We start from the raw sequence: 137,162 nt of genomic DNA, 5'->3' as shown, positions 1-137,162 counted from the left end.
GGGCATAGAAACTGGCTAGGCAGTCTAAGAACAATAGCCCCCAAAGCAATAGCTCCAGGAATACCCTTCGTTCTCTTGCCAGGAATGCCAGAGGGAGTTCTGGTTTCTTCTGTCCTAAATGAGCAACCCTGCCTGGAGGCTACACATGACAGTGGGACTCAAAACTCCATTCCAGACTTTAATCCCTCTGGTGACCAGCTTTGAAACTGGATCTCTGGGTTTTCATGGCGGAGACGAATTATACCTATTGCCCAATTCCAGCCCGTCTTCTCCACAAATGCTAACCACTGGCATCTGCAATCTGCTAACCTCCCGACCTAAGTTACTTAGTGTCACTTTCTTCCAGAGCTCGCCCTGCTGTCTACTGACTTTAGACTTCAGAGACACACATGTATCCAAGAAACAACCACTAACATCAACTCCAGTGACACCAAATGGCCTGGGTCAGCAGATGTCTCAGGGTGTTATTGGGACAGAAGGAAGCAGAAGGAAGCAGAAGGAAGCAGGGGTTAACCTGTGCTTAGCCTAGGCAGCTGGCATGTGCTTCATTGCCCCACTCTAACGGTTCCCAAAGCAGCATTGATTGAAACAGCAGACAGCACAGTCTCATGTCGAAGATTCATTTGCAAGGAATAATTTCCATTTAAAGACAAAAACAAAGCAGCCCACTGAGTACCCCAACCCTGAGGAATTATAGCTCTCTGAAACGTCCTGTGCAGTACTACTTTATGCTAAAAAAATATGTGCGTATGTGTGTTGATGTTGTTGTTTTGAGATAGGGTCTCATGGAGTACAGGCTGTTCTTAAAGGCCCTTTGTAGTCAAGCCCGGCCTTCTATTCCTGATCTCCTTGCCTCTACTTCCCAAGTGCTGAAATTATAGGCATTGTGCCACTACGCCCAGCTAGCCAGCTGCCACATGATGTTTATCTTTAGTTTATGATTGGGAGGGGGGGAGGAGAGTAAGAAGTACTCTAGACGATAATAACCATACCCTCCTTCCCTTTCAGTTTCCCCTGGTTACTATCTTCAAAGCCCTTACACCACGAGGCTGCTTCTGACTTCTTCTGTTTCGCTCATCTGCTGCGTTTTGAACGTGATTCTTTTTAACCTCGTTTTCTACGCACACGTGTGCACTTACTTCCATGTTTTGCTCCTGGTTTTGACGATAATCTTTATCTGTTGTGTGTTTCTTGACACTAATGGCAGTTCTATGTCTAAGAATTGTTTCACTTTTTTTTTTTTTTTTGAGAAAAGAGAATGTGAACATATTACACAACCCCATTTGTGGGATCAGCCTTTCGTTTTTGAGTCTTCCAGCATAGGACTTCTATCTTCCAGGCATAGACCTTGCTCTTCGGAGACTCTGAAAATCTGTTATGATGTCAAGGCCTCGTCTAGTTAATAGTATCTGTCTTAGTTAGGGTTTCTACTGCTGTGATGAAATACTATGATCAAAAAGCAAGTTGGGGAGAAAGGGGTTTATTTGGCTTACCCTTCCATATTGCTATTGTTCCATATTATTTATATATTGAAGGAAGTCAGAACAGGAATTCAAACAGGGCAGGATTCCAGAGGCAGGAGCTGATGCAGAAACCATGGAGGGGAGCTGCTTACTAACTTGCTCAGTCTGCTTTCTTATAGAACCCAGGACCACCAGTCCAGGGATGGTACCACCTACCATGGACTGGGCTCTTGCCCATTGATCACTAATTGAGAAAGTGCCTTAAGGGCTAGAGAAATAGCTCAGCCATTAGAGGCTAGGCTCACAACCAAAAATATCGGAGATAATTCCTTACAGCTGGATCTCATGGAGGCATTTTTTCAACTGAGGATCCCTCTAATGACTCCAGCTTGTGTCAAGTACACACACACACACACACACACACACACACACACACACACACACACGGATGTAAGGCGATCTGGGCTGAGATTATGGGCCCTGATTTGCATCTGCTGGAGGCCATGATAGTTCCCCTGTGTGGGTTTGGGGGTGGCTGGCAAAGCCTCTCTTCTTCGTGTCCTCTGCACTTTGCCTCGAAGCTTCGTGCATTGGAAAAGTTTCCAGAATGGAAAGTTAATAGCCTCTGCTGGTCTCAGAAGGAAATTAGACTGTTACCAGTAATGCCAGAAACAACTAAGAGTAAGGTAGCCTGAACAGAGGAGTGGTAATATCATGAAGAAAGGATCGATGAGTGGAGAAACAGAAGGAACTGGGGGCGTTCTGCTGGTTAAGGGACATCTAATATGAAGAAGAAACTCAAGAATCTGTGGATGCGGGTTCCTTAGTGTGTGTGTTGTAATCCTTCAGCTTGACTTGGATAAGTTGCTACCTGCTACCGACAAGCCATATTGTACTATCCACGTCTCCAAGCCTGCTGTTCAGAAATCTGGCTTCAGGTCCCTTATCTACCACCCCTAGGAAGAACCTGAGGAACTCAACTTTGTACACAGGGATTATCAATTAAAAATTCCCAAGTGCAACTGTGTAAAGATGATTTCTTTTAAAAAAAATCACACAGAAATTAAGCAGATTCAAGGGTTTCTTTAAATACATAGGCTACTGTCTTGGAATGGAACCATTCATTTTGGTGTTACTTATTTGGGAAAGAATTTGTGTGTACTAACTAGAATGCAAAGTCACATGTAATATAAGTTTTTTGAGGGCTACAGGTGTGCCTTTGGCAACCAGGTGTCCACAAACAGCACAGAGCTCTTCATGCTGTCACAAATATTTGTTGAATCAACGCACAGGGGAAAAAATGCCCAATTCAGTAGAGTTGGAAGGAACCTTAAGGGATCAGATTGTGTTTCTGCATCTGATCAAAGATAGAAAACTATTGTCTTAATTATTTTAGACAGGGTCTCACTCACCCTGTAGCATAGGTTGGTTGGTCTTGAACTCATGACTGCTGTTGCTACTTCAGTCTCCCAAGAGCTGGAATTATACATGCCAGGCTTTTTTTGGGGGGCGGGGGGATTGTGGTAGTTTGAATGTATTTGGCCCCCATAGGGTGTGGCACTATTAGAAGGTGTGGCTTTGTTGGAGTGTGTATGGCCTTGTTGGAGGAAGTGTGTCACTGTGGGGCAACCTTTGAGGTTTCCTATGCTCAGGATACCGCCCAGTGAGTCAGTTGACTTCCTGTTGCCTCTGAGTCAGGATGTAGGCCACTCAGCTCCTGCAGGACACCACATCTGCCTGCATGCCACCATGCTCCCCACCACGATGATAATAAACTGAACCTCTGAAACTGTAAACATGCCCTCTCAATGAAATGTTTTCACTTATAAGAGTTGCCATAATCATGGTGTTTCTTCACAGCAATAAAAATCTCACTAAAACGGGGACTTTGTTCATTTTTGTACATGTTAGGCAAGCACTCTATTTTGAACTATATCCCTGGCCTGAAGCACTGGGGATGAGGCAGATGGGCACAGTCACACAGAAGGTTCCTCCTTGGATTTTTTTTTAATATGGGAACAAAAGAATACACTAACACATACTGCCCCCAATACCTCTACCCTCCCCCTCTCTTTTCTTCAAGTGATGGAGTCACTGTGTAACTTGATTGGCCTGATAATCTTATTATCTTCTCCTTCCCCCTCTGACCCCTCCTTCCTCTCCCTTCTCCTCTTCATCCTTCTTGACAGAACTCATGTAGCTCAGGCTGGTTTCAAATTCTTTGTTGTTTTTTTTTGGGGGGGGGGGTTGAGACAGAGTTTTTCTGTGTAGCCCTGGCTGTCCTGGTACTCACTCTGTAGACTAGGCTGGCCTTGAACTCACAGAGATCAGCCTGCTTTTGTTTCCCAAGTGCTGGAATTAAAGGCATATACCACGATGCCTAGCTCTCAAACTCTTAATGGGTTCTTAATTCTTTTACTGCAGTTTTTTTTAAACTTTCTTTTTAATTTATTCTTTGTGTCTTTCACATCATGCCTCCCAATTCTGCCCATCTTCTTCCTCCCCCAAATAAAACAAAATAAAATTTAAGAGAAAAAAAGGGGAAAAGAAGGGAGAAAGGGAGAATCTTGTCATGGAAGGGGCAGTGTGACACAGTAAGTCACGTAGTAAACCCCTTTATCCATACAGTTTTACAGGCAGGTGTTCATCACAAAGAGTCATTGGTCTGGCTCGAAGCCTCTGGTTTCTGCTACACTATTGATGCTGGGCCCTCACTGGGACTCCTCTTGGTTATCATGCTAAGGCCCTGTGTTGTGGAAATCCTGCAGCTTTGGGTCTGCAGCTCTGGTCCCTTCATGTGCTCCAGCAGATCACAGATGGGGTGGATATTGGGGTGGGCCAACTCATAGCCCAGGTTCTGGGCCTGGGTAGTTGCAGGGTTGGCCAGCCTGCCTGCTCTCCCTTGTCCTCACCACCAGGGTGAGCTCTCCTGCATTGCCCTGGTGAGTTCACCCCTGGCAGCCATGAGCAGGGGACAGGGCTAGCTCTCCTGCCCTTATGTCCTCAGGGTCAGATCTCCCCTACCTACACCTTCAGGGCCGGCTCTACCGAGAGCTACAGCAGACATGGGGTGGGGCCAGCTCTCCAGCTCTTCTGCCTACCTCAGGCATTGATGGGTGGGAGCTGGGGCATCTCTTCCTCACCCCTGCTGCCACATGACAGATGAGTAACAGGGCCAGCTTTCCCATGCTCACAACAGTGGCTGGCTCACCCACACCTCTGCCAGCAGGGTCAGCTCTTTTGTGTTGTCCAGGAAGGGAACACGACGAGCTTTCCTAAGTGCAGTTGTCTTGAGACAGGATCTCACACAGTTGTTCAGGTCGGTCTGGAACTTTCTATGTAGCCTGAACTGGTCTTGAACTCTGAGTGATCCTTCTGCCTCAGCCACTTGTGTTCTGGGATTACAGGTGTGAGACACTAAGCTGGGCTAAGTCCCTATTCCTGAAGATCCATGGGATTGGAATTCACAAGCTAAGTTCTCGGCTTTCAGAGAACCTGACGCTGTAATGATGAGAACACATGACTTGTCAAGCTCCTTCAGCAATCAGATCGGGTGACTAGTAACCAACCCTTTTGGTAAAACTGCACACAAGAGTGAGTTGACACCAAGCCAAAAAGTTGGAAGACTTCTGTCTGAGAACTTACATTCCCTAAGTTGGCAAACACATCTGATCAGATACAAAATCACTCTCCTTTCCATCAAGTTAGGGAACGGTGCATTCAGCCAAGAGCTGTTGCTATTTTTAGTGGCTGGACAAAGTGGTAGATTCCGAAAATTGAAGCAGACATGATGGCAAGGATCCAGGGCCCACACATTGTTCGAGAGTTTGCAGAACTACAGACAGGTGTCAGTGACAAAAATAGAAAATGTGTAAGGAAATGATGGTTGTTTGATCAATAGTGGCAATCATGCAAGCTTAATAGAAATAATTCATTGAGCTACGAGTTGTTACAAGTCTAATTCAGCAGGGTTTACAGATCAGGCTTTGAGATTTCTTTCAGGGTGTTCACTCTCTGTGAATATGCAATTTCATAGGCATCTTTCTTCACAAGTTTTGATTTGTTAATGGAATGTAACAGTAACTAATACCAATAAAATACATATAATACTTCCTAACTGAGCCCCATGCAAAAGATTAAAACATTAGGATAGCATTTTGTGACCACACTAAAATATAATATACTTAGATAGGACATTGATTTGTTTGGTAAGTATTGTCAAATATTTTTTTTTAATTTAATATCACTTCATTATCAGCAACTTCTCCCTGACCTAGCCTTGTTTAAAAATAACTTTTCTATTTTAAAATGAACACATTCAGCAGCAAACTAGGAAAACAAAGAAAAAGTCAAAGGAAACAGGTCAATAAGTCAACTTAAATCTTGCTGCACAGAGACAGCATCCATTATGCTTGGCAAGCCTTTTGCTATTTTTTCCATGTGTATTTCTCTTATGTTGCTTGATTAAAAATTGTCTCACATTTTGCTTGCAACTTTGTGGGGCAGTTGGCCCACATCAACAAGGATTCTGTCTAACATCTGAATAGCATCAAAGTGTGTAATTTCGAAATCCCTGGATGCTGCCTTGCTGTGGTCCAGTGGAAAGGCAGCCCCCTCAGCAGAGGCTCCATCGAGACCCAAACACCACCATTCTTTGCATTCTCAACGCAGGGTCTTCCTCTTGGGAATGTGAAGTCGATGATGCCAAGTGTGTCCTTGACCTTCTGGGCAGGATGCAGAGTGCTTCTATTTTCTCAGGCTTCTTCCTGATAAGGGCGATCAAACAGTGAGAATCAAGATTTATTACTCAGGAATCTAGTTTATTTGCAGTTGTTCATGCTTTTATTCACGTCTTGATCCTTTTATCCATTTGCTGTCTTATTTTAGAAACTCGCCACGTGAAACTATCTACTAACAAAACTCCAAAGACTTCACGTCATGCCAGATTTACAATTGCCAATCACTCTTTTTGTTGGTTTATCTATTTATAATGTTATAAAGAGGAATACCTCAGATTTGTCTAGCACCTTATTCATAGAAATATATTATTAATTATTTAGTTGTTACAAAAGTAAATAAAAAATATTTATTTAAAATTTGACTTCTTTTTTTATTTTTTACTTTTAGTAAAGCTCAGGGTTTTTTATTTTCATTTATTTATTTATTAAATAATAATTTTATATTAAATAAATCAGTTCTTTTAACTCCTGAATCTATTAGATCCTCACTTTTTGGCACCTTGGTATATATTTTAGTCTAGACTTTTATGAGTCTTAGAAAACTTTATGATAATTGAAAAACAATAAAATTATTTCTAAACCTTGATATAAACGATAACAATCTTCATAATAGTAACTGGTTCTTACACTCACCATGAACACTTTATACATTTTATTAATTTCTCAAAACCAGCTGAACAATAGGCACTATTGTGACCCCAAGTGAGAACTGTTTTTTTTTTCCCCTTTGGGATATAATTTCACTTTGTAGCAAAGGCCTGGAACTTGTTCTCTACCTGATTTAGGCCTCAAACTTATGATTCACTTAGCTTCTAGAGTGCTGGGATTACAGACATATGCCACCATACCCAGCCTAAGTCAGATGTGTCTTCTGCAACTTGGGTATTGGGAATTCTAGTTCACCTGTCTTGTTGATCTTTGGGCTAAGAATTGGTTTTTCATTTTTAATAGGGGAGGCGGATAAAAGACTAATAGTTTATATGTGAAAATATATAAAACATAAATTTCCATATCATAAATAAAACTTTTTGGAAACAGCGCTTCTCATTTGCTGGCTTATCATCTGTAGTTGTTTTCATGTTGGAGTGAGAATCTGGTAGTTATGACACAGACCATATGGCATCAGAGAATAAAACACAGGAAGTTTGTTGGTTCCCACCCTTAGAGGAAAGAGACACTAGGGATAGAAGATATAAAGGAGAACACACCACAACACTCACACATAAAGCTGTGTCCATTCACCACACAGGCAACATACAGCCATCACACTTAACTGAAACTCCAGGGAGAAAACAGAAACCAAGGAACAAAACACCCACCCAACAAAGACAAATACAGAAATCAGTACCTAGACCTATAATCCCAAACCCAGATTCCAAGATGCCAGTGTAAAACTACAATCAACAAAAGCCGGGGCAATTTGTCTCCTCTAGAGTCCAGCAACGCCACCACAGCAGGCCCTGGATATTCCAACATAGCAGACACACAAGAAGAAAGACTTTAAAACCAACTATATGAAGACGATAGAGGTCCTTAAAGAAGAAATGAATAAATCTCTTAAAGAAATAAAGGAAAACACAAATAAACAATTGGAGGAAATGAATAAATTCCTTTAAGAAAACATACAAACAGTTAAAGGAAACAAATAAAACTGTTCAAGATCTGAAAATGGAAATAGAAGCAATAAAAAAAAAAACCTAAATTGAGGGAATTCTGGAACTGAAAAATTTAAGAGTTTGAACAGGAACTATAGAGGCAAGCTTCACCAACAGAATACAAAAGATGAAGAGAGGATCCCAGATGTTGAAGATATGATAGAAGATATGGATACATCCATCAAAAAAATATTAAATTTTAAAAACTCCTGACACAAAACATCAAGGAAATCTGGGACACCATGAAAAGACCAAACCTAAGAATAATAGGTATAGAGGAAGGAGAAGAAACCCAGCTCAAAGGCCAAGAAAATACTTTCAACAAAATCATAGAAGAAAATTACCCTAGCTGAATGAAGGAAAAAGCCTATAAAGGTACAAGAAGCATAAAGAATACCAAGTAGATTGGACCTGAAAGGAAGCTCCCCTCAGCACATAATAATCAAAGCACCAACCGTACAGAACAAAGAAAGAATATTAAAAAGCTGCAAAGGAAATAGAGCGAGTAACATATAAAGGCAGACCTGTTAGAATTACACTTGACTTCTCAATGGAGACTCTAAAAGCCAGAAGTGCCAGGCAGAACCACAGATGTCAGCCCAGACTATTATACCCAGAAAAAGCTTCTACCACTCTAGATGGAGAAAATACATTATTTCATGATTAGTCCAATTTAAACACTATCTATCATGGGGCTGGAGAGATGGCTCAGTGATTAAGAGCACTGACTGCTCTTCCAGAGGACCTGGGTTCAATTCCCAGCATCCATATGGCAGTTCACACCTATCTGTAATTCCAGTTTCAAATGACCTGACACCCATGGCAAAACACCAATGCATATTAAAATAAAAGAATCTAAAACAAAACAAAACAAACAAAAAGAAGTAAGCACACCCAAGAGGAGTAACAGAAAAAAAAAATCAAACTGAGGGCCGAAATCAATAAACAGAAACAGAGAACAATATAAAGAATCGATGAAACAAAGAGTTGGTTCTTAGAGAAAATCAACAAGATAGACAAAACCTTCTCCAAATTAACTAAAAGGTGGAAGGAGAATATACAAATTAACAAAATCAGAAACAAAAAGGGGGGTATAACAACAGACACTGAGAAAATCAGAGACTCATAAGGACATATTTTAAAAACCCACACTCCACCAAATTGGAAAATCTAAAAGAATATCACTAACCAAAAGTTAAATCAAGATCAGATAAACAAGTTAAATAGACCTATAATCCCCAGGGAAATAGAAGCAGTCATTAAAACTCTCCTAACTAAAAAAAGCCCAGGGCCAAATGGTTTTAGCACAGAATTCTACCAAATTTTCTGAGAAGAGTTAATGTCAATACTCCTTAAATTATTACACACAATAGAAACAGAAGAAACATTGCAAAATTAATTTCATGAGGCCATAGCTCCCCTAATAGCCAAATCACATAAAGACTTCATAAAGAAAGAGAATTACAGGCCAATTTCCCTCATGAACATAAATGCAAAAATACTCAATAAAATACTTGTAAGCCAAGTCTAAGAACACATCAAAAAGATAGGAATCCATAAAGATACCCCCACAATAGACTGCTGGCAATGGTCGAGAGACAGCCGGAACTGACCTACTCTGGTGATGGGGTGGCCAAACACCCTAATAGTCGTGCCAGAAACTCCATCCAAGGACTGAGGAATCTGGATGCAGAAATCCACGGCTAGGCCCTGCGTGGAGCGCCGGGAGTCCAATTAGCGAGAAAGAGGAGGGTTTATATGAGCGAGAATTGTTGAAAGCAAGGTTGGATAAAGCACAGGGACAAATAGCCAAATGAATGAAAACACATGAACTATGAACCAAAGGCTGAGGGGCCCCCAACTGGATCAGGCCCTCTGAATAGGTGAGACAGTTGATTGGCTTGATCTGTTTGGGAGGCATCCAGACAGTGGGACTGGGTCCTGTGCTCATTGCATGAGTTGGCTGTTTGAAACCTGGGGCTTATGCAGGGACGCTTGGCTCAATCTGGGAGGAGGGGACTGGACCTGCCTGGACTGAGTCTACCAGGTCGATCTCAGTCCTCGTCCTCAGGGTAGGCTTTGCCCTGGAGGAGGTGGGAATGGGGGGTGGGCTGGGGGGAAGGGGAGGGGGCAGGAGGGGGGAGAACAAGGGAATCCGTGGCTGATATGTAGAACTGGATGATATTGTAAAATAAAATAAAAGGGGAAAAAAAAAAGACCATTCATCATGCTCAAAGTAGACTTCATCCCAGAGATACTGGATGGTTCAGTACATGAAAATCAGGCGATGTAATCCACCATATAAACAAACTGAAAGAAAAATAACCCACACGATCATCTCATTAGATGCAGAAAAGGCCTTTGACAAAACCCAGTTGTTAGTGTCCGCTGCAGCAGCAGTTTGCCTCTGCTGCGGAAGCGCGTACGTCATCACCTGTCACCAGGTGCCTTTCCACCGTCAGCTATGGGACTGTGCACCCCTTGAAAGTCAGGCACAGCTCGCTCTCTTGCCTTTTGCTCCTCCCTTAGCTCTCTCGTTTCTCTTGCCTCTCTTCTTCCTCTTGTCTCTTCCCTGTTCTCTCTGTCTGTCTGTCTGTCTGCCTGCCTCTCCCATGTCCCCACTCTGGCACAGCCTTTCACCCTCCCCTTCCCCCAATAGACCTCTTGCACTAACTCTGTTGTTAGAAAGTCTGTTTGCTCCGTGGCATAGCTTAGCAGGGCTCGCAGCAAGTTACCCACTTCTCTTTTTCGTCCTCAGACCTTTTTAACTTGCATTTACACACCTTAACCCACTTTCTTATCACAATTTAAGTTCCACATCTTCAGACCTTTATAACTTGCATTTACACACCTTAAAACACCTTCTTAGACCCTAAAACATTTTCTTAGAGCCTCACAACTTAAGCTTTTAAATTTAAAACTTTTTCTATCTAATCATTCACCAGGAGACATTTTTAAAAATTATTACTCCAATACCCTTTTATGATAAAAGTCCTGGAGAGATAAGGGATACAAGGGACATATTTAAATATTTTTTTTAAAAAAAAGGCAATTTGCAGAAAGCCTATAGCCAATGTCAAATTAATTGGAGAGATACTCAAAGCAATTCCACTAAAATCAGGAATAAGACAAGGTTGTCCACTCTCTCCATAGCTATTCAATATGGTATTTGAGCTTTTAGCTAGAGCAAAAAGACAACTGAAGGAGATCAAGGAAATGCAAATTATAAAGGAATAATTAAAAGTATCATAATTTGAAGATGATATCATTGTATACATAAGTGACCCTAAAAATTCCACTGGAGAAATCCTACAGCTGATAATCACCTTCAGTGAAATGGCTGGATACAAGATTAACTAAAAAACAAATCGGTAGCTTTCCTATATACAAAATGAGAAACAGACTGAGAAAGAAATTAGGGGAACAATACCTTTCATATATAAAATATCTTGGGGGTAAAACTAATCAAGCAAGTAAAAGACTTGTATGATACAAACTTTAAGTCCTTGAAGAAAGTAATTGAAGAAAAAGTATCAGAAAATGGAAAGATCTCCCATGCTCATGGATCAGTAGGATTAACATAGTAAAAATGGCCGTCCTACCAAAAACAATCTACAGATTCAGTGCAATCTCTATCAAAATTCCAACACAATTATTTATAGATCTTGAAAGGACAATTCTCAACTTTGCATGGAAAAACAAAAAACTAAAACAATCCTGAACAATAAAAGAACTGCTGGAGGTCCCACTGTAGATGAACGGTCTTGTTAAATAAGAAACACAGAGCCAATGCAGAGATGAAAGCCCAAGAGGTCAGAGCTAAGAGCCTTACCCTTCACTGCTGCTGTTGTCCTCTTCAGCAAGAGAGCTACTTCCTGTCTGTTTGTCTTTTTTATCAACTTTCTATTCTGCCTTCTCATTGGTTGTAAACCCGACCACATGACTTCCTTGTCACTGCCTGTCTATACAGACCTCCAGGTCTTCTATGGTTGGTATTGAGGTTAAAGGCATGCGTCTCCATGCTGGCTGTATCCTTGAACACGCAGAGACCCGCCTAGCTCTGCCTCCCAAGAGCTGGGATTAAAGGTGTGTACCACCACCACCACCACCACCACCACCACCACCACCACCACCCAGTTTCTGCTATGGCTTGCTATTAGCTCTGACCCCCAGGAAACTTTATTTATTAACATACAAATAAAATCACATTTCAGTACAATTAAAATATCACCATATCTCACCATTCTGATTTCAAATGTACTACAGAGCTCTAGTAATAAAAACCACATAGTATTGGCATAAAAATAGACACGATGATCAAAGGAATCAAATTGAAGTCCCAGACATAAATCTACACACACATGAATACTTGATTTTTGATAAAGAAGCCAGAAATACACACTGGAAAAAATAGCATCTTCAACAAATGGTACTGGTCAACTAGATGTCTGCATGTAGAAGAATGCAAATAGATCCATATTTACCATCTTACACAAAACCCAAGTACAAGTGGATCAAAAACATCAACATAAAACCTGATACACTGAACCTGATAGAAGAGAAAGTGGGGAATAGCCTTGAATGCATTGACACAGACCACTTCCTGAACAAAACACCAATAGTGCAGGCACTAAGATCAACAATTAATTCAGGGGACTTCATGAAACTGAAAAGCTTCTGTAAGGTGAAGGGACACTGTCAATTGGACAAAGTGCCAGCCCGCAGAATGGGAAAAAAATTTTACTCACTCCATTTCTGATAGAGGACTAATATTCAAAATATATAAAGAATTCAAGAAACTAGATGTTAAAAAACCCAAATAATCCAATTAAAAATGGGGTACAGATTTAAGCAGAGAATTCTTGTTTTTGTTTTTTTTTTTTTGTTTTTTTTTTTTGTTTTTTTCGAGACAGGGTTTCTCTGTGTAGCTTTGCGCCTTTCCTGGAACTCACTTGGTAGCCCAGGCTAGCCTTGAACTCACAGAGATCCGCCTGCCTCTGCCTCCCGAGTGCTGGGATTAAAGGCGTGCGCCACTACCGCCCGGCCTGAGAATTCTTAATAGAGGCTGTGAAACATTTAAATACATATTCAACATCCTTGGCCATCAGGGAACTGCAAATTACTCAGCTGTTTAAAAAAAGACATTATGAAATTTGCAGGCAAATGGATGGAACTAGAAAAAATCCTGAGTGAGGTAATCCAGACCCCAGAAATGTAAATATTGCATGTATTCACTTACAAGGGGGATATTAGCCATTAAGAAAATGATAACCAAGCTACAGTCTATAGACCCATAGAGGTTAGGTAAAGAGGAGGAGTCTGGGGGGCTGCAGGGATCTTCCTGGGAGGGGTGATGGAATAGCATTTATGGGTAGACTGGGAAGGGTGGAGATAGGAACTGGGGGGCACTTAGGGGATGGTGTGGAAACCTAGTGCAGTGGAAAGTTCCTGGAATCTGTGAAGGTGATCCTAATGGGGACTCTTAGTAATAGGGGATACAGGATTTCAACTGGCCATCTCTTGTAGCCATATGAGGCTTTCTGTGGTGGGACTAGGGTGCATTCGATTGAGTTGTTGACCAAGGGGGTCCCATGGAAACCCCCAAACAATCCAGGCTGTTGCTAAGACCAAAGGCTGCTCTCTGCAAACTGACAGCAAGGCCCCATTGCCAAGGACAACACCTACATAATTTATTGAATATGGAGAAGTTGAGCTAGTGCCTACATGAAGCCCTCACCTCTACACTGTAGTCTTTTTGGTGTGGGAAGGTACTCTGCAGGCTACCAAAAGAGAAATGTGGACACCAACCCAGCCTCAAAACCTTTGACCTGCAATCTGTCCTGCCTGAAAAATATGCTAGATTAGAACATATGGGAGAAGGCAGCCGATGTCTGATTTGATCGAAGGCCCACTCCTCAAGAAGGAAGCCACATGTAGTGGGTAGCCATTCCAGCTTGGTTCTGGAAGTTCCAACCCCCATTGAGACTCTGGCAATTGTCACGCCTACGAGGCGGGGCGAGGGGAGGCGCCTGGGGACCCGAGAACTGGATGGGCGAGCGCTCTCGCTGGGCGCGCGCTCGGTGCTGACCGGTGGAGATTGACTGTGCAGGGCTCCGGAGAACACCGCTGGACTGCATTACACCTTCCCCAGACCCTGCGACCTACCCATTACTTAATTTGTGAGTTACGCCATTAAATAAATATCCTTTTAACTACGTGGAGTGGCCAAAATAATTTCTCCAATATCTGTGGTTGAAAACTAGATAGTTATAATTTCCTCAGTTATGATAAAAGATAAGTTAGCTATAAAACCTTAAACTCACAAATATAAGATAGATAAGACATCTTCTTTAATATTGTAACTATAATTCTTGCTCGGTAATTGTTTTGTTATATGTAATTTTACCATGTTAAAGTTAAAACCTTCCTTTTAAAAAAAAAGAAGAAAGGGGAAGTGCTGTGGATATCACTCTATATAAATAAAACTCTGATGGCCAGTGACCAGGCAGGAAGTATAGGCGGGACAAAGAGAGAGGAGAATTGGGGAAACAGGAAGAAGGAGGAGAGACACTGCAGCCACCGCCAGGAGAAGCAGCTTGTGAAGATGCTGGGAAGCCACCAGCCACGTGGCAAGGTATAGATTTATAAAAATGGGTTAATTTAAGATAAAAGAACAGTTAGCAAGAAGCCTGCCACGGCCATACAGTTTATAAGTGATATAAGCGTCTGAGTGATTATTTTATATGTGGATTGTGGGACTGCAGGGCTTGGGGAACCTGGAGAGAAGCCCTCCGGCAACAGCCACACCCAACACTGCTTGGGTAACCAAGAACCAGAGACTTGATAGCCCAGAGATCTCAGTTAAAACCAAACACTCCTAGTCTAAACAATAGAAAAAAATCAATTAAATAATTCCTAGTGATCTTCTGCTATACTCATAGATCAGTGCCTTATCCAGTCATCATCAGAGAGGCTTCCTCCAGCAGCAGATGGGAACATATTCAGAGACTCACAGCTGGACATTATTCAGAGAAGAGAGTTTAAATTGGAGGTCTGCCTCAAAGCCCTCCCCGTCGGAGTTCAGGGAATTCTATGCAAGAGCAGGAGGGAAGAATGTAAGAGCCAGAGGGGATGGAAGATACCAGGAGAACAAGGCCCTTTAAATCAACTAATCAAGGCACATATGAACTCACAAAGACTGAGGTAGCAAGCACATGGCCTACATGGGTCTGCACCAGGTCCTCTGCATATATATTATAGCTATTAGCTTAGTATTTTTATTTGGCAAGTGGGTCTCTGACTCTTATACCTGCTTTTGGGACTCTTTTCCTCCTGTTGGGTTGCCATGTTCAACTTCAATATGATAGTTTTTGCTTCATCTTATTATATTTTATTTTTTCATGTTTGTTGGTTATCTCTTAGAAGGCTGTTCTTTTCTAATGAGAGACAGAAAGGGAGTGGATCTGGAGGGGACGGGAAGTGGGATGAGACCAGGAGGAGTACAGTGAGGGGAAAGTATAATCAGGATATACTATTTGAAAAAAGAATCTATTTTTTATAAAAGGAAAAATGGGGAGGGGGGAGATCAGCCACTTCAAGTGTGGTGGCATATTGCTTTAATCCCAGCACTCAGAAGGCAGAGGCAGGTGCATGTCTGAGTTTGAGGCCAGCCTGGTCTACATTGTGAGTTACAGGCCAGCCAGAACTACACAGTAACACCCTGTCTTAAAAACAGACAAAAAAAAAAAAAAAAAAAAAAGATTAGCCAAAATATAGAGCCCCAAATCTTTTCCATATAAAATATATAACAAAGTAGAATGACAATCATTATATTTGTGTTTCTAAATATTTTCGATAGCCTGAGGGGAAAAAAAAAACAAACAAGATCTCCAGCCCAGCCACGTCACTCTCACACTCCCAGACTTAGCTGAGGTAGCACAGCCGCACACCGCACACCGGACCCAGCTCTGCCCCATTCACACAAGGTAACTTCCTTGGTTACCACTGACTTGAATCACTCCAGTCATGCCAATCAAAAATCAACATGGAGCAGCGTGGGGACTACCCTACAAACTCTACATACCCGATCTGAAATCAAGCAAGCTTGAGCAACAGCAAAACCAAAACCAAACTCACACTCAACAGAGGCAGGCTAGACTCACATCAGAAACAAATAACAAAAGAAGTCCACATGCCTGGGCCACACCATGTACCACAACCAGTAGGATGGGTCCAGGCAAGACATCCCCTTCAAAATCCACTAGCCCTATAGAAATGCTCTCCAGTGGGAATTACCCAGATGAACCCCAATACACAGAACTTAAAAGAAGAATTATAAACATTATCAAAGACCTCAAGCAGTTTAAAGAGAAAATGAGCAAGAAAGGACTTTCTGAATAGGACTCCATTTCCTCAGGGATTAGGTCAACAACTGACAAACAAAACCTCATGAAACTAAAAAGCTATTACTGTTGTTGTTGTTTTTCCAGACAGAGTCTCATGATGTAGCTCAGGCTGTCCTGGAACTCGCTATGTAGACCAGGCTGGTCTATCTGTAGATAGCCTCCTACCTCTGCTTCCCCAGTGCTAGGATTAAAGATGTGCACTACCACACCCAGCTAAAAAGCTTCTTACAGCAAAGGGAACAGGTGAGTGAATAGGAAGCCCACAGGGTGGGAGAGAATCTTTGCCAGCTATAGATCTGAGAGGGGATTAATATGGGGTGGGGGGAGGCAGAACTCAAAAAGCAAGGAACTTAGAAAACACACAACCCCAAAAGGAGGGTATGGATCTGAACAGTTTACTATAGAAGAAATAAAAATGACTGAAAATACCTTTAAAAGTGTGCAACATCCTTAACAATTATGAAAATTGCAGGCATAAGTTTTGTGTCTGGCCAGCAACTCCTAAATAACTGGCAGCTGCTTCTTAAATAATTGACTCAGAGGCTTAATATTAATAAATGCTCAGCCAGTAGCTCAGGCTTATTGCTAGCTAGCTCTTACACTTAAATTAACCCATAATTCTTGGCCGGGTGGTGGTGGCACACACCTTTAATCCCAGCACTTGGGAGGCAGAGGCAGGCGGGTCTTTGTGAGTTTGAGGCCAGCCTGGTCTACAGAGCGAGATCCAGGAAAGACTCAAAGCTATACAGAGAAACCCTGTCTTGAAAAACCAAAAACAAAAAACAAAAAAACAAACCAAAAAAAAAAAAAACCCATAATTGTTATCTATGTGTAGCCACATGGCTTGGTACCTTTTCTCAAAACGGCACTCTCATCTTGCTTCTTCTGCATCTGGCTGGAGACTCATGACTCCGCCTTTCCTCTTCCGAACATTCTTAGTCAGGTCACCCCACCTACACTTCCTGCCTGGCTACTGGCTAATCAGTGTTTTTATTAAACCAGTTCAAGTGACAAATCTTTACAGTGTGCAAGAGAATTCTTCCACAGCAGGAAATACAAATTAAAGCTACTTTGAGATTTCATCTTACCCAAGTCAGAATTGTCAGGATCAAGAAAGCAACTGTGTAGCATGAATCTTAAAAAGTTCTTATTAATAAGACAAACCCAGGGCCAGTTATTGGGGTGAATACTGGAAGGTCAGAGAGACAGAACAAGCCACAGCTATCTCACCTTGCCAATTCCTCAGCTGGTCCTGTTTCCTCAGACTGGAAGCCTGAGTCCTCATCCAGAATGAATCTCAGCTGAACTGTGGTGCTCCAAAGCCTGAAAGCTTAACCAGCCAAATGCTTCTAGTTTCTGGTCTTCACACCTTATATACCTTTCTGCTTTCTACCACTACTTCCTGGGATTAAAGGCTTGCTTTCTGGGATTAAAGTCATGAGTCACCATGCTTGGCTGTATCCTTGAACACATGGATTTCTGCCTCTAGAATGCTAGTATTAAAGGCGTGTGCTACCACTGCCTATCCTCTATGTTTAATATTGTGGCTGTTCTGTCTCTGACCCCAGATAAGTTTATTAGGGTGCACAATATTTTGGGGAACATAATACCACCACACAATTGACAAATTCTGGTGAGGACAGGAGGAAAGAGGAATGCTTGTTTACTGTTGGTGGGATTGCAAACACTATGGAAAACAGGTAGAACATTCTAAAGATGCTACAAGTAGATCTACCACCGGACCCCATGCTAAATGTCCAAAGAACTCAGTATTCTACCCCAGATATTGACTCAACCATGTTCATTGCTGCTTTAGTCACAATAGCCAGAATCTGGGAACAACCTTAATGTCCTTCAACTGATGAATGGATAATGAAAATGTGGTAATACATATAGCAAAATACCATTTAGCTGTAAAGAGAAATGAAATCATGAACTTTGCAGGGAATTGAAAGGAACTGAAAAATATACTGAGTGACATAACCCAGACCCAGAGAGACAAATGCTGCATGTTCTCTCTTATTTGTGGATCTTATTTATGAAACCAGGAAAGAGGAATGACATAATGGGGTGGGTGCTCTAGAGAGGGAGATAATAGGAATAGAACCTACGAGGTGGGGAAGGGGAAATTGGGGGGGGGGGTTGCAGAATGGGGAAGGAAGGTAATTCAGAGGAAGATGGAGAAAGGAGAGATAAATCATCCAAAGGAGCTATGGAAAGGCCATAGGAAACATAGTCTATAAGTGTACTTAAAAGCACATGTGTAATTTATGTACCCTTCAGGCACATCTCTGTTCCAGAATCACAGTCTAAAATAAACCGATATTAAATCGGGTACGGTGGCATGTGCCTGCAGCCCCGGCACTCAGAAAGATGAGGTAGAATTGCCACAAGTTTGTGGCCAGCCTTGGCTAGATAGTGAGTTTCAAATCAACTGTAGTAACAGTATATCCTCCCCACAGATCAAACGGATAAGTAGAGGATCAGAAAGCTATAATAGAATTTTTGTGAATAGCTGCCTCTGATTCTCGTCTAGTGAGAGGTGGGGGCAGTATTTCAGCACTTTGTGTGTAGACTCTGATTATCCCCGGGAAGTCACGGCTCCTTTTTATAACTGCATCGTGTTGATTATGGTTATTCTCAAACATCTTGAAGGGGAAATCCCTGGCTATGAAAAGGTCCATATTAAGCTTTAACCAAAGTTAAACTTCTATCCTTCTTATAAAGATTGAATCAAGACATGATACATAGTTAGGAAGGGTAGGTTGTGGGGCTTTTAATCCCTGTACTTGAGAAGCTAAGGCAGGGGAATTTCTATGAGTTTGTGTTCTATGAGTTCTATGAGTATGTGTGGGTAGGCTAGGTTAAAAAATGAATTTTAAGCTACCCAGAGCTACATAGTGAGACTGTCTCTCAAACACACACACACACACACACACACACACACACGCACGCACGCACGCACGCACGCACGCACACACACACACAAACAAACAAACAAAAAAATACATAAAATATATGACCTATATATGCTTTTTCTTTAAGGGGATTTTTTGTTTTGTTTTATTTGTTTGCAGCTATTTCAGGCTGGCCTCAAACTCTTGATCCTCTTGTCTCTGCTTCCCAAGTACCGAGATTGCAGACATACCAGCATAGGTCTTGTCAAACCTTGGCATTTAAAAAACAACTTGATAGTAAGTCAGTCTCCACTCTCGCACATATATGAACTTGAAGCTAATTGATCTCTTTCTCTCTCTCTCCTCCCCCCACATTTTGATTTTATTTTTGTTGCTTTGTGAATAGAAACATTACTTTCCACTGGGTCCATTTTCTTAAACAGGCCTCGATAAGTCTTTCCCTCCACAAGGCCTCAGCCTGTGTGGGGCTGGCCCCTGAGAACCCCAACACATCTGTAACTAAACCAGTGAACCCCAGTGGAAGCCGAGATCTGTGTCTCTGGAATGAGGGCCTCCCTTCCTTTGTTCTCAATATTTCCTGGCAACGTGTCCACAAGCACATGCTATCAACAGATGGCAACAGCATAATTGGGATTTTTATCATAACATATCCCCCATGCTGCCATCATGCACAGAGACGTATGGACTAGCTGGCTTTATCACAAGATTAAAAACATCTCCTTCAAACAGTCGGAGGCTCAAGCCTCTCCACTAGAGACTCAGTTATTCAGTTAGATGTGGTTTTCAGTCATAAGTACAGAGCCAGGAGACAAGACTGGATCCGATTCCCTTTATGATCAGTCGCTAACATGAGAGTGATCAGTATCACAGAACAGAGTTTAGCCAGTAAATTGAGGCATGTATCTGTTCTGCAGAGCTGAAGCCTATTGGATTGGCAGAGGGCTCTGAACTTTGTACAGACAACTGTGCCTCCAAACCCACACAGATGAAAAGGTATCCCTTGCTTAACCCCATAGTTATGTGCTGAGCAAGTGAAAAAGAAAGCATCATCAAATATGGACAAGAGCTTACCCAAGGAAGCTAAGAGGATTAGTTTTATATTCTGCTCTTCATGTTTGCACCTACAGTGCCCCTTCTCAGTTCAATACCAAGATTGTTCAGGCATGCCTTATGAATACATATATAATTTGCAGATTTCAGGAAATTTAAACATATCCCTTCACTATTTAATGAGTCTCTGAAGAAGGACTGACCACAATATTCATAAAACTTTGGTGTTAAGGAGGTATACATCATCTGAAGAAGTTGAGGGTTCTGTTCAAAACGTCTGCTGGTTGGAAGCACTGCACATTACAGGCAGGATGATTAAGATCCCAGAAGTATTCATCTGGCAAATTCCCGAGCCCTGGAATCACTATAATTTATATTTGGCTATCAGTAGCAAAGCAAAAGATGTTCCTTGGAAGGCTTGAATTTCATATGGCAGAGCTTGCAGCTCGGGAAGAGCTGGCTGGGGTTCTGTTGCTCTAGGTGGAGAGAAATTACAGATTGCAAATGGCAGCCTCCTGTAGTTCTGGTAGCCCTCAGTTCTGGAAAATGACAAACTATGCTTCCAGATCCAGAGATATCATTTGAAACTTGGAGAGCTAGAGGCCTATGGCTACAAATTTTCAAAGCTGGAGACTTAGTGCCAGGGTCTCGAGTGTCAACACCCAGTGTATCTCTTGATCCTCAGCTCTTTAACTCTTGTTGATGATTTTCTGGAACCCCTCTGATGAGTGGAGCTCTCAATTCCCCCATCTTTAGCTGCTGCTGCTGCTGCTGCTGCTGTGTGCGCGCGCGCATGCGTGTATGAGTGCATGCCTGCCTGCCTGCCTTCACCCATGCCTGGGCATGCAAAGGCCAGAGGCTGGTGTCTGGTATCTTCTTTTGTCACTCTCCACCTTGTTACTGAGGCAGGGCCTCTCTTTCTGAACTTAGAACTTGGCATTTCTGCTAGACCCACTGGCCAATGAGTTCTGAGCCATCTCCCTGTCTCTGCTTCTCTCCCTGGCATGCCCAACCCTCAAGATCTGAAATCAAGTCTCCTTGCGCTTGTACAGCAAGCACTTTATCCGCTGGGCCATCTCCCCAGTTCTATCTGTTTGTTTTTTGAGATAGAATCTTAATATAAAGCATACGCTGGTATGGCACTCTAATCTTCCTGACCGTGTCTCAAAAGCTGGGATTCCAGGTGAATGCCACCACTCCCAGGCCACCTTTGATCCTTCACTGCATCTCCCGTGGCCTCCACTGCTCGGATGTCTCTTGCATTACAAATATTGTCACTGCTGTCTTTCATAGTTTTGACTTCTAGTACATTTTCCCTTGTTGCTCTTTGAACTCTTAGCCACACCCCAGTGTTTCTACGCTAACTTTGAATGTCAGGGTCCTAAACTCCTGGTGATCCCCTCAGACTTCTCAGCTACCTTCTTATTGCTCTTTGTGTGTTTCTCTACAACCATCCAGCTCTACTCATGATAAAGAGCTCTGTTATTAATCAAAAACAAAACCAAAAACCTCTAGGGAGAAGTCTTCACTGGGGCAGTGGGGATTAATGTGCAGGAGAGAAGCCTCTTAGCTGATTCCCAAACAACCTGTTTATATAGGCAGAAAAGGGTTAGAATCCGACCAATCACAACCATGCATGTGCATGGCTTCCAGTTCCATCACTGATGAGCCTTACACACACACCCGTCACAAGCGTTTTTTTCTGAATTGTTTTCCTGCCTCATGAACGAGTATCAGTGCAGAGTGAGAAGGATCATCTAGAGGTAGCATGGTTTATCTTCCTTTTAGTGGAGTCCTCCAAGGCTGGTGTACACTGCCAGAGCAGTCATGACCGGAACAAGGCATTCTGGAGTCTTGCTTCAGTATCCTAGTTGCAGTGTTCTTTATAGGTGGAGCGTAGTTTTCTCAAGGTGTCTGTCAAGTATTCCAAGCACCTTGGATGTTGTGATAACAGTCCAGCCAGTTGTCAAGACTGGATGCATCAGTGTGTGACAGCTCCTCACTCAAGGCAGGTGGATGTAAGGATCTAGTAGCTGCCAAGCTACAGGTTAAATTGTCTTGGCCTCCAAGAGCTTGCCTTATTTGAAGGAAAAATAAACACTGAAGAGTGCTTACAATAGAGACCCATTATCAAGGCCAGTTATGACACCAACCCTGTAATCCCAGCATTTGGGGTGGAGACAGAAGGATCATGAATTCAAGATCCTTCTCAGCTAGATAATGAGTAGAGACCAACCTGAGCCACATGAGACCTTGTCACAAAATACCAAACAAACGCTGGGATGAATTTTTGTACTGGGTCACACTCCAAGATTTTTTTTTCTTTTTGCATCTATAATAGACTATCTTCTTCTTAACAAATTAACTTTGCTTTGTCAGAGGTCAGCTGGCTCACCATGGGCTTCTCTATTCTGTCCCACTGGTCTACTTCCGGGTTCTTTGGCCAACACAATACTGGTTTGCATACTGTGGTTTTATAGGAATTCTTATGGAGTAGCAGCCCTCTGACCTTGCTCTTCACCAATAATTTGTTCCAGGCTACCCAGGAAGTAGAGTCAGGAAGACTGAAAGTCCAAGGTTTGCCTGAGCTTCAGAAAGTGAGAACATCACTAGGGATACACTGGATCTGCAGAATGAGTAGAGGTTATAGTGGGGTGCAGGGTTCCCAGGGAACTGCCAGGAAAGGACCTAACACCCTCCCCCAACACACACACACACACACACACACACACACACACACACACACACACACGTAATACCATAACCCCATGAACACTGAGGTCGCAGAAACTACAGAAGCACACTCTCCCCCCTCCACCGCACAGCACTATGGGAAGCCTGCTGGAGCCAGAGGGGTCTGAGAATGCTGCCTCTCTACCCAGTGCAGCTGTGTACACACTGCATTCTTCATTTTCTATTATTTACATATTCCATTCTTTCCTGTACGTCTCATCATGGGTTTGCTTTTGCTTGTATATTGATCAGGTGGGTTATCAGGTAGCTCTCCATGTTTCTTCAGCAGTTCATGATGAGACACTCTTCACTATACACCCCCCTCACACCCATGTATATATTTATTCTCATGTTTGTTTTCTCTCTTCCCACTCTTCCATAGGTTTAGCAGTCTCTGAAATCTGTGCCCCAGCAGCACCCCAACTTCCTCCTCTTCCTTTACCCACGTTGACATTTTTCTTCTCAAGTAACTCATCTTCCTTCCCACTTCTAATCTTAACTAAAATCTGAGTATACTCCGTGCTATCTGTCTTAGTTACTGTTCTATTGCTGTGGTAAACATTAAAACCAAGACAGCTGATGAGAGAAAACGCATACTTTGGCTTACAGTTTCAGAGGGTCAGAGTCTGTGATGGCAGAGTTAAGGGACATCTGAAAACCCACCTCTTGATCCACAATCGTGAGGCAGAGAGAGGGCACTGGGAACAGCATGAACCTTTTGAAACTTCAAAGTCCACCCCTAGTGACACACCTCTTCAAACAAGGCCATGCCTCCTAGTCCTTGCCAAACAGTTCCACCAAGTGGAAACCATGTCTTCAAATATATGAGCCTATGGGGCCATTCCCATTCAAACCACCACAGTATCCTTGACTGTTTATCCTTCAAGAGTTATAGAGGCCACAGGGGCTACCGCTGTTAACTGGCTAGCACAGAGCAGTGGTGGTAGAAAGCAGTTGTGGCTGTTGTCCTAGTTTTCTGTACTACATACTCACCTCCATGTGATAACACTGAACATTACAAATACTTCAACTGAAAGAATATAGCAATCAAGAAGATAACACCAATGCAGTAAGGAAGGAAACAGGGAAAACCAAGATGATATAATGTCTTCAAAAAGTATTAACCCTATAGTCATGGTATCTAGTGAGAGTGAGTTATGTGAAATCTCAGGCAGAGAACTCATAAGGACGAATAGCTGGATTCAGAGATGCAAACAAACAGTGGAGAAAAATAAGGAAGACAACAGATGATATAAAAACAGGAATTCAATGAAGAGATAGAAACATTGAGGAAGGGGGCTGGAGAGATGGGTCAGCTGGTAAGGGCACTCGCCGGCTCGTTCAGAGGATCTAGGTTCTATTTCCAGTACCCACACAGTGGTTCACGACCATGGGTATCTCCAGTTCCAGGGAATCCAGTGCCTTCTTCTGCTCTTCACAGGCACCAGGCACAAAAGTAGTGCACAGACAGACATGCAGGCCAAACACCCATATGTGTAAAATAAAATTAAAAATTTAAAAAGCGTTGGTTCTTTGGAAAGATAAACTTTGAGCAAAACTAGTGAAAATAAAGAAAGAAAAGACCCAAAATCTGGCCTGCATGGTGCCTCAGTGGGTAAAGGCCTTTGTCCTCAAGCCTGACTGATCTGAGTTCAATCCCCAGAGTCCACATGGTGGACTCTGCACTATTCCATAAGACAGAGGAGGACCATCACCACCAATGCTTCCTGCACTATTCCATAAGACAGAGGAGGACCATCACCACCAATGCTTCCTGCACTATTCTATAAGACAGAGGAGGACCATCACCACCAATGCTTTCTGCACTATTCCATAAGACAGAGGAGGACCATCACCACCAATGCTTCCTGCACTATTCCATAAGACAGAGGACCATCACCACCAATGCTTCCTGCACTATTCCATAAGACAGAAAGAGGACCGTCACCACCATTGCTTCCTGCACTATTCCATAAGACAGAAAGAGGACCGTCACCACCAAAGCTTTCTGCACTATTCCATAAGACAGAAAGAGGACCATCACCAAATTCTTCACAAAGCTAGTGTTACTCTGATACTCAAACCAGACAAGGATGCAACAACCAGAAAGAAAATTACAGAGCAAGTTACCTGATGAACATGGATGCAAAAAATCTTTACAACATACTTGCAAACCAAACTTGAAAACATTTTTTAAAAAGATAATTCCTTATAATCAGGTTGGCTTTATTCCATTGATGCAAGGAGTTTCAATGTACATAAACTAATACATGTTATAAACTACAAAAGGTCTCCAGGACAGAAATGGCATGGTCATCTAATTGACACACACACACACACAAAGACTCTACAAAATCTAACATCACTTTATATTAAAAGCTCTTTAGATATTGAGAATAGAAATAACACATCACAACATATTAAAGGCTATATACAATAAACTATAGCCAACATTATACTAAATGGGGTAAAGCATTTCTCCCAAAACAAAGAACAAGATAGGGGTGTAGCAGGAATCTTAAAAGTTCTTATTAATAAAATCGAACCTGAGGTGAGTTATTGGGGTCCATGCTGGTAGATCAGAGAGACAGAACAAGCCACAACTATCTCACCTCGCTGGATCCTCAGCTGGTCTTGTCTCCTCAGACTGGAGGCCTCTGAGTCCTCGTCCGGAATGGGTCTCAGCTGAATTACTGCTCAAAAGCCTGAATGCTTAACCAGGCCAAATGCTTAACCAGCCAAAAGCTTCTAGTTTCTGGTCCTCACGCCTTATATATCTTTCTGCTTTCTACCACCACTTCCTGGGATTAAAGGCTGGCTTTCTGAGATTAAAGGCGTGTGTCACCATGCTTGGCTATTTCCAATGTGGCCTTGAACTCACAGAGATCCAGAGGGATTTCTATCTCTGGAATGCTAGGATTAAAGGCGTGTGCTATCACTGCCTAACTAGTGGCTTTTTTGTTCTCTGACCCCAGATAAGTTTATTAAGGTACACAATATTTTGGGGAACACAATACCACCACATAGGGGTGTTCACAGGCTCCATGCTTTCTCAATAGAATACTGGGAATCCTAGATGGGGCAATAAGACAAGAGAAGCAAATAAAAGGGATACAAATAAAACAGGAAAAAGTGAAGGTATTTGCAGATGATATGACTCTGTAAAAAAGTGACTCTAGAGACTGGAATACTCCAAGAACTGATGGATACTTTTAGCGAAGTGGCCAGATACAAAATTAACACAGAGATCAATGTGTTGTGCCAATGACAAGTATACTTGCAAAGAAACCAGAGAAACAATCTCATTTACAACGGTCTAAATTTTTTTTTGAAATATCTTTAACCAAGGATGTGAAAGACTTCTATAATTAAAACTTTAAAACATTGAAGAAAGAAATTGAGAAAGATGGAAAGACCCCCCCCCACACACACACATACACACTCATGAATTAGTGGGATAAATACTATGGAAATCCTACCAAATCAGTCTACAGATTCAATACAACACCAATAAAAATCCCAGTGGTATTCTTCACATAAATAAAACAAAATCTTAAAATTCATACAGAAACACAAAAGACCTTCAGATAACCAAAGCAACTCTGAGCAAAACAAGTACTATAAAGTATCACCACCATGATTTAGGCACGGGGGGTGGGGGGCAGGGGGGGAGGACTTTCTCAAGTGTCCTAATGCTCTGGAAATAAGGCCAACAACCACAAATGGAATCTCATGAAGCTGAAAGACCTGTGGACAACAAAAGCAACTTTCCATCAAGTGAAGCAGTGTATGGACTAAAATAAAATCTTTGCCATCAATAGCATCTGATAGTGCGTGAGATCCAGACAGTACACAGACCTCAAGAGATTAAACATCACAAAAACAAATAACCTGATCAAAAATGAGCTATGAACCCAAACAAAGTTCTCAAAGGAATAAATACAAATGCCTAGCAAATGTTTTCAAAGTGTTCGATATCACTAGCCAGTAGGGAAGTGCAAATTACAATCACTGGAAAGTTCACCCCAGTCAGGATGGTTATTATTAAGAAAACAAAGGACAACAAATGCGGGTGAGGCGGTGGGGGAAGGGGAACTCTTACCCACTGTTGGGGTGGGGGTTAAAGGGGTGCTTCCTCCATGCAAATCGGTGTGGAGGTTTCTTGAAAAAGTAAAACTGGAATTACCGTATGACCCAGTCATACCCCTCCTGGACATATTGCCCACCGACTCCACATCCTGCTACAGAGCCATTTGAACATTCATGTTTGTTGCTGCTTTAGTGACAGTGGCTAGGAGCTGGAATAAGCCTGTGTGTCCACCAGCCGATGAGAAGGTGGTACATCTACACAACGGAGTTTTATATAGCTGTAAAGAAAAAATAAAATCATGGAATCTGCAAGAAAATCGATGAAGCCAATGAGGTAACCTAGAAAGACAAATGCCACGTATATGCCTCTCTCATATGTGGCTCCCAGCTTTGAAGTTTTAGATTTGCACGTTTGACTTCCAGCATCTTAGGGGTCAGAAAGCCGGAAAAGGCCCATGAGAGGGGAAAGGGAGAAACCTTAATGGGGGAGGCTTTAGTAGAGCAGCACATGTGATACCTAAGGAGGCAAAATACGGGGGGTTAAAAGTTTGATTGCAGATGGGGCAAGAAGGATTAGGAAGGGGAGGTGATGAGGTGACTTTCCTTTAGAGGCGGGTTCTTTAAAGGAAGAGAACTGGTAAGATAGGTGCCCAGTTCCTGACGCTGGATGCCTCCACAGTTTTATTCTAGTGCTGGAGAACTGCAGGATCCCTGGAGAGCTGCTGGTCTTCAGTCTACATTACAAGCTCAAAGAAGTCAGTTATCATATCAGTAAAGGAAGGCCACAGCAACAGTATAGATGAACTTGCCAGAGAAAGTAAAGGCAATTGGGCAAAAAGCATTTTCTTCACGTCTTTTTATCTAGGTTGCCACCAGAACTTGTGGCCCACATCTAGGGTGGGTCTTCTTTCTTCAAATAATTTGATCCCTCATAGGAGTGCCCCAGCAGCATGTTTTTTAGTTGATTCTGGATGCAGTCAACTTGAAACCAAGATTAGCCATCACAAAGGATGTCTGGAAAAGCTGCATCTCACTGCTTTATAAGCTAAAGTATATGTTAGAGGTGGCGAGATAGCGAAGCATCCTAAGACACTTACTGCCAACCCTGATGACCCAAGTTCAATCCCCAGTACCATATGGTGGAAGGAGAGAACTGACTCCTCATATTTGTCTTCTGACCTCCACTTGTGTGCTGTCAACACACACACACACACACACACACACACACACACACACACACACACACACACACCTCTGAAGAGGAGGAAGAAAGACATAGAGTTGGAAATGCTGTCTTCTGTATGTGGCCACTGCTCTCATGAACTCACAGCCGCTGTGGTTAACTGCACAAGACCCACACAAGATCAAGCCAGCCGGAATTCCAGACGGGAAGGAGCTCTCAAGACCTCACGCCTTACGGAATTGCTCCTGGCAGTTGATAGCTGCTGGGAACTGTGGGGTGGTGGCATCTTCTCCTCCTTCGACGCCTCCCCCTCCTTCTGGTTGATAATGCTGCCACAAGTAGGTTGTCCAAGTTCAAGTGGGTGGCCCCACTCCACGAACACAGGCAGCACCTATTGTAGTCAGCACATTGTTTAAAAACAGAAAAAGAAGAGGACGTTTGGGTCACCTCTTCTTGGGAGGTGACACATTAAAGGGTTCTGGGGAAAATGGGGATGGATAGGATCAAAACGCATCACATGCCTGAAACGCCCAGAGAAGAAATAAAACATACTACACATTTTTAAAATGACTGCTGGGAGTGCAGCTCAGTGGTAAAGCGCTTGCTTAGTGTTTTCAAGGTCCTGGGTTTAATCCTCAGCATTGCAAAAATTCTTGGGTCTTCTGGGTCTTTAGTTCTTTGCACAAACTTTATTGTTACTTGTTTTTTCTATCTTTCCCTTTCTCCCTTCCTTCCTCCATTTTCTCCCTCCCTTCTTCCCTCCCTCTCTCTTTCTTTCCCTCCTTCCCTCCCTCCATCCCTTTCTCCTTTCTTCCCTGATGCTTCCAGAAACACCCAGATTTACATTAAATGTCTAAGCCAAAACTCACAGTATGAGTTTCATGACATCATCAAAGATGTAATATTTTGGTGACAAAACTTGTGAAAAAAGAAACTAAACTAAGATTCCTCACAGTGATAGATTTTGATATGAGACAAGGCTTCTGCTGGGAAACTCGAAAGAAACCATCTTCCTTTCTTACTTCATGTGGGAGAATTTTGATTGGTCTGTGTTCCTGACAGCTTTTTTTTTTTTTTTAAACCATCTGGCAGCAGACTCAGAAGGGACTTTGGAGCAACACTTACCCAGCAACTTTTTATCTAGAAACCAAAGAGACCACAGAAGAATGTGAGGGATCCACAAACATTGGATTTTGGATTAATTTTGTTATTCTAAGAACTAAGGCCCCGGGGCCCATGCCTGCCATCTCATCACTGTGAGGATGAGACTGGAGAATTGCCATGAGTTTGAGACCAGCCTGGGTCTAAAGGACAGTGTGTGGATAAAGTCACAAGGTGAGTATCAAAACCCAGAGAGCAAAAAATGGAACAGCCTTCCAGTGGCCATCTGAGAGGGACCTTGGAAACCTGACAGAGATGGTCAGGAAAAGAAGAACTGTGGGGGAAGGAAACTGGGCCCCCAGGCCTCCTGCATTCCCATCAGTTAGCCTACTATTGAAATAGTTTTGGTCTGACTTTGTGAATTTGCATCAACAAAAATAAAACTGCAAAGAGAAAACACTCGGTGAGAAATGTTTGCTTTTCAAATATCTGATAGACTATAGCTCAACGATGCAATGGCCTCCACAATGGTCGGGATTGCTTCAGATACTGTGGGAGGAAATGCCACACGTTTCAACTTATAAACACACATGCCCCTTTCATCTGTGTATGTGTTGGGTAGCCTTCCAAGACTTCATTGGATGGAAATGTTCCTTTGTGAAACATGGTTTAAAATCCACTGATCTACTCATCACTTTCTGCGGGAGAGCTGGGATTCATAATAGATGCTCAACCAATCATTTCTGTTATTTCCAGCAGATAGAGAACACGAGGCTGGAGGTGGTGAAGAGGGGTTGACTCTGTTGTCCAGTATATACAGTATTTACCAGTGAAGCTGAATTCCAGCCTGTGCTCTTGTACTGATACAGCCATGGGAAGCCTTGGTGGGTTGGGCCAAGGTGCCCCAGTGGGTAAGGGAGACATGCCCGCCATGCAGATGCAGCAGTCCGGGTGGAAAGTTACTCACACCCCAGGCACAGCATCCATGTGGAAGTTTATTATAGAGAGAGAGAGAGAGAGAGAGAGAGAGAGAGAGAGAGAGAGAGAGAGAGAGAGGAGGGAAAACGGAGGTGTGCACACGTCATGTTGAGAAAGGGAGGAAGGGGAAGAGAGTGTGAAGGAGTTTTTTTTTTTTTTTTTTTTTTCTCAAAGGGGACTTCACATCAGACAAAGTCAGGACGCTGGGCAGGTCCCAAGGGAGGTTTCAGAATGCTAACGGCTCTGACACCTAGATTATTGTCCCTCATGCTGTTGCAGTTGCCTCCAGATCTCTGATTAGTCACTGAGCTCAAGCACTGGTCTCCACTCTGTGCGTGCACACTATACACCAGTAATAGACACAGACACTGCTCTTTTCCCGCCCTTGTGGTCATTACGTGGTCTATTCTGAAGCTGCTCTGCTGCGAGGACTTTCCCTCTGTCCTTTCACAAGAGACCTGGGTTCTAATCCCACTACAGCTGGTCGGGCCTGTCCTCTATGGTGATGGGTCCTTTCTAAGAAGTTGAATGCTTCTAACTCAGGGCCCAGATAAGCAATTAAAGAATCCAGACAAAAGCCAGACACTCAAATTCCTCTAAAACAAACAACCCCTCCCCCAAAAAACAACAACAACAACAGTATTTAAAAATATATATGGCAAATCATGGGAACTCAACAAATTCTCAAATACGTGTGTGTGTGTGTGTGTGTGTGTGTGTAGACAAGAGTTTCTCTATGTACAATCCTGCCTGTCCTGGACTTGTAGACCAGGCTGACCCCAAACTCACAGAAATCCACCTGCCTCTCCCTCCCAAGTGCTGGGATTAAAGGCGTGCACCATCATGCCTGGCACAGTCTAAATTCTTAATCAAGTGAGTAAAACCAAATACCATGATAACATTTCTGATAAAATTCCTCTTCATGAGAAACTTGAAGTCATCCTCAAGCAAGCCTGACTTTGACAGACAGACAGTTAGTTTGCACCACCACTGCCCAGTGTGAACAAAGCTATTTCAATAGTAGGCTAACTGATGGGATTGCAGGAGGTCAGGGGGCCCAGTTTCCTTCCCCCACAGTTCTTCTTTTCCTGACCATCTCTGTCAGGTTTCCAAGGTCCCTCTCAGATGGCTACTGGAAGGCTGTTCCATTTTTTGCTCTCTGGGTTTTGACACTCACCTTGTGACTTTATTTACACACAGTTCTGTCAGTTGACTGGGGTGGGGGGATCACCCCCACTGGGCTGTGAGCAGCTCGGGCGGAAGAAACAAACAAAGGCTCTTTTGTTAGTCTCCTCTAAGACATCTTACTGCCAGTTACGGGGTCAGGGCACAGGGTACAGGGTTGTTGACGTCAGGTGGTTCTGGCTGCTGAGAACCTTGGGCAGTGGGCATGATACTTCAGGCTGAATTTTCCCATTTGCAAACATAAGCATTTTAGATTTTAAGCCCCTTAAAAACCTGTGCATTCTTTCCACCATGTCTCCAAGTCCCCGCACACCGGGACGTAACCGTTTTCTGACTGGGCCCAGTGGCTCCTGCTCATGCACCACACCGATCCATATAGAAGCCAGTGCAAAAGCTCCCCCGAGGGCTAGCTACCCTGGGGGCTGTGGACCACTGGCCCAGGGTGGCAGCTGCAGAGGGCACCTGGCAAGTGTACCTGCTGCGGGTCCTGTCTGGAGAATCCTGCTCACAGGAGAAAATAGAAGGATATGTACAAACTCGTTTGTTTGTTTGTTTTGTGTGTGTGTGTGTGTGTATTTCTTTTTTAGTCTTGACCTTTTCCCTACATTTTTTATTTCCTACAAAGCATGTGACTGATAATAAGAATTGTTGAATTTGGGGAGAGAGAGAGAGAGAGAGAGAGAGAGAGAGAGGGAGGGAGGGAGGGAGGGAGGGAGGGAGGGAGGGAGGGAGGGAGGGAGGGAGAAGAGAGAGATTTGTGCTTTTGTCATTATTTTTATCACTTTATACAGAGTGCTCCCTTTGAGTGTTCAGGATTCTAGCTGAGGACCTCTGCATCCCTTCTGGGTTCTCTAGGAAAGCTAACAGTATGTCAACGAAGGTGGTAGGATGGAAAGGTTTGCTTGTGCAAACTGTATCTATTGATGGTTCTCTTACAAAAGAAAACAACCACTTTTCCAAAGTCAGAGAAAGTTTTTTTTTTTTTTTTTTTTTTTTTTTTTTTTTTTTTATTTTTCGAGACAGGGTTTCTCTGTGTAGCTTTGCGCCTTTCCTGGGACTCATTTGGTAGCCCAGGCTGGCCTCGAACTCACAGAGATCCGCCTGGCTCTGCCTCCCGAGTGCTGGGATTAAAGGCGTGCGCCACCACCGCCCGGCCAGAGAAAGTTTTTTTTATGTTTTCCAGCTTTTGGAATACCAGTTCATGGTAAGTTATAGAAATACTTTTCCCCTTGTGGCTTGGAGTTTCCTTTAGAAAACTTTCTCAACGTAACAATCTTAACGCTAACTCGGGACCACAAAGAGTGATTTAGCAAAGAGTCAGCCTGTATTCAGGACATTGGAGGATAATAAAATATGGAAAGATTCCTAAGTCACCCCCAACAGGTTTAAATTTCACTCTTGCCTTAATGAATGAACATTGAAAAATATGAATCATACAATATTCACAGTTAATGGAGACACTGTCACAATAAATCTGTGTCCTGAATTTTAAGAAAAAGGAAAGAGATAATTTGGGGAAAGATGTGGAGATAAGGAAACCCTTGGTGGGAACGCAGATTGGTGTAGCCACGGTGGAAAATGGTGTCAAGGTTCCTAAACAAATTAAAAATAGAGCTACCGTATGACCCAGCAATCATTCTTCTGGGCACACACCCAAAGGAAATGAAATCACCACCAGGGAAGATAGCTGTACTCCCACGTTTGCTGAAGCATTATTCACAATGTCCATGATGTGGAAGCCAACTAAAGGCCTCTCCATGACAGAACAGATGGAGAAAATATGGCACATGCACCCACAATAGAATATTGTTCAGCCTTGGTAAAAAGATCTGTGGTTTATGGGAGCACACGAACCCAGGGAGTATTATGCAAAGTAAAACAAGCCAGAGACAGGAAGAAAAAACTCACTGAGAACCCATATGTAGCATCTAAAATAAAATCAGGTACTTGGGACCAATGTGTGATCGATGGGGGTGTCAGGGTAAAAGAAGCAGATAAGGCAGTTGCAGTCTGCAAGGTGAATGAGTGTGGAGAACTAATGTACCACCCAGGCACTGTAGCGGTGCCGCACACTGGAAATTTGCTAAGAATGCGGATTTTAGGTACCTTTTCAGAACAATTTGTATGTTAATTAAATAATTAATTAATTGTGTGGGTGTGTTTATGTAGGTCAGAAGACGACTTTCAGGAATCAGTTTCTCCTTCTATCATGTGGGTTCCTAAGGACCAAACTTAGGTTGCCAGGCTTGATAGCAAGTATCTATCTTTACCATCTCAGCCACAGCCACAACCACTGGTCCCCCTCCCTCAAGCCATCTCACCCATCCAGAATTTTAGGTACTTTTACTACAAAAAAAGTTGGTGAATTGATGGATATGGGTTTTTTTTATTAATATATTTGACCACACTATTTCATGTTTATTATATGGAAATGTCATGTTATATACCTATGGTTGTTTGAATGTAAATGGCCCCCATAAGCTTATAAAGAGTGGCACTATTAGGAGGTGTGGCTTTGATGAAGTAGATGTGGCCTTGTTGGAGGAAGTGTGTCACTGTGGGGGTGGGCTTTGAGGTCTCCTATGCTCAGGATACAGCTCAATGAAGCAGTCTATTTCCTGTTGCCTATAAGATGTAGCACTCTCAGCTCCAACACCATGTCTGCCTGCATACCACCATGCTAGTGGTATGAACCTCTGAACTGTAAGCCATCACCTCAATTAAATGTTCTCTTTTTTAAGAGTTGCCATGGTCATGGTGTCTCTTTACAGCAATCAAAACCCTAAGACAACACCTTAAATACATACATTTTTTTCTTTTCACCTCAGGACAGGGTTTCTCTGTGTAGTCCTGGCTGCTCTAGAACTAACTCTGTAGACCAGGCTGGCCTTGAACTCATAGAGATCTGCCTGCCTTTGCCTCCTGAGTGCTGTGGCTAAAGATGTGTGCTACCACACCTTGCTCATACTTTCTAAGTGTAAAACCCATCTGATGTATAGAAAATGTCTGGCAATGAGACAAAAAAAGAGTTTATTGTCTGACCCTGGCTCTGTGTTTTGTGCTTCTGAAGACCTAGGTCTCTCTGAGGTCAAGGGTGAGGTGTCCCAGGGTACAGAGGCTAGGGATGTGTCCTGGAGACGGAAGCATTCCAAGCAGTGGGAAGTGTGGAAATCGTACTTTTAAGAACTGAGATTAAGGGGAAAATTTTTTTTTTGATTTTTTTTTTTTTTTTTTGAGACAGGGTCTTGCTATATATCCTTGGCTAGCCTGGTACTCACTATGTACCCAAGGCTGGCTTTAACTCTTAACAGTCATCCTGCCTCAGTTTCCTGAGTGTTGGGACTATAGGTATGTACCACAAAGTTCTGCATTAAAAATATTTTTTTTTTCAAATTAAACTAAATTTGGAAACCTCTAGCTACTTTGGAGACCTATAGCTACACATGGATGTATTTGACGAATTAAATTACAGTGGGACACACACACACACACACACACACACACCACGAACCACGGTATCTTAAACCAGCCAGGAAATGGAATTTTGAGTAAAAGAGACAAAAACTAAACTATCATTGTTTTTTAAAGACAAGGTTTACATGGTCCACAGTGGCCTTAAACTTACTGGGTGACAGACTCTGTTGAGCCCCCACTTATCATCATATAGGGAAAAAAACAAAAAACAAAAAACAAAGGTAAATTCTTGGTAAAAGAACACAGTTTGTTTAACAGTGATGTTTTATTCAACTTGATACTTAAAACAAACAAGGAAGCCGGGCGGTGGTGGCGCACGCCTTTAATCCCAGCACTCGGGAGGCAGAGGCAGGCGGATCTCTGTGAGTTCGAGGCCAGCCTGGACTACCAAGTGAGTTCCAGGAAAAGGCGCAAAGCTACACAGAGAAACCCTGTCTCGAAAAACCAAAAAAAAAAAAAAAACAAACAAACAAGGAAAAGAATCAGGAAAGTAGCCCAGCCCTTTCCTAAGGTGCTGGAGGGTGGGGAATGAGGACTCCTGGGGCCGGAACTGCAGACAGCAGGGAGGAGTTTGTTTGTTTGCTTGTTTTTAATTGGTATCTTTTTTAATTGGCAACTAAAACAGTTAAGCGGGTTTGGTGGGATTTTGTTTTGTTTTGTTTTGGTTTTTAGTTCATTGATTTTGTTTCTTGACTCTCTCCCACAAGTTTGTGAAGATGGCCTGTTAGATTTGGATTTTTTTTTTTTAAATGGCAGTTTGAAATGTAAACTGACCCCATAATGAGGCCTGCTTTTACTGCTCCGCAGTCTTCTGGGACAGAGGCCCCTGTAAAGCCATGCTTCTGTTTGCTCCCGCAAGCCCTAAAGGCTCTTTCTTCCAGGGGTATTTTGACTCTGTGTGTGTGTGTGTGTGTGTGTGTGTGTGTGTGTGTGTGTGTGTGTGTGTGTGAGACTCTTGACCAAATATCTGAAGATGTTGGGATCACCTCAGCTTTTCTATTTATTCTTGAGACTATTGTCAGTGCTAAGGACTGAATATACTTGAAATTCTAATATATTGAGCTAATATTGTTTGGAGGACCTAACAAAGACTATGATTTTTATCAGTACAAATTTTTCCTTTGGTGACGTGTGCATTTCCATTTTTATGTCTCTGTGTTGGCATATACAGACCATCAATCTTTTTAAAGGCTGCAGTTTGACAGCCTAGCAGCCAAGGGACACTCAACAAATATATGACACCTGACTGGCTATTACCTGCTATCAATCTGGAAGATACAGCGAAAACTCCCCTTGGGTTATATACAAGTCTATCAGATTTGTTTAAACCACAGTGATGGCTACACCTGAAGTTTTCTTTCTTTCTTTCTTTTTTTTTTTTTTTTTTTTTTTTGGTTTTTCGATACAGGGTTTCTCTGTGTAGCTTTGCGCCTTTTCCTGAAACTCACTTGGTAGCCCAGGCTGGCCTTGAACTCACAGAGATCCGCCTGGCTCTGCCTCCTGAGTGCTGGGATTAAAGGCGTTCGCCACCACCGCCTGGCTTACACCTGAAGTTTTCAATTTCCATTTAGATTTCCTGGCCTGAGAAGTGGAAGGTAAATGACATGTCATCAAAAAGTCGTCTTTGAAAACTGCTGTCTCCAAAACCTCAGAAGTGATAGTGTTTGGGATTTGATTCAAAGAGTATGAACTAGTTCTCTCATTATGTAACTTGCCTTTGACTGACCTCAAATCATGATCCTCCTGCTTCAACCTCAAAACTCTTGGGTTATTGGTCACCATCTTGAGTAGCCCCCCACCCCTAGTAGTCCCAGGGATCAAACACAGGTCTTGTGTATGTTAGACAAGTGCTCCACAACTGAAAATAGCTTCAGCCCTTGTATTGTCCTTCCCACTTCCCATACATAGTCATCTGAGACGTCAGTACCTCAGGTTACTTTTTAAAAGACTAATAAAAACTGAAAGAAAGTTCAGCATAATATAGTTTCTGCTTCTTTCCCAGATATTTCTCTTTCTGGGCATTTTCCTTGAAAGGCAAGTGAGAGTGAGAGACACATCTCTAGGCTCCAAAAGCTTCATAGTATTGCTTCTCGAAAAGTCTGGGCTTTGGCAAGCTTTCTTAGACTGAAAGGAGGGGCAGTTTGCTTTAGTTTTCTTTCTGAATTGGAGGGAAGTGACCTTTAGTTTGAACTACCACAGGAATGTGGTAGGTAGGGTAATTATCCTGTGAGAGAGAGATAATGGAGACATTCCTCCCTGGGAGGAAGAGGTAGGTTCAGGATCTGTGATTTGCTTGCTTCAGGGTCCACTCGGAACAATTCAAATCAGCTGTGCTGACTGGACTGGGTTGTCACTATTCCATCGTTGTGCTGGTAACTTTCCTCTTTCCTCAGCCTTTGACAACAGCCAGATTACCTGTTTACATAACGACGAAAAGAAACAGGATTCAAAGGAACCAAACTAACACATCGAGAAATTGTATTGTCTCCTCTTTGCATGGAGCACCACCACAAAGAGATTATCTCATTTGTATATTATATAATTTTGTTTTTAAAGATAGGGTCTCATGAAGCCCAGGCTGGCTCTGAACTCCTTACATAGGCGAGGCTAGTTTTCAACTCCTGAAGCCTCTGCTTCCCAAGTTCTGCAATTACAGGTGTGTGCCACCAAACTCAAATTTGTGTGTCTTTTCTGATCACTTGAGATTTCCTGGTAATACCTCAATAAGGAGAAAAGAAATCCAATCTGTCTTTACTCTTGCCTTGTGAAATTTCTTACAGTCCTCCAATTTTTTTCATGATGTTTATTTAATAATTGGCCCAGTATTAGCTTTAACCTTTCTCTAGCCCTAACAAATGCTCAGATTTATATAATACAGTGAAATCCAATATGTATCTACAAAGTCATCCCCCAGGCAGTGCAGAAGAAACCTAATACAGTAGAAACACTACAACAATGTAAAAGTTGGTTTTCTTTGACTTGAAATGATTAAATATTGTTTAACAGAATCAAAGAATTTTTTGAATGTTTTTGTTTAAACTGGAAAGTTTATTTGCTTAGTACCCCAAATAAGATGCAAGCATTGTCATGATCGATGTACAGAAATATGCAGATTAACATGGAACAGCAGTTAGTTTAAGTGACGGGAAATCTCTACAATGTTATGACAGCATACTCCCAAGATGAATCTCATCTTTGGCCAATTACCTATTTCAATAAAATAAAGGCAAATGGAAGTCAGTTTGTGAATTTCTCTTAAAAATGAAAATCCAACTCTACTCATCCACGCCAATTATATATTATAACAAAAATTCCCATGTAAGTGCAAAAGGAGATGAAGCAACTAGTTACCTTTTTGTTTAACCAGTCATGAGAAATTATTACAGGAACCCCAGCAGGCAAGCTGTGAGTGTGAGCCAGCTGGAAAAAGCACACTCAATTTCAGTCTCAAACTGTGGGACAGTCTCAGCATTAGGATGGCACATTTCAGGGCATGACATGGTGTAAAGTCAAGACAGATGGTATTTGCCACAGAAATACTTAGATTCCTGTAAGAGTCAATCTGTTTTTATTATTAGAAAGACTTTTAAGAATAGAACCAGAAGAATTTTCTCTTTGACTGCCTCAACTGTATGCTGCAGAAGTTACAGGGATTCAGCAGAGTGATGGCTTTTTTTTTACCCTCGTGGGTTCTCTTGGAAAAAAACTGAATTTGAAATGGAATGTGGTGGCACACGCTCACAATCCCAGCACTTGGGAGGTGGAGGCAGGGGAATCAGGAGTTCGAGATCGGTCTCAGCAACACTGAGTTCCAGACCAGCCTGGACTGCATGAGATGCTCTCTTTAAAACAAAAACAACTGTACAAATGAACAATCGACTTGTCAATTGTTTTTGTTCTTACTGAAGAGTATTTTTACAAGGCTGGAGGAGAAAAGGCACTTAGCCCAGCCAAGGCTCAGAAGTTCAGAGCAGAAGAACAAAGTTAATTCATCTTCAGTTTCATTTAAAGCAAAACATGCAGAGCACAACTCGTGTGTTTTCCAGGTTCTCTTGAGTAAATCGTAGAATGTGTCAGTCATAAAAGGCTAGCTCCCAAATTCACTTAATGTCTATTTCAGAAAATGAGCATATTCTTCTCATATTTAAAGAAAACAATTTTTGTTAAAGTCAATTTTGGAGAAGCCAGCTTTTAACAATGGTAATAGTTATACAAAACATTTGAGAAAATAGATGCAACCTCAACTCATACATTCTTAATACATGATACAGAGAAAAGAGAAATGGCATGCACTGGGGGCGGGGGACTGTTTGTTTGTCTGAGACATCGTCTCATTATATAACCCTGGGTGACCTAGAACTTGCTGTGTAGAGCAGGCTGGCCTCAAGTTCAAAAGGATCTTTCTGCCTCTGTTTCCTAAGTACTGGGATTAAGGTAGCTGTGCTTGTGTCTGTGTGCCTGCCTGCCCCCCCTCCACCTGTCGCCCGCTTGCCTGTTTATCTGTTTGTCCAGGTACCCAAAGGGGCCAGAAGAGGGCATCAGATACCTTGGAGTTGGCAATGCAGGCAGTTGTAAGCTGCTAGTTGTGGGTGCTTAAAACCAAACCCCAATCCTCTGCAAAAGCAGTGAGTACTCTAACCACTGAGCCATCTCTCTAGCCCTGAAGCATTTTTTAACTTAAAAAAAGAGCCAACACATAGAGAATATATTACCAAGCAAAATGCATTATATTTCTGTCCAAAGAATAAATATTCATAAGAATAAATTTTCTTCCCATGAATAGTATATATATATATATATATTGAATAGTATATATTTTTTAACTAAAGTTACCGAAAGAAAATAGGGTAAGTCAAGTTTAAACTGTTTGCATTTGTCTGTCCTTTTTTATTTTGAGTTATTCTGACTACCGCCACTATCCGCAGAGTCCTGTTCATTGTAAAGGACATGGAGACCACATTCTTCAACAACAGTGATCCTGTAGAGACAACCTGTGGTCTCCAGCGAGTGGAGGAAAGGGTGTGGGGGCAAGGAAGGGAGAAGAAAGAGCTGCTTTTAACTGTCTTTAAAAAGCAAGACTCTTGGAAATATTTAACTCGTGTTGACTTTGCCTGACTTCTTTGCCAAGTGCTAAGAAAACAAGCGAGGGAGCCTGTGATGTGGGTCATAAAGACAGGCAGAAGCCAAGGGGAGGGGTCCCTGCACAGACCCTGGAGAAGGAACTGAGGGTCCTGCAAGATGCTGACAGGACCCAGCACCTCCATTTGTGATCCATGTCAAATAAGTAGTATTCTGCACTTCTTAGTTTCATTCCAGTTGGCCCAGGTACTCGAGCTCTGGAAATTAGGCCCCTGGTTCCTCTACCGCTAATGAGAAACTGTAAACTGAGCAATTTCACCAGGAATAAGCCTGGTTATCTATGGCAATAAGTTTTAAGCCAATATTGCTGTGCTGTGGAGCAAGCACTGTCTGAGGAAATCTGAGAGTGAGTGGACTTTCCTATGAATGGCATACTGTGGTCAATATTTTTAAGATCCTCATGACATCTTTGTGCACATGGTCTATAGGAAACTCTATTTATTATATAATACACCATATGAATACGATGTCAGGGAAGAGAGATATTCTCTTTTAAAAGCCAGTAAAGATATATCACCAAATGGAACACATTTCTTTATATTTTGAATCTCAAACCTCCTTCTACTACCAAGCTCTAGCCCGAGCTCTTACTGTGCACAACACACACACACACACACACACACACACACACACACACACACACACATTTAAATTTGAGACAGGATTTGTCAAGTTGCTAAAGCAGGTCTTCGATTTACAATCCTTCTATTCCAGACTCCAAAGTATCTGGGATTACAGACTCCTGCTACCAGGCCTGGGAGGAAACACACACACACATATATATGTAGAGGAGACACACACATATATATGTAGAGGAGACACACACATATATATGTAGAGGAGACACACACATATATATGTAGAGGAGACACACACATATATATGTAGAGGAGACACACACATATATATGTAGAGGAGACACACACATATATATGTAGAGGAAACACACACATATATATGTAGAGGAGGCACACACATATATATGTAGAGGAAACACACATATATATGTAGAGGAGACACACACATATATATGTAGAGGAAACACACACATATATATGTAGAGGAAACACAAACATATATATGTAGAGGACACACACACATATATATGTAGAGGAGACACACACATATATATGTAGAGGAAACACACACATATATATGTAGAGGAAACACACACATATATATGTAGAGGAAACACACACATATATATGTAGAGGAAACACACACACATACAAGTACATATGTATATATATAAATCCATCTACTATATTTTAGACAGGGTTTCACTATTTAGCCCCAACTAGCTTAGAACTCATTATATAGACCAGGCTAGCCTAGAACTTGAAGAATTCCACCTACCTCTATCTCCCAAGTGTTGGGGTTAAAGGTGTATGGCACTATGATTAACTTACTAAATATTGTTTTAATTATATTTTAAAATTTTATTTTGTATTAGCTGGGGATGTGTGTGTGTGTGTGTGTGTGTGTGTGTGTGTGTGTGTGTGTGTGTGTGTGTGTGTGTGTGTGTGTGTATAGGCCAAAGAACAACTTACAAGAGTTGATTCTCTCCTATCTGTGAGTCCAGGTGATGGAACTCAAGTGTCCAGGTGTGACTGTGAGCTCCTTTACCTGCTGAGACATTCAATGGCCCAGGAAACGCCAGTGTGTATCACAACAACACAGGCATCTATGTCAATCTAAATGATCAAAATAAACCTTTCATGAAAAAAAAAAAACCTCTTTTCTTTTTAGTTATTGTTGTTTCTTTTATTTCTTGAGATTAATCATTCTGTATAGATAGGCTAGTTTGAAACTCAAGTTAACCTTTAGCTCATGACCCTCCTGCCTCTACCTCCAGAGTGCTGGAACCATAGGTATATGCCACTACACCCAGCTTACATTTTTCTTAGCAGACTATGTATCCTGGTATTTTCTTTTTCATTCTATGTCATTTTTTCCCCTCAAATTCTGTTTTTTAGCAGACTGAGTTGGGTTTTACTACCCAACAATGAGCAAAGGCCCGGTGTGTGAAATGTAGATATAAATAAGCCAAACCGCTAGATAGATGGATTCAAGAACAACATATGAGTAATGTACATATTTTTTAATTTACTGTTTTCCTTTTATAGAAAATAGATTTTTTTCTCATATAATACATCCTGATTATGGTTTGCCCTCTCTCTTCTCCCCCCTGTTCCTTCCTACCTCCCCTCCCATCTTGATCCACTCACTATCTGTCTCTCATTAGAAAAGAACAGGCTAAGAGATAATAATAAAATATAACAAAATAAAATACAATAAAACAAGACAAAACTATCACATAGAATTTGGACAAGTCAAACCAACAGAAGAAAAAGAGTCCAAGAAAAGGCGTAAGAATCAGAGACACATTCATATACTCGGGAATAAAAACACTGAACTGGAAGCCATAACGTATCTGCAGAACACCTGGTACAGACCGTGGAGCTCTGTGCTTGCTGTTTCCGTCTCTCTGAGTTCATAGGAGCTTTGACCATATTGATTTAGTGGGCTTTGCTTTCTTGGGGTCCTCCATACCCTTTGGCTGTTACACTCTTTTCACTTCCACTTCCATGGCGTTCCCTGAGCTCTGGGGGGAGGGGTTTGATGAAGACTTCCCATTTAGGGCTGAGTGTCCCAAGGTCTCTCACTCTCTATGTAACGTCTGGTTATAGGACTCTATATGTGTTCCCATCTGCTGCCAGAGGAAGCTTCTCTGATGGTGGCTGAACAGGGCACTAATCTGTGAATTTAGCAGAATATCATTAGAGGTCATTTTATCTCTACATTTCCCCCCTCTTTCTTAAGACCAGGTATGAGACATGAAGCAGGAACCTGGTTTTGGCTCTGTTTAGAATTGGTTATTAAATATTATCAGGTTTAAGGTGGAAACTCGAGCTGTTGGGTGCCATTTGTAGTTAGAGTTTTTCTGCCTTGTCCACCGTCAGGACAAATCTTTGTCACCCACCAGTCCCAAAGCCGCTCAGACCCAACCAAGTAAACACAGAAATATATATTGCTTCAAACTGTATGGCCGTGGCAGGCTTCTTGTTAACTGTTTTTATGTCTTAAATTAGTCCATTTCTATAAATCTATACCCTGCCACGTGGCTTGTGGCTTACCAGTACTTTACATCTTCCTTGTCCTGGTGGCAGCTGGCAGGCAGTGACTCCTTTTGCCTTCCTGTTCTTTTATTTTTCCTCTCTGTTAGTTCCGCCTATACTTTGTGCCTAGCCATGGCCAATCAGGTTTTATTTATTGACCAATCAGAGCAATTTGACATACAGACCATCCCCCAGCACAGCCAAGTACAGACCATCTCAGACACTGCACTCAGGCTTGTGGTCCTAATCATCCTCTATGTGGACCTGCGGGGTAAAGCCACGAGGAACCCATAAACGGGCTCCCACAGGACATACAAAACATCCCACAACAACCAGTATTATTTAGTTTTACCCTAGGACCCTGGGCTATCTAGTCTCAGGTTTTTGGTCACTCAAGCAGTGTTGGGTATGGGTTCCATCTCATGGAGTGGGCCTTAAGTCAAATCAGTTTTGAGGCAGTTCTTTCCACAAGCTTTGTGCTACCATTGTCCTATCGTATCTTGCAGGTAGAAAGAACACCACTGTGGTAAAGGTTTTGAGGCTAGTTTGGTGTTTGCATTTCTTGTTGAATACCATGTAGAGTATTTTCCTGTAAAAAAGACACTGGAACATAGGGGTAAAGGCTCTATGTAGGTACCAACTCAACATCTCCATGTTCAATATTGGTGTGGTTTTCAACAATGGAGCCATGGTGTCAGATTGTGGAGAGCAGCCTGTAGTCTTGGCAACAACCTGTGTTGTTTAGGGATTCCTGTGAGGCCCCTTTGGCCAACAATTCAATTAGATGCAACCTGATCTTGGTACTGAAAGCTTCATTGGGTGACAAGAGATGTACAGTGGGGACTTTGTCTCTCCCAGTATTTGGAGATTTCATTTTAATTTCCTGCATATATATGGAAGTTTCTACTATATTCGGTTTCTACACTACCCCTCAAATAGCCCTTGATTTTAGCTGTCTCTCCCCATACTCCCTCCCTCATCTCCCTCTTTCCTTTACCTCCCATTCATGCCTTTCTTCCATCTCTATCTATATATTCTATTTCCCTCTCCTAACAAGATCTATCTGCTCCCTCAACTCCCTACTCTATGACCTACCCTCTGTGGGTTTATGGATTCTAAATAGCTTAGTTATCATGGACTTCACAACTAATATCCACATAGAAGCAAATGCATAACATATTTGTCTTCTTTGCATTAGAATACTTCACTCAGGATGATTTTTTTCTAGTTTCATCCATTTGTCTGCAAATTTCATGATGTCATATTTTTTAATGGGTGAGTAATACTATATTTGTAAATGTACCACATTTTCTTTATCTATTCTTCTGTCAAGGGACATCTAGCTTGTTTCCAGTTTCTGGCTATTATGAAAAGAGCAGCAATGAACATAGTTGAACAAGTGTCTCGTGATAGGAAGTCTTTTGGCTACATGCCCAAGAGAGGTATGGTAGATATTGAGGTAGGTTGATTCCCAATTTTCTGAGAAACAGCCACACTGATTTCCAAAGTGGCTGTACAAGTTTGCATTTTCACCGGCGGTAGAGGAGTGCTCCCCTTGTTCCACATCCTCACCAGCATGAACTCTTATCTGTGTTATTGATCTTAGTCATTCTGACAGATGTAAAATGAAATCTCAGAGGAGTTTTGATTGGCATTTCCTTGAGGGCTAAGGATGTTGACCATTTCTTTAAGTTTCTCAGCCATTTCAGTTTCCTTTATTAAGAATTCTCTGTTTAGATCTGTACCCCATTTTTAATTAGATAATTTGTTTTCTTGATATCTATTTTTAAGTTTTTTTATAAGTTTTTGGATGTTATTCCTCTATTGGGTATGTAGTTGGTAATAATCTCCCATTCTGGAGACTGCCACTTTGAATGATAGTGTCCTTGGCCATGCATCTTATTTTTGCACACAAATCTCACAGATTTAGAGGTTAGTAACTTTGTCCTGTACTTGACAAAATGCTTCAATTATTATGGAACCAAGCTTTTTGCATTAATGCCTGGCTTGTCCTTTTAAAGGACAAGTTGGCAGCATAGCTCTTTTTATATTAAACGTTTGTTTGGTTTTGAGGCAGGGTGTGACAGTCCTGGCCAGCCTAGAACTCTGTATAGTTGACTATGGCCATTGTTTGAAGCAATGGAACCTCTTTTCAAGTTTGACTGAGATGCACTGAGATGGGTTTTAGGTAAAATATCTCTTATTAATGTAGTCACTTGCATCTTGCATCAGGGATACTGAGACAAGGGACTCAATAGCAACCCACAGAATCTGTGATCTAAGCCTTGAACTCCTGATTCTCCTGTCTCCATCCCACAAATGCTGGAATTCCAGATGTGTGTCACCATGCTGAGGAAGAAAAGGAACCGTCTAAATGGAGAATTGCCAGAAGGTACTAACAACAATCTGGACATAGAAAATACTCTGAAAAATCTACAAAACAGTTCCTGTGCATTGCACCCTGACCCCTGAAAAGCTTTGAATTAGATGGAAACTCTTCTAAGAACTGTAAAGTTAAGGCCTTAAACTCTCTCTATCCAATGCTCTACTCAATACATGTAGGGCCTCTTTGTTCTTCCTTCAATTATTAAGAATGTATTTCTTAGCTGGGCATGGTGGCTCATGCCTATATTCCCAAACCTGCAGAGACAGAGGCAGGAGGATCCCAGCAAATTCAAGGCTGCCCTTGGCCACAGAGTAAGATCCTACCTTAAATAAAACCCATGTATCAAACATATGCAACATATGTAGAAATCCAAAACAACCCCAAATACAAAAGCTGACTTTGTGATGTCTACAGTTCCTTAGATGAGAAGAACATTCTACAAATGCAATCGGGCACCCATAGTCAACAGTGTGCTTCATGTCTTTATCACCGCTGCCGTAGAAACTTAGTTCTGCAGACTTACGTGGCTCGTGATTTGAGAGTTTGGTCCACGGTCCCTCAACCCCATGTGCTTGGACAGAACATCCCGACAGCAGGGGCATGTAGCAGGAGCAGCCCCTGAGGTAACCTGAAACCCACAGTTCTCTGCTTGATGATGAGCTGCATGGGAATATTCCTGAGAGGGGAAAGCAAGGGAGAATGGAGTAGGAACAGCTAATGACTCATAGTGCAGAGGTTTGCAAGTTATGGACATTGCTATGTGTCAGTCAGACTTCACAGGCCATGCTGGAGATCTTGTAAATAGGTATTTTTAACCTCTTTTGTGGCAGTTCTGCCTCAGCCTCCTGAGCACCCGGAGAGGCATGAGCTACTGCGCACAGATAAACTGGATTTTTCCATTTTTAAATGTAGCCACCCACGTTTCTCAACAAACCTGTATGTGAAACAAGGTAAGGGCTGTGTGAGAGCGAGGCGGAATAGCTGGTGTTTTGAAAGCAAGACTGATGTGTTGCTAGGCCAGATTGGAACTTGGTAACAACAGACACCTTTTGTTCTAATGTTTGGCAAACTTTAAAGTCCTTCTGCTCATCTTAAAACATTGAACAGTTCATGGCGCAGCACAAAACAGTATGTATTCCACGTGGCTGATGGACATGTTCTAACCTGAAGGACCAACCCTGAATACTGGTCAAGCTCACTAAGAGCTGACGATGACCTTGAGCTTCTGCTCTTCCGGCTTCCACCTCCCAGTGCTGGGATCCCAGGGGCAAACCACCAGATTTGGCTTGGGTTTAGATTTTCCTATATTAGTTGTTTTTTTAAAAAATATATTTTATTTTATTTTTATGTGCATTTGTGTTTTTGCCATGGGTGTGGGGATCCCTGAAACTGGAGTTATAGACAGGTGTGAACTGCCATGTGGGTGCTGGGAATTGAACTCAGATCCTCTGGAAGAAGAGTCAGCGCTCTTAACCCCTGAGCCATCTCTTCAGCCCATTGTTTTGTTCTAATGTCTGACTTTTTCTGGGGAGACATGAAAAAGCATCTCTCCACTTCAAAAGGGACACTGAAAACTAAGCAAAGAAACATCTCACCCACGTGCAGTTTAGCGAACCAGTGGCTTTATTGGGGTCACTTAGAAGATCATGGGTGCCTGTCTGACTTAATGGCAGCATCCTACTGATGAGTGCTCTCCAGTGTGATGACTCAGCATGAAAGCTGGTCCAAGGAGAAGGCAGCTTGGCTGTGGAGGAGAATCTCTGTCTGCGATTGCCACTGCTTACACAGCCTTGGAGTGGGCCTTGTGAACCTGTCACTGCCTGAGTTTCCTTTGTCTCTCCAGGAGTCAGGCTTCTGTCTGCAGGAAATCACTACATAATACTATGAAGCTGCTCTATTGCTTCAGCCTCTTCCTTTCCTGAGCATGACCAACACATAATCAGACCATAAAATTCTATGTGGCTTTCAAATGACAGAGCAGCTAACTCGGCAGGTTCTGTTGTCCTGCCCTCAATTTTCTCCTGTACCAGTGTATCAGTTGATTTTCTGTTACTGTAACCGGTTACCAAGACCATGGCAATATACAGAAGAAAGAGTTTATTTGTGCTTACAGTTCCAGAGGGATAAGAGTCCATTGCTGTGAGGAGATCGAAAGTAAGCAGTAGGCACAGCAGCAGGAACATTGAGAGGCCATGTCTTCAACTACAAGCACAGAACAGAAATAGTAAACAGGAAGTAGCATGAGGTTATGCAAACTCAAAGCTCCCCCCACCCCTCCAACCAGTGACATACTTCCTCCATCAAGCCTTCACCAGCTAAACCCTCCTAAACAGTGCCACTATCTGGGAACCAAGTGTTCAAATACCCAAGCCTATATGAGGCATTTTTCATTAAATCACTGTAACAGATAAGTTTATTAATAGCTATATATTTGTTCTTTGATTTAAGGAACCTGTGATAGCTTTGTCAACTTGATACAATCTAGAATAACCCAGGGGGAGAATTTTAGTGGGAGACTCTCTCCATTAGGTTGGCTTGTGAGCATATCTGTAGAGTGTTACCTTGATTGTTAATTGAGATAGTAAGACCTGCCCACTCTGGGTGGCACCATTCCCTAGGCAGGTGTCCTGAACTGTGGAATATTCCTTTACACTGTGTGGATATATGTCACTGTGACTGTTAATAAAGAAGCTGACTAGCCAATAGTGGGACAGAGGTTAGGTTGGGTAGAGGTTAGGTGGGGACTGGTAGACAAAAAGAGAGCCTGAAGAAGAGAAGGAGGAGGAGTCTTGGGAGTCTCAGAAGATGGAGAAGAAGCAGGAGATGATCTTGCTGTACTGAGAAGAGGTACTGAGCCATGTGGCAGAACAAAGATAAGAAATATGGGTTAATTTAAAAGGTAAGAGTTAGCTAGTAACAAGCCTGAGCTATTGACTGAACATTTATAATTACTAATAAGTCTCTGTGTGGTTATTTGGGAACTGAGTGGTGGGACAGAAAAGCCTGCCTACACTAAACTGTGTAAGAATGGAGACATGAAGGTTGAGTGCAAGTATGGGTGCATGGATTTGTTCTTCTTTGTCTTGACTGAGGATGTGACTAGCCATCTCTGGATTCCATTGCTGTTGTTTCCCTGTAGAGATGGACAGTAACTTGAGTTAAAACATTTCTGCCCATGTTGTTGAAGTAACAGAAACCAGGCTAAGACAGAACCAAATCCTGTCTGAAAAAAAGTAAACATTCTTAAGAGGGGTAATGTGTAAAGACGGTATAGGTCATTAACACCATAGCATAAAGTGCTAGGATTAGGTAGTTACAATTTATTATAGGCCTTCCAAGGGTCCACTGCAGGTCTAGGGACAGTAAAGATGGGTCTCAGGAACATTAAGCTTTTGTCGTTTCCATGGGCACTGTTAGATAAGTTGACTCCTTTTGGGCTCAGGCTTGTCACCTGTGAATTTAAGGGGCTGGATAAAAATTATGGCTTTTTAAATCTCTGAAGATTTGGCTGGTTTTCTACTGGAAAAGGCAAGGGCCATGAGCAAGAATCTCCTGATTCATTTATTTAGATATTCAGATTTTCTGCTTGTTTGTATTTTAAACAGGATCTTGCCATCTAGCCAAGACTGGCCCAGCAATCCTCCTGCCTGAGTTTTGGGACTTGGGCATTATGTCAGGCTTTGCAATGATTCTTTTGAAGAGATCATCCATGGCTGGAATAAAAAATGAATAGTTCTGAAAATAGCCCATTAGAAGATTTTTCAAATTTCTTTAAGAATTACAACCTTTACTGCTTTTAGTATTCTGTAATTTGACCCTATTTTCTTTGTTTACATTTGTCTCCTAGGAGACACTTTAACAGAGGAGAGAGAGAGAAATCCTAGGTCCAGGCCTCCCGTAGCCATAGAGTTGTGGGGTGTGGGTAGAAAGAGTGTGCAGGGGCACGGAAGCCCATCATGCTGCTGCCTGTTTCACCAAGCTCTAATCTGAGGGCACATAAGAGTCTATACCACCATTGTGGGGAAAATTTTCCTCTGAGAAGTTTAATTTCCACTTCAAAAATGCCATCATCTCTATGGAGTGCTTTCCAAACCACTTAACAAAAGATGTTTAGCCTTCAGTAATTCCACTGACCACATCTCAGAAAGCAAAACAGAGTTACAAAAGTCACTGTCGGTACCTTCACCCTACAGGAAGAAATTGTAACCTCAAAACATCATGTGCCCTGCTTCATTTCCTAGTCTTAAAAGAATATTTTCTGGAGTCTTTCTCAAACAACTCTCTCAACAATGTTGAAGAAAATTTTAGAGCACTCTTTAAAGAATCCTAAAATTATTAGGAAATACCAAAGTCACTAACTGACTTGAACTGACCACAGCAGGAAAGGGCTGTTACCTGGCGTTATTTCTCAGACACTGTCTCTTCTTGTACTGGAGGAAAAATGGGAAAGATTGGGAGATATGTGTGAACCTGTCATTACAGTCCCCGGTGTTTGAGGCTTGAGAAAAGTGTTTGCTCCTCCTCCACTGAACTCTGAGATCTCAGTGTTGGAAGGATGTCCAGGGCTGCGGAGCAAGCAGCACAAAGGTGGAAGGCACAGGGTGGATCTCTGGGCCTGTGGGTCTCAGGATCTCAGCATTGGTCCAGACTGGCAGACTGGGCTGAAATACCACATCATTTATATTATGAACAGAGGGACATTGGCAAAGCAGGAGTGTGTTCACAGAGACTGGAGGGATGGAAAGTGAAAAAGGTAACAGTGATGGTGTTGTGGTGTGGATGTGGAATATCTCTGACAGGCTCCCATAACTGAACACTTAGTCCCTGGCTGATGGACTGTTAAAAGAGGTGGTAAAATTTTGGAGATCCTAGATGGAAGAAGTGGGTTGTTGGGGACATGGGTTGTGAGGTGTATACATGGCCCTGCTTCCTCCCTGTTCCCTCCTGGTCTGCCAGCATAGGAGAAATTCACCTCAAGCTCCAGACATCACACCTGTGGGCTACACCTTTGGGACCCTCCTGCCCATGTCATCATCACTATGATAAACTCTATCCCCTTGGAACCACGAGCCCAAATAAATCCTTCCTTGAGTTGTTTCTGTTGGGTGTGCTGTTGCAGTATCACTTGGAGACTGAGTTACAGGTAAAATGTATTTGGCCATGGCATTTCTATATGATCTTGGACACTTCTCAGCCTTGTTTGTGACTTCTAGTTAAGAACAAGTCTCAAATTGCAGGCATGGGGTAGGCACTGTGAAGATATGTCTCTGCCTAAGGTGCCTTCTGATTGGTTTAATAAAGAGCTGAATGACCAATAGTGAGGCAGGAGAGAACAGGTGGGACTTCTGGGGAGAAAGAGGAACTTGGGAAGAATCTGAGGTGCATGGGATTAGCCAGCCATACATGGAGGGAATTGGATATACAGAATGGAGGTGAGATAACGAGCCACATGGCAGAACACAGATGAACAGAAATGGGTTACTTTAAGTTATATGAGTTAGTTAGGAACAAACCTAAGCTAAGGCCAAGCATTCATAACTAATAAGTCTCCATGTCATTATTGGGAACTGGTAGTACAAAGAAAGACTGGGGTTTTTTTTGTTGTTGTTGTTCATGTTGATATGTTTATTTAGAAATACATCAAAAGAGTCCACATACCCAGGGAGTTCTCATAACATACATGTTGCCTCAACAGGAGGATCAGAACAAGCATGAGGTACTTGGTTGGAGTGATGGGTGGGATGAGGACCAAGAAACAGTCTTGCTCCAGCCACTGGGCACCCCAGACATCTCCCCAAATTGTCTAGGGCCTGTCAATCCTTCTGTAAAGGGAGCATTCATAACGAAGGGACCTTATGTGGCTCAGGCCATGTTCTGTCTGCACAAGACAGAATCTATAAAATGGCCACAGTGTTCACAAAGACTCTCAGAAGATTTTCTCTATGTGAAGGTTGTGTTACTTTAACCTCAATCTGCCTAAGAAATGCCACGTCTTTCCATTGGTCTTAACTCTCCCCTTCATGCTTTCTTGAATAAGAAAAGGCACAGTGTGATTTTTCCTATACTACAATTTCTTTCTTTAAAAAATAGTTGTTAATTGTATGTCTGTGTGTCTGTGCACATGCAAGAGGCCCACGGAGGCCAGAGGCATTGGATTCCCTGAGACTGGAGTTGTCTGATGTGGGTCCTGAGAGCTGGGTTCTGGTCCTCTTCAAAAAACAGTCTGTGCTCTTGACTTCTGAGCCCCCTCCAACCACGTAGTAGAGAGAATTTCCAAGCAAGCAAGCTCTTCTCCTGGAGAAACAAGGTCGAAGCTGCAGCATATTTGTATCGTTCAGTAGCACAAGCTGCCATGTTGCGGATCCTGTCTTGCATTTTGTAGGGCAGCTTTAATACCCTGCTGAGGCCTGCAGGGCTGAGAGAAGAGTGTTTCCTGAAGACCAGAAGTGAGAGAGTCTGCTATGATGGGCTTGTGTCCCCAGTAGCCCTGACTCCTGCCTTTGTGGTGTCTCTTGGTCGATGGGCCTAAACAGGGAGGTCATATGGAGTATTTGTATTGACTTAGAAAAGAGACCAAAATTTTCAAACGCAAAGTTGTCTTAATCAGAACAAGAGAACCACAACTGTTTGAGGATCAGAAGGAAAAGGGAATGAGAAGGCCTCGGTAATAAAGGCTCGAACTGCTCTTCCTGCATCGCCTCTACTTAGTGGGAAAAGTGTGACTCTTCCTAGGAAAGACTGTAAATCTGATTAAGGATCTATCTGCCTAGAACAGTGATCGTACTCTGACCTCTGGCAGAGGGTTTTGTCCTTTCAGGAAGCTTTTGCCACATCCTATGTGTACACAGAGTGACTAATATTTATTATAGAGCCATGTGATGGAACACTGAACAAAGGTTGTCCCTGGCCACCTTTTGTCCATCACCACCGGGGCTTCTCTTGTGGACTGTGATGTGACTGGGAACCTGCCACAGTGTCTGCGGCAGTAATGAATGCTATTTTGTAAGTACAGCTCAGAACTCCTGGGCATGTATTGTGGCCGTGTGTTAAATATATTGCATGCACCTCTGCCTCTTGGGCTCAAAAGGATTCTCTCAACACTTCCCCTGCCATTGTGGCTGTGTGTTGATTGGCTGTGGATGATGTCATGTTGATGTGGATTCTTCGGAAGGCAGGCAAGGATCTTAGTGTGATGTATGTGGCCACATTGTTCTAGGTAATGGAGTAACCACAGTGTACTCATTTACTGTGACCCAGTGATGTGGCAACTCACCCAAGCACACATCAATTGCTGGTCCCTTGTGACTGACAACTTTCCAAAGTTTCTGTTTGCTCTGCTGCTTCCTCTTGGACTGTCTCCATAAGTTTAGCATGTGAATCCTACTGTTAACAAGATGGACCTTTATCACAAATTTAGGACTATCTCCTACCCACAATTTGCAAAGGTATTTGCAGACAGACTTCTATCTGGATAGCTTTGGGACATAGTGGCTTTGTGTATTAATAGTTGGATTGTCAAGTCTCATAACTCATATCCATAAAGAAGAAAAAGGAAGAAATGTGTCATTGTTTGTCTCCTAGCCCATGAGCTGTACGATTAGATAACTCTGGCATAGGAAAATGTTCAGTGTAAAGGCCACAAACAGCCATTTTAATCACTAATGGGATGGACTGTGGCAGGAATCTGTGTGAGATATAATAGAATTGTCCAAAAGGTTTCAGAGGAAACAAATTCTTCTAAAATGTTTTAAAGTTTATGCTTTAAACACATTATCATTTAATCCTGCTCTGTGTAAAAATATATTTCAGAAATTTTGGTTGCATAGTCAAATTAAAAACAATAATACTTTAACAATTACTTTTATTGTGTTTTGGAGGTTGGCTGTTCATTAAAAGGCTATGGACTTTAATGTCAGCCTTAAGAATCCAAGGGTCATTCTGAGGAAGCATTTAGTTTTAGACACTTAATGCCTCTGTCTTTATAAATCTTTATAAATCATCCATATGCTAAACCTAACAAATGTTTGTTGGTGCTGATGAGAGATATTTCTCATGCTTCTAGGATGCTTGTTAGAAGCATCTGTGCATCAGGTATTTTCCAAGGCTAATTTTTGTAGTATTAACAACTTGGCTTATGAGGTTTTGAGAAGCTGTATGATTCTTTCAGAATATTCTGCATAAGTCAGTGAAGCTGCTTTTCTAGCTGAACTTCAAAAGGTGATGTTTCTATTATACCACATTCATTTTCTCTTTTATTTAAAAAATATTTATTTGTGTGTGTGTGTGTGTGTGTGTGTGTGTGTAAGCACACATATGTGTATGCTGATATGCACACCTGTGCACATGCAGACAGCAGAAGGGGGCCTTGAGTTTCCTCCTTTATGACTCTCCATCTATTCCTATGAGGTGGGGTCTTTCTCTGAACTCAGGGCTCAGATCTCAGCTAGGTTGAAAGCCAACAAGCCACAGTGATCCTCCTGTCATTTGCTTCTTGGAGCTGGGGTCATAGGAGTTTGTAGGATACCCAGTGTGTTCTATATGTGCTGGGGTTTGAACTCTGGGCCTTATGATTTTGGAGCAAGTATTTTTAATTACTGAGCTATCTCTCCAGCCACATTCATTTTCTAAAAAGCAAATTTACATGACACAGATAAACATAATCTTGGTTCTTATTAGGATACTGTTCTTTAAAAAGCAATCAAACTTCAAAAAAAATTTGTATTTTTGCATTTATGGACATGTAGTCGCTAAAATATCTTGAATGTAAGACATTTCCTAAAATCTTGAATGTAAGAGACCAAATTCATAGAAAATACTGCATTGTATGGAGAATCAGCCTGTTCTGAATTTTGTGGAATTACGGAGATTCTATAAGACAAAGACCACAAAGATCTAAGGAAAATCTACAACCTACGGCATCCACATAGTCCTCAGGTGCAGCATCTATGCTGTCCTCAGCTCCCTCCTTGGATGGGAACTGACTTTCATAACAACCCTTCTAGCCTTCTATAGCTTCCAGATGAAATTCAATTGGCAAGCTGGTTGAACTTAAACAAAAGTGGGTTTTTTTTTTGTGTGTGTGTGTGTGTGTGTGTGTGTGTGTGTGTGTGTGTGTGTGTGTGTGTGATTGTTTCTGTTCTTCCTTTTGAACAGCACCTTTTGAAGTTGTTTTTTTGGAGACAAGCCCTCACCATGTGTCTTAGTTAGGGTTTACTATTGCTGTAAAGAGACACCATGACCATGGCAACTCTTCTAAAGGAAACATTTAATTGGAATGACTCACCTACAGTTTCAGAGGTCATCAGGATGGGGGTTCATGGTGATGTGCAGGCAGATGTGGCACTGGAGCTGAGAGCCCTACATCTTGACTCGGAGGCAACAGGAAATCGAATGACTGTCACACTGAGGGAAGCTTGAGAAAAAGAGACCACGGTGACACACTTCCTCCAACAAGGCCACACCTCCTACTAGTGCCACTCCCTTTGGGGGCCATTTTTGTCCAAACCCCATACCATGTAACACAAATGGGCCTCAAACTTATTGTATGGCCTAGATTGGCCTTGAATTTGAGATATTCTTGACTGAATTTCTGAACGCTGGGATTACAGGAATGTGCCACTACAGGGAACTAATAAGCAACAGTTTTAAACTTTTGAGGTATTAGTTTCCTCATTTGTAAAGATGTTCAATATTTCTTTAATTTTTAAAATGAGTTTGACAACTCTAAATCTCTCTGTCTCTCTCTGCCTCTCTCTCTCTCCCTTGCTCTCTGTTTTTTCTTAGAAAGGGGATTAGAAACCAAGGCAGCATATAAAAAATGTAGGTAAATAACAACAATTATGTTTTGCATAAGCTTTTGGCCCTGGGCAGGGCAGAGTTGAGGCTTTCTATGAAAGGATATGAAAATGTATAAATAAATGTGAAATGTGCTAAGCAATTAAATCAGGTACATGAAATTCTGGGAGCATAAAGAGAACTAGAAACACCATTCTTTGCTTTCTTTTTCTTCCTTTTCTTCTGTTTAGGTTCTTCCTTCATCTAAGATGAGGCACTAATTGCTTTTAAAACTCATTGATGGGTGGCTGTTGGCTGGTTCTGGACTTAATAATTGTAGCAGGAATCTTAAAGAGTCTTATTAATAAAACAAACTCAGGGCCTGGTATTAGGGTGAATGTGGCAGATCTCTGTGTGTTCAAAGATACCACCAGCATGGAGACACATGCCTTTAATCTCAATACCAACCATAGAAGACCTGGAGGTCTGTATAGATGGGCAGTGATGAGGAGGTCATGTGGTTGGGTTAACAACCAATGAGAAGCAGAACAGAAAGTCTATAAAAAGACAGATACACAGGAAGTAGCACTCTTGCTGAGAGGAAGGACAGCAGCGGCAGCAAAGGGTAAGCTTAGCTCTCAGCTACTGTTCTGACCTCTTGGGCTTTTAACTCTGAATTTGGCTCTGTGTTTCTTATTTAATAAGACTGTTCATCTACAAGTAATAGGTATGTTCTATCCAATCTCCCACCCAAGTGATCCCCTAGCCTGTAAATTTCTATGAAGTCAGGGTCTTAATCCACCTCGTCTATCTTCTTATCCCAACCACTGCTCCTATAATCTAGTTTGGAGACTCCCAATAACTACTTCTTGAATAACTGCATAAAGGAACTATATCCACAGCTGAGGAGGTAGAGGAAGCTGGTAAAGGAAGTTACATACACAGTGGTGTGATCTTTCCTACCCACTTAGGCAGTCCAGAACTCTGTATCTGGGAACAGTGGGGACAGAGATCAAAGGGAACTGGAGCTATGGAGGCCACACATTAACAAATGATGGGGTGGGATGGGGGATGAAGACATGAGAGAATGGGGTTCTGTTTTTGTAACATTGACTAAAGTAAAGCATGCGGGAGGTGGGGCAGTTTTTAGAGGCAGATTGAGTTCAGATGGTGAGGCACTCCCCAGGTATTCTCTATCTGGGTCTTCCAAGCACATTCTACTGCTTCCCCCACAACATCTATTCCGCTCCTCACTCAGCGTGATTTGGAGCTTGAACTCATCTCCAGGTACCCTGGTTACATAAAAGTAGTCTTACTTGTGGGTTATTGACTCAGGAATTGGCACCTGAACTAATTCCCATGACTGAGAAGCAAAAGCGTGTTTTCAGGAAGCTTCTTTCATGAGTTTGGACCCAGAAGCCTAGAGCAGTGGCAGCCTCATGGCTTTCTTACAGCTGCTAAGATGCCTAACTGAGATGTGATGAACTCTGGACTTCAAACAGTAAAGAGAGCCTATTTTTGTGATGAACATCGCCATCTTGGGAGCTCATTATACCTCTAGTTGGCCTTTTATGTGTTTCTGTATGGCTCATAACATTCGGGTAAAGACCTTGCTATTGGTAGTTGAAAACTTCCTAGATGAAACAGCTGGAGGCACTGGATGACCAGGCAAGGTGATGCTAGAGCCAGGGAGGTTAGAGAGATTACACAGGAACTCCGGAATGGAGATAGAATTCTGGAAACCTTATGCCTACGATTGCGTCTAATTATGAGTTCTAGTTTGACTCAAGATTTGTTCTAAGTCAAACTCAATCTCTCCAAGTCTGTCCTTCAGCAAATAGTCTAACTACAATTATTCTGGAGTCACTTGGTCATTACAAATTTAATCACCTTCACTGTATTTTGTGGATTTATTCTACCTAATTGTATGGTTGATTCAGAGTGCAAGAGCATGCTTGTGTGTACTTGAAGCATATATAATTGTGGGAAGACCTCTTAAAAACTGGAAACTTTGAAGAGAAACAGGAGCTTCATGGCACATCTTCCTCTATTCATTGTGACTATTGTGTAGAATGTGTGAAACGAAGTATGTCACATACTTGGCACTTAGTAATGATTCAATGATGTTTAGTTGACACAATTATGGATAATTTAGCATATATAATATTAGATTATGAAAATACACCAACATGTATGCTTACTAAATTTTTCTATTGCCAATACTCTGCTTCTTTTTTTTTTTTTTTTTTTTTTTTTTTTTTTTTTAACAATTCTTTAAATATTTAATAAATCATTTATTTGCAAATAAATAATGTATGTATACCACACCTAAATAAACATTTGCAAACTGGTAATCCCCAAGGATATCATTTCTGAATTACAAATTGTAGAGGGAAGCTTCACTGAGTCACAGGAGCCAAAACGGCAGCCGTCGCTCCTGCCATTCTCCTACTTATGTGATGGATACTTCATCAAGGAGTGTTTTCTGTTTTTGATGCTTACATCAACAAGGTTAGCACAAAACTGTCCTTTGGTTACTCTAAACTTATAGTCCGGAGGATTTTATTTTCCTATACTTGAGCCCCTTCTATACATGGCCCTTCAAGCAAAGGGAAAGATTCTTATTATGATTCAAGAGGTTAATCTACATGGAGAATTCATTTTAAAATACTACGCATGTTTTAAAATGAGTTCTCTTTATCTATGTTCTGAATTACTCTCTCTGCTGAATGGTTTCTACACCTAGCCTAAGTACAGCCTGAAACTTAGGCAACATTGGGAACAATACTCTGCTTCTTATTTCCAGTTTTGCATTATTTGTCCCTTCATTCCCCTTACTTCATTTACCAGGGTCCATTCAGTGCCTTGGCTTCACATCAGAAGGGCAGTTGGAAAAAAAATTTGGACACAGTCTCACTATACAGCTCAGGTTGCCTTGAGATTCATGATCATCTTACCTCAGCCAACCAGAGTGATGGAACTCTAGGCATACCCTACCATGTTCAGCCTCATTTCTTTTGAAATTGGGGTAGGGTGAGAGCCAAGAGATGAACTTTCAAGTTGAAAGTATTTTAATTCATATACTTATGGTCATTCCAATGCAATAGTAAAATATAATTTTAAAGATACATCATTTTTTAAATAACATATAGGGTGGGTGAAGAGGATCTGGTGTAGACCCTGTGCTTGCTGCTTCAGTCTCTGTGAGCCCCTAGGAGCCCTGTTTAGTTGATTCAGGAAGCCTTGTTCTCCTGGTGTCCTCCATCCCCTCTGGCTCTTACAATCTTTCTGCCTCCTCTTCCACAGGATTCCTTGAGCTCTGAGAGGGAGGGATTTGTGAAGACCTCCAATTTAGACTTTCTTGCCATATAATGTCTGGCTGTGGGTGTTTGCATCTGTTCCCATCTGCTGCTGGAGAAAGCCTCTCTGATGATGATTGGATAAGGCACTGATCTATGAGCATAGCAGAAAATCATTAGCAATCATTTTGATGATTTTTTTTTTTTCTTTTCAGACCAGTAGTGTTTGGTTTTACCCTAGTTCTCTGGGCTATCTAGTCTCTGGTTCTTTGTTGTTAGCCAAGCAGTTCCATCTTATGGAGTGGGCCTTAGGTAAACTCAGACATTGGTTGACAACTCCTACAAGCTCTGTGCCACCATTGCACTAGCATTTCTTGCAGGCAGGACAGATGGCAGATCAAAGGTTTTGTGGTTGAGTCAGTGTTTACGTTTCTTTTTGGTAGCCTGCAGAGTACCTTCCTTCACCAAAGACACTAGAACATAGTTCTCCTCACTCCTTTATTGGGGTTATGATTATTCTCCTACCTCCATGGTGTTCTGGCTCTTATCCATTTGACCATGAACTTAGCCATGAACAGGAAGGAAAAAAAAAAAAGCCAACCCACCCAAATAAAACAACTTGTATTTCCCTTATGTTGACTTTCATGTTCCAGCAGTCCGGTGCTGTGTGTCTTCAGCTTTCAGAATGAAGACTCCTAGTTCCTTTCTGAATGGATGTGACAGAACAGAGCATGTGGGAAGCATCTGCTGAGGCTGCAGCCGGGAGCCTGGATCCCAGAGAAGGGAGTGGTCACTCCAGGCTTCTCACCCTGGAGTGCAATTAAGTGCTGACCTCACCCTAGAGGCTTGGCAGTCTGTGAGAGCTCTCTGGAGACAGTAATGCCACTTCCTCTCTCTCTCTCTCTCTCTCTCTCTCTCTCTCTCTCTCTCTCTCTCTCTCTCTCTCTCTCTCTCAATGCAGTTCTGAGTGTCATGTATGTATTAATTCTTGGCCTCAAGCCCAGTTATTATGGGGGTGAGATGCAGGCTGCTATTTAGGTCTTACTGGGTAGAGGTTTAAGCTGTTATTTTAGAATAGTAAGAGGTAGGTTTGGCTAATTTTATATGATCAAGTTTCCTATTATGAGCTGTGCTTTAAAACCCACTTTTGAGACGTCATCATCCACAGCTCATGCTCGCGGATAACTTATTCTTCAAAGCATTCCTTGGTCCAAGGGAATTTCATGCTTGGGTAGTTTTTGAGTTGTATTGTTTTCCCATTTACCTGCCTTACTTGGGATCCTTTCTGCTTCTCAACTTTCGCAAATACATTAGTTTAAAACAAAACAAAGCAAACAAACAAAACAAAAACCCATACCAGATCCCATTCTCCAACCACACTGCTGTCCCTGGAGAGAGACATGTCAAGAAATAAAGTGGAAGGTTTCCTGTTTCATGACTGCCTCGAATTCTAATGATTTCTTAAAGATGTTTAAAACAAAGAGCAGTGTGGAGACCTTTACAACTGCGCTCTCTAAACTCCTGTACGGTCTATAGGCCTCTGATTGACCATAAAAATTCACACTGATTACCAAGATAATTTCCAGATGTCTACTCTATGTATAAAATTAAATTGTAGTGAAAATTATAACTTATTGAGGTGCTTTTTATAGACCAACTATTGGCGACATCCCTGTGTGCATTCCCTTTCACTACACACATTGTCAAAAATCTCTGTTGCATTTAAACCTCTTCCTAATTTTACCCAGAGGCAAGAAAGCTGAGATGAGGAATGTGATGGCTTGATCAATCATTTCCATTCCATCATTTGGGAGGAAACTGACATAGAATTTGCAAGACAGAATAGAGAATTAGTATAAGTAAATTATTGGGTTTGTATTCACAGGCATGAAAAGAAATGACAAAGATTATAATGGACAGTAAATTTAAATCTTCAGGGAGAATCAATACATTATGGTACAACAGGATATGAGTCTGTCTTTTTATGTGTCAGGAACTGAAATGATAAATCTGTGAAAATATGTGCCATGTATCAACTGTAATGTGTCAGTGTAGTAGGCAGCAGCTGGGGAAGAGAGCAATGTCAGGGGATGAAAGGGGCCAGAGACCCAAACACATAAGACAACAGCTCAAAGGTCCGTATCATGTAGAAACGGTTAAACTACATTTGTGAAAAAGGGGACTGGCAAAGCCATCACACAGGATCGTAAAGCAGAGAGGAAGCACGGGAGAAGAGGAAGATAACGGGGAGGAAAGGAAGACACATCAGAATGAGAACACGCCACTGTGATGGCTGCTAATGACCTACTCCTCATGAAAAATGCATAATGCTAGATGGGGATGGGATTCCTCCTCCTTCCCACTGTTTTGATTTGTGTGTCTATAGCTCACTAAGCCCACTGGGAAGCTGCAATGGATTCAGAGCCTCTAGAATGAGCAACTGGAGACTGGCATTCCAATAGACACCAAATGAAGTATAAATAATTAAATACATCAACCGACATTTACATGCAAGCCAACCAACATTTATTGAGTGTGCATTCCCAAAATACTCATGAATTGGCACTTTGACAGAAAAGCAAAACCCCTAGTGAACCATAGTGGTGATGCAGGGTAAAGAGGGGTTCAAAGGGATTAATCTGACAATCCACTACTCTTCAATGAACTTTGGTATAATGGAATGGGTGAATCTGATGGTTAGATCTATACCCCCAACCACATTTTTGTCTGTGTGTACAAACAAAAAATTTTTTTTTTGCCAAAATGTTCATGGACTCTTAAAATCTAACTGTGGATTCCCTCATTTAAAACCTTGGAGTATCCACTGTTGGTGGGAGTGCAAACTTACACAGCCACTTTGAAAATCAGTATGGTGGTTTCTTTGAAAATTGGGAATCAATCTACCTCAAGACCCAATGATACCACTCTTGGGTATATACCCAAGGAATGCTCAATCATACCACAAGGACACTTGCTCAACTATGTTCATAGTAGCATTATTCATAATTGCCAGAACCTGGAAACAGCCTAGATGCCCCTCAACTGAAGAACGGATAAAGAAAATGAGGTACATATACACAATGGAGTACTACTCAGCAGTAAAAAAACAATGACATCATGAAATTTGTAGGCAAATGGATAGAACTAGAAAATATCATCCTGGTTAAGGTAACCCAGACTCAGAAAGACAAACATGGTATGTACTCACTCATAAGTGGATACTAGGATAACTAGACTACAACCCTCAGCTCCAGAGAAGCTAGCTAACAAGGAGGACCCTAAGAGGGATGCATGAGCTTCCCTACTTCATGTGCTGCCTTAACTACTGGCTCACATGGGTGGTCATGAGAGGTTCTGGAGGGAGAAGGGGAAAAACGGCCCAGTGCTTTCTCCATCTGTATTTTCCACCAGCAAGCAATTGCCATCCTAGAAACACCCTTGCAGATTAACTCTTGTGCTTCATGGCCAGACTGGGATTGTGTGAATACCACTGGCTACAAGAGACCAGGGAGATGAACGTTCACTTTTGGGGCCTTTCAAAGAAACTGGGAAGGGGATGGTGTGGGGAATACTTCGGGCTTAGTACTTTCCACACAGGACATACAGTTTTCATATTTTGTAACATTTAATATGTTATATATAATATAATAATAACAATGTTATCCCTGAGTGTCCTGGGAAAGAGGTTACTCTAGATCAGCGGTTGTCAACCTATAGACTGAGATCTCTTTGGGAGTTGAACAACCCTTTCACAGGGGTTGCTTAAGACTATCAGAAAACAGATATTTCCATTATGATTCATAATAGTAGCAAAATTACAGTTATAAAGTAGCAACAAAAAAATCTTATGATTGGGGGTCACCACAACATGAGGAACTGTATTAAAGGGTCACAGCTCTAAGAAGGTTGAGAGCCACTACTCTGGATTATGACTCCAGATTATGACCCAGATCTATCCCTGTTGAGCCTCTGGTGGAAAATTCCATCACATGCTGTGGAACTTCATGTTCTTTTCTCTAGGCTGATGGCACCAATCTGGACAAAGGAGGTTTTCCAGGAACCAAGGCAATAATATTCAGGTGCACAGCCCTGATATAATCTGGTGTAATTCAAGGGTCATGCTTAGCTTGTTTCTTGAATGTAAAGGACAGCGATGTCCTTGAATCACTCACCTGTAACCATAGTTCTTAGAACTGGACTTCAAATAACAACACAGTTGCAGGGAGCTAAAGGCTGCAATGTCCAGCATAAACCTACCTAAACTGCAAATGCCTGCATTGCTGCTGCTGCAAGGGACAGACAGAAGTGCATGCTCTGGTGGCTGATCAGTGAGAGAGTCAGGTCAAAGGATCCCTGTAAGGACTCTGAAGCACAGCCAAGCTGTATGTCTGATAAAGAACTCTTAGTGGCTAGCTGAGATAAGCCCGGGAAGTTATTCTTCTACTACATTGCTCTAGAGTTTCTCTTGATTTCAATGACAGTGTGTCACCCAACCTTATTTAGATGGTTCTATGGCCGGCATGAGCTTTTCCCCTTTGTGTCCCCAGATCATGTTCCCCTCTCCCACTTTCTCTCTAGGGATTCATGTAGCCCAGGCTAGCTTCAGACTTGTTATATACTCAGAGATGATCCTGAGCCCATGTCTTAGTTAGGTTTCTATTGCTGTGAAACACTCACACACCAAAGGCAACTTGGGGAGGAAAGTGTTTATTTGACTTACATGTTCCAGGTAACAGTCCATCGAGGGAGGCTAAGGGAGAACTCGATGTAGAAACCTGGAGGCAGAAACTGAAGCAGAGGCTGTAGAGGAGTGCCTGCTTTCGTATACAACCCAGCACCGCCTGCCCAGGGATGGCACCACTCCCAATGTGCTGGGACACTTCCCCACAATACACACATCGATCATTGATGAAGAAAATGCCCCACAGACTTGCCTATTGGCCAGTTTTATGAAGGCATTTTTCTCAATTGAGGTTCCCTCTTCCCAGACAACTCTAACGTGTCAAATTGACATTAAAAAAAAAAAAACAACAACTAACTACCACAGGTCCTGATCCCCCAAGTGCTAGAATTAGAGTCCAAGTGCATTAGCATGTGCACTTTATCTCAGATAATATCTCTCTTCTCTCTCTCTCTCTCTTTCTCTCTCTCTCTCTCTCTCTCTCTCTCTCTCTCTCTCTCTCTCTCTCTCTCTTTCTCTCTCTCTCAGACAGGGTCTCTAATAACCTAGGCTAGCCTTGAACTCTCTATGTAGTTGAGGATGACCATGAACTCCTGATCCTCTTGCTTCCCCTCCCAAGTGGAATTATGGGCATGAGCCATCATACCCAGCTTATTCCAGATCATGTTATCTCTCTTTTTTCAGTTTTTGATTAACAAATATTAACTATACATAATAATGGATTTCACAATAACATTTTCTGTATCCGTGTGTATGTGCTCACCCTCCCCCGTTACTCTCTATATTCTTCCCCCAACTCCTGCTCATCTCTTTTCTCTCCCTAACTATTCCTCCTTCTCCTTTCATGGTGTGTGTATGTGTGTAACCAATGAGTTTAATTAGGGTCACTTACATACGGATGAGAGGTTATTTATAGGAGCATGAGTAACTTACCAATGGCTACACAGCCGAAGGAAATCTCTTTCTCTCTCCCAGCAACTACTAGCTGTGTGTAAATCCTCAGGTGTGAGGCCTTGTGAGCTGTTCCCCTTCAAGGTGGGATCTTGATGGACCTGACCTCATCCAGGCCTTCTGCAAGGAAACATAGTGCTGTATGTTCAAGAGTGCAGTGGCCATGATGCCATATCCAGAAAGCAGTATTCCACTGCACTCCACCCCTTCCTGTTGGCTTCGACATCCCTACTTCTTCTTCTGAAATATTCCCCAGCCTTGAAGAGGGTGATAGAGAAATTTCATTCAGGGCTCAGTGTTGTTGTTTGTTTTGGCTCTTTTGAGGGGCCCACCACCCAACTCCCAAATAAACACACACACACACACACACACACACACACACACACACACACACACACACACACACGAAAGCTTATTATTACTTATAAATGCTCAGCCTTAGCTTGGCTTAGTTTCTAGCCAGGTTTCCTTAACTGAAATTATCCCATCTACCTTTTGCCTCTGGACTTTTCCCATTCTCTTACTTCTGTAAATCTTACTCTTACTCTGTGGCTTGCTGTGTAGCCGGGTAGCTGACCCCTGGAGTCCTCCTCCTTCCTCTCTCATTCCTAGATCCCTCCTCCAAGATTTCTCCCTCTATATATTCTCTCTGCCTGCCAGCCCCACCTATCTTTTTTCCTGCCTTCTGTTGGCCTGTTCTTTGTTAGACCATCAGGTGTTTTAGACAGGCACAGTAACACAGCTTCACAGAGTTAAACAAATGCAACAGAAACAAAAGTAGCACACTTTAAAATATTCTACTACAGTTCAGTTTTCAACACCTAGTTATGAACCTCTGCAGTAATTGCCATCCACTAGCAAAAGAAGCTTCCCTGCCCAAAGCTGACAGTGGAACTACTGTCTACACAAATATCAGAGAGAAGGCCACCATGCTATCTTTTCTATAACAGACCTTGATTATTAAGAATCTTTAGAAAAAACATCTTTTATTGAACATGGAGAAGGAGACGGTAGGTGGTATTTAGAAGGGAGCTTTGCACAAAGATCTTAATGATAGCATTTCATGTTATAGTCATTTCTTGCACACAAGATATGAAATGTTTGAAAGTTTACTACTCAAAGACCAAAATAATAAGAAAAAGACCAAACACTAGAGAAAGAAACTGTGTACCTTCCCTTTAAGAATGTAGGAACTTTTTTCAGGGAGAGAGACAAATAAAACCTCTGAGAAAGAACATCAGAACACTGTTCAGCATTGTTGTATTACAAAGCAGTAAAGCCTCTTTGCTAGAAAAAGCTATCATTTAGTGATAATGCTTTTGTGTGTAGTTCTATTTTAAAGTCTTTGGCTTTGACGGCAGGGCAAAGTCCAAGACCGGTTTTATAATTAGAAGTGTTAATAACTGGTGAATGGATTTTTCCTCACATAGAATTTGAAAGTATATTTGTGAATATGTTCTCTACCACTTATAATTAAACAACATGTTTTCCACCAATTGTTGCTTTTTTATTAGAAACATAATTTACTGTTTTTATTGCTATAAGCATAAGGAGACACTTTCAGCTTTCTGGTTTGTGGTTTAGTAAAAATCTAAGTAGTGTGATTCAATTTACACACTTGCAGGAACAATGAAAATTAAAGTTGAACAAGGTAAATAGAACAAAAAAGCTTGTTTGTTGCCAAAGAAATTAAAGAATTAAGAGAGGGATTGTGAATTATCTAGGAAAAATAAAATTCTAGGCAAAGACTTTTAGATGCCATGTCAGGAAACAGGGACCATGGTTTTTTTTTTAATATTTATTTATTTATTTATTTATTTATTTATTTATTTATTTATTTATTTATTTCCTCTATGCACTACTGTGGCAAAGGCAGGACCTGGCAGAAATGAGTTTTCATTTTTTTAAAAAAAACAAAACTTGCATGTTCCACTGTTTAATGGCCAGCTTCATGACATGAGGCAACTGAGCCTGGTGGCTGTTTACCATTTCCATTCTTTTTTTTTTTTTTGAACCTTGAAGATTTTTATCCTGCCTATTTTTATGCAAACTCAATACAAGCTAGAGTCATCAGCTAGAAGGAAGCCTCATTTGAGAAAAATGCCTCCATAAGATCTACCTGTAGGGCATTTTCTTAATTAGTGATTGATTGGGGAGGGCCCAGTCCATTGTGGGTGGTGCCATCCCTGGGCTGGTGGTCCCGAGTTCTATAAGAAAGCAGGCTGAGTAAGTCATGGGGAGCAAGCCAGTAAGCAGCAAACCTCTATGAACTCTGCATCAGCTCTTGCCTCCAGGTTCCTGCCCTGCTTGAGTTCCTGCCTTGACTTCCTTCAATGAGGAAATGTAGGACAAATATAGCCTTTCCTCCCCAAGTTGCTTTTTGGTCATAGTGTTTCATCACAGCAATAGTAACCCTGACTGAGACAATTTTGTTGCATGTAATTTATTATACTAAATTCTTATCTACTTGAGATACTTTGTATTATGTGTTTGTTGTTGACACAAAATACCCAGCAGACACAACTTAAGGAGGAATGGATTTTTTTTGGCTCATAGTTCAAGGATACAGTCCATCATGGTGCAGAAATCATGGTGGTTAGAGCTTGAAGTTAGGGTTAGGGTTAAGGTTAGAGGGTTAGGGTTAGGTGGTCATATTTGTTAGGAAGCAGAGAGAAATGAACAGTACTGCTCAGCTCTCTTTCTTTATATTCAATCTTGGACCTCAGCAGGGGCAAGGATGCTACCCACAAAGAGAGTGGGTCTTTCTTCCTCAATCAATCTAATTCAGAAAATCCTTCACAAATAAGTCCAGAGATTTGTTTCCATGGTGATTCTAAAAAAATCCCATCAACTTGGCCATTAAGACTAACTAACCATTGCATACTGAAGTGTGTGATTTCAGTTTCTTCCATTGATCCTTGACAAGAGAAAGAGACACGGGGACAATGTAGGACATGCCACACCAGAACAAATCAGTAAAGGATTGAAGGAAAGAGACTCAGTGGAGCTCTTGCGCAATATAAAGGTATCCAAGAGACTTTCTATCTTACTCAGTATAGCCTATCTTCTTTGCCCCCCTGAAGAAAAATAATGTTTTCCTCATCAACTATTATATATTTATATATATATATATATATACATATATATATATATAAATTATATATATATAATTCAAGAAAACTTGAAAAATTAGAGAAGAATTGGAGGAAAGCAGCTGGCAGCAGACCAGAGACAAGTTGCAGTAAGAATGGACTGAGCTGTGATTGCAGGAGTGGACAAGAAACCCATTCATGGACAGGAAATTCAGACATAACATGACGTCTCCATGATCATCAGGAGCCCAGGCATCTTTTCTTTTATGACTTCGTTTTTTAAATTTACTTGTTTATGGGGGAGGCATGTGAGTTCAAGAGGACCACTTGCAGGAGTTGGTTCTTTTCTTCCACCTTGGGGGTTCTGGAGATCAGACTCAGGTTATCAGGCTCCATGGCAAGTGCTTTGACCTACAGAGTCATCTCACCAACCCAGCTCTGACGTTCTGGACACGCACTTCTACTCCATTGTACAACATGACTGCTCTAGCTCCTTCTGCAATAGCTACATTAAATCCAGCAGGAAAGGAGAAAGAAAATACCATTATCCCCTTTTCTTGAAGGAAATCGTCATGATATAGGATGCTTTTGTCCCCTTATTCCAGAGGTCAGACCTGCTTGAGGACAAAGCTGAGAAGTGGAAACTTTATTGTTGGTGCTTAAGGAAAACCAGGAGTTCCATTCAAAGAGAATGAGAATGGAGGACAGTGATGACCGGAACCAACATTCCTCCTTCATGTGAACACACTTCCTTGATTCCTCAGGTCCCAAGAGCTCTGTCCTAGGAATTAATCTTAATATTTCTGTCAACAGGCTTTCTCTGACTCCTTTAGTGGGGTTCCCACTCCCCCTCCCGCCCCCGCCCCCGCCCCTTGAAATACTTCTTTTAGTGTTAGTTGTTTTATTTTATAGTTTTAACTTATTGTTGTTATTATTGTGCATGTCTGTGTGAATGTGTTTGTAGTGGGGGCTGGGAGCACATGCTATAGCATGTGTGTGGAGGTCAGAGGACAGCTGTGAGCTGGTCCTGTCCTTCCACTTGTATGTGAGTTCCACGGATTGAACTCAGTTTGTCAGGCCTTTGTGTCAAGTATCTTTATCCACTGAGCCGTCTCAATGTGTGTGTGTGTGTGCGCGCGCGCGCGTGCGCGCGTTCGCTTAAATGTGCAATGTCCCTCATGGGCTCATCGGTTTTAACACTTGGTCCCCAGCTGGTGGCACTGCTCTGAAAAGCTACGAACCTCTGGGACATGGGGCCAGCTGCGAGATGGAGGCCACTGGGTGTGGCCTTTGATGGTCACAGTCCTGCTCTGCTTCTGCTCTAGCTCTGTATGCTCCCGATCCATTAAGACGGCAAAGCTGCTGCCTCACACTTTTGCCATTACCAAGGAAATCACATGAGCTGTCATGGCTTCCTCACCATGCTGGGCTGTGCCTAAAACCACGAGCCAAAATAAATCTCCCCCTTCAGTTGCTTCTCTCAGGCATTTCGTGATACGATGAGAAGGGTAACTAGTTTATGTGTATCTGTCTATAAAATCCTTTTTGGATATCGTAAAAGTACTGGGTTTCCCCACATCTGACAGAGGATTGATCTCCACAATATATAAAGAACTCAAGAAACTAGACATCAAAGCACTGAACAGTCCAATTAAAAAATGGGCTAAAGAGCTAAACAGAGAATTCACAAAACAAGAACTACAAATGGCTGAAAGACATTTAAAGAAATGCTCAACATCCTTAATCATCAGAGAAATGCAAATCAAAACGACTCTGAGATACCACCTTACACCTGTTAGAATGGCTAAGATCAAAAACACCAATGACAACCAATGTTGGAGAGGATGTGGAGCAAAGGGAACACTCCTCCACTGTTGGTGGGAATGTAAACTTGTACAACCACTGTGGAAATCAGTATGGCGGTTTCTCAGAAAATTAGGAATCGAACTACCTCAAGACCCAGCCATCCCACTCTTGGGCATATACCCAAAGAATGCTGATACATACCATAAAGATACATGCTCATCTATGTTCATAGCAGCACTATTTGTAATAGCCAGAACCTGGAAACAACCTAGATGCCCATCAACGGAAGAATGGATGAAAAAAATGTGGTACATATACACAATGGAGTACTACTCAGCAGAGAAAAACAATGAAAGCATGAAATTTGCAGGCAAATGGATGGAACTAGAAAATATCATCCTGAGTGAGGTAACCCAAACCCAGAAAGACAGTTATGGTATGTACTCACTCATTGGTGGATTCTAGATATAAAATGAACAATCAGACCACAACCCATAGAACCATAGAGGCTATATATATATAGCATGGAGGTCCGTAGGACGACTGTGGCATATAATAAATTTCAGTTTTACTCAATTATTGAAAAAAAATAGCCAAATGAATGGAAACACATGAACTATGAACCAAAGACTGAGGGGCTCCCAGCTGGATCAGGCCCTCTGAATAGGTGAGACAGTTGATTGGCTTGATCAGTTTGGGAGGCATTTAGGCAGTGGGACCAAGTCCTGTGCTCATTCCATGAGTTGGCTGTTTGAAACCTGGAGCTTATGCAGAGACACTTGGCTCAGTCTGGGAGGAAGGGACTGGACCTCCCTGGACTGAGTCTACCAAGTCGATCACAGTCCTCGGGGGAGGACTTGTCCTGGAGGAGATGGGAATGGAGGGTGGGCTGGGGGTAAGGGGAGGGCGTGGGAGGGGGGAGAATAGGGGAACCCATGGCTGATATGTAGAACTGAATGGTATTGTAAAATAAAAAATATATATCACAAAAAAAAAAAAAAAAAAAAAAAAAAAAAAAAAGTACTGGGTTTCATTATGATATTTTCACACATATATGCCATTGTACTTGATTCAGATCCAGCCCTTCACATATGGTTTTGTTTTATATTTCTGAGATAGGATCTAAGTATGTAGCCCAAGTTGGTTTCACGCTCTTGATTCTCTTGCCCCAGTCTCTCAAGCAGATGCGATTATAAGTATGTACCCAGATAGTTACTTCATTATCAAACTTTTTTTTTTATCATTTATCCCGCCATCCTTGGTCACCTGACCTCCCTTCATCTTACATCTGTATCTGAAAGTGTTGTACTCCATTGGGCCCCTCAAACTAAACCTCTGGAACTTGTGGTCCGTTTCTAAAGAGGCCTGCCAGTGTGTGCCTCTCCTCCTGACCCATGCTTTATCTGTACTTCCAAATGTCGGGTAGTTCTTATAAATAACATTTTCCTACAAACTCTCTGGATTCCCTGTGCCCTTTGAGAACCTCCCTGGAGGTTCCAGTCAGTGTCCTTTGCCCTTCAAGGACACACGTTATTTTCTCTTCAGTGTAAATGGTGTCTCTTCTGATCCCCGGTCAGTATTTCTGGAATCCTTCTGAATCTGTGAAAGTTCTCCAGCCACCTTCTGCTTCCTTTGTTCTGTCCATTCTTGTGTAAAAGAAAGCATCTCAGCAACTGTGTCCTCTGACCACAGAAACACATCCAAATTAATTAAGGAGACTAAATTAATATGTTCTATGGATGAGTTTCTTTCATGGTTCCTTTATGCTAAACAAGATTTGATCAGCACTTTGTGGCTTTTCTTGAGCCTAAAAGTGGGGCCATTATCTATGAGCCCCTGGGCTTCCCAAAGCTGGATGCCATTCCCTAGGAGAAAGACTGTGACCGTGAGAAATTCTGGTTTCAACATAGTGGGTTGCTTTTCTTAAGTTCAGGATCGCTTCAACATAGTTCAATGTCTAGTCTCCATGAATGTGACAGAACAGAGAAGAGGAGTCTTCTGGGTCTTAGATAGAAGAGGAGTCTTCTGGGTCTTAGATAGAAGAGGAGTCTTCTGGGTCTTTGATGACATCACAGACTTCTCATACTGGTGGCCTCAATTCCAGAGAAGAGAGATCTGGAAAGCCCTTGCATCAGTAATTCAATACCAAGAAAAAACGAAAACAAGCAAAAACCAAAAAGTCACTTTCACTTGTCTACTAACCAGTCATGTGATCTTGTTCAGCCATAAGGGACCCAGGAAGTAGAAAGAGGGAGAGCTGGAAACAGACAAGAGCAACAGTGATATCCACCCAGGGTGGAAGAGAAGTCTGGCCAGTTTCTATGACTACCATCCACTGTATCAGTTCCTTTTTTGTTGTTGCTGTGATAAGACACCACAGGCAAGGTAATTTTTTAGAAAAAGGAACTTTATGGTTCCAGAGGGGTAAAAGTCCATCATGACAGAGAAGCGTGGCAACATGGGGCAGGCATAGTGGCCAAAGCTGGATGTTGAGGGCTGACATCCTCACTCACAAGCACAAAGCAGAGAGAGTGCATGGAAGTGGTGAGAGATACTGGCCAGTTTGATGTCAACTTGACACAAGCTAGAGCTAGAGTTGGGAGGGAGCCTCAACTGAGAAAATGCTTTCATAAGATCGGGCTGTGGGCAAGCGTGTAGAGCATTTTCTTAATTAGTGATTGATGGGGGAGGACCTAGCTCATTGTTGGTGATGCCATCCCCAGGCTGGTGGTCCTTGGTTCTATAAGAAAACAGGCTGAGCAAGCCATGAGGAGCAAGCCAGTAAGCAGCACCCCTCCACGGCCTCTGCACCAGCTCCTGACCTCCAGGTTCCCGTCCTGTTTGAGTTGCTATCCTGGCTTCCTTCAATGGTGGATTTACTATGTGGAACTGCAAGCTGAACAAACCCTTTCCTCCCTAATTTGCTTTTGTCCTTGGTGTTTCATTGCACCAGTAGAAACCCTGACTAAGACATGAGGCTTTTTAATCTTAAAGCCCTCCCCCAGTGACACACTTCCTCTAAGAAAACTGCACCTCCAACCTTCACAAATAGCTGCCCATCTACTGGGGACCAAGTGTTCAAATGTCTCAAGACTATTGAGGACATTTCTTATTCAAACCACCATATTCACAAGCCAGTGTCTGACTGAGACTAACTGACACAATTATAGCATGTAGCAATCTTTCTTTTGGGCTACCAACCAGCTCCCAAATAAAGACATGGAGACTTATTATTAGCTATGAATGCTCATCCTTATCTTATGCTTGCCCCACTAGCTCTTATAGATTAATCTAACCTGTTTCTCTTCATCTATGCTTTGCCTTGGGGCTTTTTACCTTTCTTTCCTTCTGTATGTCCTACTTTCCTGCTTCCTCTGTGTCTGGCCTGTTGGCAACTGCCTAGCTGTCTGGCCCCAGACATCCCCCTCTTTTTCTCCCTCATTCTCTCCTCTCACGCCTAGATTCCTCCCCCTACGTATTCTCTCTGCCTGCCAGCCCTGCCTATCCCTCCTCTGCCTAGCTACTGACCATTCAGATTTTTATTAGACCTGTCAGGTGCCTTAGGCAGGCCAGGTGAAACAGCAACACACCTTTACATAGTTAAAGTAATATTCTGGAACATACACAAACGTAACACATCTTTACAAAGTTAAAGTAATATTCCACAACGATATTTGGCATTTGTTGTAAATCTTTTCGAGTTTTAATCAAATGAAACTACTTTCATCATTTTGCTCTCTATATTCCTCTCAAATCATTCCCACGTCGAATTAAAAACAGGCAAATGCTCCAAGAACCCTAGTTTGAAGTCCTAGGCCTGCCACAGCTTCCTTACTACCAGCCTTGGTCTGAAATCTCCTTAAGTGTCTGCCCAGCACCCTGCAGAAACAACCCTGGCTTCCCCCACCTCCTCTATCTCCTGGAAGCTGCTTACAAGCATCCCTGTTTTAACGGAGGACGGAGGACGGTAATGATTCTCAAGGGCACCTCACTGTTGGAGAGGAACTGCCTGCTGCCTGCCAAGGACAAGTGCAGACACACAAAGCAAGATCAAGCAAGACTTCACATCAAAGAGAACCCTGCCCGGGCTTGCCAAGAGCAGGCTGCTTCTGAGCCTCTCACTTCAGCCTTAAGCACCCCCCCCCCAACCCCGACCCAGCCAGGCCACCCCATTCAACTGGCTGGCACTCCTGTTCTCTTTGACACCTGAAGCTCGGGGTACCCCCTCAATCTGGGCTCAATCATGTGAATAGAGCAGAGTGCCCAATGTTTACAATGCGTGGCAATCGAGAAGGACAAGCCGTAAGAAATGTTTACTCTGCGGGCTCGTTTGAGTAAGACGATGGACCACGTGCTGCAGCACAACACAGAGAAATCCCTGCTAAATTGCAGGGGTCAAAAAGCACAAAAAAGTCAGGTGACCTATCGAGAGCCGCAGGAGCATCAGACCCGAAGGCAGAGCACATGGCAACCAGGGCTGAAATGGACCCTGTCCCTGGGACCAGGGGGGGAAATAATGTGCCAAGTGTGAGGTCCTGACAGCGCTAACTGTACTTTAGAGGCGGCATGAGTTCATGTTCTATGGCTTCCAGGGAGGGGACAAACTCATTTTCTACAAGGATGAGGAAAAACAGAAAAGGGGACTGGTGGAGATGAAGGCGTTAGAGGCTTCAGAAAACAAGAAAGGCTTTCTGTTCTCCACACTCAGATACTCTCCTGGAGGGATCCAGTCACCACCAAAGCACCATGGGAGTTCAAATGTTTTAAAGTCAAATACTGTGAGAGCCGGAAGGAGAATAAGCTCTTTTACAAATTACTATTAATTTTAATGGTAACAGGAAAATGTAAGATTTTTTGTAACTATTTTGAAATAATTTTAGGATTACAAAAGAGTTACAAAAATAGTAAGAGCTCTTTATGCCCTTCACTCAGCTTCCTCCAATTGTAACATCTTACACAACCGTGGATTTATTAGAACCAATGCCCTGCCAAATGATTTTCTGAATGAAGAAAACCTAAGACTCAGAAACATCAGGGGCTTCTCCAGGCACACGGCTGGTTGGAGTAACTCTACCAGCAACTCCGGGCTTCTGGGCCAAGCATGGAGGGTTGATTCCCAGTGTAGTTCGTGCTGCTCAGGCTAGCCCACGATCAGAGCCCACAGGTCTGCAGCCTTGTTAAGCACCGTGTTTTTAACAGGGTGACTTCAGCCCTTTGCCTAAGATCTTCCACTGGGGCCAATCTCACTGCATTCACTGTTCCAATAACTTCCCAGAATGGTAGCAATTAGAGAAAGAAAAGAAAGGAAGGAAGGAAGGAAGGAAGGAAGGAAGGAAGGAAGGAAGGAAGGAAGGAAGGAAGGAAGAAAGGAAGGAAGAAAAGAGGACAGAGAAAATGTCTGATTTCTACTAGTGGGGAGGAGGTTGAGATAGTGTCTTCTCACATCTTATCTTCTGAGCTTTTTGACTGACCATTGATTTCTTGTTTTGTTCTCTTGAGACAGGGTCTCTCTGTGAAGCCCTAGCTGTCCTGAAACTCGCTCTGTAGGCCAGGCTGGCCTCGAACTCAGAGATCCTCCTGCCTGGGATTAAAGGCATACGCCACTACTGCCTAGCTGACCATTGAGTTCTCAACCAGGGGCTCACGGAGGAAACTCAGGTGTTTGGTGGTGGGAACACAACTGCATCTTTTACTCGTGCTCACTGAAAGAAGGCAGACAATGGCCCACAACAGTCCTTTCAATACCTGAACTTTGTCACTGACAGAAATGAATCCATATTACGTCATTGATGTGAGTATGATGAAATACCTATACCTCCATTACCACTCTGAAGTGATGGTATTTCTTCTGTCTGCATATGTGTGTGTGTGTGTGTGTGTGTGTGCGCGCGCGCGCGCGCGTGCTTCTAGCTTTTAATGTTAATAAATGAACATGTATGTCACTACGCCAAAGATTTTTATAAATGTGTATAACAATATTTTAACGTAACTGAATTCCTTTAGAATTCTGTTATACTTAATAAAACTATCTTAGTCACTGTCTATTACTATGAAGAAGCATGACCAAGACAACTCTTACTAGCATTTAATTGGGGGGCTTGCTTATAGTTTCAGAAGGGTACAAGCATGGCACTGGGACAGTAGCTGAGAGCTACATCCTCATCCTCAGGCAGAGAGAGAGAGGGGAAAGGGGAGGGGAAGGGGGAGAGGGAGAGAGAGAACTGGTTCTGCCATGGACTTTTGAAACCTCAAAGCCCACCCCTAGTGACACACTTCCTCCCAACAAGGCCACACCTCCTAATCCTTCTAATCTTTTCAAACAATTCCACTCCCTGATGACTAAGCATTCAAATACATGAGCCTATGGGGACCATTCCTACTCAAACCACCACAACTAAAGGTATTATAATAAGAGATCCATAGAGTTGACCCACCTGTCAAACAGAGTCTTTAGCATTGTAAGGAGTGAATGTTAGGTTGCTGATAGACGTTAATGTCATCAGGTCCTGTGTCCCTGCCCCATCCCATGTGGACTCAGAGTGACAGAGATGCTCCTTTGTCCCTCTGGGTTGGATAGTGGCCAGTGTTCCTTGCCAAAATCTGTGCTTATAATTCCAGGATGTGCCGGCTTTTCAGAGCTGCTGTGACTATGTTACAAAATGAGACAGAAAGAGTCTATTGTTTAGCATTATTGTTAAAAAATGAAGGGTTCTAGAGATTTTGTGTTCTGTGAAGACTGACTTTTCTCAAGGACTAATTTATGAAAAGGAAATCAATTGTCTTGAAGCTAAGTTTGCATGGTAAATAAATATTCAGTTACCGTTAAGCAGATAATGACATTTTAAAATCCGAAGGTACCATTTTCTACTTTTCAAACAGACCCGGATTTTAAAGATGACAACTGTCAAGACCAACCAGATGTAAATGAAATGGGTATTTCCTTCCTTTTTTTTAAAAAAAAAAATGCATTACTATTGTGTGAATATGGTGTATCTGTGTTTGCACACACTATGATGTGTGTGTGTGTGTGTGTGTGTGTGTGTGTGTGTGTGTGTGTGTGGTCCAAGGACAACTTTGTGAAATCTCTCCTTCCGTGTTTCTGTGGGTGTCAGGGCTGGAACTCAGGCAATCAGGCCTGTACAACAAGCACCTTTACCTTCAGCCACCTTGGCCCTGAAATAGCTGTTTGTATGAGCTGCTCAGAAGGCCAAAGCTTGGAACAACTTTTCCAGATGGTGATTTGAACTCTAGATTTTAAGTGTCTCTCTTACTCTCACTCTCTCTTTCTCCCTCTTTGAGAAAGGGTCTCACTACATAACCTTGGTGGTCCTGGAGCTCTCTATGTATACCAGGCTACCACCTTGAACTCATGGAGTTCCACCTGTCTCTGCCTCTTGAGTGCTGGAATTAAAAGGCAGCATCACCATGCCTAACTTAAAAGCTTTTCAACTCACTCATTTCACTTTTAGTAATTTATCCGACAGACAGCATCACAAAGATGATTTTTAAAGACATTCTCCAAAATATTACTTGAAACATTAAAAAGCTACAGACAACATGAATGCTAACTCTATACACACAGTTTTTACAATGAATTATGCTGTATTCCAGGATGACCTGTTTTATACTTAACTAAAACAAACAACTGCTTTGAGAATATGTAGTAGCAAGGAAAATATATAAACAAGCCCAACTTAAACAAAGAACATAAAACTGTATGCTTCTAAGAACTCTGAGTTTTAGTTTGAAAATACTTGTTGCTTCCCTCTGCGATCTTACATTTATGCATATGCATAAAAATGAATATATGTAAAAGATGGAAAAAAATGAATGAAAGCATGAATACTGGGAGTCTGTGCTGGAGACATTTTGGGGGTTTTATTCACTTCTTTCCCATGTCTCTGGCGTTAAACAGGAGGACACTGTTTCTAAAAGATGAGCTATGCCCAGGCAGATGCCTGTTCACATGGCCTGCTTGTTGCTCTAGAGAAGTTTGTTTTGCTGGTTGCTACTGAGCGTTATTTTTCCCTGACCTTTGCTCCCTTTCCCCACGCTGGGCTTCCAGATGTCTGATTTAACCAAATTCAGGGCGCTCGTGTGCATTTCCCCCTCGAGCTTGAACAGAAAGTCCAGAAGTTGCACAGAGCCTGCCCGTCAGATAGAATCAGGACAGACATGTGTGTCAAACCCAAGGTCTCTGGGCAGTGGGAAAACAGTTCAGTGAGGGCATTTGGTTTTTTTTTTTTTTTAAATTAAAAAAGGTTTTATTTTTAAAACAAAACAAATGCATTAACACACATCCAAATGCCACAGCAAGCATTTGTTGGGTTTTATGAGAGGAAAGAAACTACACTCTGGTGTCAACTGAAAACTAGAACAATTTTAGAACAAGCACAGCTTATGGTGAGGTGGATACATGGACATCTAAGAAGCCACTATGTGTTTGCAGCTGTGTGAAAATGTATGAGCAATTCGAAGTAATGGAAGGTGGAGTGGCTGTGGTCTCACTTTCAGACCCTTTCCCCACTATGTGCTCTTGTTCTGTCCTGTTGAGTTAGTCAGCAGGTAAATGTACAAAGATCTTAATATCAAAGAAACTTCCAAAAGTCAAAAATAGATTCAAGGTCATGGCTAGTTACCCCAGAGGCTGGGGGAGGGGAATTCTCAAAAGCCATATTTCACAAAATGGCAGGCACTAAATCTAGTCACATGTGTTTGCAGTAAAAAAAGAAACACTGATCTTAATAGAGACTGGTCTTCTTCATGATGCGCAGGAACTCTTGCTCATTGGCCTCGCCATCTCCATCTTGATCAGCTTCATCAATCATTTCCTGCAGCTCCTCATTAGTCAAGTTCTCGCCTAGCTCCTTGGCCACACGCTTCAGATTTTTGAATGATATTTTCCCAGTTTCATCATCATCGAAGAGCTTGAAAGCTTTCAAGATTTCTTCTTTGGTGTCTTTCTCGGACATTTTCTGAGTCATCACTGTCAAAAAGTCACTAAAGTTCATTTTTCCGGTCCCTTCCTTATCAATTTCACATATCATCTTCCTGATTTCTTCTTTCTTGGGTTCAAAGCCCAGTGCCCTCATTGCAACCTTTAGTTCCTTGATGTCTATAGTTCCAGTTCCATCAGCATCAAAAAGATCAAAAGCTTCTCCTGTTTCTGTTCTTCAGTCAATTCAGGCTCAGGGCTCATTCTTTTTCTCTGGCTACTCGATGTCATGTTTGTCTTCTTAAAATTAGAGGCCATCGCCAAATGGACGCCTCTGCGACCTGTAGTTAAGGCAAGGAAGTACTCGCAGCCTCGGCGCCTTTCCCACTGCTCCGCGCACGCGCCACCGGCTTCCCATAGGTTTGCCCATTTGATGTTTTTAGAGACAGAGTCGGGGGATGAGCTTGAAATTATGTGGCATATGAGGTGTCATCTGGCCCTCTCCCGTTCCTGCTGGTGACTACTTCAGTTGGGCACTTGGTACGTGTTGTCAGTGTCAGGAAGAGAGATGAAAAGAATTCTGCAGCTGCTTAACCCTCTGGTAACATCTGGTGACAAGTGACATATTTCCAACTTCCAGAGTTTGTTAGTGTCAAATAGACAAGTAGGCTGTAAAATAATCTGTTTAAGTAAAGATATAGCCTTAGATGGACTTTACCTTGAAAATGAGAAATATTAGGGTTTTTTTTTTTAAATTTCCCTCCTGTTTGTTAATATTGTCTGTTCCTTAAATTACATGTAGAATTCTGAAAACACTAGATTCTGTTTCTGCTCTTTCTTAAGCTTGGATCAATTTTCTCCTGGGTGAAGTTTAAAATAATAAAAACTGGGAAACCATTTACTCAATGCCTCCTGTTGCATAGCAATGTAAACAAACAGGCCCTTTCCTCCGTTAAGAATGTCCAGTGAAACAGACCGCAAAGGTTGTGTTTTAAAAAGATGATTTCCAAGACTCCTTTTTAAAAAACTTCCTTTAAAAAAAAGTAAGTTTTTTTTTTTTTTTTTTTTTGTTCAGGCAAAGGGACTCAATTGACTTATCAGGGAGTCACACTTACACCCTTGCACGGATTAGAAAACGTTTTCATCATCTGGGCATGGTGGACTGTCGCGAGTTTGAGGCCAGCCTAGACTACAGGCAAGGCCTTGTCTCAAAGCAGCAGCAGCAGCAACAACAACAACAATAAAAACGGGAAAGTTCTTCCCTTTATTGTATGCCCAGAAGAGCTGGGCTGGACACAAGCCACCCAACACAGGAAAATAACAGAGGCAGCCGCGAGCTGGCCCAGCTACCCCGGCTGCCTCGCCGCCTCCTTGCAGAGTGTTTCTGGACCATCTTGTGCTCCTCCACCCTTTCCTGCCGAGGAGTATGGTCTCCAGGACAGTAGCAAAGAGCTTATTTGCTCAAGGGCCCTGGCAAGGAGACGTGGGGGAGGGTAAGATGGACTCTTTATTTTCCTGGCTCCCTCCCTGCTTGTCATGGGCAGGCTGGCTGTATCCTTTACCCAGGGTTACAGGCAGCCTACGCCAGACAGCCTTCCTCATACATCCATCCTTCTCGTGCTCCAGGAATTTCTCCGTCCTCCTTGCCCCTTCAGGCCCACCACTGCCAGGAAGAGCAGAGCACTCTGCTGTTGGTAGCTCTACACTGAAGGGCACTTTTATCGCTGAGTCTTCCCATAAGGCCTGTTGGGAAATCCACTGGCTATCATTTTACCATATATCTTCTAGTAGCTTAGAAGCGTTATTTAAAATTTCATTTGTCTTTACAAAGTCACGAGCTTTGGCATTGACTGTAATCTCTGTCAAGGTGGAAAGCTCACACAATGTGGTAGAGCCTCCCTGTATTTAAAAAAAATATATGAATGGGTAACAGCAATGCCCACCTTACATGGCACAGTGAGAATTCAAAACTCTTAATATAAAATATGGCAGATAAATAATTTTATTACCCTGTTTCCTACTGCGAAAGGGCCAAAAAAAAAAAAACTAACCAAATTTTTATATACTGGTGCTTATTATTATTATATACCATTTTAAGCAATTTACCTTGATTACTTTACAGTGATCCTGTAGACCATGTTGTCTACGGAGACACTGAAGATACAGAGCTTAGAGGATTTGCCTAAAGTTTGCTAGAACATAGAAGAGATTAGCAAATCCCAATTAGACTGTGGGGTTTTTCAAGGCAAAGACCCATCATGTGCCATATTTCGTCTTGCTTTTCATCCATATAGTAGGTGTTCAATAAATGTTGGTCTCATTCCAAGAGCAGAGGCAGTTCAGCTAGTTTTGCAATAGGCAGGAGGCCAGAAACACACATGGCCAAACAGCAGCTGCTTTCTCATAGCTCCAGTAACCTGTGTGGCTAAGAGCTTGCGGGCCAGAGCTCTGATCACCCAGGGTCAGGCTGCTGCAAGCAGACAGAGCCTGGAGAGCAGTGGGGGAGGAGGAGGAGGGGCTGGCAAGGCAGGAAATGTGAGCCAAGGACCATGGAAAGCTCTACAAACCAAGCCTGAGCAATTCTCAGCATGACTCTTGGCCCCAATGAGACTGTCCACGTCATTCCATTCTGTGGTTAGGGTGTGAAGCATCTTTAAGAATACCTAGTCCCCCGCTGACCAGACCTTCCCACTGCCTCCTTCCCCCGAGCCAGGAGTCCCCGAAGTTTCTGGGATTTCTATTAAAATATCCAGATCCCAGAAATCCTTCTCCACCAACATAACGCCCAGGCCTTCACATCAAGCCTAGGACATATGGCTGAGCATCTGGGAGGGGGTAGATTGTCCACAAGTGCTGGCAAGTGGCGCATGCTTTCACTATAATGGATGTGTCACAGTAAATTATTTTGTAAATGTTCCCTCCCCTTTTCTTTGTGCAGAGAAACATAAAGGAAGACAAATTACCCAAGGCACCATGACACTGTTTGAATATGCCAAAGCTTGGGCTGGAGACACTTACTGACATCTCCTTAAATATCTTTTTAATATCTTGGCCAGATCAGACATACCAATGGCATTACAAAGTTTGCAAATCAATGCCCCAGCTGTTTTGGTTTTTTAATAAAACTGAATATGATCTATTTAAAATGGTTGTTTTCTACAGGGCTTTCCCAGAACAGGGCCGTGGGCAGCCCTGAAGGCAAGTCTTGGCTCTGAAAAAGGTTCTCTTCCTAGATTCCATGGGGGTGGGGTGGAAGCCAGGCATCTGCAGGATTAACGCTGTCAGGATTTCCTAGTCCCCTAGCCTCACAAATCTGTGCTCTGTGATGAGTTTACCAAACTGTTACTGAAGAATCTGATGGTTTCAGTTTTTAAAAAATCACAGTTTCTCCATCTGGGATCAGTTCGAATGATTCCTTCATAGTTTTATTAGAGGTCCGAGCCCAGGCAAAAATCCTTTTAGATGATTACTGCCATGGTAGAAACCTAGAGATTCTATCAAGAATTTAACCCTCTGCATGTGGCTCTGGCCCCCAAGAAAACCAAAAGGAGATATGTAAAACTGTCACCACAGCAACCATGATGGCCACAGTCCCCAAAGCTCTCAATTTCAAAGTTCTCATGCAAATAGGGAGGTAGTCTTATCAAGTTTGGGGTCCAAATAAGAGGAAAATCTAAGTGTCCATATATTACAGTGTTACAATGTTGCTAGCTGACTGCAACTCATCTGGGCCATAAATGCGACACTACAAAAAACAAACACGTCTTTTTGGGGACCTCGCTGAAGATTATTTTACTAGTTTGGAGACATTACAGTATAGTCAGTAATGCCTCGCCACTCTTGCAGTTGGCTTTTGTTTTCTGCAGTTTATATAAAATATCTAAGCATGCTCACCCCTCCGACTTTTCTAACATTTTGCCCACATTTTGCCCGGGCTACTTGACTGCAGATCTGTGTGCCCCCACTCCCCGCCCCCCCAACTCCCTCCCCCCCCCCCCCCCCCCACTGCCTGGCCCAGCCACAGGAGAGACAGCCTCTGCAGAGTCCTTCTCTCCTTCCTGGCCTTCACTTCTCACAGCTCTACCCGGGGAACTGGAGTCTTCTTCTTTTTTCTTCTCTTTTCTTTCTCCTCTCCTCTCTTCCTTTCCTCTTTTTTTTTTTTTTTCTAACTGCAGGCAAAGCACTCTAATTCTCTAAAGTTATCTATTCCTGAATTTTTCCCTTAACCACAGCGGAGAAGATTGAATAGCTGAGGCCAGGAAGTATGGAAAGAATGTCAACAATTTACCACTAAAATATACATTAAGAATATTTCCAGCAGTTTAATCTCCAGGTTGAATTTCTAAATCTAGATTTCTCTTGTCACATGAGTGTCCATTTTCACATTTATTTGTGCTACTTTCAGCCTTAATTTATCCTGTCCTAAATGAACTCTCTGTGAGAGGTAGAACTGAATAAAAATAAACAAGTCATGTAAACCACGTAAAATGGTGAGGCTAAAACAGTTGTCTTTCCCATAAGCCAGTATATAAATATCATTAGAAATTTTTAAAGTTACATATATTTATTATATGGGCATGTGTGTGTGTGTGTGTGTGTGTGTGTACTGTGTAGTGTGTGTCCGTGTGCATGTACCACAGCATGGCCATGGAGGTCAGAGGACAACTTACCAGAGTCCATTCGCTGCTTCTACCCTGTGGGTTCTGGGGATTGAACTCAGGTCCTCAGGCTTGGTAGCAAACACTTCTATATGCTAAGCGACCTCACCAATCCAAATCACCAGCGATTTTATTAGACTTGAAGACATGAGTAAAAATGCATGCACGTGTAGCACCTCCAGTCCAACAGTAAGTTCTGTTAGCAGAAATCCAAAATCCTAAATGTTTAGACATTTTAAAGATGAAATGGATGAAGGATAGAATCCTGACTCAGACGCTCCTAAGCTTTTCTCATCAACGCTGTGGCTTGTGTATAACTTCCGTGTGCCCTCCCAGGGTCACATCTTGGAAGCATAGTTAACAATCAAGTGTTGTCAGTGTTGTTCAAGGGTGACATCAAACAGAGGAACTATGTTAAGCGAAATAAGTCAGACAGAGAAAGTCAAGTACTCTGAATTCTCTCTCATATGCAGAAACTAAAATAAGGGGGTGGAGTGGGGGAGGTTAACCTGAAAAGTGATGTCTAATTATTAGGAATTGGAGAGAGTCCTTCAGAGATCTGGGGCATTGTGCAGGTGGCAGAAGGTGGTTGTGTTGATGAGTAATCTGTCTATACTTCATGCTTGTGTATGAACATGTGGAATCCCATTAATACATGCAATCAATGTACACTAACAAAAGGAAACGTGTAACAGAAAAAAGAGTGCTGGGATGTTTAAGAGGTAGGCTGTGTGGGAGATCCTTAGGTTACAGGGACGCTGCCCTTGCAATGAGTTAGAGCAGTTCTCCTGGGACCCTGCTTAGTTCTTTCAAGAGGGTTGTCTGTAAAGAGCAGGGTGGGTCTTTCTCCACCCTCTGACTTCCTGCTGTATTATGTGATTTCTTTCTCTTGCACACATTGTCATATCATCTGCTATGGAAATTTTCCTAGATAAAGGCCAAATCAGTGGGTCTGAGCTAGAACTTCTCAACTGTGAGCTAAATAAAGCGCTCTTCTTTACAAATCACCCAATTTCATGTAAATGGACTTAATATAGTTAGACAGAGAATAACGTGGAGAGCCCTTTATTCAACTCCCTTAGTTTATGTAGAATGTAGTTAATAATACCATGCTGAAGTATGTGTGTGTGTGTGTGTGTGTGTGTGTGAGAGAGAGAGAGAGAGAGAGAGAGAGAGAGAGAGAAAGAGAGAGAGAGATCATTTAATCCTCATAACCAAGTTATAAAGTAGTCATCTCCATTTTGATGACAGTCAACTCTGACAGAGAAGTGAAGTAACTTGCCCAAGGTGAAGTGGTGGCTGTAGGTTTCTAGTATAGGCATTTAGGTCTCTAATCCAAATTCCAAAGGAGAGGTCCTCCAAGGACCTGAACTTGAGTTTCCTGGAGAAAGACCCCGTTCTATGTTCTTTGCCTTTCTCTGGGGCAAGTGGATAACTGATAGCTGCCTGTCTTTGTCTCCTCTATTGTGATGTCTCAATGTGCTGGTGTAGCCATCATGATCCAACATGTTTTTTCCCGAGGGTTCAGGCCAGTGTCTCTCTAGACATGCATACAGGTTTGCATCTGGGGCACATGTGCTTTCCAGATTTCTCCCTCCTCAGGAGGCTCTGTTTCAACACCTTGTATATCTGTGCTCTAATTCTGTGTAGTTCTGCTCCTCAGCTGTTCCAGTTTGGCAGATAATTGATGATAGGTGTGCTTGTACTAAATCTGAAGGCAGGCATTCTATAGGTTTGGTCTTTCTGAGCCCAATTTTTAAGGGACTAAATCTATCCTTAGAATAAGGTCCTGATGACTTTATCAAATCTCCTCTACTTATAAGAACATAGTATATTATTTCTTAGTGTGTGACCTTTCTTTAGAGATATTATTCCCACTTCTATCCCTTAAGAGAGTTAATACTTGAAAGTTACTGTTTGGTTCAACTTTTCTCTACATATTCCCTAATTTAGGGCATTAAAGTTTGAAAGCCAACTAATAATTATGAAACATAAGGACAGCGTAGTAGATTGCCATGAGGCTCTCCTTTCTTATTTGACTTTATTTGTTATTTTATAATAACAAATAACTTTATTTGTTATTACTTGTCTATCACAGTCCATTCTGAATCCCAACATATTCAGTTTCCCATTAGAGAACTGTATTCTCCTCATTGTATGTGATCTTGGTAGTTTAATCTGAACACCCATTTCCCACTCTGGGAACTGAAAGGAAAAGCACTTCTTGTACAATATTGTAAGTTTTCTTTCATATGCAGAAACTAGATTTTTTTTTTATAAAAACATGTAATTAGGAGGATAACTAGTTGGTGGGATTGAGGGGTAAGAGGAAAAGGGGAAGAATATAAGAAAGGATGATGGGTGAAATAGTATTAAAGTGTGTTATACACATGTATGAAAGGCCATAATGAAACCCACTATCTTGAACGACTAATCCATACTAATAAAAAGGTCTTGTCTTGTAGAATTGTCATACATGTCATAGACCCTTGTTTTCTCCATTGATTAAATAATAAAAGGCAGGAAAGGTTTGAAAGTGAAGCAAAGCCAAAGTTTATTCAAAGAGGACAACTTCATTAGAGTTTAAAAGACTAGCCCAAGACAGGTGCACTGTAAATCTTAGCAGCTGCCTGGAGGAGAACGGAAGAGAGAGGGAGTGGTGGCTTCTAGGGACTGTGCTACAAAGCATGAATTCTGGGAAGGGGAAGTATTGCTTCTCGTCCAGGGGAATGATTATTCTGCCTATTTCTTTAGCATGGCCTAAGGTGCGATGGCCTTCAGACTTCATAGGGGTGGTCCTGCCTCCCTGAGGGCAGTCTCTTGGCTGGGTGACTAGTGGCCTGACTAGGTTAGCTTGTTTGTTTATGTTTTGGGTAGTATGCAATGTTAGATTTCCACCCAGGCCAGAGGCCTCATCCTCTTGACCAAAAGAGCCCGGGTTTCCCTGAACAGGTCATTGCTCCTGCTGTGCCACTGAGTGTCAGTTCTTCTGTCTGCTCCTGCTTCTTCATTGCTTTTGTTCTTCCTGTTGTTGTCCTGTGGACATCCAGGACAAGGGCATTTGACTTAAGTGTGACCACTCAGACTTTTTCTGGTCTGTGGAATATTATGTAGTTGACATGAGGACAGAGAATATACTTTTCTTTCAACCATGAACCTTGATGCTGTGATGTCAACTTGACAGGATCTGGAGTCTCCTAGGAGACAAACCTCTGGATGTGTCCTTGAAAAGTATTTCCAGGAAGAATTAAGTGAAGGGACAAGGTCTGCCCTTAGACTGGATGCCACCTTCCAATAGACGGCCTAGATATAAAGAAGTCTGAGGAAACAAACGTGTTGCTGACCTCCTCCGGAGTGAGTGAGTTTTTTGTCACTACTGCCATCCACCAATGACGTAAGATTCAGCTATCCAACATGAGCTGAATATCAGTAACTCTCCAGAGATCATCCAGGCCTTCGGCACCAAGCTGGGACTGCTGAAGCATTCAGCTTTGGGAAGAAAGAGTTATCAGATTGTCAGCTTTTCCAGCATGCAGACAGTCATTGTTGGACTACCCAGCCCACAGGGCGTAAGCCAATCTAATAAATCCCCTTTTATAATGTTTATACATTCTGACCATTCTGTTCCTCTGGAGAACCCTGCCTAATACATACACACTTAGAGAAGAGTGCATAAAACTGCATGAAAGATTTACAAATAATTAATACAAGGGTGCATGTAGTCGGACCATCTGGAGCATCAGCCTTCAGAGCTTCTCAGAAATGGAATTCCCTCCATTTCTCAGGTCAGCTTCATGGGTGTGTAAGGTCTTCAGTTGCTCTGTGCTCAGATGTCCCTCTTCCCCCATGCTTGGTTCAACACTCTTTGTTTTCCTCCTTGGAAATCTATAGTTTTTGAACCAATGAATTCACATTTTGCTTTTCTCCAAGGCCCACAGATTACATAGTATGTCTGCCTTCACTCGTAAGCGTTGTTATTCTGAGTTTTGTGATGATTCTCTTGCGCTCTGTATTCTTTTTACCATCTCTGCGTTACTGTGGAAAGGTATCTTCTCTTCGATATATGCTGATGATCCCTGCCATAAAGCCTCTCAGTCCTGTGATTCCCACTTCATAGGTTCAGGCACCCTGGCTCCCCGTTCATTTCTTTCCCAGGACATTTTGTTTTGCCTAGGCTTGCCAGTGGTGACTTCTGTTGCTTACAGCCAATGAAATATAACTGGCAGTTTATTACTAAGAGACGCTTGACAGAGTCTGCCAACCTCTTTTTCCTCAGAAACGTTGCTATAGGCTGTGCACTAGTTACTTTTCCATTGTGGTCCTAAAACACTGTGATCAAAAGCAACTTCTGGAGGAAAGAGTTGATTTCGGCTTACGGTTTCAGAGGTCTAAGGGTCCATCCTGACACTCCAGGGTTCTGTGAAGTTTGGGTTTAGAGTATGACAATACATTGCTCTGCTTCACTATCTCCCTGCACCCTAAAATAGACTTAAAACGTTTGTCTCAGACACTGCCATCAGAATTGGTACCTGTAATGAAACCCTATGTATTTACTCATTAGACTTGAGATCCCCAAAATTAACCTTCCTGAAGACTTCCTGTTCTTATTAACAACGGAGGTTCTCTATGCTCAGGCTCCCCAGCTCAAAGGCAAGTGGGACAACTCAAAGCAAGTCGATCTAAAAATGGCAGTCCAGTGAAGGGGACTCAGAGGGGAGGGCTTGCCACATGAATCTACTCATCTTTAAGTTCCTGAGTTATTTTCCTCCATGTCCAGTCTTTTGCCTATATTTAGGGCACCAGCGTGTGTCACCTGATTGAATCTGGCTTTCCTACATGCAATCTTGTTTTTCACAACTCCATAACCTAGGAACTTGCAGCTTTGTGGTATAGTACCTAACACAGGCAAAGGTCTGGGTTTGATCGCTAGTACCAGAAGAAAACAAGTATAAAGTGATGCTATTGCAATTGCTGAAAAAGAAAAATAGAGAAAATTCTATACTCCCAAAATAGTGAAATCAATTAAAAATAGAAAATTTTAATCATAAAGTGACAATCTACTGTTCTGACGATGTAGCCCTAAATTCTTTGTACACATTTTAGGTTGGTTATGAAGTAGCTCTTACTTACTTTTCTAACCATCTTAGTTAGGGTTTTATTGCTGTGAAGAGACACCACGACCACAGAAACTCTTATAAAGGGTAACAATTCATTGGGGCTGGCTTACAATTCAGAGGTTGAGTTCATTATCATAATGGCAGGAAGCATGGCAGTGTGCAGGCAGACATAGTGCTGGAGAAAAAGCTTGAGGGTTCTACATCCAGATGGGCAGGTAGGAAGAAGAAAGAGACACTGGGCCCGGCTTGAGCATCTGAAACCTCCAAGCCCACTCATGGTGACATACTTCCTCCAACAAGGCCACACTTCCAAATAGTGACACTCCCTGGTGACCATCATTCAAGCACATTAGTCTGTGGGGACCATTCCTATTCAAACCAGAGACTGGGGTATTGCTGTGATAAGCCAGACAATGTTTTTGTTTGGAGGAATATGGAACACTTTCCGACTTTGGACTAGAAAAGTGATTGGACATTTTAAGTGATGCTTAATGGGTCATACTAGTAGGAACATGGAAGATAATGGGGTGCTGAGGGTTATTTGATCTGTGAGAGCCTGGCTCAAGAGGTTTCAAAGGAGAAGAATATTTATATGTGGCTTAGAGACCATTCTTGTGATATTTTGGCAAAGAATGTTTTGCCCTTGTCCAAAAAGTCTGTCTGGAGCTAAATTGAAGAGTTCTGGATTAATTGTGTTGGCAGAGGAGATTTCAAAACAGCCTAGTGTTGACTGTGTCATGTGGTTATTAGTGGCCAGATTTATAATAAAAAAGGAGCAAGCTGAGTAAGGAAAAATACAAAATGTACAATTTGAGGAGAAAAGGGGCACCTAGGGAGTGTCAACAGATTAAAGAAAAGATTGATGCTAAATGGAATAAAGGGAGTTATAGTGGTTTGAAATAAGATGGCTCCCAAAAGGAGTGGTACTATTAAGAGGTGTGGCCTTGATGGAGGAAGTGTGTCACCAGGGTCAGGCTTTGAGGTCTCCATTGCTCAAGCTTCAGTCTGTGTGACACTTGTCTACTTCCTGTTGCCTGAATATCAACATGTGGTAGCTCCTTCTCCAGCACAATGTCTGCCTGCACACTGTTATGCTCCCTGTCACAATGATAATGGACTAAACTTATGAAACTGTATGCTGCCACCTCAGTGAAATATTTTCCTTTATAAGAATTGCCATGGTCATGGTGTCTCTTGATAGCAATAGAAACTCTAACTAAAACAGGAGTGGTGACCTCAGAGCAAAACCCCACCCAGCTAAGCTTCCAGCTTATGAAAAGGAATTAAAGAAAAGCTTAGGGCCAAGTGTGATGGCTCATGCCTTTAAATCCAGCACTCAGGAGGCAGAGGCTGTCAGATCTCTGAGTTTGAGGCCAGTCTAGTTTACAGATTGAGTCCCAGGACACCTAAGCTTAGGCAATAAAGGAAACTCTCAGAAACAGAAAGCTGGTGAAAACATTTTTGAACAAGGTGGGCGATGTTCCAGCCCCAGCAAGCAGCAGTACTTGGGAGTTTTAGCCATGTGATTTTGGCTTTAGGGTCAATGATACAAGAAAGGGATTATGGAATCTCCCTCTGTGATTAAGGAAAGCAGCTGAGGCCAGGAATGTGTTAAGGGTGCCCCTGAATGGAAGCCTAGAGGGGCTATTGTGTGAAGCTGTGAAGGTGGAGCCTAGATTGCATTGGAGACCTTAAGGTACTGGAGATGCCAGAGTTGTGGGACATTGTAGCTAGAGTTTTCCTGCCTTGCCCACAGTCAGGACAAACCTTTGTCACCCGCCAGTCCCACAGCTGCTCAGACCCAACCAAGTAAACACAGAGACTTATATTGCTTTCAAACTGTATGGCTGTGGCAGGCTTCTTGCTTACTGTTCTTATAGTGTAAATTAATCCATTTCCATAAATCTATACCTTGCCACATGGCCAGTGGCTTACCGGTGTCTTCACATGCTTCTTGTCATGGCGGTGGCTGGCAGTGTCTCCTTCTGCCTTCCTGTTCTTTCTTTTCTCCTCTCTGTTAGTCCCACCTATACTTCCTGCCTAGCCACTGGCCAATCAGTGTTTTATTTATTGACCAATCAGAGCAATTTGACATACAGACCATACCACAGCAGGACATACACTGAGGAGAGCTGCTAATAGGGAATGGAACCAGTGCAAGAGAAAGAAGTGTATTGCTGTCAACAAAGCTGAACAGAGTTAGAGATCTGAAGAGCACTTTGACATCAGACACGGAGATGTAGAGTTTGGAGTTTGCCCAGCTGGTTTTCAGTCTTGCTTTGGTCCAGTATTTCCTCACTATGCTCCCTTTTCGCCCTTTTATAATGGTAATGTATATCCTGTGCCATGTATGTTGGAGGTATGTGATCTGCTTATTGATTTTATAGGCAATTATAGTTAAGAGATTGCCATGAATCTCAGAAGGGATTTTTAAACAGGGTTGAGACATACACTATGGGGACTTTTGAAGCTAGACTGAATGCATTTCTGAATTATGATATAGCTACAATCCTATGGGGGCCAGGGAGCAGAATGTGGTTTGAATAGGAATGGCCCCACAGACTCGTGTTTGAATGCTTGGTCACCAGGGGGTGGCACTATTGGGAGGTGTGGCCTTATTGAAGTAGGTGTGACTTTTTGGAGGAAGTGTGTCACTGGGGGTGGGCTTGGCGTTTCAAAAGCTGATGCCAGGTCCAGCAGCTCTCTCTTCCTGCTGCCTCTGGATCTGGATGTAGAACTTTCAAGCTCCTTCTCCAGCACCATGTCTGCTTGCATATTGCCATGCTTCCCGCCGTGATGACAATGGACTAAACCTTTGAATTCTAAGCCAGCCCCAGTGAACTATTTTTCTTTATAAGAGTTGCTGTGGTCATGGTGTCTCTTCACAGCAATAGAAACCCTAGCTAAGACACCAACCTTAACCTCTCTACCTTACCTACGTCTACATCACCCCTGTCATTCTCTCTTATTGACTTAAATCTACTTGTTTGCCTACTTGTTTGTTTTTAAAGAATGATCTTATTTTTATTTTATGTGTATGAGTGTTTTGCCTGCATGTATGGAAATGTACCACCTGTGTGTAATACCAGCAGAGGCCAGAAGAAAGTGTTGGAGTTTTTAGATTTCCTGAAACTAGAGTTACAGACTGTCATATATTGCCATATGGGTGCTGGGAACCAAACCTTGGTCCTCTGCAAGAGCAGTCAGTGTTCTTAAATCTCTGAGCCATATCTCCAACTCTGCTTACTTGTTTGTGATACAAGGGCTCACTATGTAGCCTAGGATATCCTCAGACTGTGCTGCCTGCCCAGCTTCCCCTCAAACTCATTGTCCTACTGTCTGGGCCTCCTGAGTGCTGGTGTTGTAGGTATGAGCAAATTTATTTTTCATATGAGTATATTCCTGTTTCAAAACATTCCTTTGCCCCTTCCCCTTGTTTTATCCTGCTCTTCTTTAAGGCTTTATTTATTTATTTATTTATTTATTTATTTATTTATTTATTTATTTATTTATTTATGTTTGAGGCAGGGGAAGGGGTTGAGTCAGAGCCTCATACTAGTGGTGCCGCTGGCTAGGTAGCTCAGGCTAGACTCAAATTGATGGTGATCCTCCAGCTTCCACTTCCCAAGTGGTGAGACTGCAGATTTGTACCACCCTGTCCAGCAAAACTTTGACTCAGGTATCTTTTCTTTCAAGAATTTCCCTGAATCACAAAGACAAGGGTTCATAATCATCACTCTCTATGAGAGGAGGAAGGTCAACAGAAGGGCTCTGGTAGCCTCCTTTAATGCCACCATTTTCCCATTGGGAATGTCATAGCCCTTTTGGGTCCCAAGCCTGGTTTGGGGAGCTGCTGAGGAACGTGCATTATTACATTCTGTGGAAAAGGATAATCTATGTTCCATCCTCAACTATCCAGCCTGCTGCATGGAGAAGCTTTGAGACTCTACCAGCTCCAAGCCACAGAGAGAGAAGGTGCCCTGTTCTTGCAGCTGTGTGTGCTTGTCCAGACTGGCTAAGTGACCCTCATGTCTAAGGTGATCTATGGCAACTGATGAGTGCTCTGTCCCCTATGCTGTGTACTGATTTGTAGTTGGTGCTCAACTAGTGAGCCCACACCTGTGCTCTTATGAAAACAAATGGGCACTTGACTTTCAATTCCAGGCATACAGCACTGTTCCTATAGTCGTTAGCAAATATGGCCTGTCTGAGAGAGCTATATCCCAGCTAGTGGGGCATATATCCCAGCTAGTGGGGCAGTCTTATAACTTCTTGAAATTAGGCTACTGAGACATGGCTTCCATGAAAGAAAAATACACTACCTGTCTTAGTTAGGGTTCTATTGTTATGATAAAGCACCATAACCAAAAGCAGCTTGGGAAAGAAGGATCTATTTTAGTTCTACATCACAGTCCATAACTGATGAAAATCAGGGCAGGAACTCAAACAGGTCTTGAACTTAGAAGCAGGAGTTGAAACAAGAGGCCATGGAGGTGTGATGCTTACTGACTTGCTCCCGCATGGCTTGTTTAACATACTTCCTTACAGCACTCAGGACCACCAGCCCAGGGATGGCACCAACCACAATGGGCTGAGTCTTCCCTTGTCAATCATCAATCAAGAAAATGTGCCACAGGCTTGCCCACAGGCCAATTTGGTAGGAACATTTTCTCAATGAGATTCCCTCTTCCAACATGACTCTAGCTTATGTCAAGTTGACACAAAAACCAGTCAGAGCACTATCCTTCAGAAATGATGGATGAATAAAGTCTTGGAGAGACAAACAGAAAGAGAGAATCCATAACTTCTGTTGGCCCACTGGCCTTGCAAGAAATGCTTAAGGGACGGCTACTCCATCTAGAAATTAAAGGAAGACAACTACAGTCATGGCAATACACAAAATATGGAACTCCCAAGGATAGCACATGTGTCAAGTATTATCAATACAGAGCAACATTAGGTCTCAAAGATAATCAGCAAGAGAGGAAGATGGAAACAAAGCATACTTAAAACAGCCAGAAAAAACTAATGGCAGGAGTAAGTCCTTATCTACCCATATAGTCTTTATGTAAATAGATTCAAATTCTTCCTTTAAAACTTCAGACTGGAGCAGGGAGTTGTGGTCCACTGTAGATGTAACCAACCGTCTTATTAAATAAGAAACACAGAAACAATGTAAAAGAGAAAGCCGAGAAGTCAGAGCTCAGAGCTAAAATCTCACCCTTCCTCCTGCTGTCCCAGCTTCGCGAAAAAAGACCTACTTCCTGTCGGTTCGTATTTTTAAAGTATGTTGTTCTGCCTTCTCATTGGTTGTAAACCCAAACACATGACTGCCTCGTCACTGTCTGAATGTACAGCCCCCTGGGTCTTAAAGGCATATGTCTCCAATGCTGGCTGTATCCCTGAATACACAGAGATCTTATGGGATTAAAGGCGTGTGCCACCACCGCCACACTCTTGCTATGGCTCTAATAGCTCTGACCCTGAACACACAGATATCTATGGGATTAAAGGCGTGTGCCACCACCGCCACACTCTTGCTATGGCTCTAATAGCTCTGACCCCCAGACAACTTTATTTATTAACATACAATCAAATTAATATTTCAGTACAAATCAAAATAATATTTCAATACAATTAGATTACCACCACATTTCCCCTTTTCTATTTTAATAAAAAGAAAAAAAGCAAAAGGTTATGACTAACAAAAGAAAAACTATATACAAAAGTACAATAACTATATACAATATATACAAGTAAAATACCTAAACAGGTATTTGACGAATCAGAGAAAATAATTCCATTATCTATCCTATTTTGATAATTCCAAGATGTATCTAATGTACTTTCTATCCTAATTAATTTTCAACTATAACTAACTAATCTTCAACCATAACTAACTAATCTTCAACTCCCTCAGAGACCCAAGAAGGGAATAATATTAGCTAACAAAAATAAAAACAGGAAGTGCATGCAAGCAACTTCCAAAAAAATTTTGTGAGTTGACAGAAACAGCCAGCTGCCTGGGCAGTCACCTGAGGTTTCTCCGCAGTGTTGGGGCATCATCTTCAGCCTATAGGCTTAGTGTATCTGACAGACTCATTTGTGAAGTAGGATGTACACAAGGTCAACAGTTCAACCTCACATTGGGTGAGAGCAGTCCACGTACCAGAAACACCTGAATTCCACTAGTGTCCTGTCATGATTCAGGATTTTAAATTCTGGAAATTGTTGACAGTTTTTGAATTCAGCTGTCCATTCTTCTTGGCTGTGTATATATGGCTTCATCTCAGCATCCCCTTCTTCTCCACATCCCTCTATTAAATGCCAGTCTACTTTTGAGAGGCATGAGCTTTCAGCTGCTGTTCCATTGTACAACAGAATCCATCGGCCCTCTGCCTGTTAAGCTGCCTTCGAAGAAAAGGGCACCGTACCTTTTCCGGATGCGAAGGCCACTTCAGGGATGGGGCCATATTGTCCTGGCCTCAGAAGATGCCTTTTGATAAAGCCATAACCACACTTGTTTTGGCAAGAATCAGTAGTCCCTTGTTTCGTGATCTGTCTGTCCATTTTGTCCTGTTGATTCGAGGATACTTTGTTGTCCAGTGGCTAACTTTTGCCAGAATGAAAGTTGACTCCATATGCAGTTTCTTCAATGCCCATATTTTCTCTAAAGTAGATTGGTACTGCCAGGAGCCGACATGTCTCAAAAAAGAAAAATTTTCTAAGTTATTAAAACATTTTAAATGCCATATTCTGTAGGTCTCTGAAGGGTTTGAAGATGACCTGTCTAAAACATCTCTGCTCAATTTTTAAAACATATCTAATATGACTACAAGTTCTATGATAATGTCTAACTACTAGCTTTCATTTCTTTATATCCTAATAGTTGATAATAATAACATTCAAGGATCAGAAATTTGCATTACATTGTTAAATGGATGGAATAAATACAATTAGAAATATACATATAGCATTTTCTAACAATATCAGTTTCAAATTTGTGTACAATATAAAACAATTCAATCCAATGTAAAGTATTTAAAACTAGTAATTGTCTTTTTCTTTTCTTCCTTTCTCTTTTTTTTTTTTTAAACAAGAACTTTAAATCTAATCTCCTTTGCTTAGCCTTTTTCCTAACCCTTGACAATAACTTGTAACCAACCCCCCTAAATACTGAAAATTATCCCAGACCCAAAACCCATTAAAAAGACCAAAAAACCACCCGCCCCACACCACCTCTTTGGGAATGTGGGCGTCGTATTCTTAAAATTGCTTCCTGCTGGGTATGGGCGAAGTTTTCTTTATCCTGAAAGAAAAATTTTAGGGTAATTGTCAAATTCTAGGAGAGGTAACTATATCCTTCATTATCCAGTCTGTGTATAATGCCAAAGTTGAGGGTTTATCTCAAGTCCTTATTCAAGTAGTCTTTGAGACTGGATCATCTCAGCTAGTCATCTCAAATTTGCTCTGAGCACCTTGTAGTTCAAAGCTGATCTGTGGATGATGTTTGTCAGCTTAATGATATTATTATTGTCCACGTGGAATTGTTGTTGTTGTGGGGCCCCATCTTCTTTCTGGAGACTTCAGTTGATGTTAGGCCAGGCCGTGATTTCCTGCAGAAAACTGATAAGAGACTCGAACACAAAAACATATATATGCAGCTAGCCTTTTTTTCTAGAATTAGTTAGTACTCTATGTGACCATTCATATCTTAACAAAGTTTAAAATGTATATATATATATATTAATCTTGTAAATTTTGATATAAAATTTATACTTTGAGAACAGTTTAAAGAATCAGAATAGAATCAAAGAGTTGATTTTAGTAATAGAATAGTCCCTTAATTAATTTTGCTTTTGTCCTGTACCATAGCAGAAATGGCTCTTATTCTGGCATGATACAGGGAGTTTGCATTTTCCTTTTAACAACATGCTTGATTTTAAAGAAGGAGAGAGCCATTCTCCAACTCCAAAGTCAGCTTTAAATTTTAATTGAACTGGGACTGTTAGAAGACCAATAGTGTTAAATCTTTAGAGAAAAGCAGAAACAAACATTTAGGAAGACATAAATTTTTTTAGATAATATATACCCATACACCGTTTTACTCTGTTTCTTGGGATAGATGATTTGTCCCTTTTCTTCAGTTGTCTCATTTGTCCAGTGTTCTTCAGATTCCTTAACCTTCATTCTCCTAAAAGACAAAAAGAAAAACCTTTCCCCAAGACTAATTTTGGGGATGTTTCCTTTTGACAAGTTATTATCTGATTAAATGAAAAGGCATGTGTTATTGATACAAGTTAGTTTAAATTGGATGTTCATGCTGGTTGATGAACTATCACCTCCTCTAATTAAGAGGTCTCTCTTGTTCAAATCGAACCTTTATCAATTTTGATGGTACCCACAGCTTATCTTCTCCTGTAGAAACAAAAGCAAAACCACGTCCCCAATGTAATACATACCCTGGTTTCCATTCTGAGGTCAGCACATCCTTAAAGTATATAGGCTGATTTAATTCTGTAGTTTTTTCTATTATCCAATGTCTCTCTGCAGCTGTTGTTCCTTTCTCATTGGCATTCAGAAAATTCAAAGTTAGAAGAGCATTATGCAGTCTATTTCTGGGGGTTTTTGTTACCCATTTCTGTTTATTTAGCATATCCTTTAGAGTTCTGTTTGATCTTTCTATAACTGCTTGACCTGTAGGATTATGTGGTATGCCTGTAATATGCTTTATATTGTAATAAGCAAAAAACTGTTTCATTTTAACAGAGACATATGATGGAGCATTGTCAGTTTTGATTTGTGCAGGTATACCCATGATGGCCATAACTTCTAGCAAATGAGTGATTACAGAATCAGCTTTTTCAGAACTCAAAGCAGTTGCCCATTGAAATCCTGAATAAGTATCGATAGTGTGGTGTACATATTTCAATTTTCCAAATTCTGCAAAGTGAAACACGTCCATCTGCCAGATTTCATTTCTCTGAGTACCCTTTGGGTTACATCCTGCTGGTAATGGCGTCTGATTGTAGAAGGAACAAGTAGGACATTTCTTTATTATTTCTTTGGCTTGTTGCCAGGTTATGGAAAAATCCTTTTTTAAACCTTTACTATTAACGTGATGTTTTTTATGAAATTCTGAGGCCTCCAGCACATTTCCTATCAATAATTTATCAATCTCTTCATTGCCTTGTGCTAGAGGGCCTGGCAGACCAGTATGGGATCGAATGTGAGTTATATATAAAGGATGATTCCTTTTCCTGATTGTATCTTGTAATTGAATAAATAGTGAAGTTAATTCTGAAGCATCAGGGATAAATTCTGCAGTCTCAATATGTAACACCACTCTTTCAGCATACTGAGAGTCAGTTACTATGTTGAGAGGTTCTGAAAAATCCATTAATACCAACAGAATAGCATACAATTCTGATTTTTGCACTGAATTATACGGACTTTGAACCACTTTACTTAAATTTTCTGATTTGTAACCTGCCTTTCCTTCTTTGTTGGCATCTGTATAAAATGTACGAACTCCAGATATGGGTTTTTGCCGTACAATTCGAGGCAAGATCCATTCAGCTCTCTTTATAAGATCAATTCTATTGCTTTTGGGATATTTGCTGTTAATTTCTCCCAAAAAATTACTGCAAGCTCTTTGCCAAGGTTCACTTTCTGTCCATAATTTTTCAATGTCCTCCTTAGTTAATGGTACGACAATTTCTGCTGGGTCTATGCCTGCTAATTGACGAAGTCTCAATTTTCCTTTGTAAATCAAGTCAGAGATTTTTTCCACATAAGTTTTTAATTTTTTATTTGGTTTATTTGGTAAAAATATCCATTCCAATATAATATCTTCCCTCTGCATTAATATTCCAGTAGGAGAACGCCTAGAAGGTAAGATAACCAAAATGCAATCCAGCTTTGGATCAATACGATTCACGTGTCCTTCATGCACTTTCTTTTCTACCAAGGCTAATTCTTTCTCAGCTTCAGGTGATAATTCTCTTGGACTATTTAAGTCCTTGTCACCTTCTAAGGTTTTGAACAAATTAGTCAGTTCATCATTTTTTACCCCAACAATAGTTCGTAGATGAGAAATATCTCCAAATAATCTTTGAAAGTCATTAAGAGTCTGTAGTCTATCTCTCCGAATTTGCACCTTTTGGGGTCTAATTTTTTGTAGCTCTATTTTATATCCTAAATAATTAATAGAATCTCCTCTTTGTATCTTTTCAGGAGCAATTTGTAATCCCCAGCGAGGCAAAATTTTCTTTACTTCTTCAAACATTATTTCTAAAGTATCTGCATTTGAGTCAGCTAGTAAAATATCGTCCATATAATGATAAATTATAGATTTAGGAAATTTTTTACGTATCACTTCCAATGGCTGTTGTACAAAATATTGGCACAGAGTTGGGCTATTCAACATTCCCTGTGGGAGGACCCTCCATTGAAATCTTTTAACCGGTTGAGAATTATTATAAGTAGGCACTGTAAAAGCAAATCTTTCTCTGTCTTTTTCTTGTAAGGGTATTGAAAAGAAACAGTCTTTTAAATCAATAACTATGAGAGGCCATCCTTTTGGTAACAGAGTAGGCAAAGGCATCCCAGATTGTAGAGAACCCATTGGCTGAATTACTTTGTTAATTGCCCTAAGGTCTGTTACCATTCTCCATTTACCAGATTTCTTTTTAATAACAAATACAGGAGAATTCCAAGGGCTGGTTGATTCTTCAATATGCTGAGCATTTAACTGTTCTTCTACCAGCTCTTCTAAAGCCTGGAGTTTCTCTGTTGTTAAAGGCCATTGCTGGACCCATACAGGCTTGTCTGTTAGCCATTTTAAAGGTAGAGCTGTTGGTGTCTTTGGAAGATCATCAGTTATTGTGCCCTGTTCTTGTATAATATGGATGGCTGGTGACCACTCATTAGAACAATATCTTCTAATATTTCTCTCAGTAACATGTGCTAGTTTATGATTTGTTTCTGAGATTGGAGGGATGTTAATCTGAGTATTCCATTGTTGCAACAAGTCTCGACCCCACAGGTTCATAGTTATGTTAGCCACATATGGTTTTAATTTTCCTCTCTGTCCTTCTGGACCTATACATTCGAGCCATCTTGCACTCTGTTTCACCTGAGATAATGTCCCAATTCCTAACAGTTGAACGTTTACCTCCTGAAGAGGCCAAGTTGGATGCCAAAATTCTGGTGCAATTATGGTAACGTCCGCACCTGTGTCTACCAGACCAGACAACAAAACACCATTTATTTTTATCGTTAATTTTGGTCTTTGTTCATTAATAGAAGTTTGCCAAAAAATTTTCTTTATGTTTTCTCCTGAATTTTCTATTCTCTCTGTTTCATCATTCTGACCAGCATGATTTATTCCAATAGGCATTTGGTTATTTAATCGCTCTCCAGAGCACGCATTTCCTCTATGGCTGCCGGAAAGGTTTGAACTGGATTTGCAGATTACCACCACAGTCCACCTTTTTAATACTAACACTTGAGGATGGATAGAGGCAGGCAGATCTCTATGAGTTCCAAGGCAGCATGGTCTTCCCGGAGAGTTCCAGGCAGCTAGGGATGTATATTGAGACCCTGTTTTCAAAAACAGCAAACCAACAAACAATCAAATAAAAATCCACTTTAAAGTGGCTGAATGGAGGGCTTTTTTGTTTTGTTGGTTTTATTTTGTTTTGTATTGTATTGTTTTTGTTTCTTTAAAGAGACCCAAAATAGCATAGTGGCACATAACTATAGTCCAGGTACTCAAGAAGAAGAGCTCAAGAGAGTCCAGAGTTCGTCAAAAAAAAAAAAAAAGAAAAGAAAAGAAAAGAAAAGAAAGAAAGAAAGAAAGAAAGAAAGAAAGAGAAAGGAAGGAAGGAAGGAAAAATTAAAAGAAAGCCACCTAAAATAAAAATAATGAAAATCAGAAACATGTTTCCTACAAAAGTTTCATTGATAATAATACAAACTAAAAGTGAGGAAATGGGAAAAGGTATTTCTCACAAACATTTAAAACAAAAGTGAACAGAAGCAGCTACACCTAGATAAAATAGATGCATCAAAAATATAAAAACACAAAGACAGTTCACAGTTCACTATAAAATGATAAGTGATCAACTTGAGAAGGGGAAATAACAATTATAAATACATATATACTTTATACCAGATCTCTCAATTATATAAAGCAAGTATTTTTTTTTTTTTACTAAAGTAAAAGACACTTTACTATCATAATAAGTAGAGACTTCAATATCCATCTTCATTAATGGACAGATCGTTTCTATGTTCCCAAACATATCATCAAAGTAACATTGATGTTAAACTATATTACAGACCAAATGGACCTAACAGATGTTTGCAATAAATCCCTCCCATCAGCAGCAGAATGTAAATTCTTTTTATCAGCACATGGAACATTCTCTAGGATAAACTATGATAGGCCACAAGAAAATGTCTCAAAAAAACGTTTTCAATGAAATTATATTATGAGTCTTCTCTGACCACAGTGGAATAAAACTAGAAGAACATGAGAATTTGAGTAAACAATGTGCTCTGGGACATTATTAATAGGTCAATGAAAAAATTCAGAGGAAAATTTAAATTTTTCTTTAAACAACTAGGGATGGAAACACAACATACCAAAGCTACAGCACACACACACACACTCACAAACTACAGGTATCAATACCAAGAGGAAAGCTTATAGGAAAAAGCACCTACATAAAAATATTTTACATTAATAATCTACTGACATAACTCAAGACATTGGAAAAGTGGAGCAAGCCAAATCCAAAATTAGTTACAAGGAAAGAAATAACATATATTAGAGAAGCAAGATAGGAAATGGGGACTAAAAATAACCCCACACAACAGATTAACAAAATGAAGAACTGGGTTTTTGGAAATATAAACAAAATCAACAAGTATCTAGCTGGTTTAGATAAGAAAAGAAGAGAAGACCCAAATAAGTAAAACTGGAGACACTGTGTAGATGATTGAGAACAATATTATAACACATATCCCAGAATCACAAAGGATTGCTGGGTCATCATGAAAAGCTGTGCAATAACAAACTGGAAACCTAGGCGAAATGAGAAGCCCTAGGCACATATAACCCACTGAAACTGAGCTACATGGTCACAGAAAAAGGTCTCAGGGGAAAGGAACAATTAAATATTAGCTTCACTGCTGAATTCTATCAAACATTTAAAGATGAAATAAAGACTGCTGCCGGGCGGTGGTGGCGCACGCCTTTAATCCCAGCACTCGGGAGGCAGAGGCAGGCGGATCTCTGTGAGTTCGAGGCCAGCCTGGGCTACCAAGTGAGTCCCAGGAAAGGCGCAAAGCTACACAGAGAAACCCTGTCTCGAAAAACCAAAAAAAAAAAAAAAAAAAAGAAATAAAGACTGGATTCTCAAGTGAGCCCAAAAATATGAAATGAACAGAAACAGTCTTCACATGCTCAATCTATATGGTCAACTTTATCCTATTCTTTTTTAAAAAGGATTTATTTATCTGCTCTTATTTATGTATATGTGTGAGTGTCTGCATGAGTTTATTGGGTTCCCTGAAACTGGAGTTACAGGTGCCTAATGTGCGTGCTGGGCACTGGGCACTGGGTCCTTTGGAAGACCACTAGGCCATCTCTCCAGCTCCGAAACTTTATCTTAATATCAAAACCAGACAAGTAGGCGACAATGAAAGAGAGAAACTCTCATGAATACAGATGCAAAGATTCTCAAGAAATCAAAGCAAATCCAGTACCACATCAAAAAGACAATCTAATATAATTTGATGAGATTTGTACCAGGGAAGCAAGCATATTTCAATGCATTTATTAATGCAGCACATTGCCCATAAGCGGAATGAAGGATAAAACTGCTACTATCATCTCAATAAACACACAAAAAGCATGTGATAAAATGCACCACAATTCATGATGAACAGAAAATTTTCGACCAGTTAGTTACAGAAGGATTGTACCTTCACTCAATAAAGGTGTAAGTGGAAAATTCCCAGTCAACATTATACTGAATCGTGAGAGGCTGAAATTGGTCCCTTGATTACCGAGAATGAGAGCAAGAGTTCCATTTTCATGACATTTGTAGAAGGGGTTGGATTGTAACAGTACATATTCTACAAAGAGGAGACTATCCTCCATGCTTCCAAGGGGAGCTTCAAGGTCAGCAAGATGCTGGCCCATCCCAGAAGATGGCACACTGGTAGAGGACTAAAGGAGCCCAGGCTTCTCCTGAGTCCTTAAGAGTAACCCCAAGAAGTTTTAACTGACATTAATGGTCAGCTTGGGAGTTTTGTTGTGTTATTGTTTCTTTGTTGCCAACTACATGATCTTTTCTTCCCAGCAGGAGGTATAGCCTGATAAAATGGCTGGTAATAATACAAAAACATAAAGTAGTCTAAAGTTTTCTAGTTTAGAAAAGGGCAGGCAATACTCAGGCCTTAGAGGACTCCTCACTGAACTCCGAGCATATGCTACTATGTGCCAGTTAGAATGATCACAGCCACCTCATGTGTAGTACAAAGATAGATTCCACTTCTGAACATACCCTATGGACTTGTGCCTGACTGTGTGATTCTCTGCATGGTGTTTCTTCTGACATTGTAACTCAATGGTTACAGCCTCACACTATCTTCCTTTAAACCTATTCCACCACTGAATTCTTTTTTAAACATGTTGTTTGTTTTGTAGCTCACCCACATTCTAGGTATAAAATCATCTGTAAGTTTTTGTCAGCAGCCTGAGGGATCATGTCCTGGAGAGTAAGCTACAGAAAATGACTCTCTTGGGAAAAGCATGGCCGTGGATCTCCTGGTTCTTCCCTTTCTGGATCACCAGTTGGCATAATCATGACTTGCTTAAAATCTGTATTTTAATCTTGTAAAATGTGTGTGTTCTAAGATAGGTTACCATTTCCAACTAAACTCCCTGTGATTCAGGGATGTAGCAGTTTCTAACAGAGAGAACCAACAGGTTCAACCAATAGGTAAATCAGAGAGTCTTGTGGTCCCTCTAAAGCAGAGACTCTGTCCCTCATCACCATGATAGAAGGCCTTCTTCACCTTTTAGTTCCCAGAAAAGATTTCTGGGACCAAGGCCACCAGGTTAGTAGGGACTAGAGAAAGGGCCATCAAATTTAACATGTAAAAGAGGCCAGCTGCCAGAGCCAGGCAACGGTTTCTCTCCTCTGTTAGTATGTGTGTAATAGAACATGTGCAGGCAGGGTGGACTGTAATAAACAAATACAGAAGGGGTGCTGAGCAGTGACCCACAAAGGATCAGAACTCACTAGCCAACTTCCAACCTGGGGAGTGCTTTTTTTCCTTTCTTTAGGAGTTCTCTCTAGTCCTACTCTTTAAAAACTGAAATGAAATTTAAAAACATAAAAGGAGAAAGTGAGCCGAGCACCAGCATCCTTCACTCTCTGTTTTCTGACTGTGGATACAATAGGATCAGCTGCTTCTGCTGCCGCAGCGCGACTTCCCTGCTAGGAGGTGGAAGCGGCCCGGATTCCTGTAATAGTACATATTACAAAAACCAGGAATTGGATCTTTAGGCTGTGTTTTATTCTGCGAGCAGCCAGGAATCTGAGAAGACAATGGGCAGCCTGCTAAAGACCCATCTTCTGTTTTCTTTCTCACCCTCCGGTAGCAGATTATATAGGAAGGGAAACAAGGGTATCAACCAGTCCTCAATCCCATCTTTACCCTCTGGTCTGGTGGTCAGCTGGTCACTGCAATTTATGGTGTTGGTGTTTTTCTCCTTATCAGCTCCCCTCCAGAGCTGGGGGAGGGTTTGCAAACATCAAGGCCACATTCCTCTTGAGCTAATCCTTTTGAAGAGATCTAGACTGGAGGTTAACTCAGTGCAAACAAACCATCAACAGTGTGTATGCATAGATCCCTTCCCGCAGAAGAGTGTAAAATGAGTTCTTGCAATATAGAATATGAATACCCTTATCATGTCCTGTCATATGGACTGTACCCTGAGCTGTGAGTCAAAATGAACCTGCCTTTCTTAAGTAAGTCAGCGTCACACACATTGACTAGATTCTGCTTCTGGAGCCAGAGCCTTACCAGGACCACAGTGCTGTTAAGAGGGAATGGAGTGAGACAACCATCTGGTACAACAGGTGGGGCCAGGCTTCCAAGTGCATTTGTAACAAGACCATCAGGAAGTGTGAGTTTGTCAAATACGCTGTCATCTTAGTTGTTTAGTTTTAGATAGTCTCCCAAATCTATCCCGCTTCTTTTCTTGTATGTTTTAACTTGTATCAAATAATCTCCCTTCCCAATCAGTCAATATTTAATACGTCAGAAGACTCACTTGTTTCAAAATGTCTCAAACCAAAAACAAGAAGAAAAGGAAACATTCTAACGAGGATGTCTGGTGAGGTGAACTTGGAAGGCTGGCTAAGGCTGGATTATGAATTGGGGCCACTGTAGACTGCAGAGTGAGACCACCTCTTAAAGCACCCAAACAAGTACGTCCTTTTAGCTGAGGAGCGTGTTAGGTGAACTTGTTTAGACTTGAGGACAAAGTGCAAGCGGCCGAGCAGTTTCTTTCATTTCTGTGGAAACACGTGGAAGGTCAGAAAGCCAGAGCTGCTACTTCTGTCCTGGCCCCTGGTGAGCCGTGGACAGGTACAGGAGCTGCCTTTTAATTTTAAAGGAATATTGGTTTATTTTCTTGTTCTTTTAAAAAGACGCACTCTCTTTAGGACATAGACATGCAGAATGCTGAGCAGCAACCTGTTGTACTGGAAAGAGCTAAGGACTGATCACACTCTGAGGTCAGTTAGACCCGCAGTTACCTCCTTCAAAAAAAAAGGACTGATGAAAAGCTAGTCTTCCCTGGTCAGCCAGAAAGAGAATGAATGCTTCAGAAACAGCTCTGTGAGAGGCAGAAGGATCAGTAAGCCGCCTCGGGGCATGCTTACCCCTCCCCCAACACACACTCCCTGAAATCATCTTCAAAGGAACCAAGTCAGTAGGCACTGCCGGGAGAAGTGTTGCTGAGCAGCAGTCATGAGGTCAAAGCCCGCAGCATGTGGATCCCGCAGTCTTTGATCAAATTAGTTATTTTGAATAAGTTCGTTTTCGACACCTGTGATGTAATATTTTCTGCATCCCAGACAGTCTTACCGAATGTTATGCTACACTTTGTGCTCGTTGTTATCAGTTTTTAAAAGATTTGATTATTTCTTTTTCTTGGTTAACCTAAGGAGAGGGACTGAGGTTTCCTTTCCTATTCAGCACACACGGCATGTGGAAGGAATGTTCAGGAATGCATTTTTATCTGGGTCTACTAAAGGTAGCTGTCGGCACCCGTTGGGGCTGGACTCCCGGTAATTATAGGGCATGCTCATGTCCCCTCTCCCCTAGCACAGATCGGCAGGCAGTCACAGTGTCTTTGCCCTCCTCGCGACTGGAGGTGGCTCAGAAGCCTGCCCCTCCCAGCACTTTGGTGAATGTGTCAGATGCAGGTGAAAACTGCTGTGCTCTGTCTTAGCCTGACCTTTTCTAGAAGAAGCCTTATCTCCTGACCTCGCTGCGGAGCACTTAAGTGACGCCCTAACACCCACCAAGAAACTTAAACTAGCCGCTTAGAGGGTCCCAATTTATGCTCTTCTTTTCACAACATTTGCTGGCCGCACTTAACTGAAACAGAAAGCAAGGTAGCAGCCGAGTCAGAAAGGCCAGATTGTAACTCCAAAGCCGCCAGCTTGTGTGCCGTTGGCTACGCAGGGTATCTGACCTTGCCGACGCCATTAACTTCAACCAACTGCGCAGACCGGCAACCTGACACTCGGGCAGGACGGTGTTTACACAGATGTGGTGTGCTCCTCAGCCTGTTTGGTTAGGACTGTTCAGGGAGCTGGAGGCCCAGCCTCAGGAATGTGTAAATAAAGAGACAGTGACACCGCGGGCCTTGAGGAACTCTGGTGAACCCCACTTTACCCCATTTACATTCTTTTTGTTTGCTAGCAGGCCGGGTTCTCATTCAGTAGCCCCAAATGGCTTCAAGTTTGGAATTGTACTGCCTCAGCCTTGCCAAGCTAGGATTACACACTCTTGACTTCTAACCCCATCTGGAGGTAGGTTTGTCCGTCCTCTCTTCCTCCCCCCCCATCTTTCTTGTCTCACTGTGTAACCTTGGCTGGCCTAGAATTCACTATTGTAGACCAGGCTGACCTCAAACTCACAGGGACCTCTCTGCCTTCCTGGACTTAAAGGCATGTACCACCACCCAGAGTTTAGCTCTAATTGGAGTCAGTCAGGCATGGGTCCCTTTAGCAGTCTGGTGAAGTTTCTATACCTGGTCTCTAAATAAGGCAATTAAAAAAAATACATCAGAATATAATCTGAGTATATTAGAGTATACTTATTGAAATATATTAGTGATAATGATTATCTTTTTAAAAAATGCGCATGGATGTTTTCTATTTATTTATTTTCCTTTTATTGAAAATAAGGGTTTTTTTCCCTAACAAAATATATCCTGATTACAGTTTTCTCTCCCTCTACTCATCCCAGCATGAAAACAAAACAAAAAAACAAAAAAACCAAATACAAAACAAATGAAAAGGAGGTCATGACTGCTCCTAGGTGTGGTAGAAGAGAAGGTTTGTTGTAGATATGTGGGAGAATACAGCTAAAGGCATCTGGAAGGGTCCAGAGTGGACATGGCCAGACTGAGCCAGGCCATATGAGGCCACAGAGGGGAAGCAAAGCAAGAGAGGAGCTGCTGACCAAGATAGGCAGCCCGGGCCAAGAGATCAGAAGGGGTAAAAAGGGCTGGCATAGTCAAAATGGCTGGGTCATATAGGGAAGAGCAGCTGGGGGAGGGGCAGCCCAGTCCTTAGGCTAGAGAGTTCAGGGTAAGGGGTGGGGTATGGCAGCCAGGAGGACCCTGTCACAGGTAGGGAGGGGACTGACCAGAGCTGGAAGAACCTGGTGGCCAGCATCAGCTTTGATAGTTAGTAGGCACCTGAGTCTGTTCCAGGTTTGAGACCTAATACACTCCCCACCTCCCCTTCCATTCTGATCCACTCTTTTTTTTTTTCTTTTTTCTTTTTTCTTTTCTTTTCTTTTTTTTTTTTTTTTTTTGGTTTTTCGAGACAGGGTTTCTCTGTGTAGCTTTGCGCCTTTCCTGGAACTCACTTGGTAGCCCAGGCTGGCCTCGAACTCACAGAGATCCGCCTGGCTCTGCCTCCCGAGTGCTGGGATTAAAGGCGTGCGCCACCACCGCCTGGCTGATCCACTCTTTTTCTATCTCTCATTAGAAAACAAATGAGCAGCCAGGGAGTGGTGGCCTTTAATCCCAGCACTCTTGAGGCCAACCTGGTTTACAAAGTGTGTTCAAGGACAGCTGGGCTGTTACACAGAGAAACCCTGTCTTGAACTGCCTCCCCTGAAGAAGAAGAAGAAGAAGAAGAAGGAGAAGGAGAAGGAGAAGGAGAAGGAGAAGGAGAAGAAGAAGAAGAAGAAAAGAAAGAAAGAAAAAAAAAACAAACGGGTTCCTATGGGAGAATAAAAAAATAAAATATATCAAATTTGGACAAAACGAACATTCAGAATGAAAAAAAAAAAAAAAGAGAAAACACAAGAAGCAGAGACCCACTCATTCAAACGCTCAGGAATCCCATAAAAACACTAAATTGGAAGTCATAATATAGGCACAAAGGACCTGTAAAGTAAAAAGAAAGGAAGAAAATATAGATAAAATAAAATATAAATATAAAAAAGATAAAAATTTTAAAAATGGAAGAGTCCTGGCATGACATTATGGGATAAGAAAGCTAGGAACCTCCGAAGATGCTGTAAAGTTTGTCTTCTGTTGGCTGTCTACTCCTGCATCAGCACCCCTAAGAGGAGTTTATCTTCTGTTGGCCATCTACTCCTGCATCAGCACCCCTAAGAGGAGTTTGTTTCCCCAGTGAGACCCCCTTGGAGGAAACTAAATTTTTATTTGTAAGTGGTTATCAATTGGAGATTCCTTCTGGGTTAAGGATAGAGGCATGAGTCCACTTCTGTCAGCGCTTAGACTCCATCTGATACAGACCCATATAGACCTTGTGCATGCTGCCCCAGTCTCTGTGAATTCATGTGTGTGTTAATAATATAAGAGGGCCTTGTTTGCTTGGTGTCCTCCATCCCCTCTGGCTCTTACACACTTTTCGTCTCCTCTTCTATGGGGTTCCTTGAGGGGAGGGATTTGAGGGAGACATTCCATTTAGGACTGAGTGTTCCAAGGTCTCTCACTCTGCACATCTGGCTGTGGGTCTCTATGTTTGTTCCCTTCTCCTTCAGGAGGAAGTGTCTCTGATGATGGCTGAGCAAGGCACTGACCTATGGGTATAGTAGAATATCATTAGGAGTCATTTTTTTGCTACATTTTTTGTTTGTTTGTTTTTAGACCAGTATCATTTGGTTTTACTCCAAGTCCCTGGGCTGTCTGGCATCAGGTTCTTGGCCACCCAAGCAGTGTCAGGTATGGGTTCCATCTCATGGAGCGGGCCTTCAGTCAGATCAGATATTGGTTGGTTACTCCCATAGCCCTTGTGCCACCATTGCCCTAGCATATCTTGCAGGCAGGACACCATTGTAGATCAACAGGTATGTAACTGGGTTGGTGTTTGTTTCTCCTTTGGTAGCAGGCAGAGTACTTTGCTGAACCAAAGATGCTAGAACAAAGGGGTGAAGGCTCTATGTGGGCATCAGCTCGACTCCTCCATGTTCAGTGAGTTGTGTAGGTGATGTCTCCACCAATGGGGCCTTGCTTTCAGTTTGTGAAGAGCAACCCATAGTCTTAGCAACAACCTGTGTTGCATTGGGATTCCCATGGACCCCTTTAGTCAACAGATCAATTAGATGCAATTCAATCCTGGTACTTGAAGCTTCATTTCGTTGCCTTCAAGAGTTGCCTGGTTGGGGCTCTGTTTCCCCCATTATTTGGCAATTTCATTTAGATTGCCTTCATATATGTCTATAGTTTAGGAAGCGTCTACTGTATTAGGTTTCCATATCACCCCTCAAATGGCCCTTAATTTTAGCTTTCTCTGCTCGTATTCCCTCCCTTACTTCCCTCTTTTCTCCCCCGCCCCACTTATTACTCCCATTCCATCCTTCTTTTCCATCCATATCTATCTATTCTATTTCCTTTTCCTAATGAGGTCTATCTGCTCCCCCTATTCTATGTGGTCCTCATAGTCTACTTTATGATCTACCCTCTGTGGTTCTATGGATTGCAGCTTGGTTATCATTGACTTCACAGCTAATATCCACATACAAGTGAATACATACCCTTTTTGTCTTTCTGGATCTGAGATACCTTAATCAGGGTGATTTTTTTCTCTAGTTCTGTCCATTTACCTGAGAATTTCATAATTTCAACAGCTGAATAATACTCTATTTTTTTCAGTTTCTGGCTATCATGAATAGAACAGCAGTGAACATGGGTGAGCAAGAGTCTCTGTGGTAGGATGAAATGACCTTTGGGTATATGGCCAAGAGTGGTACAACTGGATTTTGGTAGATAGATTGCCATCTTCCTGAGGAACCGTCACACTGATTTCCATAGTACAGGTTTACATTCCCACCAGCAATGGATGAGTGTTCCCCTTGCTCCACATCCTTGTCAGTATGAGCTGTCACTTGCTTTGTTAATCTCATCCGTTCTGACAGGTGTAAGATGAAATCTAAAGATAGTTTGCTTTGCATTTCCCTGATGGTTAGCAATGTTGCACATTTCTTTAGGTGTTTCTCAGCCATTTGAGTTCCTCTTTTGATAATTCTCTGTTTATATTTGTACCCCATTTTATAATTGGGTTATTTGTTTTCTTGATATCTAGTTTTTTTGAGTTCTTTATATATTTTAGATATTATCCCTCTATGTGATGTGTACTTGGAAAAAATCTTTTCCCATTCTGTAGGCAGCAGCTTTGTCCTAATGATGATGTCCTTTGCCTTACAGAAGCCTCTCAGTTTCATGGGGTCCCATTTATTAATTGTGGTGCATAATTCTACAGTAGTGGCAAAGGCAGATATTTTGAGATCTCAGACAACTGTAATATTATGCTAACTTTCTGTGATTCTGTCAGTGACTAAGTCATAGTCACTGACAATATACTCTGTGCCACATCCAAAATAGAAATTAGCTAAACCAGGCTTGATGGTGTTGGCCTGTAATCCCAGGCAGGAGGCTCAAGGCCCCTGGGACAAATCAATGAGACCTTGTCTCAAAATAAACTGAGAGAGGGCTGAGGACTAAGCTCAGAAATAAAATACTTGCCTCCCATTCATGAGGCCTTATGTGCAAAACCTAAGATTTGCTGAGAAAAGAAAAGCGTCTAGATGTCACACAGTGGTAAGTGAAGATGATGATGAATCCTCCTGCCCCTATCCAACCAGCTGTGCGCCCTCTAAACCTCTAAGTCATATACAGTGGCAAAGCTGGGATTTAGACAAATTTGGACATGAGGATGTCTCAGTGTTGTGAGAGCTGTGACAGAAACAGGCAGACACATTTATGTCTTCCCAAAATGTCAGAATTTATTGAATAACCATACATTCACAAGCTACTTTATTGGCTGTAATTTACCAAGTACTCCTGCTTTGGCTTAATAGCTGAACATTGGCAATCATGGTTTTTTTTGTTTGTTTTTATCCTGAACTTAAAGGTAATACTAAGTTATTTCATTTCATACAGTAATATATTCACAATACACATTACACTTGTACTTCATATGGTTGTGTGTGTGTGTGTGTGTGTGTGTGTGTGTGTGTGTGAGAGAGAGAGAGAGAGAGAGAGAGAGAGAGAGAGAGAGAGAGAGAGAGAGAGGTGAGGGAGAAATAGGTTACAGAATATCAACAAAAGGATTACAGAGGAAGCTGGAGAGATGGCTCAGTGGTTAAGAGCACTGGCTGCTCTTGCAGAGGACCTGAGTTCAGTTCTCAGCACCCATGTCAGGTGGCTCACATCCACCTATAACCCCAGTTCCAGGGGATCTGACACATTCTGGCCTCCACGGGTTCCCACACAGAAGTGGTATACACCCACACAGACATATGCACACACACACACACACACACACACACACACACACACACACATACACACACACATATAAATGAGAATTTTTATTTTTTCAAAGAAGGTTGAGGAGGCAGCAAAATTCAAAGAGGCCTACTGGAGGCAGAAGTGGAGAGCTGCTACAGAGTCACTGTAAGTGTCTAGATAACATATCAATAAGCTCGGATAGAGAGCTGCTAGAGGCATAGATAGCATATTAATAAGCTTGTACAGAGAGCTGCTAGAGGCATGCAGAGCTGAGTGGTGGATCCAGAAGAGTCTTAGAGAGTCAGGGCAACAGGACTGTGTTCAGAGATGGGTGAATTGACCACGGATGAATAGACAGTAATTCAAGTGGTATGTGTCATGCCGTGGGGAGCAGGCTAAGCTGAAGTCTCAGAACAGCCAGGAATTCTCTGGGATGCTCAGATGGAAAGTGGGTGGAACTTCCACCATCACAGTGTTAGCTGCTCTTTGTAGGTGTCAGATGAGGGTATTGGACCCTTGTTAGTCTGGTGTGTTTGATGGGTTTGGGATCTGGTTTTTTAAACATGGTTTTGATACACTCAGATGCCCACGTTTCCGATATACTTTGGTAAGTTTGCAAGGGTCAGTCTGCTGAGTAAATTATTATCAGTCTGCCTCCCTGTTGGTGCGGGACGGGTGGTTGCGTTGCTACAGCTTTTAGGTGTAGGCCTGGGTTCTGGCAGACTCACAAGTTGGGCTTGATCACACATCCCCAGAGCATCAAGGGACAAGTCAGAATGAAAAGCAGGGAAAGGTTTATTTAACGCAGCCATGAGGAGTTCTGGTGACCTCACCCTCAGTCCATCTTCAGGCATCTGACCTGAGATTGACATTCCCAAGGCAAGAAGTATGCATAAGTAAGCAGTCCTGCTGGAGGAGGAGCCTGGTCATCACTGACCTGGCCTCGCCTGTTCTACTGTTTTGCAAAATGATCTGACTAATTGTCAGGTTTGTGTGCAATATCCTCTTGAGAGATGCTTCTCTGCCTGGCCCCAGGCTTCAGCTTTTCCTTTCTCCTAGCATGAGATTTCTGAGGAAATTCCAATTCCTTGGGGATCATTATTTCATTAATTTGACAGGGAAAGGGAAGGATCCAAGTGGTTCTCTTTATAAAATGTTTCTCCTTCCAGGATGGCCACAGAGGTGTCCATGTGCACAGATGAGACACATCTCTGGGTCTCTATTGGCTCTCAGAACAGAGGAGGCAAATGCTGCTTTGTAGAGTGGGACAGCAGCAGATCCCACAACGGGGACTGAAGAAGTCCTGTCCCCAAGGGGGCCTGGTTGCCCGGGAAATGCTTATCGCTGTCCAGGGTGCACCCTCCCGCTATGGACAATTGTCCGCATGTGGGAGGCGTCTGTCCCGGGAGTTTCTGCTCTTCCAGGAGGCTGAGTGGACGCGAAGGAAAGATTGCAGAGGATGGTAACCCTGAACCAGTGAAGGACACAGGCACAGAACAACAGCAGAGACATTGGGAGAAATAGCTCCTAAATGCCTGCTTCACCATGTCCTCATTTCTTATCCTTCCTGTCTCATCGGGTTCTTTTATCTTCTAGATTAGGAGAGTGCCCAGAGGCTCCTCACACGCCCCCGTTCCTCCACATGCACACACCCAGCTCCTCTTCCTCCCTCCCCTTCCCTCCTCTCTTGTTTGGTTTTCGTTTGAGACAGGCTCTCACTATGAAGCTCTGGCTGGTCTAGAACTTGAAATGTATGTATGCCAGCTAGCCTTGAACGGGCAGCTCCTCTCTGGCCTCTGCCTCATGCTAGATTACAGGCACGAGCCACACCCGTGGCTTGGAGAGCCAGGTATTTCTTTTCGGTTACGTTCCCCTTTCACTTAAAAAACTGACCAAATGACATTAGTTCAAGTAAAGATATAATCAGCACAGAAGTGAAATAAATAAAACAAGAAGACCCTGTGGACTGAAATGGTGCCACACACTTATCCAACATCTGGGAGGCTGAGGCAGAGGGCTGAGAATTTGAGGTCTGGGCTACACAAGTTAGTGTCTTAAATACAAAGTAAAAATACATTTCCTTGTCAGTCAGTAAAATGTTCCGATTTCTTTATACAACTAGGAACACGTATAACTTGCTAGCTTTCTTTTTTCTATTTCATTTTGACCTTTGAGACACGGTCTCCCTCTAATGCTCAGGCTGGCCTGGAACTCATGGTGATCCTCCTGCCTCAGCTTTCTAAGTACTGGTATTGCAGGCATGAGCCACCACGCCTGGAGATCTCGTTCTTCTAGTTAATGTTTCTCAGACATTTTGCAGAGTTTACACATAGAGCTCCTTCTCTCTTTTTCAGGGACTATATCATATTCCCTAATACACACAAATGCTGCATAGTCAACCATTTCCCTGTAGATGGATATTCATGCCATTTGGAGGCTGTCTTCTGGCTGCATTGTTGCTATTAGAAATAGTACTCCGACAATATTTTATATTTTTAAGCTGTTAAAGCTATCCCTAAATGTACTTCCTCTTTTTCCGCTGAAGGAATATAAGTTAAGGGGAAGGGAACAGAAATGTTAGTGGATGCCATCTCTGTTCCTCATGCCACTGTCTTTTTCCTACGTCTCATCTTCCTGTCCAACGCACATGCACACGCGCGCACACACACACACACACACACACACACACACACACGATCTCCATCTGTTGGGAATGTTCTTCCTCTACCTTCTGCTGGGGAACCTCACTTTTTATCTCCCCAAGTTCCCCATCCCATCATTATGGTAGGTCAAGGACTCCTCCTCCACAGTTCTATGGAACCTTCTACATCCTGCAATGTATTGGTTATCTTTCTCTATTCCTCCCCCTGCAGGGATGAGAAGGGACTCACGGTGGATCCTCAGCACCTGCCTTCATGGTCTACACCCAACAGGTCTGGTGACACACCCCGCAGCCTGAGCTGCATGCCCTCCAGTGCCTTCCATCTCCTTCCCTCTCAGTCTGTGTGGATAATGAAAAACATCAGAGCAAAGGACGAGCTGTACAGACGAAGAGCATTTCAGGAAGATTAAAATAACACGTGACACCATCGGTGGCCAGTGCCTCCTTTTGGTCACATTTCTGGGGGCTGCTCTGGTCCTGGTAGCAGCCTGCTTGTTTTCTGGGGTTTTCACCTGACACTTGCCTGAGCGCTTTCAGCCAGGTGGCTCTGATACAGCTAGTCTGGTTCTACCTCCAGCTGCAGTCCTGAGGAAGAGAGGCAAAATCACGGAAGGATCTGGAAAGTCTGTTTGAAGCAGCCAGTCATTCAGACCCCAGGCCTGAGGCTGGCCTTTGCAATCCAGGAGCTAGATGATCTTGGAGGTCAGCTGACTGGTGCTGGAGAAAAGGGTGGCTGTTACATTTCAGGAAAGAAGAGTGCTCGCTAGTGTTACCCACCCGCCACATTGCTGCTCCCAGACTCAACCAGAGGGAGACTTGGGGGGACGGGGCTGTGAGCCACAGAACCCCTCTCTGGCTTATGAGGCTACTGTACAGTGTGGGTGACTCCAGCAGTGAGGAAGCAGGAGGCAGAGGGGTGGTGGGTTCTTCCTCACATCCTCCTACAGTGACACATACTGACAACCATGGAGGAAAAGTCTTCAAGTCCCATCACTGGTGAGACCTCCATAAATCCAGGACTCCTCCAGCTCCTGCTAGCACTTTCTCTCTGCTGCGTTTCAGTGGGGCCAGCAGTTATCCCGAGGGGAGAGATCTGTGGCGATTGCAATACCTCCCACGCCTGACTTGCAAATTTCCCACACAAAACATTAGTTTCATTCTTTGCTTCTTTCAAGGACAAATACCCCTAGGAGATGTGCAAAAGCCTTGAATGATTCAGTGAATTTTTTCTCTAGAGTAGATTGAACAAAGGGAGATGGGGGCCTAATTAGGGCCTGGGAGAAGCTCCCCCAATTAGCACATGCTTCTCTCTCTCTCTCTCTCTCTCTCTCTCTCTCTCTCTCTCTCTCTCTCTCTCTCTCTCTCTGTGTGTGTGTGTGTGTGTGTGTGTGTGTGCGTGTGTGTGCGTGTGTGTGAAGGGTCCTCACTTTTCCGAAGGAATATGGACGTCGAAAGGGAAGAAGGAAATGGTTCGGGCTTGTTCTTTGCCTAGAGACAGCGCTGCCATTGTGACTCCTGTTAAGAGTATCCATGGTCACTGGAGCCACAAGCTGAGGAGCAGCAGTCATCATTGCTCACATCCTGCTCTGACCACGCCTACAAATGTCAACTCCCACTGACCCAGATTCTTCTTGGCAGCTTCAGGAAGATGAGACCAGGGTGATAGGCAGATCAGGTCTTTACAGTGAAGGCTGCCAGAGAGAGCTGTCAGCAGAAGGGAGGGGAATGTGCTTGGGAGCAAGGTGTGCACGGAGCCAAATGCTCATCTACAAGCTCCCAAATCACTTGCTTGTTCTCATGCCTTTTCCTCCTCACAGCAGATTACGTGGTCCACTGTCCAGCTACCAGGTTCCCTCTAACCCTGTAAAGACTCCACCTTTCTATTTAGTTGGAAGATCCCTGGATGAGAACTGGGGTGGGGTGGGGGTGGGAATGGTCAACATGGCACCACTGCAGCCATGCAGGCGCATCATTTAGACCCAGCTCCTTGAACTGTGGCTCCCGTGGGTTCGATCCCTATGGAACTGCACAATTGAGTGTAGGGGTCGTAAAACATTACCAACATTTTTCTGAACGGCCAGGGGCCAAAAATAAACTGGAGATGAAACATGTCATGAAGTGCAGGGGCTTCTGTAGCACTCGGTACCCAAGGGTGGGCCTTCCTTCCCTGCAGCTTCCGTTGGTTGGGGACACACAGCGTTCACACTTTGCGCTGTTCATACTGTGACAGCATGCAGTCCTGCCTGGAATTTATCAACTGGGATTCGAGGCTACTGTGTGCTATGAATTATGGTCTTTTTATTATAGATACAAAGTTGTCTGGAAACAATGGTTTAATTACAGGAAACAAAGGCTTTTAGTGCTTTCTGCCATCATTTCTCAGCGTTTAAGTATCAAATTAGCACATCTTTGGATTGCATTTTGTTAGAATGCCTGATTTTTAAAATTGTTGTTTGTGTTGATGACTAGAATTTCATTTAAAAGATTGCTAAATGGATTTTGGCTTGGGATTAGGAGAGAATTCCCAACAATTTCTGAAATGGAAACAGCCCCAAACATGCTTCTGTAATTTTGTACTATGTATTTATGTGTAGTGGCATTCTTTGAATTAGTGATTATGAAATCAAAATATTAATCAACTCTGGAAAATGTTGGAGATGCTCTGTGTCCTGTAGCATCAAATAAATGTTCAGCTAAGATTTAATTTTCTGTGTAAAAATAAACAAGCGCATTCATCTCATTAGTATGTAAATTTGCTTTAATCTCTAATGAAAGGTAAAGTTATATATATATATATATATGAATTGTTTTAAAATAAAGCTATTGTTTATCATCATTGCATGTTTGATTTGTATACCTATTTTAGGTACTTGTGTATTCAGGGTCGCTTAACATTTTCCCAGGTGGAAAGGATTGTGAATGAAAACTGTCTAAGAAGGCCTGATTTAAGGCTGCCTGTTCCCCTCCTCATCACATGGAATGTGAGGGTTAATAAAGTAAAACATCCAGAACTCTCTGAACTCCCAAGGGACAAGGGCTGTGAATGGCAGATTCTGTGGTATAATTGGGGGCATTTAATAATGCCACTAACTGCTAGACTTTCCCCCTTAGCAGAATTTCATTGCAGGAATCTCCCAAAGGTCTCCTCTAAAATAGAATTTTTTAAAAAGTCAACAACAGTAGAAAACATTGAAGGCTTCGGTAATGACTGACCCCAGGCCTTGGGGGAAGGGATGCATTTCTTATGAGACACGGAGACTTCTTCCTCTCACAAAGAGGCTGGAGAGGTAATGAGAAACACAAAAGCCGGTTGGAATACTGAAATTTAATAAGACCGGGCATTTCTCTGCCTGATCCCCTTATATATCCATTATGATGATTTTCAGGGCAGACCACCACGAGGCTGACAATGCTCACAGATGCAGTGGAAGGCCAAGGGAGCTCGGAGAGGACAATCAAATAACAGACAGTCCCAGCAAAGCTTCCCAAAGACAGACTTGATTTGCATCTCTCAAAACAAAAACAAACAATAAAACAAAACAAAAACCCAAACTCACTTTCTAAATTGTCTTGTGATCCTCAGTGAAATCTCAAACTAACTTCTTTATATACTTAAAACATGAAATTTAATATGAAACTCAATATTTAAAAGACAACAACGAATTTCTAGATTCTTCCTATGACTTCGAGGAAAACAGGGAGTAAGTAGGCTTAGGAAGGCAGCTCTCTCTATTCTGTTACAGGCAGCATGAAGAAGACAAGGAGGAACGCAGAACTCAGCAACACAGATTCTCCCTGGCTGGTCAGACATTCCTTGGTGGCCCTGGTGGTTAAAACAAAACAAAACAAAAACAAAAGAGAACCACAGAAACCAAACAGCTGGGTGTGCTGACAGAGGCCTGTAATCCCAGCACTGGGGAGGTAGGGTCAGAAGGGTCAGAAGTAGGTCATCCTTGGCTACTTATTGAGTTCAAGGCTAGCCTAGACTACCTGTTTCAAAACAAAAACAAAACTTACAGTTTGCTTGAAAAAAAACCAAGCCATTTCCATTGGCCCCTGCTAGAATTCAGAAGGCTAGGCCTGGGCTCAGTCTGGCTCAATCAGTGGAAGATTACGTGTCTTATGTAAGGCTGCAGTGCCCTCCAACAGAGTGAGTAATTTTGTGCTATTTTTGGGACGGTGCAGTTCTTTAAAACAAAGTGATAAATTAAAGAGGCCTTGGTAATGCAGCAAAAATGTTGAGCCATTTTAAGGCAAATGGAAACCGTGGCCTCGGTGCTCAAAGGCGGCGGGCAGCAGATGAGAAGCTTGTAGTCCTTTCTCAACTCAGTTAAAAAATCATCCACCAAGTCTGGTACGGAATTCCGGGAACTGTGCTGTACCGAGTCTCAGGTCTGGGCGTGGGGAATTACTGATGAGAACTGGTGCTTGGAGCGGAACCCCAGCTGGCAGAGGATTCCTTGAAGGCTGGCACATGTCTGTTTTCTTCCTGAGCCAGGTCAATGTTGCGGTCCAGCGGCCTGCCTGTTGCCTTCCGTCGCCTCTCCTCAAGTCCAGCCCTCCTTCTCCGCATGGTGTTTTGCTAAGTCCTGAATCCCACGCATTGATCTGAACTTCCAAAAGGAGCTGTGTGTTTCTATGTGGTACCGTCTGGTCCTTATTCAAAGGGGCCTCACCTGCCTCAGCTCCTCTGAAAACAGGGGTGCTGAGGACAGAGGGAGCCATCAATGACTCTGTTGTTGCTTAATTGTATTAAATACTTTTTAATGTTGGTAATTTTTAGTGTGTTCCATTTGTCCTACTTTATAATTTCCTTTCCTGAGTGTAAGCAAAATAAAGTAAAACGAAAGCATTAAAAGGGAATCTATTACTTATTAAAGAAAACATTTATATCATGTTCTCCTCATATCAAGGAAGCAAAACACGATGCTGAATGTTCAAGCTGCAGCCAGATACAGTGGCACATGCCTTGTAATCTCAGCACTGGGGAGGCTGAGGGCAGAGGGCTACTGTGAGTTCAAGGCCAGCCTGGGCTACATAGTTGTCCTAGTCAAAATTCTGTGGCTGTGAGAAGACACCCATGACCACAGCTACTGTAATGAAGGGAAGCACTTGTTTGGGGCTGGCTTAGTTTAAACTCAGAGGTTTAGTCCATTGTCATCATGGCTGGAAGCAGGGCTGCAGGCAGGCAGATATGGTGCTGGAGAAGGAGCTGGATCAGCAGGCAGCAGGGAGAGACACTGGGCCTGGGCACCGGGCCTGGCTTGACCATCTGAGACCTCAAAGCCCACCCCCAGTGACACACTTCCTCCAACAAAGCTACACCTACTCAACAGTGGCCCATGTCACTCCCTGATGACCAAACATTCAATTTATGAATCTGTGAGGACCATTCTTATTCAAACTACCACAACAGTAAAACCCTGCCTCAAAACAACAACAACAACAAACAGAAAACCAAACCAAAAAATTGAATCTGAATTGAATCAAATATAGTTGATTTTTTAAAAAAAATAATTTTTCTGCCTTAAACTTATTGCCGAGGAAACACATCTAGTTCACGCCCTATTTTTAAAATTCTGTCAAGTTTACTTGCTCTTGTTTATTGATAATACCCCAAATAAGCTAGCTTCCTGAGTTTCTTTCCAAAGAAATCTCATCTCACGCGTGCTCCTCTTTCGCGTTTGACTCACTAGTCATGGCCATAAGAATCACAATAATTGGATGCATAGGGAGGAAAAACTCAGTGTGCCACATTCTCTCTCCCACCCTCCCCGTCCATCAGAGCACTCCTGTCCCTGACCTCAACTTCAGCCCCCCAGGCCACCAGCACAGCAGCAGGAGGCCACGGTCAGCCTTGCTGTCCCTGAGGGAGGCGCCATCAGCTCCTTCTTGGTGTCTGGCTTCCGGCCTCTTGCACCTTGCTCTTCTTCCCTGCTCTGCTTGGGGGTGGGGGGTGGGGTGGGGTGGCGCGGGGGATCTGAAAAACAGCTCCTCAATCTGAAAAGTGCTTTTCTCCGCAAATGGTTTCTCCAACACAAGAGCTGGGAAATCACAACTATGAAGCTGGCATTTGCAAAAGCTTTTGGTGCCGAGGCCACGCCCACAACTGCTCGACTTGGGATGGAACTAAGACCCGTGTTTTTTCCCTGATGCTTGACTGGACTCTGGGCTTTATCAGACAGGATGAAGACAATGTTCCTGGGGCTTGACACTTGTAAAAACACTCCTCCATCACCCTGGCCATGTGTGGCAGTCTGCCAAGGCAGGAATGAGGCCAAATTTAGCAGGGTCCTTCAGCGCTGTGGCCACGGTTGAAATGATTACCTGATGTAAAACAGGGAAGGCCCAGGGGGAAAAATAATGTGCTGTCCCACCAAGCCCAAAGCCTGGGGTAACTCATAGTCTCGATCCTGGATGTGGTGGCTTGTCACCAGTTGCCAGTCATTTGTACCTGGCTGCAAAGGCAGGTCTGCCGGAGAGCTAACCTTAATTGTTTTCCTGGGCATTCACTTCGGCCTGTTTTGGCTTGAATCTAAATGTCATTCCTAGTCTCATGTTTTAAGCGCTCGATTCCCTAGTTTGTGGAGCTATTTGGAAGGCTGTACAGTCTTGAGGAGATGCTGGTCTAAGTAGGCCACTAGAGGCAGAACTTTGAACTTTTAGACCTGCTCTTGTGGCTCCAGCCCAGAGCTCTGCTTCCTGACGACTTGTCACATGAAAAGCTGCCTGTGCCTCCCCTGTCGCAATGGACTGAAATCTCTTCAACTATTAATCAACATCAACTATCTCCTCTGGAGTCGTCGCGTGCCCTGCCACAGCAATGGAAAAGGAGCTGACCCTCTGTCCTTTGTACTGAGCTAGAGACTCCTTGAAAACATCAAATATTCTGAGCGCTATGGGCAGCAACCTTCGCTCTTCGGAACCTTAAAAATTAGCCCCTGGGATCTAAAATGACTCACAAAGCCCCACGGCAAGGCACACTTGAAGAGACCTTTCGGAATAACGAAAAGGCTGAGTTTCCTGTCTCTTAAAACTTGGAGTGTCCCCTGTGTACGAACAGGGCTGGAGTCAGGTGGGGCAGGTCCTGGCACCGACCCACCCTCTGAGGATGAGCGAAGGCTGCCGCCTTTGTACTCCACTGCATGCTGGGAACGGCTTTTCATCAGCTCCCCCGTGACCGCAGGTTTGGAAAACTCAGTCAACAGCTTCTCAGTCCATCCCGGCGGCAGGAGCTTGCCCTGGCTGCTCCTTATTCACAAGCAATATGAATATAGTTTTATGAAAGGAGCAGCAAAGCACTTACATAGTATACATGTGTGTGTATATATACATGCACACACACATATATACATATACACACATATGTAAATAAATCAATATACATATGTAAGTACCTATACATGTCTCATTTTAGGGAGGTTTATCCTAGTTTGCTAACTTAGCTTTCTTTTTTTCTTTTCCTTTATTTATTTATTTATTTATTTAATCAATTAATTAGTTTTTTTTTTTTTTTTTTACAAAATCGAGATCAAATGCAGTCCCTCACTCTGTGACATGCTTTTCTGTCGAATGACATTCTGAGGCTTTGCCACATCGGCCCACATAATCTTCCCTTTTGATCGTTGCTCAGGACCCTGTGTGGACTCCACGTGTTTTATTCACTTCTTTTTCTTAGCCACTTCTCCGCTGGTGGTCAGTCACTTTGCTTCTAGTGTTCTGTTGTTATAAAAATTGCTTCAATAAACACATACGTTGGCTGACACATTTGACAATTTCTCCAAGACACATATCTGGAATCAAAACAATTGGGTTTACAACAATGTCTGCTCTACACCTTGAAAAATTGTGTCAAATTGTCAGTGTGATGGTCCCAATGACAATGACCGTGTTTCTATGGACATTCAGTTTTTTAATCGATGCCTTCACATGTTTGGGGGCATGTACACTTCCTTCACTAATTGTTTATTTTCACTCTGCTTCTTTTCCAGTGAAGTTGTCCTTTCTCTTATCAGCTGGTAGTGTTTTTTTGTTTGTTTGTTTATTTTTAATGAAACTGAGATTGGTTGTATATACCTATAAACTCCTAATATTCAGAAGGCTGAGGTGGATTGGGCCACGTGAGTGTCAAGCCAGCCTGGGTTACAAACAGACTTAACCTCAAATGAAAAGAAAAATTGTCTTAATGAACATGTGTATTCACCACTTAGCTTCAGTATTACTTAGTCCTGGACGATATGTTCCCCTCCACTTTTACTTCATACAACTAATATTTTGAAGAAAATTCCCATGCATCACTATTATTATCATACATAAACATAAAGAGAATTCTCATAATGTCAACAAATATCTAGCACTCGTATTTCCTTCATTATCTCTTATATTTTTAAAAAATAATTAATATTATCAAATATCCAGACCGTTATATTTCATTTGTTTCAAATATTTTTAACTATTTGTTGGAATCGCTGTTCAAATGAAGTCCTTAATTCTAATTGGATAATAAGCCCTAGACATACAGATATAAATGTATGAGAGACAGAGAGACAGAGAGAGACAGAGACAGAGAGAGAGAGCTTTTCCCTTTCCCTGGAGAATTCTGGTGGCTTTTCTATGGAGCGCCCTCAAGCCTTGATCTTGTGACTGCATCTGATGGTGTCGTTTAACATGTCCCTCTCCTTGTGTATGTTTGGTTAGATCTGAGGCTTGGCCAGAAACAGGCTTGATATGTAATGATGCCTCTGAAAGGCACCTTGTATGAGGCAGACTATCAAAGGAAAAACGACCCTGAAATAGGGGCTCCCCTTAAGGCTGGGTTTGTGACATTGTTGGGGAAAGCTTGAGGCACAATAGCTAGAAGTTGGGGACCCTGGGCTGTCTGGCAGGAGTGTGTTCATAGGTGCCATGCAAGAAGGGAAGAGGAACCCAACAGGTACAGGCAGGCTGAGGCTAAGGTTGTTTACCTAGGCCTGGTGTGCCGCGTTCACACTGGGAGGGTTGTGAGAAAAAAGTCCTGGAGTGTCAGCCAGCTGATGGTGGAAAGTGATCAGGAGGTGGGACTCCTTTGTAGGTGTGAAACTTACGTCACAAGGGTGAAGGCAAGAGGTCCCCGAGTCCAGTCCTGGGCTCTGGGGTTGCAGAAGGACTCTACACTGTAAGCATCTTGATGGCCCAGGGCATGGCTACATGTGCGCTGGGAGGAAAACCAGGGGAGAAGCCCCCTTCTTCCTGCGGTGTCTCTTTAGCGCCCTCTACTGGTGAAGCTGCAGATCATACTCATTGTGGAGGAGAAAGGGTAGGAGTTCTGTCAATGAATGACCTCGGAGCAGTCAAAGGGTCGAGTCAGGGCTGAAAGACGATAAATTAATAACTAACAGAAGGGTCATTGTTTACCTTCATTGTTTCTTTGAATGGAAAACGGGGGTAATTTGGTTCTGTTGATCTTCCTATAGTTGCTGGATGCTTCCACAGGGAGAAAGTTCCCACATACCCTTGAGGACCCAAGGCCACAATGCGTACAAGCACCTGGCCCCTTCTCCACAGCCAGCCTTTCCTCTTCTTCGCTAGCTTAGCTCCCTAGAGTCCCAGCACACCTATTCCTCCTTCAGGTAAATGAGACACTTTCATCCAAGCTCATATCTTACCTCCACTTCTAACAGCCTGACCTGTCTTCTTCATACAGGCCTGGCTTCGTGTGAAAGCGATTTTCTACCAGCTCCCTCTTTCTGGGTGAGTCTTGGCTCGTCTACCTGCAAAGCCTGAACAGAATGTGTGGAAACAGAGCTTTTCATTCCCACCTCATGTAACCCTCACCAACACCCCATGAAATGTGTGTCAGCCCAGGGAAGTGAAGCAAGCCACCCAGCTGGTGACGGCAAGAACTGGAACTCTGGACTGTTTACCTCTGAGTCCCGGGAGCCTGCGGGCCTGGGAAGACTTCACAGTCAGCTAGGGAAACTTCAAGCTGGGCTTTCCTGGGTCTTCATCTCTTCTCTATTTAATTTGACCTTCCAGGTCAGGCCTTTTAGCACCACTGTTGAAAACTCCCAGTTTCTGGCCCCACCCCTCGCTCATAGCTGCAAGGCTGAATTAGCCCGGGGCAGTGCTGGAGAGCTCCCCCTGGTGGTGAGGACAGGGGAGAACTGGTGGGGTGACCAATCCCGCAGCTGCCCAGACCCAGAACCAGGGTTATGAGTTGGCCCACCCCAACATCCACCCCATTTATGTATGATCTGCTGGAGTGTACAGATCACTGTAAAGTGGCCTGACCCACAGACACAACGCTGCAGGATCTCTGAAACACAGGGCAAGAGCAGGATATCCAAGAGGAGTCCCAGTGAGGACCCAGCATCAATAGCGTGGTAGAAACCAGAGGCCTCGACCAGACCAATGACTTTGCAATGAACACTTGTAAGAAAAGGTACACGGACAAAGGGGTTTACTGTAGACTCACCGTGTCACACTGCAGCTCCCCTGACGAGATTTTTTTCCTTTTCTTTTTTTTTTTTTTCTCTTAAAGTATGTTTTATTTTGGGAAGAAGGTGGGTATTGGAAGGGTGGAGGGCAGATGTGAAGGGACAGGGAAATGAACGGGATCAAGATGCATGATGTGAAAGACACACTGAATAAATAAAAAGAAAGAAGAGAAAAGCAGAAAACTCCCAGTTTCTCTCCGAGGATCACACACTCGGGTGGAATCCAGGTCTTTCTCAGGAGGCTAGCTTAGGAAGTTTAATTGCACCCTATTTTCTTCATCTCAGACGGGTGGGCAGATGCATCAGTCCTCTCTCTGTGTCCCTTCCTCCTCCTCCTCCTCCTCCTCCTCTCCCCCCCACACGGAAGGGAAAGAGAACTTCTCAGGGGATGAGAGAGAGAGAGAGAGAGAGAGAGAGAGAGAGAGAGAGAGAGAGAGAGAGAGAGAGAGAGAGAGAGACCTGCTGGACCTGGCAGTGACATTAAAACTGAGTCTCCTTCCTTCCCCATTTCAGGGGGACATTCCAGCTGTGTGGAGGACCGCTGGAAATCCTGTTTCAGCCTTCTTCTCCCCTTTCTCCTCCATGTCAACCCCCTCCTCCAAAAATTCACCTAGTTCCTCTGGAGCCATCTAGTCTACCCCAGGGGCCCCAGTTCTGGTTGCTCATCTGTGCCCCTCTGGTCCCCTCCTGGCTTCTTACTGTTCTTCCTCCTGGTCTGGCTTTCCTGGCAAAAGCTGACTAAATAGGACTAAGTAAACAGCTCCCTCCCCTCCCTCGGCAGGCCCTGGAAGCGCTTCCTTCACTTCCACTGACGAGTCTCTGTATTTCAAAGTGCCTGGCACTGCTTCAAGGCTAGCCACGGCGGCCATGGAGTCATTGTGTGGAGATGAAGGTAAATCCAGGCCGTTTCTATTTTTAGCTTTCGATTGTTTCTGGAAAAGGTTGCACATCACATAATAGGAAATCCCAAGAGTGTGAAGACTGTTCCCTGCCGGTTGTGGTCGGCTGTTCCGACCGTAGCGACACTGGGGTAAGTGGGCAAGGCTGTAGGGAAAGGTCTGGCTGTGTCGGGGACAGATGGCAAGGTGAAGAACGGAGTCAGGGGGAGTGGGATTGCAAGGTCAGAGGTTTAGAACTGTCCCTGAAAGCACAGCAGTTGTTAGAGGACCAAACCACGACACCTTCCCTGAGTCTGCCACTCTGTCAGGATGGCTGCCCAAGTGGGGTCGGCAAGCACAAGTTACTGTCGTCTCCGCGTGTGCTATTTGTCATTAGAAAATGGTAAGTGGGTACGGAATTGATTCTACTGGAAGCTGATAACAGTGACAGTCCAAGGTTGTCAAGATGTAGGTAATGTCCTTTCTTCAGTACCAAACATCCTGGAGGGAGGGCTGGGGACACAGGCCTTGGGGTTGGACTTGCATAGCATGTGTGAAGTCCTGGGTTCCACCTTCAGGATCCTGTAAACCAGGTGTGTGGCCTGTTAGCAGTCATTTGGAGGTCCCTGCAGGTGAGAAGAAGCGTCGGCTTGTTTCTCTGCCTTGCTCTGTTTCCTGGTACTTCCTTCCACCTTGCCTCTGGGTCAGAGCCACCACTCAGCCTTCGGTATTACAGAACAGCACCCTCCATTGACAACGAGCCAAATTCCAGCGCATCTGGTCCCACTCTTTATCAGATCCCTCCCTTTGCCACAGCAGACCATCAGGGTGTAAATTCAACTTCCTTAATTACTCTACCGCTCTGGACCCCAGGCTGTGGACTGGATTTTCTTCATAACCCTCCTCCCAGCTGCAGGAGAGGGCAGTAGCTAAATGCTCGTTTGGGAGTTTCTGTCTCAGCACGAGCTAACCTATTATTATTATTTTTTCCCCTTCCACTTCTACTTTAGAGTACCAGAGCTCTTGTGTAAGCCAGTGCATCTCCTTCTACGGGATTCCGCCTCAATTCACGTTCCATTCCTACCCAGACAGTGAGGAACACAGTTCCAGAATCCCCTCCCCAGGTGTGTCTGTTTCCTTGGAATTCTTCTAGCACTAGCTGTCTTAGGTTGGGCCCTTCTGGAATCGGTGTCCTACCTACCCAAGGATGTGAATGCACAGGTTGCTTGTGAAGGGATCCGAGGAAGCAAAGGTAGAGACAGACGGAGAGCACAGTGGAGAGCACCGGGCACCAAGCAGGAGGCCTTGAGACACCCTGGGGAGGAATCATGCTGGGAAAGTGGGCGGTAGTGGGCTATTCCCAGAGTTTCCACCACGTCTATCACACCTCTTCTGGAACTTCAGAAGGCTGGTCTGGGGACTTTAACTCCACCGCTGCCCATGAAAGGCCTCTGCGGAGAAAAGTGTTCACAGAAGCAGCCACTGGCATTGAGATACCGCTTAGGCATTGTCAGTCTCGTGACAGCCTTAGACAGTGCCAGCAACCATGATGACAAACACATCCAATCAACCAACCAAACCAACCAGATTTGGAGCATGCTCAGCCTAAATGGGGAGGTACTTGGGAAGGCTCTGGGAGAGACATGGTAGAAGGCCAGTGGCCACAGTGCAGGAGGCCCTGCTGAGCAGCGTTCTGGCACCACGGTTTTGACTCCAGCTAGCCATTCCCCTGCCGCTTCAGTGAGCCACCTGCTGGGTTCTGTTTGACACTTAGCTCTAGCCAGAAGCATTGTCTCTTGCACAATAGTGGGTATGCAATGACCTTCTATAGCCACAAGAGGGAGCCAGTGATGTGAAGAGCCAGGCTGAAAAGTGCAGCCCGTGACAAGAAGGACCCCCAAGAGCTTCAACTGAACCCAGACTAGAGAGCTCAAGCTAGGAGGGAGGAAGTCTCCAGAGAGCTGGGCAGGGTGAGCTTAAGAAAAACCAGAACTGTGACTAAAACAGAGATGTGATAACATTTTAATCATGCCAAAAATTATACTATTATGAATTTTAAAAATAAGTGTACATCATTTTCCTAAGAATGAATCAGAATCAGGCATGGTGGCACAAACCTGTATTCCCAGCATTTGGAAGGTAGAGACAGGAGGATCAAGAATTCAAGGTCTTTCTTGGCTGCATAGTTTAGATTTGAGACCATTCTGGGCTATAAACATATGAGATGTCTCAAAAAAAAAAATGGAACAAGTAAATGAATGGACCTGGGGGTATAGTTCAGTGGTTGAGTGTTTGGCTAGCATATATCAGGTCATAGCTGGATTCTGGGCATCTCCAAAAATGAAAAACTATGTGCAAAGAGCGAATATGCACATACACTTAAACAAACAGAACAAATCGAAAGGGCAGCGAGCAGACGAAAGAGCATCGCAGTTACTCCAGGCTCAGGAAGGACCACTGTGGTGCCTGGTCTCTGCTTTGTGAAGGTGCCATCCAGGTGCCTGCACATCTGCATGCACATCTGCTGGCCTCTTGCACCATCATGCTCTGATAGGTTTCAATTGCCCTACTGAGCACGCTCACTACCTTTACCCTTTAATTTCAGAGAAATGAATTAATAGCAGGTACTGTCAGTGCTTGGCAATAATTCTTGACTGAAGCTGCTAAGATATCATTTCTACTCCTTCACGAAGATAAATCTCCTAAATGAGCTATAAATTTAATTGTTAGAACTTCATTAGAGAGTAAGGCCATCTTAGCCGCCTCTCAGAGGCCCCTGAGGCAGTCAGAAAGCAACGAGAATGATTTTAATTAAGCATCTTAAATATCTTATCTAATCGACGCTTTCCCTGCAAACCACAGGAACCAATGTGATTATTGCAGGCAGACCCAAAGCATTTTGTTTAAGAAATTGCCCGAGTCCACTTAGGAAAAATACAAAACCAAAATCAATTTATGCCATGTCTCTTTGGGACTCTAAATGTCATTAGCCATGTTAAAATCTGTTTTACTCGGTTGGATTTAGCTGTGGGCGATATAAAGCATTTCTGGAAATTCATCTTACACTGAGGATAACTCACCCCTCCCCAACTAGATGCTGTGTTGTCAGAGGATGGAGGACCACTCAGCATGGGGCCTTGCTACCAAAGGGTGGAGCTCCGTGTTTAAGGAGGGAAGAGGTGGAATGATCTAGCTGTCAGTCAGCTGCTATGGTGAGGGAAACCTGAGGCCACCTCTGCTCACCCCTGTACCTCTCCCAAAGCAGGTTTGAATGCATCTACATCCTGGGAAAATGCTGCTTGCATGGTCTCAATACTGCCCAAGTTTTTTAATATCCCACAAGTACATAGGAAGGGTCAATGTTTGTGTGACAAACTAGAACACAAACTGGACCTGAGGGATATTTGGAAGTATCTATATGGGAGTGGATGAAAAGTCTGCTGTATGTTTCTTATGTATTAGTGAGTTCTGGATTTGTAGGAAACTCCCAGAGCTTTTGACATTTTAAATAAGCAGACTGGGTCAGTCTGCAGGCCTATAACTCTTTTGTATTGTATTCAGTGCAGAAGCTTGCTCCTTGCAGTGGTTGATTCCTCAGGCCTACACTGATGAGGAAATCAAAGTTTTCATCATTACTGTCATTGACTTTATGAATCTGAAGATAATAAAAATTTAAAGGCCAGTTTTACAACCATTCAAAATTTTACAACATTTGAAATTATAATAAAAGAGAACCCAGCTATTCTTCCTTTGGTTCATCAACAAAGACAATGTTGACATTTCCTGGGGAAGGAAGAATGGATTTTCAGTCCAGTGGAATGTTTTGAGATCAAAGATATCAAAATAAAAGGCTGTGGGTTTCTGACGATACATGAATCAATAATCAGTATACTTAGCTTCCAATAAATAGTAGAAGTGTCTCGGGGATATGAAGACAAAGATTAAGGAGCCACATGGGCTAGGAATCCCACTAGGCCTTCCTGCCCCTCTACACCTCAGTGGTCACACTATGGGTCCCTGGGCCTGGACTCTTTTAGCATTTAACTGGATTGTGTAGACCCACAAAAGTTTTCTAGTGAGATCTGAACCCAGCAGAGCTGCATTAGAGGATCTCTTGACCATGTGCATGGTTACCAGGTGATTGGAAGGGTCTGCACTTGGCTGTGCTGTGGGAAGGTCTTTTGCTCCACCACTTGGCATTCCTATAAATAGCCCTTTAAAAGAGATAGAAGGGGCCGGTGGATAAGGATCCAGGCTCTCCCGAGGCTATCCTGTGTTTCTATCTGTTTCTCTCCCCTCTGTTCTTCTATCTAAATCTCTTATCCCTCACTCCTCAAGAGTACCCTGAAGTAAAGTGTGGGAGCCAGTCACCCAGCTGGGCTCCCACACTGGCTCCCTTGTTCAGACAGGCAATCCTGCCTTCTGCAGGGATGAAATTACCCACAGAAGGGCACCTCCCTCATTGCCCTTAGTTCACTGATCATAGTAACTAAGACTAGGTGACTCATGATGCTTCAGGTCCTTGGTCCATAAGGAGGCTCTAGGAAAGGCGTGTCTTGTAGTCACCCATTAGAGCATGGCGCTGGATACAGTCCACGGGAAGCTGGGAAGCTGTCTTCTTGTTTGAATCCAACGGGTCTGCTTCATTCAACCCTCTCAACAAGCTCCTCTGCTAGAGAAACAAAAGGCTATTTCAGGCCACAGGTCCGAGTGTATCCAACGCCCTCAGCTGGCTTCAGGCCTGGGGCCCAAGTTCTCTTGAAGGTCTTGGGGGTTCCCCACATTCACAGGAAGTAGGTATCATAGAGTTCTGGTTTTAGAATATAGGTTACTATTGAGAAGAGACCAACAACTTGTTTGTTATTTGCATGAGCGTGGGTTAGCTGGAATAACAGTATCATGAACTAAGTGCCCACTCACCCTAGGTGACAATTTTTAAAGGAATGCCACTCATGTGGACACTGGAGTTCTCATGCCAGAAAAACCCAACTCTTCCTGTCATTAAACAGCCTCCTGTTTTGATGTCGAATTCTTCTGAATCTCACAAACTGACTTTAATGACCAGGTGAAGGAGCTTCACCTGCTGAACTTCAGTCATTGTAACTTCGTGTCTCTCACTTGCAACCCCCTCATTGCTAACAAATTATCCCAAGCTAGCAATTTGATATGCCAGAGCACAGTCCCAGTGGGGTACCTCCTGTTCCGCTGTGTCAGGAGGTGGTGGGCTTTGTTGTCCTCTGAGGACTCACTAGAGAGAACCATCTCTTTGGCTCACTCACACAGCTCTGGGCAGGAGACCATACTTGTGGGTTGTTGGGTTGAGGACATTATTCCCAGTTGGCCATTGGCTGGAGCCTTCCTTCCCTTAGTGGCTTGCCATGTGGATCTTCATACAGGACAGGTTCCCACATGGCAGCTGGCTGCCCCCAGAAGGAACAAGAGAGAAGACATTTACAAGATGGAAGCTAGTGGCTTTGTAACCTAACCTTAGGTGTTCTGTCACATCTCTTCAGACATGGATGACTTTTTAGAAGCACATTTACATGAGTATGAAAACCATGGGGCAGGCTCAGCACCATCTCTTCTGGAAGATGGCTGCATTCTGGGCTAGCTTCTTGGTCCTCTGAGATAGGAATATTGCTTGATCCTATTAAAATCACTTCCACACACATTCACCCACTCTATCTTTAGGCCAGATGGCTCCTCTCCCATGAATTCAACTGCAGGTAAATATTTGAAAAGAAAATCCACAGGTAGTGAACATGTAGATACCTCTTATCACTGTTCCCTAAACAAAATGACTATTTGTATAATGTTTACATTGGTAATTATGTATTAGGAGTAAGTATGTATTATAAGTAGTGATGATTTAGAGTATATGAGAGTATATGACCAAGTTATGTGTAAATACCATGGCAATTTATGAAAGAGACTGAGACATTCCACAGATTTGGGGATCCTGTGCATAGTTCTGGAACCAACCCTCCATGCCAGGTTCCATGGTAGGCACTGGGGAGCCAATGGAAAGCAGGTACAAACTGTAAGCATGATTTCTTCCATCTGACCTAGCTCTGTGGACTGAGCGGTCCATTCAGAAGCTAGCCAGTGCCTGCGTGACCGCAGGGATGGATCAGGTCAGAGATGCTGTGATACATGTCTGCTGTCTCCCTGCATCCACCTCCATCTGGTCCAGGCTGCAACACAAGCCTGGTGTCCCACTTCTGAACTCCATAGTTTAGCCCATCCTACTGCCTTCTAAATGATGGAGCCCCTGATGGTCAGTTCCCTCACAGAGCAATATAGGTACATAACTTGAGATAACAGACACACGCACACAAATGGTGGTTGGCAACAATAAACAAAGTATGTCCTCTTCAATATTATTATTCTGCACACTTGTTTGAGCAGCTACCGATGAGTCGTTTTACCACAGAACCATCCCTCTATGGCTAGGCTGATAGGAATCTGGATTGAAGATTTTCCTTGCTTCCTCCACCTTAATAGTTATTGTAAGCTCTTTTCTTCTTCTTCTCCTTCTCTTTCTCCTCCTCTTCCTCCTCCTCCTCCTCCTCCTCCTCCTCCTCCTCCTCCTCCTCCTCCTTCTTTTTCCAAGACACGGTTTCTCTGTGTAGCTTTGGAGCCTGTCCTGGAACTCACTCTGTAGCCCAGGCTGGCCTCGAACTCACAGAGATCCGCCTGCCTCTGCCTCCTGAGTGCTGGTATTGTGTAAGCTCTTTTCTTAAAAGCACACCTCATTTCATTGCAGAAACTTGACCCCACTAACCCTGGTTCTTTGCTTCACAGGTTAGGCTCCTGTGTTGCTGATGTTAATCCTCTCGGTGAACGGGATGAGAGCGACAGTGGTGATTAGGAAGGCAGGTCCCAGCTCCAGGCCTTTTCCTTCCACAGGACTGCAGTCTCTCTCTGTCTGCTGTTGTGGCATGCATTGGCTATAGGGGCCAACAGGAAGACAATTTCAAGGTTGCATTTTCTAGCTCACGAGGACAGCCCTCCTCCAGTGCCATGTGCTATATATATTACACACCAGCAACCATGCTGAAGTTGGGGTTCTCCTACTACTACCACCAGGTAAGGTAACGTCCCTGGGGGACTGTGAGCAGTGCCCCCCTGCCACTCCAGCTGACTCTCACAAAAGTCTTTCAAGCAGCTAAATTCAGGTCAGTGCCTAGCTTCTCCGGTCTTTCCACAGGACAGACGTGGCGTGGATGTGTCTACCTTCCCCCTGCCTGTGGCCCTGCTGTGCAGCTGTGTACAGAAGTGCTGAGAATTAGGGTTCTCTGGCACCCTGGATCACTTCTTGTGATAATGTTTGTGTTCTTATTTTGGCCCCGATATTGGGGACTTGGGGGGCCTGGGCCCTCAATTGTCCCCTCCCACAGTCCAGGAAGAATCTACAACCAGCTGATAATTTAATCTTTGATGAAAAGAAATGAATCTATGAACATGAAACTCCTTAGTCCACACACTTTATTATTCTGGGTCAGTTCTCTCTCTACACAGCTTCTATTCTGCTCTCATGCCTAGCTCCTTTTGTGCCTGATTTCTCTCTACGTTTATCTGTTGTCCCCTCTAAGTTCTGTCTTAATTCTCTCATCTTAGTTCTGCCCCATCTAGGTTCTCATCCATCTAGTTCTTTCCCATATCAGCTCCTCTCCCATCTCCTCCTCTCTCATCTTGTTCTCCCTCAATTTGTTCTTCCCCATCTGGCTCTTCCTCATCTTCCATCTTTTTCCTCTGGTACTCTCTCTTAGCCCTTCCCATGTAGTTCGTTCCTTTCCAGTTCTTACCCATCTACTTCTTCTGTTCTCTTGTCTCTTCTCTGTCTCATCTTCTAGTTCTCTCTTCAAAAATCCTCCTCTCTCTCCTTCTACTTCTCAGTTCTCCACATTCTCTCAGTTCTCCCCAAGTCTCTCAGGAATCCAGTTATAAACCTAAGCAATAGCAATCTTCTTGCAGAGCAGGGTCACCAGGCTTGAATTCTTATGGGGTCATAAAGGCAGATAAGAATTTTCCTCAGGCAGTGACCACCAGGCTTTCTTTTACAACCCAAAAAGAGAGTGATAACCGAGGCGGTCAATAGGGAGCTAATGATCGGTTAGTATATGAAGAAGGGAATTTACATGCTCAATCTACATTCCTAGAAGTGGTTGGGTAAGAAATTAGGAGTCTATTAGTAAGGTTGTATAAGAAAGGAGGGTCTCACCCTAAATTGCACAAGAAATCACCTGACCTAGGAGACAGGTGTTGTTTCGTTTTGCCTTGGATGCTTGATAGGCATTTTAGATAAATACACTGTTAGGAGTTCTTGGAAGCACACAGGGAAATCATTTTAAAGAACCAGCTAATACATACACAAAAGCTAAAATATCACCAAGACTTCTTAAGCCTTGGCTTGACCTTCAGAAAAGTCCTTGACTAGCTTTTGTGATAGTAGCTGAATTCCATTACATTTTCCTGCGGCTTGCAGTACCCCCTATCTGTGGCCAATAAAGAAACAACTAAGGAAGTCAGAATGCCTACTGTTAACCACAAGCTAGAAAGCTATGGGGTGGTTTGGGGTGGGGTGGGGGAGTGGAGGGGTGTTAAGGAGGAGCCTGGAGTGATGGCAGGTGCTTTTGTCAAAATTCCTCAGGGTTTTCTAGCATGTGGGCTGCAGGAAGTCTCATCCTCTGGTAGGCCCACTGCCTGCCCCTTTCTGAAATTTACCTTGGTTTTTCATGATTTCCTTTCTGAAATTTACCTTGGTTTTTCATGATTTCCTTTTTCTCTTTCTTTCATCTTTCAACATGCAAAGTCCTTGCCTCTACTGTTATTTCTCCTATAATGCAATGTCATCTGTGCAAACCCCTTGTGGTAGTTTGAATGTAAATGGCCCTCATAATCTCATAGGAAGTGGTACTATTAGGAGGTGTGGCTTTGTTGGAGTGGGTGTGGCCTTGTTGGAGGAAGTGTGTCACTGTGGGGGTGGACTTTGAGGTTTCCTATCTCAGGATACTGTCCACTGTCCAGTGTCTCAGTCGACTTTCTGTTGTCTGCAAGATGTAGGACTCACAGCTACTTCTCCTGCCCCATGTCTGCCTACATGCCGCCATGCTCCCCTCCATGATGAGAATGGGCTGAACCTCTGAAACTGCAAGCAAGCCACCCAAATTAAATGTTTTCATTTACCAGAGTCGCCATAGTTACAGTATCTCTTCACAGCAATAAAAATCCTGACTAAGACGCTCCTCATCCTGAGAGGAAGTCACTCCCATACTGCCGATCATCTGCTTTCCCACACCCATACTCCAGCTTCAAACCCCTGTCGCTCTGCTGAGGCTGTGGCTGGAGATCTTGCAGGAGGCAGTGGAAGTGGATGGAAGCCCTCAATCTGTGTCAGGCAGCTTAACAAAGCTTCTGTGGGTGTATGGGGAAAGCCCCTAGAAGTGGGACCTGGACACACTTATTTAGAATGGCATCAGTTAGTACGTAGAGAAAACAGAACCCTTTAATGTGGTTGGGAGGGATGTGAAGCAGTAGAAAATAGTTTGGCATTTCTTCAGAACTAAGTAAAATTACTCCATGATTTGTTGGTTCCATGTCTTGTTGGTTGTTTTTGCCTTTTGGTCTTTTGGGGGCCCCACCACCCAGCTCCCAAATAAATCACACACAAAGGCTTATTAATTATAAATACCCAGTCTTAGCTTGGCTTGCTTCTTGTCAGCTTTTCTTAACTTTAATTTATCCCATCTACCTTTTGCCTTTGGGCTTTTTATCTTTTCCTACTTCTGGATATCTTACTTCCACTCTTATTCCATGGCTGGCTGTGTGGCTGGGTGGCTGGGTGGCTGGGTAGCTGGGTGGCTGGGTGACTGGCCCCTAGCGTCCTCCTCTCCTTGTTCTCTAGCTCTTTCTTCTTTTCCTCCCAGATTTCTCCTTCTATTTATTCTCTCTGTCTGCCAGCCCCACCTATCCTTTCTTCTGCCCTGCTATTGGCTATTCAGTGATTTATTAGACCATCAGGTGTCTAATAAATCATCAGGCACAGCCTCACAGAGCATAAAAGAATGCAACACATCTTTGTATCATTAAACAAATGTTCCAGAGCATAAACAGATGTAACACACCTTAAAATAACATTCTACAACATGCATGCTTCTCAAAAACAGAGAACAGACAGGTGCTTCTATGCCTATTGCAGGATCATTTCTAATAGGCCTGAGTGGAAGCACCCAATGGCGAAGAGAGAACTCCAAAGGGCCAGTCTGTGAGCATAGGCTCTGCAGAGAGGGAGCCAGAAGTTGAGCTCTATGGGCCATTTACTAAGAAGGTAGCCATGGGCAAGTCATGATGCCTTAGACAAGTTCCCAGTCCTCCTGGCTTTCTTGACCAAGAGGCAGTACAGTGGAGGGTGTGAGAGCCCTGGCTTTGAGCTGCTCAGGTGGACCCAACTTCTGTTGACCCTGTCTCTTTGACTTTGGGTGAGTGCTCGGGTCCCTTGCTCTCAACAGACAGCCGAATGCAAACAATGCTGCTTCTCTTGTTGGGTGTTCGTTATGATTGGTTGAATTATTTTGTGCGGTATTCTTCTCAAGTAATTTCTTGTTTTATTGAGCATGTGGTAAGTGCTCAAAAAGATTTTTTTTTTTAATGAAAAGAAGGGTGGGGCACTGGGGGATCACTTCAGAGGACCTAAGCAACAAATAGGCTTCTTTTTAAATTAAAATGAAAAACTTTAAAATGTTAAAACAAAAATTTTCATACTATCTTTGTATTTTGACTGCTGAAATAAAACACTATGACCAAAAGTAACTTGGGGAGGAAAAGGTTTATTTTATTTGACACTTCTAGATAACAGTCCACCACTGAAGTAAGGAAGTCAGGGCAGGAACTCAAGGGGAGGTCATGTAGGAACGCTGCTTATTGGCTTACTCCTCATGCCTTGTGTAGCCTGCATCTTTATAGGATCTAGGACCTCCTGTCCAGAGGTGGTACCACCCACAGTGAACTGGACCCTCCCACATCAATCATCAATCAAGAAAATGCCCAATAGACTCGCCTACGGGCCAATGCAATGGAGACATTTTCTAGATTAAAATTCCATCTTCCCAGACAATTCTAGCTTGTGTCAAGTTGACATAAACTAACCAACAGACACAGACACACACACACACACACACACACACACACACACACACACTAACACTATTGCAATATCTTTATTTCCCCCATCTTTTTTATATTTATTTTAATTTTATGTTATGAGTGTTTTGCTTGTATGTATATGTGCACCATGTGAGTGTAATGCCAGAGGAAGCCAAGAGACAGCATGAGAACTGTTCCCTCCAAACTGGAGTTACAGATGGTTGTGAGCTGCCATGTGGCTACTGGGAACTGAATTTGGATCCTCTGCAAGAACAACAAGTGCTCTTAACCACTGAGCCATTTCTCCAGCCCCACTACTTCCCTGAATCTATAGATTTTGCAAATTCCAGGTAAATGTATTGACGTTTACATTTTCAGCTTCTTCTCTGTACCTGTGTGGTTAGACGTATGTGCAGGTTATGTGTGCCTGTTCAAGTGCTGTGTGCATGTGGAGATCAAAGGTCAACTGTGAGTGTCACTCCTCAGAGCTGTCGACATTATATTTTGAACAGCATCTTTTCCTGGTCCTCTAGCTTGCCTGCTGTGCCAGGCTGGCTGGCTGTGGAGCCCCAGGGATCCTCCGGTCTGACACTGCCTTCACAGAACTGGGATTACAAGTGCAGGCCATCCTATGGGTGTTGGGAATCAAACTCAGGGCCTTTCAAACTGGTATAACAACCAATCACTTAACTAAGACATTTCCCAGTTCCTTTCTAGCCCCCACCCAATGGAGTGTGTGTGTGTGTGTGTGTGTGTGTGTGTGTGTGTGTGTGTGTGTGTTCCTGATGTTAGCAGCTATTCACACTGGCTAAGGGAAGGTCAACAAAAAATATTTACAACAAAAGATTATTTTGAAGTTTGCAAAACTGTTCATGGCATGCAATACTCCTCAGTCTCCTGAGACTCGATGTTTCTTTTTATAACAGTTGTTTGGCTGCCCTTAAGACTCTTGCCCCCAATATCATGTGCCAGTCTACATG

General features: G+C 42.7%; 3 long non-coding RNA genes and 1 pseudogene across 4 annotated transcripts; 1 reads left to right on the top strand and 3 right to left on the bottom strand.

Moving 5' to 3' along the window:
- Window positions 1-47,381: 47,381 nt before the first annotated feature.
- LOC143273851 (uncharacterized) lies at window positions 47,382-63,532 on the bottom strand. Its single transcript, XR_013052067.1, has 3 exons — window positions 63,411-63,532; window positions 54,901-55,029; window positions 47,382-47,819 (listed from the first exon to the last, which is right to left on the bottom strand). It is a non-coding gene; the product is annotated as an uncharacterized LOC143273851 (long non-coding RNA).
- Window positions 52,493-116,427, top strand: LOC121830147 (uncharacterized). The gene is made up of 2 exons (XR_013052065.1): window positions 52,493-52,619; window positions 113,896-116,427. It is a non-coding gene; the product is annotated as an uncharacterized LOC121830147 (long non-coding RNA).
- Window positions 77,450-78,540, bottom strand: LOC102927304 (centrin-2 pseudogene; annotated as a pseudogene).
- A 563-nt stretch (window positions 116,428-116,990) lies between the features above and the next one.
- LOC121830146 (uncharacterized) lies at window positions 116,991-123,734 on the bottom strand. Of its 2 annotated transcripts, XR_006073116.2 has the most exons (4): window positions 123,587-123,734; window positions 123,329-123,442; window positions 122,768-123,032; window positions 116,991-121,477 (listed from the first exon to the last, which is right to left on the bottom strand). It is a non-coding gene; the product is annotated as an uncharacterized LOC121830146 (long non-coding RNA). The 2 variants fall into 2 exon arrangements; XR_013052066.1 differs by lacking the exons at window positions 122,768-123,032; window positions 123,329-123,442.
- Between the last annotated feature and the right edge of the window lie 13,428 nt (window positions 123,735-137,162).

This window comes from Peromyscus maniculatus, chromosome 6, assembly GCF_049852395.1.
Source record: "Peromyscus maniculatus bairdii isolate BWxNUB_F1_BW_parent chromosome 6, HU_Pman_BW_mat_3.1, whole genome shotgun sequence".
NCBI lineage: Eukaryota > Metazoa > Chordata > Mammalia > Rodentia > Cricetidae > Peromyscus > Peromyscus maniculatus.
This window is presented reverse-complemented; position numbering and strand designations above follow the sequence as displayed.